This window comes from Tinamus guttatus, unplaced genomic scaffold (assembly GCF_059628265.1).
Source record: "Tinamus guttatus ecotype Peru unplaced genomic scaffold, ASM5962826v1 Tinamus_guttatus_pri_ptg000524l, whole genome shotgun sequence".
In the NCBI taxonomy this organism is placed as follows: Eukaryota; Metazoa; Chordata; class Aves; order Tinamiformes; family Tinamidae; genus Tinamus; species Tinamus guttatus.
In genome coordinates this window covers 309,975-454,153 of record NW_028289058.1, presented here as the reverse complement: position 1 = coordinate 454,153, position 144,179 = coordinate 309,975, and the positions used below count along the sequence as shown (strand labels likewise).

General features: G+C 39.8%; 3 protein-coding genes across 5 annotated transcripts; 2 read left to right on the top strand and 1 right to left on the bottom strand.

Annotated features, from left to right (window-relative positions):
* The first annotated feature begins 53,748 nt into the window (after positions 1-53,748).
* SVIP (small VCP interacting protein) lies at positions 53,749-56,424 on the top strand. The gene is made up of 4 exons (XM_088533851.1): positions 53,749-53,865; positions 54,594-54,644; positions 55,973-56,086; positions 56,205-56,424. The coding sequence occupies exons 1-4, from the start codon at positions 53,803-53,805 to the stop codon at positions 56,217-56,219; spliced, it is 243 nt and encodes an 80-aa protein (XP_088389977.1). The 5' UTR covers positions 53,749-53,802; the 3' UTR covers positions 56,220-56,424.
* A 3,317-nt stretch (positions 56,425-59,741) lies between these two features.
* GAS2 (growth arrest specific 2) lies at positions 59,742-127,359 on the bottom strand. Of its 3 annotated transcripts, none has more exons than XM_088533844.1 (8): positions 127,153-127,359; positions 119,960-120,121; positions 112,942-113,066; positions 97,516-97,657; positions 90,105-90,168; positions 85,682-85,826; positions 82,763-82,870; positions 59,742-60,294 (listed from the first exon to the last, which is right to left on the bottom strand). In XM_088533844.1, the coding sequence occupies exons 2-8, from the start codon at positions 120,099-120,101 to the stop codon at positions 60,076-60,078; spliced, it is 945 nt and encodes a 314-aa protein (XP_088389970.1). In that variant the 5' UTR covers positions 120,102-120,121; positions 127,153-127,359; the 3' UTR covers positions 59,742-60,075. The 3 variants fall into 3 exon arrangements, with proteins under 3 accessions (XP_088389970.1, XP_088389969.1, XP_010219789.2); XM_088533843.1 differs by having other exon boundaries at positions 127,157-127,359; XM_010221487.2 differs by lacking the exon at positions 127,153-127,359 and adding an exon at positions 120,350-120,381.
* An 11,396-nt stretch (positions 127,360-138,755) lies between these two features.
* Positions 138,756-139,881, top strand: FANCF (FA complementation group F). Its single transcript, XM_088533850.1, has one exon. It carries the CDS (start codon positions 138,756-138,758, stop codon positions 139,854-139,856), a length of 1,101 nt encoding a protein of 366 aa, XP_088389976.1. The 3' UTR covers positions 139,857-139,881.
* The last annotated feature ends 4,298 nt before the right edge of the window (positions 139,882-144,179 follow it).

Below are 144,179 nucleotides of genomic sequence, written 5' to 3'. Positions count from 1 at the left end.
GCTGCTGATAAACTGCACAGTAGCTGCCCAGTGGGAGACAGACGATAACACGTCCGGTGCTGAGCCAGCAAGGGTGGCAAATCACTCCTTTCACATGAGCTTTACTTGAACTTTGCTCATTATAATGCCAAAACACACCTCCATCCCAAAAGTTACCCGCCTCCGAGCTATGAGCACCCCTCACTGAGCATGCGCTCTAGATTTTCGATTGACTGTATCTTTAAACAAAAGTGAGAAACTTTTTTCGTCAATCAGTAACAATATTAAGTATGACTCTAGTCACCCAAGCTCCACCTGAACGTAATGAAGAGTATAAAAGATGAACTCAGGAGGAAAAGGAGAGGGGAAGAATCCATCGTAACTCCTGGGTCAATCAATGGGCTGATCCCCCTTCCCTCCCCTCAGGCTAGAACGTTGCCTGAGGAGACTCGAGACTGAGAGCCCTCTCCCATCTTCTGGGGTGAGTGATGATTGCACATTTGTACATCAGAGCTAGCTAAAAACCCCACGCTCTAGTAGAGAATTTCCTATACAGACAGCCGAAACCTGCTTTGTAAATGTTGCACTTGAATAAATCATGCTGTTCATGAACTCGACCACTTGCTTGGGGGGTTGATCAGAGCTACAGTTGACGGACTTTTCGTGAACCCGACACTGCCAGAGTCGAGGCACTTTCTTGCCTCTGTTTTTATCTTTTTATTGGTTGTACCATCTTGGATCCGTGTGATGAATTGAGGTGCTCAGATAAATGCCACCAAGGCCTGCTTCACCCACCTTCTCAAGTCATTTTAAAGTGTCCTACAGATTTTGCAAATGCAGATCTAATTAGACTTTCCTAGGGCTCCCCAAATCTTTTACTATTAGCACTAAACATACGTAAGCAACTGTTCTGTTAAAAAGTTAAGTAACGGGTGAAAAGGTAGGAAACCGGGAATAATTTTCTCAATTGAGAGTGATCTCCAGTGGATTTTCACACTGTTGTGCGCTGAACAGCAGGTGACAAAATTTGCTGATGGTCTAAAGTTATTCAGAGTAGAAAAGATGAGAACTGACAGCAAAAAATATAAAAAGAGCTTGTGATACTGAGAAGCTTTGTGTCAAAAGGCAGATAATATTCAGTGTAGAATAACATATGGTGCAAATAGCAAAATCCTAACTTCAGAAATAAAATAATGGGCTTGGAGATGACCTTTACCAGGAAAGTAATTGGGATTATGATAGATAACTCCAGGAAACATTATCACGGAGCTCAATAGCAGTCAAAGAGCAAATCAACTCTTAGCAATTATATGAAAAGGAGAGAGAAACTAAACAGAAACCTTTGGACAGCTCAATAAGTCACTGATATGCTCTGGCTCTCCCATCTCAAACATGCTCCAGCAGATCTGTAAAAGGTTCAGAAAAGAGCAGGAAGGGTCATCAAAGATATGGAACAGGTTGTGTCCAAGCAATGACCAAGGTTAGGACTTCACAGCTTGGAAAGGAGATGAGACAGCGCTTGGTGTACAGCAATTACAAGGTGAGGAGCAGAAACATGCCTGAAAGCAGGGGTCATAGAGAAGGGAGGAAAATAACGTTTATCTGCTCCCATAAACTTTTAGAACAGCCCATTTCATTGAAATCATGTTTACAAAGCTCCCAGGAGCCTTAAGCAGAATTGTGCTTTATATATATGAGCTACAAGGTCAATATATCTAGAAAAGTGCTGTCAGATTTCTCTCCTATTTTTCACCAAATCCTATGGCACAGGAGGAACTTTAGGAAATGTTATTGTAAATTAGAAACGCAGAGGATCACCTTACTCATTACCTAAGTGTCCTGGAATAGGCATTTTTACAGGGATGAAGGGCGAAAGTCTTTTAGCAATTCTCAGCACAACAGCTTAGAGGAAAATGAAGAAGATCCTTTCTAACAGAAGCCAGAGAGGCATTTTTAAGTAGGCAGATTGTAATTATCTGCTTGAAATTAAGCCATGGCATTGCAGCTCTCACCTCTGCTCCTGAAAAAAGTACCATGAGATCTGTTAAATGACTAAAGTGGTCAAGACCTCAGTTTTATATCTCATTCAAAAGCGTTGTGGGAAGGGATGTCACCTCAGCACTTAAAAATCTCATTTGTTTTACTTGCGGCTTGGGAATATTTTTAAGCTTTCACCTTTTATTGATTTGTTCTTAATAGTCAGGGAGAAAGAGAGTTTCCATAAAAAGTATTGCAGGTAAAAAATAAATGATTTTTCTGCAACATAAAATAGTATTGGCATCAGAATGCAAAGATCTTGAAATATTAATATGGAAAAAAAAAAGAAATTGGAAATTGGCTAATATTCAGTCAATATTAAAAGATGTTTTTGTATTTTATATACATATGGGCAGAATAAAAATGGAATAGATTTCAATAGGTAAAAATAAAACTGTACTTTGTTCATCCATAATAATGAGTTGCAAGTAAAAGAATTTTTAACAGAGGAAATCAAATACCCCAGATGTAAGGCATGCTTGTGTATGTGTATATTTGTCAACAAATAAGACAAATGCCACATCTCTCATCTTTTATTCTTTATCACAGAATTAGCTCCATCAACAAATATCTGCAAGCTACTGACCTTCCATTTTAATTACACTCCATTTGAAATCTTCTGTGTGCTGTAATATTAAGAACAGGAACCAAACAAACAGAAAATACCCCAAAGCATAGAAAAGTAGAGATCAAAACCAAAATCTCCTCTTTGACTCTGCTCGCTTGTGCTCGTACCTTAAAACACAGTTTCCTTCTGCCATATGAATAGCTGTAAATGAATGTTACATGCAGCATTCTGACAAGTTGCGTGTCGTGGCTTCTGCCTTGATTTTATGTATTTATAGTGGCTCTAGGCTGTGGTGCACTGAAGGACCAGTTGTTCTGAAGACCAGAAACTCAACAGTCACTCTGCCTAACCTGAGCTCTCTACCCAGGTCCTGCTAGGAAGAAGATCCTCTTAATAAGAGGCCAAGTGTTGATCGCATCATGTGCTGATGTTGGTGGGATAGGAGGCATGCTGGGTCCCTCCCCTAAAAGGATGGTCATCTTTTAGCATAACCTTAAATTTAGGGGTCTTGAACTTCTTCTGGGCTGGGGGCCCATTAGCTGGGGCCCAGCAGCAGATAGCTGGTATGCACTCACAGGGAACTTGGTCTTGGGCTGCATTCTGTGCTGTATGGATGCCATCAATTACATCTGAAATAAATGAAATAGAAATAAATAAAAATGTAGGAATTACATTTTCCAGTACAGTTCCACAGAGACATGGGTCACAGTGCCTCAAAATGGGTCCTAGACCAGTCAGTGGATTGGTGGGAGGAAGTACGATTTCAAATCTTGAGAAGACTGGGTGAGAATTGTACCTAGCATTTCATGCATGGCCATGCATACTCCTTGCACACTGCATGGGCCAGCAAGGCAAGGCAACCACACTCAGAATAATGAGCATTTAAATGAGCCTTGCCCCAGCAGAACAAATGTAAAGTTGGCAGCAGACAGAGCCTCCTAAGTGCTGCCCTCCCATCAGCGAAAACTTGTGGAGTGGGGACAGAGCCATAATCTGATGGCTGCTTGTGATACACACACCATTAATGTGTACAGTGGCAATTTGGCAAACGTGATTTTCAATTAACCTTCAACTTGAAGAGTATGTTATATAATGCGCTTGGCCATCAGTTACAGCTAAATTTCAACCCATTTTCTGTATATTCTTTATGTGCGTTATGAATTCTTAAAGTATTCAAAGTTTTGAATCTTGAAATTAATTGCTGAGCAGGACTAAAACCTGAAAAGAGAGACTAGGAATATCACAATTTGCACCTCCTCTACAATGGAAACCAAAATATTAGAAGACAATACTCATATATATATATATGTGTATATATATATAAATTATTATAGAGAGATATATAGAGATATTATTATTATCTCTAATAATATATATATATATATATATATACCTGGAAAGATTCTAGAAAAATTCTCAAAGTTTAATTTTGTTGAACACAATTTAGAAACAAAATCCCACCATAAGTAAGGTTCTAACTCACAAGGTTCTTGGATATATTATTAGTAAAAAAACATGAACTTGGACTTCCTTCTTCATTTTTCAGGATTTGAATGGACTAGAAGTAATCACATCACTTTCTAAACTTTTGCTGAAATGGCAGGGTCATAAAAATGAAACACAGCAATGGTCTCCATTAATTTCACATTATTCCACACTTGATCCTTTCCTTCTGCTTCACTAATCCTTGTGTTCCCGGAGGTGATGACTCAACCAGGTTTGCTCTTTTTTTTGACAACCCTTTTCCTCTCTGACTAACCAAGCATCAGAGTCTTATTCCAATTTTTATACAGCATGTGCAGGAAATTTCATCCCACTCGCAGAAGTAGTCACATGGGCATAATAAAAACACTTACATTAGCATTGTAATTCTGATCAGGGTTGCACACGGAAACAAATACCTTATTTTTACCCATTTCTTTTGCTTTGGTTTCCCCATAGGTCAGTCTCAGAGCACCCACACCGGAGTCCTTTACGGACACACTGAACTAGCAGGGGTACTTCTGTGATCATCAAATTGAGTTCATCGAGGCAAAATGGGGCAAAATAAAACCCATCTGTATATGCACATGATGGAAAAAGAACACATATATTTAAATAAAATGGGGCCCTGGCAAATACAATTTCTCTGGAATAAGAGGGGCAATCTCCTGTAGTAATTATTGCTACGGAATGATGCCCAGAATGTGTGTACATATGTGTTTGCATTTAAAAGGCATTTTTTTTTCAGAAAAAAAAAATATTTTCTCAAAAAAAATCTAGTATTATCTTCTGAGCGCTGAGAACCTCGATGAATTATGCCTACTTTTCTCTCCAAAGCAAGCAAGCATGCTGGAGGTTGTCGGGTTTGGGCTTATTCAGCAACATCCTGCTACAAATCACTGCCTATGTCGACCCTGTCCCTCGCAAGGGGACCCCATCACCTGGCTTTGCGCTGGCCCCGTCTACCAGGAACCTTGTACACAGATACTTCATGTTCAGAAACAGGGAGAGAAACCAAGCAAGTAATTTCTAGAGCAAAGCACTCTTCACCAGCAGGCTAAATATTTTTACTCTATTCCACACAGCCTGTTCTATGAATTTATTAAAAACAGCTACATTTGGCTTTGAGAAGAACAGCTTTCAGGCAGCAGAATGGTTCTGGGACACAAAGTCCTCTGTCAGCTCCTTCTGCTCAGCAGCGAGGAGAGCAGTTGGGGTAACGTCTTTCTGAAAGCAGAGACCTGAGTTTCTCCAGAGGCTCTATTTATAATTTTCCTTCAATGGGATTTACGGGGACACTTCAGGTCATCCTTGAATACCATGATCCCGATGACACTGACCTATTATAGTCAGGAATTTTCAGGTAAGAATGGGACATTAGCTTGGCCTGCATAGGGAGGAAAGTAGTGGAATTTCTGAATTGCCAAAAAGGGGCAGGAATAAGCCCAGAGATCCCCCAAATCAGTAAGGATCGGTTGATGATTCATTCCCTAACTTCATTCACTAACATTCCCATTGCGTATAGCAGCAAAAGATGGGATAAAAGTCTTCTGCTGATCATGCTCTCCTGTTCAATGCACAGCAATCTCAAGGAGGATTACTAGGACCATTTCTCATCAGGAAGGAAAACCAGAATAAAAACAGTGGCTAAAGATATTCTAGAGACTTAGTTTTGGTTGATGCTTGCAAATCAGGTCTCTGGCCAGCCTACAGAACCGCTGTTTCTGTTGGATGGCCAAGTGCATTTGCAAATGCTGCCAGGGGAAACGGGTCCAGGTCGGTCCATGCACTTTCTGTCTTCTTATTCCTCCAGCAAATTAAGCAACAGAGCTCCTCCACAACAGGGTTTTGATGGATAATAAAAATGAATAGGCATTCTTCCACTTCGGCTAAACAGGCCCCCTAAACAAGTAGCCCCATGTTACTTATTGACTTCCCTAAGGCAATGACCCAAATCAGGATAACAAAACTGATAATTGCCCAATATTTCAAAGGCTAGAATGTGGAAGAGTTCTCCTGCAAAGAGGATTGATTTTCCACCTAAAGTAACAATTGACATTTTGGTTTCTTAATTACTTTTCTCTTGTTCTTGACATGTCAGGAAGTTTTAGTTTCATGCTTCTGATAGAGTTAGCCGAGCAGTGAATTGCAAAAACTAGAAATCTTTTAAAAACTACATGCACTGATAGCTTAAGAACACAAAAATCCAATGAAAAGAAATTGAAATTTAGAAATATATTTGACTTTCAAAGACAGGAACAAAAGTTAATAGCCCAGGCACAGAACAAATAATGAAAACAACTTACAAATTAGCAGTCAAAATTCATTGAGTATGTCTTATCCAGACAAACATTTTAGCTGACTTTTTAAATATTTTTTGGCATTTCCATAGCATCTTTTTCAAGGCACCAGCAGATTTCTCCAAATACTGCCAATTCCCCTCTCCAAAAACAACCAGTGAGGGATTAAAGAACAGCTCTGCTGTCCACCAGAACAGTTTCCTGTTAGAGATAATGACCTGATGGCATCAAAACATGCTCTGGGGACTTGAAACAGAAGTGGCAATCACACAGGTCAAGCAATGGCTGGTTTTCTTCTGACCTACATGCCTGGAAATTGGAATTAAAAACAGAAAAAGAAAAAGCCAAGTGATTTTTGTTTCCTGAAGGACTCTAGTTCTCTTACGTTATCTTCAGCTATTCCTGTTTTATAAATAGCTCAATTTTAAATATCACCTTCTTTCCCAATCACTTATTCCTATTTAGGTAGAGCAGTTTGGCATACAAACTCAGTTCTGAAATATGTTTCATATTCAGATGGATTTGGCTAGATTCTGATATATAAGGCTATAATAGATGTAGGAACAGGTGTCCTACTGGACCCTTATTAGCCCTGTGGCATGTTGTGCATGCTAAATACATACAATGTGTAAGTTCATCTGGTCGTGTCAACAGCCAGAAGAGCCAGGTCCAAAAAAAATTGTCATCTTTCCTAAAATTGATAAATGCCACTTGCTTTTAACCATAGTTGCTAGAATTAGGACCCCGTTGCTTGAAGTGCCTTTAAGAAGCAATGCTGCCTTTTTGGATACCTGAGAGAAATCATGAATGACATGAAGTTCTCCAGCATCTTCTCCAGAAAAATAAATAAATAGATAAAAATAAATGCAGAGACATAAAGTGCAGAAAGCAGAGGTCAGGTTCAAGACAAACCCAACAAACTCATTATTCATACATGAGAAAGGAGAATTGTGACACCTCTTCCAAACAGGTGCAAAGACACCCATCTAAAGGACAATTTAAGGTAACGGGTGAGATTTCCATCAAAAAAAGAAAGAAAAAGAGAGCAAAAAAAAAAAAAAAAAAACGAATACATGATAAAACACATCCTCCTTGGAATGTCCTTCCCCTCAAGGGAAGCCATAGGAAGAGCAATCTCAGCTCTCAAAGACGTGGCTAATTTAAACGAGGAACTAAAACACTGTTTATCGACAGTGTGAGAGACAAGTAAGTGCCATGAGATTTAATGGTGGTATTACTGCTTTGATCCCCAGTGCTCAAAGCAATAATCCATGAGGTTTGATATTCAAGGGCTTGATTGAAACTCTGGAAGCTCAAGTGGATTATAAAGCACGATTGATAAAAGTAGATCTTTAATTAGACAATCACTTTATGGGAGATTTCTCTTATGAATATTAAGGAGATTTGCAAAACTATCAGGAGTTATTTATAAAGCAGGTTCAACTAAAGGTATATTTTTGCTCCAAAAAATCTCACTACTGAGAGAAAAGTAGCTTTTTTTTTTTTTTTTCTCCTTAAAATGCCATGTATGAGCTTTTGACATGAGTACAAAGTCATGGGATACGCATCCATGCCCTAAAACTGATGTTTGGTGATGCAAAAACCTCCTCCAGCACAAAAGGTCCATCATGTATGAAACACATTGTACACTTAGCAATTGCGAAGTCAACACTACATTGACTTAGTCTCTTCACATCTCAGATTCTCCCTCTCTAACTCGATATTTTAGTCAAGACCTCTGTTTTTACATGATATGGAACATGGAAGTTATAATCCTGATCTTACCCATTCCTGCAGCTAATCTGCAGTCAGGAAATATTAGCTTTTTTTGTTGTGATCCATCTGAGTTATTATTCATCCTTCCCTAGTAAGATCTGTTTTGCACCAAAAACAAATGTGCTTGTTACCTTTTTTTTTTTTTTTTTCCTCTGCATTTTTATTATCAACTTCTGTACCTGGTCTGGCCAGTGTAAACTAATCATTTTACTTATTTCAAGTGATATAATCTATAACCACTTTAAGTTTTCACTCCGCAACAACCAAAATTTATCTTCCCTTTGTCTCCATGTATGAGTTAAGTTGCTGGTTTCTACTTGCTTAACAGTATCTTATTCCTCTCCTTTCTTGCTATGTACCCATGTACGAAAGAAGCAGTAGCATGTGCTTACTAGCTACTATTACATATACATGTGTTTTTTTTCCCTCCTCCTCACAGGAATGTCGTCTTTGGTCTTTTACTAAATATATGTCTAAATTAGCTACTGCTTTGTATTCTTCTTTTTGTAAGATCACGTTCTTTTACTTTCATCTTACCCAAGTTACTTCTCTCACTTCTCCCATTTTTCACAACCCATCAGCACTTCGTTAGTCGAAAAGTGCTTAAAAAAAAATCTTTCCTAGTGTAACTATCACATGCATTTGTTCTATAGTTAGCATATATATTTTATGAATTGGTTAAGGTTCCTTTTCTTTACAACCTACTTTATGCTAAGGTGGGTTACTGAGGGGTGGGTTCCCCTCAGGTGGGTTCCTACTTATTCAAAGCAATAGCCTTTTCTTACCTTTTCTATGAATGTCTCCATGGCAAGCTGAGGACGGGTTCTTTTTGTTTTTTTTTAAATGCAAGGCAGAAGAGGGAATGTGAGGGGAAACCTTAAAATTTATAAGCATCAAAAGCTGTAGCAAATGCATTTTAGTGAGAATGACCCTCTTAGCAGCTTGATTTCCTTTCTTCCTTCAATAAAACAACACCAGCTGCAGCTGTTTCTTGGTTCATTTATTTTGGCATCATATAAATAAAACTGACTGCAGCAGAAGCACTTTCCAAAAAATGTCCATTATGTACAGAAAGTTTCTGTCCTGGGCCTTAGTTGAGACAAATGCTTTGACACTGCCTCAGTAAAGGAGCCTATAACCCCAGTGAAGATACTGGAGTACAGCTCTGGATTTCTGCCCCCAGATTTATATTCATACACTGTGTTTTTGTAAAGCCCATGCTCTGTCTTGCTTCCAGGATTTGGAAATAACCTCACATATGCAGTTAAAACAGCTAAAATTTTAATTGATACTTATGTCATCAGAATTGTGCATAGCAAGGTCACAGAAGTTACTAAATACGCCTTAATAGCTTGTGGCAATTTTGCATCGTGCATCTGGAGGAGATAACAAATGTGTCAAGAAATTCCCCTCTGAAGAGCTACTGAGCATGTTGTTTCAGGATTAAAGTCTTTTCTTTCCCTCTTTTTGGAAAAACCCTGTGGGTCTAAAAAATACTGGCTAATGAATTGGGGTTGAGGGTCTTCCAGATGTTCAGCATAGAGGGAAATAGTTTGCATATATGGACATTTTCTTGGATAGAATTGCCGAAATTGCATAGTGCTTTCAGCTGGGGTCTTATTCCATACAGAAAATCATTCCCCCATCAGACAATAACAGCAGTTATAACACACATGATCAGTGTAGACCCTTCCCTTGTTACTTGAGTCTTAAAACGTCCAGATACTTTAAAAACAAAGACAGAATCCAGGGAGCCAAAGTAGGCACCTTTAAAGCAGCAAATGTCCTAACCAGTTCTTAATATACACTGCAAAAGGGATCCAATGACTTAATACTCATCCTAATTCAAAATTTATATACTATATATTTTAAATACAACATTTGAGGCAATACAAAAAAAAAGTAATACATATAAATAAACCTTTTGAAAAGCCCCTGAGCTGGCCATTGCATTTCAGATCTTGCTATATTGAATAAAATAATTAGATGGCCACAGGCATCGTGCTACCAAAAATTTTCCAGTAGCACTTTAATATTGACTAAGATCTTATTTGGGCATTTTTTAAGGATAATGTTTTCAAAAATAGCACAGGGACACAGGCCTTCACTGTGCTGCTAGTTAGGAAAAGGGAAATAAATTTGTCTTGTACTTTAAACATGAAGTGATCAAGCATGAGCTCTGCAACTCCTGTGAAAGTTGGGGATATTCTCTCATCTGAGATCAATTCATAGCAGAATCTGCTTTCCAGCCCAGAAAAAAAAAAACTTCATTAATAGAGGAAAATATGTTGTTTTAGCTGCCAAGTGAGAACTTGTGTTTTGTGTGGACCCTATTTATTGTCAAGGACACACAAAAAAAGCACTAATTAGATCCTGTGGGCCAAAGAACAAGGGGAGAGAGACAACTTTGGACAGGAAAGCCATTTAAAAGGCAATGGAAAGAGTGTGAAAATTTTAGGAATTAAAGACTAAAAGTTCTAAACACCACAAAAGTTTGGCTTTTTTTTTTTTTTTTTTTTTTGACATCTCTGCTTCCCTCCTTTAACTGCATTTCTAATGTGATTTTCTTCTCTTGGACATCTCACTCATGTCTTATATGTCACGTTTTGACATGATCTCAATCTAAAAGACACCTTTTTAACTAATTTCTTGTTTCCTTGTTTCTTGTTGAGATTCTTCATTGATTACTTTAAATCACAGGTTTTCCCTTCTATTTCCCTTCCCTTCTATTTCATCATCCTTTTTTTTTTTTTTAAATTGCTGAGGGAATGTGGATGATTCTGGAAGTATTAAAGACATCTGCTGTTCTTGATGACATTTCATATCTGCTGAAGGTTTAAAACATATCCTGTCTTGCTCGCTAAATATGCGTACATATAGAAAAAATATCTCCTGTTCTGAAGAGATTCTTGTATTTAAATTTTACTTCCGCTTTTGGACAAATGCATATGCTCATTTATAGTTATCACCCATATTGCTCTCAATTGCAGGTAAGAGAAATCACAAGCAGAAGATGCACTCAAAAGTGACCCTTTTTTTAGGATGCGGCTGGTAGCAGATGTCAGAGCCATTTATAAACCATAAATATCAGTTAATGTGAACATACAAGTTCAAGATGCATTTAATTATCACTGTTTTTTATTTGTCTTTTGGGGGTTTTTTTGTCTTTTTTTTTTTTTTTTAATAAAACTCCTCTTAAGTTTCACTGGATGAACTACTCCTCCTGTCTGGGGACCATCTTCCTCCATGCTCTTCTGTGAACAATTTTCATCCCCAAATCACTGATTTTTCTCTGCCTTTGAAGTATATGTTATCACAAAACCAAAATGAGGGTTGTATTTTTCTCTTATAGAAGATAGTTCCTTGAAAGGCAGCACAAGAGCTGTAAGGATCCATAATTCTTAAAGCAGCCCTTCATTTTGTTAGGGATGTCTTACTGTGGCACTGTCGAAATGGCAAAAAAATCCTAACTGCTGCCAGCATCCTCAAATACGTCCTCGAATGGCTGTATTTGTGAACTGTAACTTTCATTCCTAACAGAGTGCACAATGCAAACATATAAAGGTCACAATGACCTACAGAAACCTGCAGTTTAATTTAAAGAAAAATTTCCTGCAGTCACAGGGAATCTGTTGTAGCAGTTTAAGATTACAGAGCTTCAGATTTGAGTAAAACATAGTAAAATCAAGACCCTCTTGACAGGCTGGGATAAAAAAATCCATGTACAAAAACCAGAAAATCATGAGAAAGAATATAGGGGTATATTTGAACTTTTGGTTTTACAGCAGAGTTATAATCCCAGAGAGAGCTGAGCTAATATATTTTCCCTGTCTATTTTCTTGTCGAGTGGAATGAACAACCAGAGCAAACATGAAACAGAAGCAAGCATAACAGCTTTACATAAATGCTCGCTAGCTGAATGTCTGAGGAATTGGCAATGCCATTTTATGTCCTGCTTCCTTTAAGGAGAGAAATACAACATCTGGCGCAGATCGCTTTTTTGCGCCTCTCGGTACACAAACAGAAATAATGAGGAAAATAATGAAGATGATAAAATACAGATTCAGAGACAGAGGGAAAACGCTTTTGCTTCAGTCAGCATTTCCAATGATAGGCCAAGGACGTTTGTGCTTTTGCAGCAGTTAGATTTATACCACCTCCACAACTGGGTTGCAGCACCAAACTTGCGGGGTAGCTGGAGACTTAACATAGCACTCGCTTCATTCCCCTGTAGACCCTGCAAAATTCTCTTCTACTCTCTTTTTTAAGTGCTGTGCAAGATTTGGTGAACTTTTCTGAACGAAAACCGAAGACAAGAAATTAAAACTGCCTTTTAAGGGCCTGGTTTGACCCATTTCTTTTTATTTAATTGGCAGAGAAGAGGGAGGATCTATTTTTTCCTGTTGTCTAGAAGTCACTCCAGCAAGCAGACAATGATGAAATGATACCTTGGACATCGTACTACTGCCGTTTTCATTTTTCCTTTTGCTGAAGCATTTCAGAATTCAAATCCCCAAAGCAAGAAGCGCAATGTCAGTAATCCCTTTTCCCTTCCTCTTTTCAAAAGATATGGGCAGATCAGATCAGATACTGCATTTTCATTAAAAATACAGAATTCAGCCTTCAGCTGCGGTCCTTCTTCCTACTGCATCTTGTTCATCAGATCAAAGGCTGCAAGGTACTACGGGAAATGCAGCTCCATGCTTCCTTGTAGCTGCTTTGGGTAGTAAACTCAGCCAAAATGACCACCTTGCATTCATCCCATCTCCAACCCACGGATCAACCTGCTGAGCACCACCTCTTTGGGTATTAGTTGGAGGAGTCTTTAGCCTGTTCAGCTGAAAAGCGTCTGGGCAGCCTATGGTCATTAAGAAGAGAAAGATGTGTTGGCTTTCTCACTTGAATCCTCTGCTTTATATTTCACCTACCTGACTTGGAGGCTATGAAGGCTGTCAGAGCTTCCCCCAATGCACAAGTTCTCCTGAAGTCTCCATCTGCCCCACAGAAACGCTTTCAAACAATCTGAATCCTTCCTAAACATGAACAAAAAACCCTGCTTGAATAAAAAATACTTGCTGCTCCATACTGTCAACTATATTGCTAATCCTCACGGTAAAACAAGTATTTGGGTTTTGGTTTTATTTTGTTTTACTCAATCCATTCACAGGCAAAGCTAATAAATACAAATTTCACATCAATCATAAACCAGAAAGCTTACACCAAGCAACGCTTCAATCCATGAGAGAACATTGTGAAGACCATGACTATTACAGCATCCTGCAGAGCGCACATGAAAAGGACTCGCAATATAAAATTGTGACTCACACTCATCATAGAAAATTGTGCATATATAAATATAAAGCAAAATAAAATTGTGAAATAAAGCAGAACACCTGTGATCCGTGGTAGCACTGAGGGGCTCCAGGGTGTGACAGTGTCACAGGCTTGCTGTGATACAGAGCTCCAGAGCAAAAGAGATAATTTGTCTTTCAAAAAGTTCAACCTGAAAATAAAAAAGACAATAGGCAGTAAGCGAATATTAAAAAACAGGTGAGGAACAAGAGAACTAAACTATTTTAAACATAAGTATGCACTGTTGAAACCTATTGGGGTGACAGCCTCTTGTAAATTAATGCTTTTGCAACTTCAAAGGTTTGGCATAATTCTACATAAAAGAGAAAGGGAAAGGCATTTTTTTTATTTCTCCTTCCATCTGCCTAAAAGCCGCCTGCAATCAATTACTAAATATAACCCTAAAAGTGGAATTAGACCACATGCGGACCCATGTAGGTGTATAGAATTGCCATGTAGGTGTATAGAATTGGTAACACAATCATGAAACTGTGAGTATTCAAGGAAAAATGTCTAGCCAGGTCCTAGCAAGAGGTTTTAACATCACTGAAAGATGTTAGTGTGTCTTGACGGCACGTTGTAATTTCTCTTTCTTCCCTTAAATATAGGCATGGTTTTAGAGAAGAAGATGGCTCAATGGAGAAGCACAATAATGTTAATTTCTTGGTAGAATTGGGAGAGGCATAACATAAAGATGGGAACTGAAAAAAAGCAAAAAAACAGCAATGTTTTCTCAGCAATTTGCTGCTCACCATAGCCTTTGGTGAACTTACCATCCCAATTTTATAGCATCTAACGTGTTAACAACTGATTACTAATAAAACACTCTCTGTTAAAAACAAGACTGTAAAAGAACTGCATTTGTATTCAACCAAAAAGCAAGGAATTCCTGACCCATAGCAACACAGACGGTGTCTAGAGCCTCAAATACTACCAAGGAGCTTCATGTGCATTAATGCATGTGTAAAGAGGCCACAGTATTTTAGGTCATCAACTCTACCTTTTTTTCTCCCTAAAGTGAAAAGTCACTTCTCATATGTCAGCTTCAAACCTGCCAAAAACCCTTTGCATGAAAAATTAAAAACAACCCGTAAGTTTAAAAGGGAGACATGCCATTTATTATTGAGGACCTCTGTCAAGACTGAAATCTTGTACATTGCTGCTTTCATTAATAGCAATTTTTCTGAGTAATTTACTGCCAATACATGACCAAAAAGCTCAAAGGCCTCAGTTCCTTTGCAGTTCCAAAGATTCTGAAGTCAGACCACTTATTTCATCCACTAAACACATGAATTTACAACTTCCAGTGTTGCACAACTCAGCTGGTAAGTTTGGGCCTTTCTTTTATACGAAACTCCAAAAAATGTACCAAGTTTTGATAGTTTGGTGTATTAAATCTAGACAATGGGATTGAAGTTGCTCAACTATACACACACTCATATAAAATATATATATATACAGAAGACATCATGACAGGATGTAATATTATAACTACTGCTATACTTGATTAAAACTGAAGCTGAAAAAAAAAATGAAAGGAAAACATTCAAAACCCACTGACAATCAGGCTCTGGTGGCAGATTACAACCAGCTATAGCTATTACACAAGGCACTTCGAAAAGGCTTCTAGGCAAAACATCAACACCATCAAGATCCTGCTTCAATCCCAACACAGTTACAGCAGATAAAACACTAAATAGCTAGGTAAATATAGACTCATCTTTTTCCTTAAGTCCTCAAGATCAGAAAGTTATCTTAATTTTTCCCTGTTATCCCCAGAAATACTAAAGAAAGACACCCTTGAATGCTCTTTACATCCCAAGGTTGTTTTATCCTCCGTCCGTGGAAGTTAAACTCGGAGGAATAACATTCTATATGACAGCATAGCAGATGGAGTATCACCTGTGGATCTTTTTTATTATTATTATTATCATTCAAATCTCTATTGCCACCATTATAATGGACAATTAAAATCAAATCTGAAACCTGTCATAATAATTAATTTTTTTTTTCAGATGGGACTTTCTCCCAAATGTAACTAAGAGCAATACCTAATGAACTCGCACCATATGTTTGTTTTAAAAAAAAAAAAAAGTGCATTCCTGTGAGAATACCCTTAAATATTCGCTTAGCCCAGCAAGACAAGAAAAGCAACAATAATCCACCTGGCAGGTGACAGACAGAGCTATGGGCTATTATATTTTGTAACAGTGCCAAAGTGTTTAATGCAGCTTCATTGAGCTACCTGTATCTGTAATTATAAATCTGCTAGGTAAAAATCTAAACTCAGGATCTCAATTTCAGAAGCCAGTTTGCATATGTCAAGAAATTCTGAAAAAATGTAGAATCAGGAGACAATAACAAACCAACCAACCCTCAGTATTTCATACCTAGTGAGTCCTGAGAATTATCTCCCATCTTTGAACAATACATTATTCTGGGGAATGGTAAAACAGCAATAAAATCTGAACTCCATCCCTATAAGGGGCCATCATGGAGTAAATTGAGTCGGCTGAAGGATAATGGCTTGATCATCCCTTTATATTCTGTTTATTCTCTTGGGTTTTCTCTCCACATCTTACGCAAATGCTCATGCCGTGTACTGAGCCAACAAATGGGCCGAATGGACTGGTCCCCATGTCACTCTACCAAAGGAATCTTCCACTGTCACGAAATCTTGTCTTCTGTATCAGCAGTCAGAATTTAAGACATGTATCTCGACCACGTGTACGTTCCCTTTGCAACCTTCTCCTGTTGTGTGCGACCACTTCAGGAGGAAGGTTTGCTTAAACGGAGAGCAAAGCATCAGGCCCCGGGCTCTGAAGGGACTTCCATGAGTTCTCTCAATTCCTCTCCCACCGGAATCTGAAAGAGTTTGACTCAGATTCTGTAGAAGTATGTTCAGCTGGTTAGATGGTTTCAGGCAAAGACAGACTTTATGTAGTTGATATCTAAGTTAAATAACCCTTTTCATAGTTGACTTTATATTAATCATATATCCATACGAATATCAGCTAATGAAGTGGATCTTCCTACCACGGATCTGTTGCCACAGACCTATTGGGCTTACCTGGAAAGCCCAGGGTAAGAGCAGCAAACTCCTGCTACTTGTGAGAGGAGGTCCTCTAGCAAGTACTTGAAAATCACCCGCATGTTCCCCAAATACGGCTCTAAATTCCTTTTTGCTTGGTGAGGTACCAAGTGAAGGGGAGACAAATTACAACCAAGATATGTCAGAATGCCTTGCGTTCGTTGAAGTGTTATTACTTATTTTTCAGCACGTTCAAAATGCACAAAAAAAAAACCCCACCACCTTCTGACCTAATAAAGAAACAGAATCAACAAATAAAATAATGAATTAAAAAAAAATAAGGCTGACATTAACTTCTGTAAAGAAGTAATATATAGACTCAAGAACCGTCTCAAACATGCTTCGCTAACTGGATTTCTTTTCTTTCCTACTCCCCTTAACTATCCCGTCAAAAAACCCTTGAAAAAACTTTCTTCTCTCTTCACTTTGACCCTATTACAAGTAGCAACGCCAGAAACTCTGCAGCGAGTCTGAAGTTGAGAAGTTTTACCTGTCATAGACAAGCTGAATTTTTTAAAATCCTTTCAAATCTCCAAATTAAAAATAATGTCAAATGGAGAAACATTATGTATTCAGGTCAGCCAAAATAATTCACTTCACTAATCTTGCAGCCTTTGGTCCATTTTTACTTGCGTCTCTTGCATATTTTTTATTTCACATGACAAAAGCACCCAATTGATGAAGCTTTTAAAAAAGTAAGAGTGTGCAGGAGCTGAGCTTCCCAGAATTCTCCCATTGGGGAAGAAATGGCTCATCTGCTAATTAATTCACAAATATAGAAGCAAATCTACTAAGGTGAGGAGTAATGGATGGAATTTAGTTATGTCACATGTAACATGCAAGTTTTTGGTGATATAGGGTGACTGTATAATATATATATACAATCTAACAATTAAAACAGAGACATAAGCATGCATTTTACCAAGGAATTAGAAGCAAATTCCAGAAGTTCTGGACCTGTCCCAAAGTAAGCATATATCTAGCTCTAATTTCAACTATTCTTGATTATTCAGGAATAATCAGATCCCAGTTTCCAACAGTATTGTTTTTACTCCTACATGCCTTTTTCATTCTTCAAATACATATAATGCTCTTCGCTATCTAGTGGTAAATGAGGCAGCACTGGAATTATTTGCATCCTTTTCTATAAAAGTTAGTATTTTTCCTACAGAGTCCTTTATGCTTTGTTGGAACAACATTGCTTTCCTGAAAAACAGTACTTGGTGCTTGCAAATTTGAGCCTAATCAGCAAATGTAGGAATATTAATAATTACCTCAAATTTCCCTGGACAAAAAGCAATGCTTTTCTAGTCTCTGGACTAAAATATCACTTTGTGCTGATCACTTGGTCACTGAGTGACACTTTTAAACATTGGTAGGGGATTTTTTTGTTGCATGATCCCACAGTGAATTTCCAATTTAATCTGACTTTCCTTTGGTTTTCTTTCACCCTCCCATCCTACCCTGCCCTATTGCAACCCTTTAACTCCTATACTTTTAAAACAGCAGTTTTAATTACATTTTTAGAAGTTTGTTCTTCCCCACCTATTGCCATCACTTGGAAAAAGAAAGAGATTTTAAAAGTTGAATTCCAGAGCTCGGCAGTGTGAAGGAAAGAGCAGCTTATGTTACTTTCGTTAGTCATGCCAGCAAAAAAAAAAAAATGCAAAACAGGATGCCCAGAACCGAGTAACATAATCCAGATTTAGTAATTTAAATAAAAAGGATTTGAGCTGTCAGAGGGTCTAAACATTAGTGCATCACCTTCATCCTAACTGCTCTCGGCGTTTACTGTCAACTCAAGCTGACTTTCTCAACTGCTGGATTTGATTCCACTTTAATCTGATCCTCATAGCAAAGCTCTCACTGCTTTTCAGATAAGCATGTGCTCTAGCATTACAAAAAAAAAAAAAAAAGAGCTTTTCTGGGGTATTCTGTAATTTTCCACCTCCTTCAAAACAATTGCATGTTCCCATTAGCTGCTGTGCTTGAGCTCAGCTGGAGTGACCTTGCTCAGAAGTTCTTTGTGTGTCTTCTTGAAATAAAAAATAAAGAGCTCAGCAACCCAGATGCCTCTTCTGAAAGAGATATGGTGCAGGCTCTGCTATAGTAACTCCTTTGCTCTGAAAATAATTGGTGTTTTGGACAAAAGCATGGGGAGCCTTGCCTTGCTCGGAAAGCAGGAGATGTGGTAGGAATTGCGTGCAATAATGTTAGACCTGTACAAATAAGGTGCTGGAGCTGCTGGATCCGTAAATAAACGTGCTTGGCCAGATAAGAGCAAACTATCAGCATCATCCCTACTCCACCATATCTTCCAGGCTGAAAAGATGAACTCCTGTCCCAGGATTTCATTGCTTTTGTTAGTTGAAAGAAAAAAAAAAAAAACAAAGGAAATTAAGAAAAAAATAACAAGATTGCTCTGACATGGGTTGCTGTTGTCCAGGTTATCCTTAGAGAATCCTGGCAGTAAGAAAATTTCTATTCTAGGGATGTCAAGAGATAATACCAAGGAGAAAAGGGATATATTTTGGTGGGTGTCCTGCATTTTAATGCTTTTCCCCTTTCTAGGCAGCATCCTGCTTTTCCTCCTTACAGCCAAGATCTGCACTAACCTTTATTTACCAAAAATACCACTGTTTTGCAGCTTTCCATCATAATCATACTTTTTTTTTTCTTAGAAATGGACAAAGAACATCTAAGTCCACCTATTTTTTAATATTTATTATGGATCAAAGCACTGCCAAGTAGGGGTTTGAAGCCTAAAGTAGATGACTGATGATTAATTTAGATTCCTTGCATTGCTGATTAGGGACTCATTTTACTTAAGAAAGATTCTCTGAAGTTAAGTGGATGGAGAACCCCTCAGAGGAGAAGATTTTACACATCTTTAACTATTTAATTAAAAGAAGCAAATGGTTTCTTTTACCATTTTTAAGAATTTATGTATCCCCCCCCCTCCTTTTTTACTTATAGCAAAAAAAAAGGAAACAAAACACAGGAAAAAACACAAGTCAAATGGGTCTTCTGTGGTCTACAGAATATCAGCAAGTGAAGTTACTTCCCTGTCTTATTCTTAACATTACTATTTTTTAAATTTCTTGTCATTAAGTATATAAATCCAGTTTTACAACCCTCCCCCTGGGATTATTCCAAAAAGAGCAAAAACGAAAGCTTGTAAGCTGTGGTAGACTCTTACCTCCTGTCTTTTCGTTTGTGCCATTTTGAATAATTTTCTTTCTGAAACACTAAGTCCTGATATGTTGTTTTAAAAACAATTCATTTTACTTTTTGCAAATGGTATAAGATGTTGTTACTCCTATGTCCTATTTCTTAAATTTTGCAGAAACAGTGACATTTCTTCTCAGACTAGCGTTGCCCAGCATTTCCTCCCATCATTGACCCAAATTTCCTGCCCAATTCTGCTCATTTAGTGCTATTTAATGCTGCTTTACATCATCATGCAAAATGTTCAGCCTACTCTGGCCTTCTTGGGGCTGTTCCCATATAAAGAAAGCAGGTTTCTATTGCCCGTGTTCACAGCAAGCTTTAGAAAAATGACTCAGAGTGCAGAGGCCACAGTTTCAGTCATGGCTTTATAAGACCAAAGCTGACCTTTTCACTTACAAAATGTTATAATTCAATGCTTAAAAAGAGCTGTACCAGGTGGTGTGCCTCAAGATAGACCAAGAAAGTGCCTATATGTCAGGATGCTCTGCAGCAAAACCATCTGAGCAGGGACAACTGCAAAATTCACTTCCAAAGCATATGCCTGATCCCAACCAAACCTGCACATACGAATTTCTAAGCGGATCTGCTTCAAATTGCCTCTCTAGTAATCACTCACAGGAGACAAATAGCTTTTAAACTTTAAAAAAGAGCTTTTAAACTCTATAAAAAAGGAATAACCTCTCAAAGAGAAAAAAAAAAAAGCATGGGGAGAGGCAAACAACATGAAAAGGAAAATGAAAAAAAAAAAAAAAATACAACCAACCTTATTCTCCTCCTGTCTCTTCCTGCCCACTGGGTTCTATTGATTTGCTGAATTACACTAGTGTGAACGACAGGATCATCCCAGAGCATCTATTCAGCTAGGATGAGCTTTAAATTCAGAGAAAGACCAAGCATTGTGAACTCTTTCCCTGTCTGACGATGAAATTCTAAGACATCCTTTCCAAAACAACAGTTATTCTAATTTTTTTTTTTTTACTTGCTCAACACAAGAACAGTTAAAAGACAGGTTTATTTACTACTTCTGAATATTTCGACAAAAGAAAAGGAATATTTATATTTTAGAGAGGAGGGAAAACTTCCTTTTGCTTAGGTCAGGTATGTGAGAAAAAAAGGAAAACATAAAAAAGCGTGGAAAAATAGAATGAAAATATAAACACATTATTTTAATCTAAAGACTGACTTTTTTTTTAAGACAGCCATTTAGGATCCTATTTAAGGTTTTAGGATCTTATTTTAAGTTTTCTCTCAAAGATATTAAAAACAAAGACATATTAAAAACAAGGCTATTAATAAGTACAATTATTTACCATATTATTTAATATATATGTACCATTAGTACAATTAACATTACTATATATTATATACTATATAGATATATACATTATCTTTGCTGGGAAAGGACAATTTATATAAAAAAAATCTTTACAAAGGTTTTCAGAGGAAAGGTAACTGAGGAATGATTTCTCAGGTTAAAAAAAAAAAAAAAAAAAAAAAAAAAAGATCCAATCTGTCTTTAAATTTGTGTTTGAGATAGACAGCTAGTCCCACTCTTCTTGGTGTCAACTTGCTAGCCTCAGCCCAGCACTATTTATTGGGTTTTTGTCTAAAAGCGAGTTAACTTCTGACCAAATTCACTTACCTTAGATCTCTCGATGTCTGGAATAGTTATTGTCAGCAGGATCTAACAGGTACCCAGTTATCTGTATAATCAAACTGGTTTTTAGAGCGAGTGCTTATATAGACACTGGGCAAGGAATCCAGTCCCTTGTGTGTATTGAAAAAATGGATTTTAAACCCCGAGATTGGCATCCTGGACTGTAATACACTTAAACACACTGCTGCTTTTTTTTCTTCTTTCTTTCTTTTTCCTCAATATTGCCAATAACTTGAAGTGTCTTTTTTGTCACATCAGTTTATTAGACAAAAATGTTGATCTGTTGCCAAAATACCTGCTATGGTTGACAACACATATCCATTCTTACTATGGATGTGCCCTGTTCCTCTCCACTGTGAGCATGGTGTGATGAATGATAGATTATTGGAAACACAACTGGACAAGTAACGTGAAGAACTGAATGAGAAAAACAGCAAAAAAAAAAAAAGAAAAAAAGGATTAAGCACCATGAGACAAGGCTTTGTAAGCAAGTATTGAATGGCAGAAAAGAAGATTGAGCAGAAATATTGGAGTAGGAATAGTGGAACACCATAAGCATAACATTTTTCCTCTGTGCTCTTATGCTGATATTTCAGAAAACACCAAACATTTTGAGAAATGGATTTTATTTATGATGTTTTGAAAGCTAAGAAGAACGTTCTATTGATTATAGCATTAGATAGAAACTTAGAAACAAATCAGGATGAGGTGACAAACCTAATACGAGTGCAAGCCATCACAACAAAGTACAAAAATAATTTACTGAAGTCTTTGAAGCAGCCCATTCAAACAAGGTTGCACTGCAGCGTCAGGATAATTTGACGAATTTTCCAGTCAAACTACTTGGCTAATGCGGGTGAATGAAAAATCACCTTGTAGTCACCTCGAGAACCATAAATCGATGTTCTGCTTACAAATTTTGCCAAATCCAGTGAGAAAATGTAATCCTAAATCTGATAGAGCTAATAGAAAAATTCTACTTACTTTCAGTAGCTTAGGTTTTGAAGCATAGTCTTAGAAAAAATCACTTTCAGGGCAGATTTTCTGGCACCTGTAAATACAAAGTCCTTGGATAGGTCCAATTTTCTGGGAGATATATCTTAAGGTCATACATTTTATATTTGTCTAAAGAAGCTCAAAACTTTGCTCAAACTTTGCAGATTTAAGTTTTTTAGCAGATTTAAAATGAGAACCCTTAATAATTTCCTCAGCAAGGGGATGTAACTGTTTGCAAGGACAGCTGATCTACATTTTAAACAAGGAAGAAGCGAAGCACAGGGAAAACATTTAGTTACTCCAACTAGCTATTCCAAGTTACCAACAGAGTAATCTGCATATCTATATAATAAGAAGCAGCATTCAGGTCCCAGTCAGGTATTTCTAACATTAGGGCCTTTCCTGTCTCTCGGACCAGTGATTTTTGGGGACAAGTTAATACTTTGTAGTAGTAACAAGGGAGAAAAAAAAATGTGAATGAAATCCTGATGGAAACGCCGATAGAAACATGACAAACGAGCAGTCAGCCCCAGTATCACTTTTCTGGGCTGCTCGGCTAGCAAGGCCAAAGCAACCAGCTGGCTGAGCAGCCCCTTGGCCAGGACAGCCGGGTGCTCCTGCTTTGGGTCATCTGAAGGGTACTCGAGTGGTCCTTAAACATGACAGCTCCGAGCAGCTAGAAAGAAAGACAAAAAAAAAAAAAAAATCACCCACAGAAAAACAAAACCAACCAAAAAATTGCCCCCACCTTCTCTGTAGTGATCTGGTACTCTGAGCAGAGGTCCCTCCTTGTCTTCCATCCCTGCTGCAGGCAGGGCCACAAGGAATTCCCGCTGGGTCCCCTTCGCCTCAGCTTGATTTTTCTGAAAGCAAAATGTCCTGGAAAGTATTTTACAATCTCCTCCTAAAGTTTAATCAAACATGCAAAGGGCTTTTTTAAGAAGTACCGCCTGAAAGATGGTCCATTAAGTTATTGTAAGAGGAAACCTTTCAAAGGCTGTTCTTAAAGGTTGGAACTATTCATTTAAAAGAAAAATCTATGCCACTTTCACTAAAAGTTTGAAAAAAAAAAAGTGAATTGGAAATAGGAAAGTCTGCCCAGAAGCCTTTTTTCTTAGGATACACAATAGGAAGCCTTTCAAACACATTGAATTTCAGACCCATCACACTGACACCTTACTTGAATGCTTGCCTGCAAATCTGCAAATTATTTTAACTGTCAGTCACATTAGTTTCTAAAGTTCCTGTGCGTGCACTGAGGTTTCAAATACAGCAGAGAGGAGCTACGTTTGATTCCCAGTTCTGCTAGATTTCCTATGCAACACCAGGCAAGATGCTTCACCTGCTTGCGCCTCTTTCTTGCCACCAGCTAAATGCTCTTGTAGTTGCCCTTCGCCTCTCTGGGGTGCAACCCAGAGGCTCTGAACCATTTGCAGAGTTGTCAGAGGAGCACAAATGAATGCATCTCTGTTGCTCAAATGGCATTTCGGAGCAGGCATCCGAGGTGGGTTGGGAGTCTGCTCTCTTCTCATGGATGAACACAGGAGATGTAGAGAGCATTAAAGCATATATTGACTTCATCTTACACAGCAGATAGCAATTATATAAATACAAATAAGTCTTTCTAAAGATGTCAATCAATTTGGACACATTTTTCAGATATTGTTTTTTTTTTTTTTTTAAATATAACCCTTTCAAATACTTGTTATCAAGATACTAAAGCCATATTTCAGAAAGCATATGTTGACTTCTACAATATCTAGCTTGCCCCATTCTATCCAATTTACCCAGCAAATACTTTTACTTTAGACATTTGCTGATTTATTCTGTGCAAAGATTACAGGACCTGACCTCCAGTTTAAAATGCCAGCTGTCTTGCTCGAGTAACTAGCTTGCCCTAACTACTGCATATACTTAATTGTACCAAGCCATAGAAGTACAACGGTCCCAAGACTCACACGGAGCAGACGGAAAGACTCAGCCTTTGACTTCATGAACCTCTGCAGCAGGTCCAGGATGTCACTGTTCTTTCCTTGAGGCTGGTATAGATCCTTTCCCTGTTTGAAAACCACATGGGTCTTTAGCTTTCAATTTTTTTCCTGGAGCAATAACTTTTGATGTCTGATTTCTTACCTGCTCCTGTTAAAGTTTCTTTCCCGCAGCTTTCCACTTTCCCTCCTCTGCCTCCTACCCTTTGGCCATCCTTTCCATGTGATTTGTCATTTCCTTCCATTTTTCCCCTTCCAGAAGCCGTTGCTCCAAAAGCTTTGCACGGCGCAGCCCTCTCCCCTGGGCACAGAGGGGAGACTCCGGCTTCCTTTATCCCTTTCAGAGGCTCGGCTGCTCTGGGGATTTTTTTCTCTTTCATCTTAATATTCTGCACATCATCCCACGCTGCCGCGGGAGGCCGGGCAGCGATCCTCAGTCCTCGCACACCTCCCTCTGCCTTGCTCTGCTCCTCGGATGGAAACGCCGACAAGAGCCCTACCAACCTCACATGCAAAACACTCCTTGCAGAGAGGCTGATTGCTGCTCCCAGGAGTCTCTCTCTGGTGTTTTCAGCAATGCCCTTCCCCATTTTTGCATTAATTTCTCAGCGAGTCTCAATGCAGTCTAAATGTATCCATGCTTCAGTTCCTATTAGGCCAACGCTGTGCTGGTTCCTGCTCTCCTCTGCTTGCATTACCCCAGGGAGAAAACTTTCTCAAGCCTAAGTGTTTGAATATAGAAAGGCTCTAGACAAGAAGAAACGGGTGTTTGCATGTTTCCTCCTTTATCAAAGCTTTCTTTTTTCCTTTGTGAACCAGACACCAAGATATCTCTATTTTCTTTAGTTGCTTGAGCAATGAAGAACTGATCACAGTGTAGTCTGCCTATGCTGCATCACTGCATATTCTGCATATGCTGCTTGTTCCATTTCTTTAATATTTAATGCCTAGTTTGGTCCTTCTTAAAGAAGTATAATTTCATTTATCAGGAACAAATGCTTTCATTCAAAAGACAAATGTAGCTGTTTAATAAATAAGGGGCCTCAATATGGACTATGATGGAGCTTCCTCAGTGAACATCTCTTGAGTTTATTCATTGTCTCTGCACTATTAAAAATGCCCTTTACATGGTTGCTGCTTGGTCTTTACAACTGGAATGAACATCATAAAGCAGGCTGGCACATTTTTTCTATTCACGATAATCTCTATAGGCAACGAATTAATATATATGAACATTAACTGATCCTCAGCTAAAACAACTATATATATCACAGGTCTAGATCATACTGGAAACATCAATACTTACACTGGTTCCTCTCATTTGGTGCTTTCTGTGCAAGTCTCAGAAGATAAACTTCTTGGATCATCACATATAGTAAACTTTTCCTTGTCTAAAAAAATGGAAAGCAGTATCATTCACTCAGCTACACTTGCTATAAACTAGGTTCTTTTCAGAAACAAAGCTGTTAGGATTCCAGAGTGATGCATATGCTGAAAATACATCTTGTTCTTCTTTTGATTTTAACAGCACATTAATTAAATTTTCAATCATTTAAAAATAAATAAAGCTGACGTTTTTTGAAGCACACAGTGCTGATCACAACAGCATGAATAAAGACAAAGTGAGAATTAGGTAACTCTAAGAATTACCCCACGAGCTGCTTTACGATAGTATTTTCATGTGAACATAATGCTAAAGCCAGTTTATCAAAAACCTGATTATCCAAAGCCAGTCCAGTTTCCTCCCACATTAACTGTTTTCTGAAGACTCTTCATAACTACAAAGTCACATTTGTGATTAGTGCTTTTTCCAAACATTAAAAAAGTATTAATGTTTATGCAACTGACATTCTCAAAATAATTTTATTAAACACTTTCATCTTCAAATTTGATCACAAGTCCACCTTTTCTTACTTTATACGTATTCCTTTACAACAAACTGATGACAGGACAGGCATTGCGATGCAGAAAATAAAGGAAGGCAGCTTTTTATTCCCTTCTCTATTTTTTTATTTGCCTTGCCACTCTATCCCGCTCTGCAGAGTATTTTGAAGGTATTAGAAGGTATTTTGATGCCTACACAACCAGACAGGTCAGTCAAACAGCAGCTTCCCTATTAAGTGAAAAGAAAATATTCTGCTTCAGTTACAATATTACCAGTCTACCAGTGAATTTATCAATATCCTGAGCCCACGCTTTGGGCTCAAAAGAGCTCATGCAGAGTGGAGGTCAACAGCTCTGCTGCCAGAGCAGCCTAGAAGCTCCCAAGAGGCACCCGTCGATTCTGCCTCCTTTCAACTTATCCGGACCCATCGCATTACACTGGTTCACCCAAAAAACAGAGAACACTTCATAACACACAGAAGTTAGACATACGTGCTCCTTGCAAGACAACTTTTCATGAGAAAGCTTCCCCAGGCTAATAGCGAGCTGTGTCAGAAGGAATGCTTGCATTGAAAGCTTGAAAAGCTCCAGATCAGTCTACCCGTATGATTTTTATTCAGCTCTAACTCTCTGCCATGAAACAGGAAAAAAAAAAAAAAAATCAGCTGGTTCTCAAGGCAGCATTAGAAAAGTCAAGTGAAAGGCTGGGTTTAGACTGTGTGTTATCATTTATCTTCAACTTTGGAGCTTATTTACCAAGACACTAAAATAAACTAGGCATCTTATCAGATTTAAAAAAAGAATTAAGCACGTAAGTGTCACTGAATATTCTCATAAACATCTATATATCTCCCTTTTTTTTTTTCTTCATGAAACACAACTACTTTTGGCAAATGTGCTTCTTATTCTTTATAAATTACTATTATTTTAGGACCCAGTGCAAAAAACCTTGATTTAATTCCCCCCCTATACCAGGCTGAGAAGATGTGATCTTTGATTGAGTGCTATTTAAGTGTAGCAGTTTAAGGGTGGGTCTAGGCCAGTATGTTTTAAAAGTATGCGAGAATCCACACATCATGAAGCTCTAAAAGTACACAGAGCAAACCAATGACATACATATGTTTAACTGAGTGAAGGAATGAGTCAGGAAAATTTCAGGATTCTTACCCTGCAAGAAATAAGCTTTGACAAGGGCTATTTTAATCAGCGATAGAGTTGTAATAGGTGACCGAGAAGTAAGCAGACAGTTATTTCCCATGAAATTTGGTACTGTAAAATATGTTCAGCTTTGATAAAATTTATGTGGCATATAGTTCAGCAAAAACAGCCAAGAACAAAAGACAAGCTTAAGAATTCAGAAACCTTCAGAAGAGAAAGAATAGTCACAGACAAGCAAGACTCTTGGGCAGTGCAGATGGGAGTAAATGGCATCCTTGAATGCATTAGAGCAGAATATTGAGCAACACAATTTGTTACCACCACAATGTACTACTACCAACAGACTCCTACACCTCTGTGGCTAATGCTGCTCTCCAGATTTCTAAACACTGAATATATAATGGACAGTATTTTTCAAGTCATCGCCAGATATGGCAAATTCCTCTTAATTTTTAAAAAGTATTGGTAAATCAAATAAATATTGATACACTTGACACGATGCATCGCAATTAGATCTCAGGTACTCCTCAACTCTGCCATTAGCCATTTGTCCTGCACAGGCAATGTAGCACTTCAGTGTCTTCACAATTTCCAGGTCACAAGGTTTACCAAGGACCAAGGTTTCTCTGGGTTTATCTAGGGTCTGTATATGTTGAGTAAGCACTGTGGTTGAGTCTAAAGCAAATGACTTATCACCATGAGTGGTTGTCCCAGAAATTATCCTATTGCGCATACCAGAAAAGTAACTGGGCTGTGATTAACTGGGCAAGCAGATTCGTGATACTTTCCCTTCCTACAAGTTACTAGCAAATTTCAGTCCTTGGGTGCTATGCACAAGAGCCAAAAGAAGGATTTAGATGAATGAATAATCTTAGAAGCATCTGGGTTTTCTAAGAGCACAGATGTCAGGGAAAAACAAAAACAACAACAAAAGAAACACCAAAAGCAGGAGGGTGGATGAAGCAGTGCACAAGGGAAACAAACACACAAACAAGCTGAAACACTGAGCAAAAGGCTGGCACCCAAACGAGGAGATAAGCCAAACACTCTGGATGCAGATCCAGGAGGAGCCCATCTAGAAGACTTCAAGTTATTTGGAGACAGAGGCCAGAAAAATGAGTGACAGTAACTTGGGGGCTCACTGAATGGATCAGGGTTTTCAATATTTAAAAGTATTTCCTTAGTCTTAATATTTTTAACTTCATCCCAAGTTATCAAATGTCTCATCTCACCACTGTTCTCTGAGGGGAAAAACAAAAAGTTTACACATTCTTAAGATATATTCGGTCACCCTTGAACTAAAAATTCCTACTGACTTTTTATTAAACCTTTTTTTAAACTTATTTTATTAAACCTTTACTTCTTCAAGAAGCCACAGATGTAGGCTTTGTTCCTCGTATAATTTGCCTTGGAGGAGCTGGTGCTCTCAATTCAAACCAAGGCAGCAAAGAACAGCAGAAGCCAGGAGCCAAAAGATAATAAATATACAAGTCACAAACACAGACAAAATGAAAAAGTAAAAAACAGCATTAGGAAAAAAAAGAAAAAAAAGAGGTCAAAAGAAGGGGACAGAAAACAAGAAATGATGGTTAAGGGTCATTAAATGTCATTCTAGTAAGATGATATATTTAGGAAATGTCTTATTAGATGATTTCTAAATTTCTGCATCATTGTAAGTATCCAGCAGAGTAGCTCGTGGGGAGGGATTTGAATATTTACAGGCTGTTGATAAAAAAGATTAGATAGCAAAAAAATGTGAGAACCCACACAAGGTTTAAAGGAGGCTGGCTTCACTGAGAAAATACAGGGGAAGAAATCACAACCAATACAGGCAAGCACCAGGGTGATGAAGGGCTGCTGAGCCTCAGTAAATCCACCTGCAACGGGAGGAAAATCATCCTGCTGAGAGTACATAGCTCCTTGTGTTGCCCAAAGCTATTCACTCCTAAGCCACCAATTGCTTGACGGATTTTAAGAAAAACTACTGTTGAGATTAAGCAAGTTGCAAAAAACCAAATGAACAAATAAAATTTACCCTTCTATAACAAATGAGACACTCTCATCAGCTACCGATTCCGAAGAGAATTGCAAAGAGAATTTCCAATACCCAAAGAGAATTAAATGATTAGTTTCTAGTTAAAAAGTTTTGATGTTAGACTCTATGGCTATACTCCCTCTTCACAGAATATTGCTCTTCTCGCCGTCCTTACTTTATATGCAAGAGCAAATGAACACGAAAATAATCTGGAGGCTTCATGACTGGGAAAAAGACATCAGTTAAAAAACGAAGGAACTCGCATAAAATATTTTTAGATTGTTGTGAAGACTGTTACCTTCATTTGTAGTCTTAAAACAGAAACTTATATCCAGGTATCCAGACAAAATTCAGGGGAAAAGACCGCATAGGCTTTTAAAATAATCATAATCTACAAAACAGCTTCAGATAGGTTCTACATCATTCTGGAAGGCAGGAAATATATCTTTTCTGATCCTGATAAGAAATGCAATCTTCCGTCAGCCCCAAATCCAATTGCTTTAGCCGCTTTTGAGTACACAAAAAGATCGTAAACTCAATTCTTCCCATATATTGGGACTAGGTTGATTTGAGGCAGTTTATATTGATCAGCTGTGACAGTCTAACAGCTAGTTATACCTAGCAGCAAAAAAACCCCTTTCTTCATACTGGCCTTTCATAAAAAGCCTACCACAAAAGAAAAAAAAAAAAAAAAAGCCTATGGAGAGAGGGGATGGAGATGTTGTTCCCTCCCTTACACTTTAGGGACTGTGTTAAATCAGAGAATAGGGGTGTTTTTTAGAATTGCTTCCTGCTTCATATGTTTTCTCCCCTTGTCCAAAGTTAATTAAAACCTTAAAAAAGAAGCTTGTTTGAATGGGAAGTTCTGTGAGAAGAGTTAGCATCCTATGTTACACAGATTGACAGAGATGAGGAGAGAGGAGCTTTTTACCAGCTTAAATATTTTATCAAGCCTCATACATAGTAAACTCTGTTCTTTTTTCCAGTCATATCTGGTATTACTTCTCCTATGGATCTTGGCTCATTTATATCCACAGTCTGTCAGAGAGGACGACAAGACTCGTACGCAGCAAAACGTAGGCACAGCATGAGGGGAATTGCAGAAGTGTAAAGAAAAATGAGCCCTTCCTCAGCTCCGTGTTCCTTGTCCCAGTGTGATTAGAAAGCTGAATGTTTGTCAGGCTCTGGCACAGATTTGCAGGCTTGGAAAATATGTTTATGCAGCCAGGCTTTTTATAAGCTTATCTCAAAGACAGCCTTCTACACACAGTAGTTCCCTACAATTTTCATGCCAAAACATGTGGGTCTTTATTGATTTAGACGTAAGATATCAAGGCTCCCAGAGTATGCGTAACAGCAGCATCTTCCAACCAAAACTCCTTATTTTCACAAATAACTGCGAGTTTACTACTGTCGCTATTCCAACTCATCCCTGTTGTGTTTTAAAAATCTTCAAAAATTTAAAAAATTAGAATCACACAGAAACGACTCGGGTGTATTGCATTCACACCACACTAAGGTGTTTCTCAGTATTGCTACAGGGCTCTTGAAGTAGCTCCTGTTATTGAAAAATAAATTACATGCCAGATGAAAAAATAATCATAATAAAGTGTTTGTATAAATCTTAGGAGTGGTGAATTCCAGCCTTCTTGTTCCTTAGTCCAGCCCTTTCCTTGCACCGTGCCTTGGAGAGAAGCAGCCACATCAGTATGACCCACTCTTGGAGCACATCACTGCAAGAGAAAGGTGGGCTGAATTCTCCAACCAGAGCATTTTACACCCATTTTGCTTATTTGAACACACAGCAAAGGTTCAGGGCACCAAAGAGCAGGGCTGCAATTATTCTTTGCTGCTTTGAATAACACATGTGAAGAAATGTTGTACTCTCAAATGCCAACTCCTACATCACATATTTTTCTGTAGATCAGGCCAGAACCAGCTCCATTCACAGCAACACGTGTAGAAAGCTATTCTAGCTAAATCACCCACAAAATCCTTGCAGAATATGAACTGTCAATAAAAACAAAGGTAGAGCAGCTTTGATATTTTTCCAGTTATTCCCATTTGCAATAAAAAGACTATCAAGGCATACATACGCACCCCTCATATACATGTATAATACATATATATATATTTATCCAAACATACACACACCACGTGTGGAAGAATATTTGAAAGAAAAGGTAGCCAGCTCAACTTCACCAACTCATGTAATATTATGCTTCTTCGTGAGATAGGCAAGACACAGAAATTGTATTTTTTTTTCTTCATTTAACCAGTGCTGATAAATCCTTCATACGCTCCATATTTGAAGGACAAATTCTTGATAAGAAAAGCTGGCTGAATCTCCCATATGTGCATAAAGCATGAATGAAAGAAAGCAATAGCTGTAATAATAATAATAAAATCCCTGGGTTTTATTTACAAAATGCACCAATTTTGCCATTGCAACTACACCAATTTCAATTGCTATAGTTTTCAGGCATGCCTGCAGGATCACTAATTTAATATTTAGTCCACCCAAATCCAATCACAATGCTCTTCATAGAGTCTGCTTTCTCTCCAGAGATGACTATTTTCTGAATGTGTCTGCACACAGTCCTCTTACTTGACGCATTTCAGACAGATGTTGTCCTAGAAATAACAACTGTTAGACACTGAAACTCGTCAAAACACACGAATCAAAGAACTTCACGCAACATTTTTTGCCTCATGCAATAATTCTTGGCTGAATAAAAAGAGAGCACGCTATCATTTAAATGCCCTGAAAACTGATATAAATACTAAGATAACTGAAGAGTTTATGATTCTGGTATTTCCCATATAAACCATCATCTTCACTAAATCCATCAATGTTTCCTTGGATGATTTTCCAAGATGAAAAGCTGCTATGGCTTTAGCATAGGGATCACTGAATTCAGGAATACACACTCTTGCCCACACACACACTTGTCTTAAAATATTCCATTTCCACTTAAAAACGTTTCTCAGAAACCAAATTAAAACTCATTTAAGGTCTCGTCAAAATTTCTCTATATAGGATATTTTCCCCACCTGTCTTGATTCTGTCTGTTGTCTCCCATTCTTATTACTTAGAAAGAAACTTATCACTGTAACAGCACACCAAAAATTCTCATTTAATTATTAGAACCTATTTCAAATATATAAGGATTGTGTTACCTAATGCATGGACTGCTGTGGGTTAACCACCTGGTCTGTGTTTGTCACTGACACAATGAAGAGAGAGAGAAAGAAAGAGCGAAGGAGAGAGAGAAAGAAAGAGCGAAGGAGAGAGAGAAAGAAAGAGCGAAGGAGAGAGAGAAAGAAAGAGCGAAGGAGAGAGAGAAAGAAAGAGCGAAGGAGAGAGAGAAAGAAAGAGCGAAGGAGAGAGAGAAAGAAAGAGCGAAGGAGAGAGAGAAAGAAAGAGCGAAGGAGAGAGAGAAAGAAAGAGCAAAGGAGAGAGAGAAAGAAAGAGCAAAGGAGAGAGAGAAAGAAAGAGCAAAGGAGAGAGAGAAAGAAAGAGCAAAGGAGAGAGAGAAAGAAAGAGCAAAGGAGAGAGAGAAAGAAAGAGCAAAGGAGAGAGAGAAAGAAAGAGCAAAGGAGAGAGAGAAAGAAAGAGCAAAGGAGAGAGAGAAAGAAAGAGCAAAGGAGAGAGAGAAAGAAAGAGCAAAGGAGAGAGAGAAAGAAAGAGCAAAGGAGAGAGAGAAAGAAAGAGCAAAGGAGAGAGAGAAAGAAAGAGCAAAGGAGAGAGAGAAAGAAAGAGCAAAGGAGAGAGAGAAAGAAAGAGCAAAGGAGAGAGAGAAAGAAAGAGCAAAGGAGAGAGAGAAAGAAAGAGCAAAGGAGAGAGAGAAAGATAGATGGTGGAGAAGGATGTGATCTTTCTGAGCCAAACCATAGAGATCAATATATTGCAGCCCATTTTAAAATCACTCTATGACTCGGATACCTCTGGGTCAGGGTCTGTTTTTGTAGATCCAAGCAGATTTTGACAGAACTGTATGTCTGGGTGCCTGTAAGAGAGTAATGTATCGAAGTGGTGAACAAGACAAAATAGGATGTCATGTTTTCCAAGTTCACTGAAAACTGTGGGGGTGAGTCCTTACCCAAATGAAAAACCCCAAACTGAAGAACTCAAATGTAACCTTGGAGCTTCTTCTACTGAAACGTACATTGCTTTTCAACAGACAAACACACAAGGGCTTTAAATGCCCCGATTCACTGTCTGATCTATCCAAATGTCTCAGATTTTAAGGAGTAGATTGCTTGGCGAATACCACTTCATTGACATGTAGGAGCCATTTGCAAACTCCTGAAGGTCAGGAAGTTGTTCCCGAAAAGCACAATGGCAAAATAAGGGATTCTGTAGCTTGCAAGAACAAAGCAAATAAAATATAAAGACAACTGAGGAGTCTGGCTGGGGTCATCAATATTTTCACAAGCCTGCAGAAAACAACGGAGTGACTTGCTGTGATGTTTTGCCAGCAGACTCTAGCCCATGTTATTATTCACTTTCAAACTCTGTTGGTTTTCAAGAAAATGCTGTTGCATTCAATTAGACATGCATTTACATGACTACATAACCCTTAGTACTTTTTTTAAGCAAGAGTAGTAATAGTAATCAAAATATAGTAACTTTGATTGTAGCCAGAATTCAAGAAATGACTGATCTACTTCTGTTATTTAAAAGAATGATTGAAAAAAATCAGATGCATATAGAGAGCAATGTGTGTTTAACAGAAACTCCACGCGGTTGATAGCATATGCATTTCCATTAGCAAAAAAGAAATATTTTCCCCAACCAAAGCAACATGTTTAGCATTCCCAGTTAAGTACAAACACGTGACCTGAGTAATGTTCTTCAATAGGAAAGGACCTGCGAACCACATCCACCCAACTTGGTATGAATATATTTCATATAAGCATAAATATTAATACACTGATTATAAAAATATTACACTTTTCAGGCTTTCTAAGCATTATGCAGCACTACAGAAAAAAAAGGAAATAGCAGTAGAGCCAGAAGGACACCCAAAATCCTAATGAACTAGTAGCAGAGCCAGCATAACAGAGCGTGAGAGTATCAGAAAATTAAAGACTTCCAGTGGGATTTTTGCTAGCATCTCACAGTTAAGCTCCAGGGATCTGGTGTCCTTTATTTTGTTGCCTCGAGTTGAAAAACTGGAGCACTGCTGACACCAGGAATTAATGCTTATCTCTACTCTGATTCACTGCAGGATCAAAGCTCTCCGCAAACCAGCCTGGAAAAGCCTGTTTAACCGGTAAAACGCATATGGAGAAGCAAGCTGACACTTTCATAAGCACTTATGTCCGTGAATATCAATGAGAGCTATCTGAACGATGTCTTTTAAAAATAAAACTCTAGCGATGTCTTAAAAGAGTTATTTAAGTGCTGGGCAGAGGGACAATGTCAGAGAGAAGCAATGGAGTGCAGACTTGGGAGGGTGATCCCCCTTTAGGTGACTGGAGCCAGAGAAGGGCTCGCTCAGGTGACACTGCTCAGAAATTCCCCGTTCTACCCCTGCTCTTTGCCGTAGCTTTGGAAAGAGGAGTGGAATGCGTGCGGAATGCTCCAGCACTCCAGATTTCCAAACACCACTTCATTATGGAGAGAGGTTAAGTTGCCTTGCTGGAGCTCACATAGCTCACATCCAATGCAGTGATTCCCATTAATTCTCCATAAAATAAAAATAATTCATCGTGTCCCAGACAGCTGAGTACTAAACCTACCTGGAAATAAAGTTTCAGGGAATAAGTTCCACTATTTTTTTTTTGAATATTTCCAAACCTTTTCTTACACATAGGATCAGCATCTGCCTGTCTGCTCAACATGTTAACTTATTATATGACAGATATTAAAAGTCACCATTGCCTACACCTCTGGTAAGCATTTGGTTATCATTATGCTATAATATTTATAAGCAATGAACAGCACACTGACAATGATTGAGGAAGCAGCATATAGAAATAACAGTTTCTCACAAATCCCAGAAAGCAAAAGCTCAAGTTAATGGCAAAACCATACGTGTGATGTGTAACAGAAAAAAGCCCTTTGCAGTAACGAACCGCTACTGCACAGTCACACCGGGAACAGTCACATTTCAATTTTCTCACTAGGCTAATGAGAAGAAAAAGAGAAAAATCTTTGGTTATGCTGCAACTAGAAGCTATTGTAATTACTTTCCCGGGGCTAACTGAATGCAAAAAAATTACTCAGCTATAGTCAATGTAGCCTGGCTTTGTCAGATGGTTGATGTCACTTCTGTCCTGGTGGTGGAATTTGGTAGGTTTGATCCCCAAGGACTTGCTCAGAAAAATGGTAATTTGGGGACCATCTCTAGCAATGCATACAATGAAAATTAAGTTTTACAGCAACGTAGAATCTTGCCACAGGGCAGACTGCTGAATGAAATGCTCGTTTCTCTTATCTGCGTTTGCAAGCTGTTCACAAACACCTAGCTGAATGATAGGAGATTTTCGTGTTTACTGAAAAAGCCATAGTCATTTGCTATCCAAATTTACAGCAACTATTTTCTCTAGAAATATAATTTTCAATAGGAAACACAAGCATTGGAAAAGCTTTTCTGGGTAGAAAATGCAGACCCTGTGCCAAACCCATCAGCTTTGTGCACAGAGCAGAAAATGCTTCTGTGTGCTGGAATTCCAATTGCACCAGGACAGCCAATACGTTTCTAGTGAATATCATTTTCATGTCCCCTTGTTGCACTTTTAAGCAACAGAGGGCAAAATAAGCAACCCAATACAAATAAAATAGAACTAATAAACTATACATTAGGTGCCCCTCTTCCTTTCCATACATATCCAGGGCACCAGAAATTCACCCATGGTGACTAAGAGCTCAAAGCCACTGCAGTTGGTTTTGTTTCTGCTGCTACGTGGCACAGGCTGACATGCACAGCTCGGACAGGAGCACAGTTTGCAGGCACACAAAATCCTCCTCCTCCCATATTTATCACAGAACGACTCTCAACACCATCAGACGGATCACCGGGCTACTCGTTTTAAACATATGGTGACATAGTTCATAAAGAGCCCACGACAGCACTTTTGAAGAGCTGCAGCAGCAGGTAGAGATATAAGCCAGTATTTTTTCGGACTGATAAGCACGCAGAAATTTTCAGGCTCTGGAATTTACAGAGAGAGAGGTCAGATCCTGAGCTGTTAAGCGTAGTAGTTGCATTCAGATCAACGCTGCAGTAACTGTGAAAGGCATTTCCACCAGGCAAAGATCTGCTCTATGCTGTCTGGCTCCCTGCCACTGAACAGTCCACAAAGCTTCGAGTGAATCCGTAAAGCATTCCCTGGGGGGGGGAAAAAAAAAAAAAAAAAAAAAGGCTGTCCTTGAAATCTGTTGGTTTAACATGAATTTTGCTGCGAGATTGATACATCAAACCCCAAATTGGAAGGACAACAGTTAGGGACTGCTAGTGCATAAAATCAAATGAAATAAAAGAACTGCAATGATTTTACAACATGCCCCACATGCCTCGCTCAGAGCCTGGTTTTGAACGGCCAATTCCTGGTGTGCAAAGGCTTCCAAGATTAAACGGCCAATTCCTGGTGTGCAAAGGCTTCCAAGAGCAGCAGCAGCAATTTGGAAAGGGTACCTGTCCTCGGAGAGAGGTGACAAAGTGTTAGACCTTCTAGTATGCAGTTATCAATTAATATGACTTAACTTTGTAGTCAGGTTGAAAGCAAGTTAAGTGGTTTCATAAACGCCTTTCCGCTACAGCCTTCCCCTACCAATGTTGATTGCTTTAGTTTATGTCTTGCCATAATATTTATACATGCTCACACACATCTAAGTAAACTTTGCACAAGTTTCGCTGAAACTCAAGCAGCATCCAGTACATAGTGTGATACATATATGTACTTAGAGATACACACACAAAAAATCAAAAAATAGAGCAGTAAGCACATAGCGTTGGATTTAACATTTCCAACACTTACTACAATCAAGTGCTTACATAGCAAAAACATTAGCAAAGAAATTTAGAGACTTCAGAGATTCCTTTAATCAGCCCATCCTGCAAGTTGCAGACACGGGCATGGTACAAAGCTGATGGGAAAGAAAAGGTCATGCAGGCCCTGAATTCACAGATAAATCCAGAAGGGACCATTAGCTCATTTACCCAGAGGTCCTGCAGTACCAGAGGCTTTCAGCTTCCATGCAATTGCTCCTACACTGAAGTCAGGAAAGTAAATTTCCAAATTTACTAAACCACATCTTCCACACACACAGACAGGCTTGATTTAAAAATCACGGCGAGATCAGGGCAAAGAATTACAGCTTCCCTTGTAATTAGCCTTAGTATTTGTAGCAGAAAATTCAGCACCCCTCACCAGCACCACCATCCTTGCTAGTGCTATATAAAAAGCATCACTTCCTTGCTCCTATTTGCTCCTCCTTTACTCATTCCCCCAAGGAGTATATTGCCTTGGTTGGTTATAGTATCACACGGAGAACATATGTTCTGCTGCTTGTAGAGCATTTCTCCCAGGTCCTTTTAGTCACTGCCTTGCAGGGTAATTTCTCATTCGAAGTAAGCTCACACGCTTTATTTCTATAGGAATCATTTTATATTTGACTGTGTTTAAAGCTTCTTTCTGTTGGTTTCAGCGAACCTTTATTTATCCTTCTTTCAACTGTTGATTCATCTGAACATTTCCCCTGTATTGATTTTAAAGTTACTGCTGCAAGATGGCATAGCCGGGCTGCAGTAAGTGTAATAGGATGATTACGTGTCATTTATCCTCGAGTCCCAGGGACTGCTAACATCCATCAGACCCACAGCTGTAACACTTACAGGGAAAAAAAAAAAAAAAAAAAAAAAAAAAAAAAAGGGCAAGAAAAAAGCCTTTCTGCTGTACCCACAAATACACTAATTACATCAGGCAGTTCTTTCTTTAGGGTTTGGTAGGGTGGAAGTTCAAAAAGAAAAAAAAAATAGCAATCTCTAACTCCAGCGAGGCAGCACTTGATCTTTGTTGTAAAATAAACAGCAGGAGAGCTTCAAGTGAGGAGTCCACCTAGGCTGGACTCCTGAACACACACGCATAAACCACACTGAGGAACAGGCAGGAAGACAAGACACGAGGAAAACAGGATATAAACACGTCTGCTCTGCAGAAGCCACCCACGTGCACAAACAAACATGCCAATAATCCAAGGAATTGAGCACACACAAGGGAAACGGTGGCACAGCACCAGTTTACACAGTCTGCAAAAAAAAGCAAGGTAAAATGAACGGAAAATCGTATTATTTCTGAACAGTCAGAAGCTGATACCTAGGACTATACAAGCACAGTCATCTCCCACCAGTGGGAAAGGGACCGACATTTTAGTTATCTTTAGAAGAAAATAATCATTAAAAAAAATAATAATAGATGTTCATGTTTTTTTTTTTTAATCAAAAAACAAAGATGTTTGGAAAGTACCAGATACCTGATAGAGCTGGGTCTTCTACACTGGGTCTATACTTTCTTCCCTTCCATATTATTACCATAAACAGAGTATTTCCTAAAGCAGGAAATCCAGCACAAAAATAAATCATTACTCCATATGGCAAAGAGCACAAATTTCCTTTGGGCTTTTGGGAAGCTGAGGTTTTGATCTATATATCAATAAAGCCATCAGATTTCACAAAACCTGCTTGGGGAAGATTTTTCCTCCCTATCTCTTTCACATTCCTTATAATCACTAACATTTCAGCCCAGGGAAGGGAAGCAATCCCATTTAGAATAGTTCCCCTTTAAAAGATGTCAAGATTAAAACAGGTTTTCTTCGGATCTTTCTTGTCATAGAAATGTGTTTTTACACCATATTTTAGACAACTATTTGTCCTAACACCGTAAAGGCTATGGTGACCTCTCACTGATAAGTCAGCCTATTTATTGCTACTCACAACAGATTCTTCACCAGTCAGTTCTACCTCTGGTAACATGGGGTTTTTTTTTATGGCAGCAGGAGTAGTTACACCTATAGGTGCAAGGGAACAAAAATACCTTTTTGACAACATAAGAGTCTTTTAGGTTTTTTTTAGACCTTTAGATATTTGTTCAACTACTCCAATATTGCCTTTACTTTCCAAAAGGATTCCAAATATTATCAGCATATCGTTCTGCTTCCTACATGTTAGAAACATGTAGGACGTATCAGGAAGGTCTTATAAACACAGGAGAGTAATCAGGAGGAAAGTGTCCCCTGGAGCAAGTCAGCTTTTATGATTCACACTTGCTGTGTCCCTTTGATGGGGACAAAGTGTTTCTTCATAATAAAGGTTTCAGTTCATAATTCAGTCACTGATCCCTTAGATTTTCACCGGGCTACAGAATATCCTGCAACAATATTCATCACTTGGTGTTCATCAGAGATTTTGTGCAAGGGATGAGGACCTCTCTTGCATTTAACGTAATTTCTCTGCCTGTTTTTCCTCTATGAAAGGAAAGCAAACTGAAACCTCATCACGGATTTGGACATTACAACATGATGCACAGTCACAAGGGAACATGGTTATCTCAGAGAACGTTGACAAGAAACATGGTTTTTATTTACATCTTATACTGAGAAGTTTCAATGACCAAGTTAGCAAAAATGCAGTAAAACTGTGGGGTAAATGTTGGGCTAAAAAGAATGGATTAGAAACTCTTCTAGCTTCCCCAAACACAGTTTCTTCTCTCTTTGTGATTTAGGGAACTTAAAATGTAAATACAGAGTCTCTGAGAAAAATACTCTTTCTTCAATAGCTAAAGTAACTTCACTCTATCAGAAGAAGAAAACAGTTAGAATAAGAAGAAATTGCATCATTTCAGCACCCTTCCACCATCTGCTGAATAAGAACCTATGGAAATTCTTGTCTTGATGCATAAATTACGAGCTGAGTGTGTTTTTCTAAAGGGAAAGATGAGAGCTATAGCAGATGCCTCATCAGGAATGAGGTACAAGCAGTCAGAAAACCTGATCACAAATCTGGAACTTGACAGTGACAAGTTTACTCCCTTTAAAAATTCATTACAAAGCCCTTTTTTTCTTTTATTGTTGACTCCATTAAAAAAAAAAATCTCTCCCCAACATATTTCCATTCCCCAGTCAAAAATACCAGCTGCAGCTTTTTTCCTATAGTTAAAGGTACATTTTTTTGCACACCTTTCTTTAGGAAATTCCATCAAACGTGTGGGCTTTTTAAAATCATTCTAGGCACTTTTCAGCCCCCAGAGGTTAACTTGGGCAAGATTCATTCACGAGATCTCTGCTATTCTTCTGTATCTTATTTCAGGTTCATGGCATATTTACATTAGCCAGACATTTCTCAGGATTCTTTAGACACATTTCAAGTGGGTTTTTTTTTTTTTCCACCTTTATATGCTAAGCCAAGAGCAGCAAAGCACATGGGACAGTATGATTACTATACATTCACCTACTCAAAAATAGGTATACATGATTCACTGCAATTCCTCCTCAAAAAGGAGGATTACTTTGGGTATATCATAATAACACAGCTAAATTACTTCCAGGACCCAGCTCTTCCTCACTATGTCATATTATCTACTTCAGCATGATAGATTATCTCAAGTATATTTCTACTGAAAAGCAGTTCCCCAAACGCTGCAAACACCTTCTGCAATTCCAAGGGCTAGGAACGCCAAAATGTAATTTAAGGTATTTTTGTATTTCTAGTCCCTATTGCACAGAGGTACATTTTATATTAACACACATGAGAAATAGCTTTAAAAATTTTTAAAAATAAATAATAATAATAAAAGCTTCTTCTCATCTTCAAAAAGTAGAGTTTCCCGAGCTAGCAGAAATATTGGAACAAGGACAGGGTTAGTCTCGTCATAGGTGCTATTTCACCAGCACAGACCTGGTTGGCTTCAGAGAAAAATGATAGGGAAGTCACCTGCTCTTTGACTGACTGATTGTCAGAGTGCTTTACACATTTAGTTTGGAAACCTGCCCATATTCCACAGCCTCTGGAGCAGATGAGCTGCCGGATTTCCTTTGGGAGCAAGGAGAGGAGGTGCACGTTCGCAGAATGAAAATAACCAGCACCAGGCTGCATGGAGCATCAAATAAATAAGCCTCCCATTGCATGGGGGCATCAGGATCTGCTGTACTAATTTCATTAAGAAAGCAGGGGGAAAGGGATTCCAGGATTGGGTCTTTGCCTTTAGTTTCAAGGCAGTTTTATGGGGCTTACTTGCCTAAGAGCAATAAAAGGCTAAAATTTTGCATAGGCATAAATATATGCAAAACAGCTTCAGTAGCTGCCCCAATAATTCTCCGGGCACAGACTATTAAATAGATCAAGCATATATTGTTTAATGCAACAGCAGCATCTTTAACCATAAAGAAAAAAAAAACTGAAGTGATGCAAGATTTCTTAGCACACTCCAGAGCTTTGCAGATGGCTTATTAGTCAAAAGTGGTCAATACGATGGATAGTTTCCTCCATTATAAATAACATATTATCCATAGTAAATCAATTGATTCCGAAAAGCTCACCCTGCCACTTCTTTGCAGATGAAGAGGAGTTGCTTCTTTCCGGCAGAATGAAACCACGCAGTACAAATCTTGGGGATTTTGTCCAAAACTGAGACGGGGAACCTTCTGTCCTTGTCTTTGAAGGCACCAAGGGGTTCCAGAAAGGGATTCCTACTTCAAAGAAATTAAACCAAAAAACCTAAGGAGAACCCTGGCAAAAGCACCCAGGTGTGACTCTTGCTTTGCCAGCTTCCCACAGGCGTTTGACTTACAGCACCATGTTCTTTTCGTTTTGCTTGCTGCTGTGTTTTTAAGTTTCAAAAGCCGACAGAAAACATAATTCAACTAATAGCTTATATGCCAAGCTTCCCCCGACTTTGATTTAAAAGCCAATTTTTCCTGTAAAAGCCAATTTTTCCTGTCAAGCTGAAGTTTCAGCGCTGAGGCAGACACCTGACAGTGCTTGACAGGGCCAGCTGAAACATCATATTGGTTTCAGAGAAAGAGGTAGGAGAAAGAGCCACACACAGGTGCAATAAAACCATTTCAGGGGGTGTTTTGTAAAGTGGGTCTCCGTATGCATCAAAAGGGTCACCTTGCTTGTCAAGGCAGCGGCTTCGGGGACACTTGAAGTAGGAAAAAAAAAAATAAAGCTACAGAGACAGCCAGGCAATGAGTCCCTTAGACTTACTGCAGTCTTTTGGAGACACGTTTCACAGCTCCTCCAATTTTTCTTTTTTTCTTTTTTTTTTTCGTGAGGTCCAATAAGGCAGTGTAAGCTGCAGCCTCACGCAGTGACCGACTATGCATCAGTCCAAATCCAGAAGGATGAGAGCCAGGCGACATGGAATAAGATTTATAATGATGGAAGGGCTGAACAGCAGCAAAAACTGCTTAAAAATATTTAGAAAATCTGCATGGGGGAAAAAAATCCACCACAGTGGAATATCACTTGCATACCTAATGCAATCATAAAGTATTGCATGGGGAGGGAAGGCAAGAGGGAGGTCTAATACATGGAATTCAGTGAATTCTCACAGAGCCTGGGAAAGAAAATACGTTGCATCTACTACTGCCTTCTGTGGGAGTGGGGAAATAAGAACATGGTGGAAAACGATGAAGATGGAATATTGCATCTGATATGCTAAATGTTAGCCATCTACAAAAACATCTTGGCTGCTACAGGCACTGCTGATTTACATGAGAGCAAAGATGCATCTTGTCGCACAAAGCAATAGCCTCCATGTACATTCACGTATGAAATGTTAAACGCTGAAGAGGACACAGCATTTGCTCCAAGAAACTCGGGATTATTTGAACTCTTCCCCAGATTACTAATACGTCTGTAAGCACACTCCAGTGTTACACCTGGAAACTGCAGAGTCTCCTGAAGTAAGAGAGGATGGGAGTTTTCCTCAGCCGTCTGCCCAAACCCCGATGATCTCCGCAGAGGACCAAGCCCTCACTTCCTTCATCACATCAGTAGAGAAGAGCCCCCCAAATAATTTCAGCCTAGAGGGGTCCAAACACTAAAAAGCAGCTCGACTCTGCACTCAAGGCCTCCTGAAGCTACAAAACAAGCAAAGAAACCAAAAAAGAAATCCACCAGCCCAGACACATGGAAGAAAACCACCAAGGCCAAAATCTCCCCCGACAAGCATTGGTGGGAGCTGCTGAAAGAGCTGGCAGCAGCAGGAAGCAGAGCTTGCTGGAGGCGACGCATTTTAGCAGCTAGCTAAGGAACTGGCTGTTAACTTAACAGCTGGTTAAGATACTGGACTGAACTGCATAGATTTGCCCACAAGTTGATTTACAGCAGTTTCAAGCTGATTTACACTTTATTGTGTGAGGCAATACTCATATTTTAGGGAGCTTCTATCTTGCCTCTGTGCAACCTAAGGGCTTGAAAGCAGGTACATGCTAAAGAGCTTAGGGCTAGGAAAGAGATCAGTATCATTTTGTCTGTTCTAAATGAATGTATATTTTGAAGAGGATACACATTTGTACCCAAATACACTATTTACATTGTCGATATTTCCTTTCCACATGTCTTTTTTGAAACTCTGATACACTCTGCAATCGCTGGAATTATTCACTAATTTTCATGCAAAAACGCTTCAACGGATCACATGTTTAAAATGGTAACTGAAATGGACAATAAAATACTTTCAGAGCCTGTTGATATCTCGTTATGGCTATTCCATCTTTCAGGAACTACTCATAACTGAGCCCTTCTCATGCTCCTGTCTACTGACCTGCTCGGCACAAGCCCTTTGCAGTGAAGTGAAGCATTAGTGCAAGAGCCCATCCAAAAAATACTTCCAATTTCAAACAAACTTCTGGAGGGAAAGAAAAAAAAAATCAATATTAGATTAGTTGCAAGGGTAATAACAAGTCCACGAGGCGCATAAAACACACACACCAAAAACAGCCCCATAGAGCATGTTAGAGAAGTTGTTGTACAAGGCCAGAATTCTGCACTAAAGCTACTGTGTTTAAACCAGAAAATTTATCTTTTGATTAAAGGCCAATATATATCTGCGTTGAACAATGAACTCCAGAAATGCCGTTCACACTTGAGCACAGATTATGCATTTTGCATTGAGTGTGGTCAAAACATGCAACAGAAATTAGGCTGAGGACAAGGCAAGAAGTGAAACCAATTTGAAAGTTTCCAAACAGGCATTTTTAAGTGGTAATCTTCTGACGGCATTGCCAGGTCTTTTCAATTTACCAGCCAAAACTAAACAGCATCCCAACTACTTCTCAAGTGTCCAGGGAGACACTGCTCCAATACTCGAGGGAACTGGGGCACATCCTTCCCACTGGGACCTTTCACAAAGCATCCAAGCGATTCTGAAATGGGATGGATGGAGCAGGCGCCCTCGTTAAGCTCTGCTAACATGTGGCAGAGACAATCTGTCTCGCACCAAACCTCCACGGCTCTCCTTCCGCGTTCCAGCACTGCTCTTCAAAACCTTCCCTTCCCTTTCTTTATCCCGAAACCTTTTTGGGTGCTCTCAAGAGAAGGGAGTCAGGAGCTGCCCTTGTGTGTCGGATCTTCCTTCTGCAGCCAGGCAGCAGCAGCTCCACAGCAGCTGCACACGTGCTGCTGCTTTGACACCGTTACACTGCACACTTTGCAACTGCACACAGACTACAGCTTCAGACCTTTCCTGCTGCTTCCACCTTTCTAATAGACTTTTTCTTTTCTTCAGCATATCATTGCTATCACCAGCTTCTCATCTTGCACTTGGTAACAAGAAAGACTCACCGGGATAAAATGATGCAGTGAAAGCCCATAATTGCAGGCTGTTGTGCATGCTACAGCCAGCACGCGCTCATATTGACATCTGCAATCAACATATCGGGATGCAATCAGCACACCAACTATATGGGATGGTTAGCATATAGGGATTTCAAACCAAAAAAAAGCTATTACAGGACCTCACTTGAAAATAGCACCCCTCAAAACAGGGTGCAGTATGGAGACACAACTCTCATCTCTTCTCCCTGTGCAGATTTAACAGCTCCACCATGACTATTTGCTGCCAGCAGGGCTCTCCTGGAAGAACAAACACGGAGCACGTGGCACGCATGGAAGCACGGACACGAGGAGGTGCTCCCTGAGGCAGCAATATGCACCAGCTTGCACCAAACCTTGCATTTCTGGCCTCAGTTTTGCAGGGCTACTGTAAAAGCAGAACCAAAGCTCTCCCCTTTCCTGTTATCCCCATGCATACATTTTATAATCCCAACAAGTGACATCCTTATGAACCCTCGTATAGAGAGGGAAGGCTCCCACCTTTCCTCATGCTCTTTCCTGGCAAACCACCATCCAGGCTATTAATTGACCCCAAAGTCTGTGATTATGTATATATTGATTTAAAATATTTTAAATGCACACATTCCTATTGAAGTATCTTCTGGCATTTAACAAAGAATTCTTCCCTTACAGTAATTCTGGTGCAGGGTTCAACAAAACTCTTTAAAACAGATAATTCCTTTAAAATATGCACATTTCTAATGTAATTGCTGTAAGAAACCTTACTGGTTTAATTCCTGTTAAACACTACAAGACTTCCCATAAAGGAATTAATTTCAAAAGAAAGAGTAACATTTAACTTCATTTAATCCCATTAATTAATTAAACCATGCTTCTGACTTACGTTAAAAAGGGGAGGAAAGTTTTAGAAGGAAAACCCTCCTCCTAAGATAATGTTTCACCCAACTGTTAATTAAACAGCTAGTTTCATTGGAATTCCATTAGACAAGAACTTCAACTCAGATCCTCATCTTTTCACCCAAATTTTGGGTGTCAGCTATCTGTATTATCTCCCTGTAATTTGGTTTCTTCTTCTGCAATACTGAGGGCAAAATAAAAGTATCTCGTATACTGTGTATATTTCCAAGTAAATACAAGAGTGACATGCTTATCACAACTAACAGCAAGTCTCCAGAATTATGACTTTTACCTTGCAAAGCATTTAAACTATGCAATAACCCTTAAATCACTTTTCAATCAAGCAGGGGAAAGAGGTGAAATGTTACGGCTCTCAAAAACAAGCTCTCAAATCAGTTTAACAACCCTGTTAATCCAGAGCTTACCGATTCAATAAATGAGGTTTATTTTGCATTTCCATCTTAAGTGAGAAGGAAAATAGGAGGACCTCTAAAAATTAAAGCCCTATGCAGCTTATATGCATTATTATGGGAAGCAGCAGGATGCACATGCTTAATGAAATAGTTCACACTGGGGAAAAAGTCATGAAGAAAATAAATAATATATTTTTGAGGAACAGTTTTACCCAGTCCATTGTAGTTATCAACTCCAACTTTTTATTTTTCTATCTAATCTGCATGTATATATTTCTTTTCCATATGCATTCACTCACATATCGTTAACACATCTGGAGTTCCTATGAAAGGAAAGGCTTGGAAAATGAACAAGTCACAACCGACATGCGACTTGCCAGCTCCCTTGTCAGCTTCTGGTGTTTGAAATAGCACACAAAAAACTTGCCCAAAATACCGTTTCACACACATTTACAAAAGAAAAGTGCTCATAAGCACAGCTGAATTCTTGAGGGTTTTCTGTAATAGGGAGGAAACACACAAAGTAAGAGAGAACCTGAGATCTATTTTCAGATATTGAAAATTGATGATCTTCACCAAAATCCTTGCAGGAGGATGCAAAGAAGATGTCAAAACTCTGCGTGCAACTGGACTTCTGAAACAGATCTGATGAGTTGCTTTTTCATTTCCCTAAGGGATCATTTTAAATACTAGGAACCCACAATCAGCTGCTTGGTTTTAGAATTACTAGCTAAGAATGGAGATAACACTCATCCTTCAAATACTTAAGACCTAATTCCCAAAATTCACCCTTCAAATAATTAAGATCTAGTTCCCAAGACTTTCAGAAGCACCTGTGCTCAACTGATGCACTGATTAGTTGATTGACATTCACACGGACTCTGACACCGATACTAAGGTCTGGAACCTTCATGAGGCCTTTTCTGTTCCTTACACACCAGTTGAGACATTCTTAGCTGTAGCTTCATAGTCACTAGTACTTCCAAGTCATGTCTCTAGAGTGTTCTCACCAGTATCACTCCTGATTTGCTTTAATTTGCACTTTAGCCAGCACTCAATAGATGCCCTGCTATGGCAGCACTTGTCATAACATCACAGTTGAAACAGGTTTATATATTTGTGCATACATAATATAAATGAGAAAATGTACATTTCCATTTCAGGTAATGATTATATATTCCAAATCTAACTTTGAACGCTGTTTGAGAAGACAGCAGTGTGAAAACCTTATGAAAGGTCATGTCCAATTTACACAGCACATGAGTACCACTGTCATGGGAGACACTGCATGTACCTGTCATTAATTTAAGATATAACTTGCAAAGACGCTTCATACTTGTGAGGTCTGTGCCTGTTTTCCTTAATTCCTCAGACCAAGGTTTAATTTACACCTCTCACCCTGCCAATTATAGGCAAAGTTACATTTTTCTGCTAAAACACACATCAAACACAAGCTGAAATTAGTCATTAAGCAGGTAATAGCCACAAACAAACACGAGGAACAGGAAGCAAAATAGCAACACTGAGAGCACCTCTTGGTATAGAGGTGCAGATGTTTTGCAATAGTCAGTATAAGAAAAGAACAGAATCCATACCTAATATTCAGGGTTTTATTGTCCTTATTTGTTTTGTTTGTTCTCAGCAAGTCATGACAGTTAGCAGGAGAAAAATAAACCAAAATTGTAGTTTTAATAGTTTTCACAGTACACGTTAGCATGTGATTGCTCAGGTAGTGCCAGCCCTGAATCCAAGACTGCTGCAGTCCAACAGCTCCTGACATACTGGCTGCATTAGCAGAATCTCATCCCGTATTTCAGCCGCACCTTAGATTTACACTCTCTGCAACTACTTTTTAATACACAGTCTGATAACTTATTTAGAAAAAAATGCAAGCTTGCAATCCTGCAAAAGGTATATTCATGATTAATTTGCAGCCTGGATTTCACTGAGTTTCCTCTGGTCTTAAAGGCTCCTATATCTATATGGCACGTTTATGTGCAGGCATGATAGTCATCACTCGTAGCAGAGCAAGTGCCACCTGCAGTGTTTGGAGAAACTTTTCTACATAGCCTGAAGAGCAATTCATACAGAAAGGAAGTCCAACACAACTCTGGGCAGATCTCTAGACAAAACTTATATTCTTTATATAAATTTATATTTAGATTTATATATTATTCTCATTTAATTATACACACAACGAATTGGCAGCAGCTCCCATTGTGAGATATGATTGATATAAATCAAAAAGTATTGACCTACGCTGTCTCTTCACAATTGCCTCGATTCATTTTAAAGCTCTTACTTGCCCGGAATGTAGAGTTTCAAATTCTGGCTTCAACTATACAGAATAAATATGTAAAACGTTGCCATGGAAACACTATCCTAAAGAGAATGAGATTGGGTCTATAGTCAAGGGAAAAGACAGTATTTCTCTTGAATTGCTGCAGACGCTTTGAAATGGTGACTACTGCTTCTGAAGATAGCCAAAAATACTTAAATTAGAGCCAACATTTCATGCAGTAGTTACATTTCTCACTTACTTTTCCATAGCAGCCAAAAAGACAAAACCCCCAACTTGCCAAGCTGAGTGTCAGGAAGCTCTAGCAGAGAGGCACAAGGCCCTGTCCTCTGCCCATCTCCTGAACAGCCCATTGCACAGATTTCCAAACCACAGGGAGGTATGAGCACAAGCAAAGTGCAAACTTACAAGCAGTGAGCTACCCCTTCCCAGTTTTAATTGCACTTGTACTCAAAAACCAGGTGTTTCACAATGCCAGCTTGCTTGCAGCGGGGACTAACAAACGACAACGTCCTTAAGCCCTTCAATCAAACTCTCTTGTTTCTGCAGAGCAGATACGGCACTCGGCTGGGAAAGATGGGAAACTAATGGAAAAGGAGTCATGAGGAACGAGGAAACATTATCAAGACTAGCTGAAAGCTTAAGAAGGAAGCCCAGCCTTAGCTTAAGAGGTCAGTTTACATGGATCTCAGCAAAAGTATTACTCCCAAAACACAAATTATAGAGCTTGGACTGCATCCTGACACTCATGATAAATTCAAAGATACTGAAAATTAACAAGTACTTTTCATGTGAAATGATCAAGGTTAATTGTGTATTTAAATCTGTTTTTACAGAGCCCTTGCCTTTTCATGTTTTGTGCAGAATTAAACACATCTAAAAACACTGAATAATTAAAGACCATGGGGCTTAAGCTTGTGATTTGGTAATTTTAAGTTTGTGATTTTCCAAGTTTGCCAAGAAAGACGCCACCTAGAAACCTTCATGCCATATGTTTCCTGAGCAGTATAAATTAAGTTTGTTCTAGAATGCCGACCTTGAGATGCAGTCCTTTAAAAAAAAAAAAAAAAAAAGACAAAAAATACTAAATCACTGCCCCATGCTTGCATCATGCAGCCATCTTTTGTCGTTTTCCACAATCAATTCCCATGCAAAAGCAAAGGCTTCTCTTACTGGGAATTTTCATGGCATTGCTAGCAGGGTACACAGGGCAGAACCAGCTCACGCTTTAGGACTGCATGATGTCTCCTGCAGGAATCAGTCTTACCACGTGGAAACAAGGTGCTATGGATAAAAAGAAGCCATAACTGCCGACTCTGAGCAGGGGTCCAACAAAATAATAAGCCGGGCATCTCCAGGAGCTGCCTTTTGGCCCCAAGGCCACACACTGATGATTCACGAATTAGGACTAAGGTGCAACTACTTTCCTGGCCACTTGACTCATGGCAAGAGAGATTCATAAAGAAGGAAGATTCATGAACTCTAATGTCAAATGAATTATTATACCTCCCTCCCAGCTAATAGAAATAAGTAACTCAACAGTTCTGAGTTATTTCCCACAACTCTAACGTGACCTGAAGAGCTTTAGTAAGAGCTTTACAAGCTTTTAAACTAATAATTAAGTGCTCATGATCACTTGTTAAAATCAGTCAAAAACAAGCCTTCTCTCTAGGTATGGGTCTAATAGTAACAATATTATTTCTTCATTTACTGTGAATTCCTGCATTCCAGGACTAACAGCGAAACTGAGATGCCGCCCCAGAGCTTCCTCTGTGGCTGCTGTCAGGGCTGTTGAGGAAGAGTTTTCTGCCACTTCTGGGAATGTAACAGGTCGGAGCATTTTCATTCCTGTTCAGAGCTTCACTGCCTGTAAGGGTGAAACAAAACAGGAGATTGACCATGTGGTTACAGGCTGGGAAAGGGGAAATTCTTGTGTCAACACCCCCACCTGCAGGACCTCGGGAGGAGATAACCAGGGCAGACAAGAGAGGCAATTTAACACCGGCCTTGCACAAACGGCGTCCCAGCGGTCACACCATGCAAGGTGCCACCCGAGACCAAAACAGGCACCCTCGACACGACCGCACGATCACCGATGATGAACTCGGTCCCTCTTGCAGGAAACTCCGCTCATCCCAACCGAGTTTTTCGGAGAGCCTCTAGTCTCACGCGTGTGGGTGGCCGCAGGGCAGGCTGTCCCACACACAGACCAGGCAGGGGCTTCCCCAACAGTGTGAACAACTTGCATACATGTGTTTGCGTGGTATAGTTGCTATTGAATACGCTTTCGATAGCTACACATCCAGCACGGAGAATGAAGAGCACTGGCTTTCCTCTGGAATGCTGCAAATCCGGGCCCATTGCATCCTACCTGAATCCCTGGAGTTGGGGCTCACACCCACTTTGGAGACTCTTCCTCTCTTCATACCTTGGCACAAGGGCTAGGAAAAAAAAAATATATATATATTAACTTTCCTACAATTTACTGGCTTTTACTTCCACCTCTACGAGCTCTCTTAACTCAAGCAGCACTCTTTAAGACATCCCCAGAGGTCTCAGGAAGAAACCACTTATCAAGGCACCTCAGACATAGGAGGTTATCCCTAAGAACTTCAGCAATAAACACGGAGAAAAATCTTAATGATAAATCCCAGACCACAGGACAAGAAGTTTTTCCATTTTCACCACTACTTCTCTTTAAGCAATATTCTCAATACCTCATGCATGTTTTTCTTAAAAAAAAAAAAAAATCAGTTTTACTTGGACCACTCACCTTCTTTGGTGAAGAAGGTTAGTAGCTCCTACTACTAGGAATCCATTTGCTTTTCCTAGGGAAAAAAAAAAGGTCTCTGAAAGTAGCCTACATCTTCCTTCAGCCTTGTAGAAACCTAGCAAGGCAAAGGATATTTTTGTTATACTGGGGAATTATCATCCAATAGCTACAACAGGAAACAACATCCAACCTAAAAAACCCAAATTCCTTGATGCTTTAGAGATGTGAATGCACTTTTGATGCAAAGCAGAAGGATGACAGCTAAGTAGGGAGAGGCTACACCCAAGAGCAGCAGGTTGGCACCTTCAAGCCACAGCTTTGGGAAGGAAACAGGATGCAGACAATGGATGCAGCGGCTTTAGTGGCAGCCTCGCTAACGAGGCAGGAGCAGCCGGTGAGTCAATTCCTGCTCTGCCCCTTCCAGCTGCCTCCCATCTCCCACAAGGATCGTAGGAGCTCCCCTTCTCCAAGCCCAGCACCATGGGGAGATTCCTCTGGAGCACTTAGGAGCAACAGGATAAACCTCCATGATAACCAGTTACACCTAAAGCAATAAAAAGGGGGAAAGTTCAATTAGCGCCCTGCAATAACACAAGATCCTGCAAATTTGTGGAATAAATCCCTGCATTGGAATGTAGGTGTGAAAAGATGCGTTTTGTTCAGAAGCGCCAAGGCAGGATAGAAACGGGGCTGATCTGGCACTGTTTATGAAGAATAAATATTATATTCTTCACATAAACCTTAGGAAAGGGATGCATACACAAACGCTGACATTTGGAAAATGTGGCTAAATGCAGGAATTCTCTCCAGCTCCCACAGCGGGAGCCTGCTGTAGATAACTAATCAGGACACTCAGTTAGCTACATTAGTTTCCTGGATGCTACTGGGACAAGGTCAAAGCCCAGTGTCCCAAAAGCAAGCAGAGGTGCACTGGAAAACAGTCACTTTATTTTAGAAGCTAAAACAGGAGGGAGAAGATTTTTATTTTTATTTATTTATTTAGCTTTATATTTGATGGTGAAGTGCATTTTGGACTGCTCATGGGACACGGTTGTCGCAGGTTTACAAAAGAGGACCTTAATGAGCCCTTAATGCTTCGGTTCTAGAAATTTGGGCTCCTCATGGATGGAAGAAGTGTCAGTTTCTGCTCCGCACCAGATGATGGCAGCATAATACCAGGAATGAAAACATGAATTACTATTTTAAACATATTTCTAGTAGAACCTTAATTCCTGCGTCAAGTTCTACCACCTTTTAAATTAATTGGTGTGTCATTCTGTCTATCCAAGGAAACTCCCAGCCTTTTTCCAGAAGTTTCTTGTGTGCTGGAATGTGTTTTCACTAGTATTTATCAGCTCCCTCCTGTTATTTATCAGCTGCAGTGACAGCTGAGCCGGGAAGCACCAGCTCAGCACCCGCTCCTTTATAAAGTAATAAATGTAGCGTTTTTGACATTAATATGGAAATAAGTATCTCAAAGCGGAAACACTTCGCATTTCTGTCACTTCCCAAATCCCCTGGGACTGAAAACTGAAATGCCACAGGTTATTTACAAACGTTTTACCCTGGCAGGGTGGGGGTTATGGTGGCGTTAAACCAGCTCTTGTTTTTTAATGTGTTTTAACTTTTAAACTTAAAAAAAAAAAAAAAAAAAAAAAAAAAACTGAAACGCAAGCGGCTGCAAACGCCAGAACTTTCCGGAGTAAACAGGGCAGTAAGGGACAAAACACACAGCTAGGGTGTGGCGGCCTCTAAAATATAGGATAAAAATAAATTGAAAAATAATAATTACGAGATGAAAGCCGTTTAGGCCCCTTCCCGCCTCGCCCACAACGGCCGCCGAGGGCCCCGGGGAGGCCGCGGCAGCCCCGGCTCCCCGCTGCCCGCGGCGGCCCCGCGATCCCGCCCCAGGGCGCCCCTCCCGGCCGCGGCGGGGCGGGCCCAGCCGCCGCCGCCGCTCCGAGCCCGGCCGAGCCGAACCGAGGGGAACGGGCGGCGCGAACCGCCACCGCCGCCGCCGCCGCCTCCTCTTCCTCCTCGCCAACGGCCGCCCGCGCGGGCTGCGGCGGCTCCCGCCATGGGGCTCTGCCTGCCCTGCATGGGCGGCGCCGTCAAGGACGTGGTGGAGACGCCCGACCCGGTGAGTGCGGCCCCGCAAACGGCAGCTCCGCGGGCGGGAAGCGGCTGCCCCGGTCCCCCCGCCGCGCTCCCCTCCGGCTCCCGGAGCCCCTGCCGCCATTTTCCGCCCCCCGGGGGCGCCGGGGCCGCGGGGCGGGCGGAGGCGCCGCGCCACCGCCCGCCCAAAATGGCGGCCGGCGTAAAGGGCACCCGCGCGGCTGGGCCTCTAACCGATAACGCCCGTTTTTAGCCCCAAAACGCGGACGGGTGGGGGTGAAAAAGCGCTTTCCTGTCCCACAGACAGTGATGTTTCTAACGCGCTCTCGTACCGCGAGATCTCCTGAAATCCCGCTATGGTAGCTTCGTAAACGAAGTAGTTTTTAAAGATTAAAAAAAAAAATCCTTCTTTCCCATGCTTTTGAATCCCTCACTTTGATGGGTTGGAGGAGGAAAGCCGAACACATCCCACTCTGTCACCCTAGTCTTTCCAATATCCGCAAAAAGCCTGCTCCCCTTCGTGCCCCTTTATTTTATTTTATTTTATTTTATTTTATTTTATTTTATTTTATTTTATTTTATTTTATGCTCTGGGGTGGAGGCATCGCATGGGCAGCAGGGCCCAGAGCGCTGGCAGCATTTTGCCCACGGGTAACGTCAGCACCTGTTCTTCCACCACATTATGGTTTTATTAAAAAAGAAATGTTCGAACTGTTAATTTAAGAATTTGACCATCTTATACTTGCCATTTAGGAAATCAAAAGACGACAGCTTGCAGAAGCTGCTGAGAAGAGGCAGATGGAGGTAATGTTGGATAAAATGCCATTGACTTAGGTGGAGGTGACAACTTTGTTGTTGTTGTTGAAAATAGCCAGGACTTATGCAGGAACGTGGCTTGATGGTGCACGTAGGTTGTGGGCCATGGTTAAAGTTTCCAGTGTAGTCATATCTTATCCATACTTATGCATTTATTTAATGCAGATTTCCTGAGTTAGTGTTTGAGTACAGTTTCAAGACAGTTGAGTTTACTTTGATGGGGAAAAAAAGCTTTATAGTGGCTAGGCAGAGGATTTACTGTCCTGTGAAGAGAGAGGAACGTGTTATTTGAGTGTTATTTGTATATGTTGAATTAAAAGTTGCTGCTTATTGATGAGGGCTGTGTAGGCCTGATTCTAGTGGGATTTAGTGACTGGCCATCCCAGGGGCTGACTGAAGGCCTGTAATAACTCCCCATTCTGTATCAGGGTATGTATTAAAAGCATTTTGTATTTGTCTCTTCCCCAAAACCCCAGTGATCAGATGCGTAAAAGCTAGAAACCATGGGGTCTCAGTGAGTTACTGCTGTCCAGGGATGATTTTCACCTTCTCAGCTTAAGGTGGATTGTACTTGTGATCTACATAACTCACACCCATACGGAGTTTGAAGGGTAGATTTTCACTTAGGATGTTTGTCACAGATGAGGATTTAAAGACTTTTTTTTTTTTTCTTCCCACAGCCTGGTTTAGCATTAAGGATGGGACTGTGTTTTTCTCATGCATGTAAAATTCCCATTGATTTCTCCAGTAACTGCAGAGCTTGTGACCTTTCCCCATCCATATATTGAATGTTTTTCACAGAAAACCTCACTACAGTCCCCATCAGATGTGTCCTACCCCCGGGCAGCCATTTGATAAGGGGGGTATGGAGAAGTCGAGTGGATGATGGAACAGCCTAGGTTCATCCTGGATCGCTCTTCCCAGTTAATACTAATGTAAGGACAGGAATGGGAAGCTGCTGACACTGGGAAAAGAAAAAAAAAACATAAAAAATATATAAAAATTAGTGGGAATTTCGGGATGGGAAGCTCTGACTCTACACCTTAGATATGAACCACGTGCACTTAATTGCATTCATGTTTACCCAGATAAATTAACCGAATGAAATAAAAACATCCTTACGTAGCTACAGAACCAAAAGTTTATGAAGGAAATACCCTGAAAGCCCCAGTTTTATGTAACGGTAGCTTTACTTGCTGCTTCATTTTTTTTTTCTGGAAAACAGAAATTCACAAGATGGTGTTGCGAAGAGTGGCAGTTTGGTTTCTGTCCAAAAAATAATTAACCGATCTTCCTCAAATATCTTTCTCTCCTAGGCTTCCTCTCGTGGTATTAAGAATGCTTATTCTGTAGAGCAAAAGAAAAAGAAGCAGGAAGAAATAGAAAAAAGAATGGCAGCTTCAGGTTCCGGAGGAGAAGGAGGACTGAGAGTAAGTTTAAAAGAGAAGCAAGTTACTGGGGTGCAACTGCCTTAATAAAGCGGCATTTTGGGGTTTTTTATGCCTTCATATAACCCTGTGGGGTTGTTTTGTTTTGTTTTCCCGTTAGTGGCAGGTTGGATAAAGAGCTCAACTCCTGAAGAGAAGAGAATTGATGTTTACTGCCAAAAACTTGCCCGTTTGTGCAGCTGAGCAGCACTTGTTCACGTAGCTTTTGCTGTTTGCATCCGAAGACTCAGCAGGACTTTGCCAGCAGAGGAGGGCAGGTGGTGGAAGAGCAGAGTAGGACTATTAAGTCCTAATAAAGGACTCCAGCCTCTGAACTCAAAGTTCTGGCCAATGTTTGTTTTCCGTGCATGTTTTATTGCTTCCCTGGCAGGGAGGGAGATAATCTCTCTCCCACGTACGTGGCCTCCTTACCTGGAGCAGTCAGTGTAGATCATCTTGTCAGCTGATGTATGTCTGTCTCTCTAACCAAACTGAGTGTTTTTCAGAAGAATTCTTGTTTATGACACTTGATTTCAAGCTGTGCAATTAAAACTTTTGTGTCCTCGTATATAAAACTGTTGTATGTTCAAATATATAGATGACAGCATTTCAGTTCCTTAATGACTTTTGAACTGCTTATGGATTTAGTGCCTTTTTTAAAGGAAAGGAGATTAATGATGGCTGTTAAAAAGTGGAAGCATTTTGTGACACTATTTAATAATAATAGCAACCTTTATATAAACCCTGTACGCCTACCCTGAGAAAAATGTTTTATTGAGTCTAACTGTTGTTCTCATTTTCAGATGTGAATTTCTTTTGAGCCTGTATTTATAGTGTATACTGGAAGTTAAACAGAATTAAAAATGCTCTCTATTGATAGTTCTCCTTTGTAACACAAGAGGGCAGTGCGGCACTTCCAAGGATTTGGGGGGAAAAAACCAAACCAACAGTAAAACACTATTACATCATCTCTTGGATGGTTGTTTTCCTGAAGTGTCTGTACTATCTGGGTGGGTTGGTTACAGCGTGGTAATATTTGCCAAATGCCAGAAGCTCTTGTCGCTTTTTTCCTGCGGCCGGGAATGTTCCCTAATCCCTTTCCCAAGTGTGAAACTGCCGTTGGTTTTTGCTACCGGAATCGTGGCGTAACAACCGGGCCTCCAAACCAGTGACCACAGGCTTGAAGAGATGTGTGAAACTCGCTGCAGCACGAGGAAGCGCGTTCCCATCTCCCTGCAGGAGGATGCTGCTGTTTGACCTTCGGGTGGCACTGACCCCATTCCTGCCCTCGTTTGGGCTATAGAAGCACTTTTTGGGTTAAAAAGAAGGTTTTATTTGGCCTCCTGCAATAGTGTCTCACACAGCTGACACAGCTAACCAGCATTCAGAATCTGGTTAAAAACAGACTTTTCAATGTTAATATTTAATAACATTTGGGTTACGAAGCTGTGCCTGTGGCAGTTAACGAACACCTCGTGTTTCACTTGATTGTTGGAACTTGTTCTGTTCCCTGTATTGCTCTGAATGTTGGTCTTTTTTTTTTAATCTAATGAAAATGCATTGAAATGTAATAAAACTCACCAGGCACTATTTTGGAATGTGAATTTCCATCCCACACACGTCACAGCAGGTGTTGCATGAAGAAATATCGAAGTTGCCCTTGGCTTCTGGGCTTTTGTCACTTGAGATATTTCCAACAAATGCATTCTCTTTTTCCCACTCTCCTCCTCCTACCATAAAACCAGAGGGAGGGAAATAACCTGGTTTGCCATCAGCCTGGATAAAATCACTAGCTAAAAATCATAATTATACAGGTGTATCTGTGCTCCTTAAGCCCCCCTGTGCAGATGAGGGCTGTGCTCAGACATCCCAACACCCTGGGGATGCCAAAACCTTCACCTCACTCTACCCTCCCATGCGGACAAGTTGACGCCTGGGTGTTTTAGTCATCAACCAAGAGCCACCGAGCGAGGTTACATCTCTTTTCATCTCCAATTGGTCAGGAAATAAAAGGTAGAATGCATAATTATCACTGTAATTAGTATAAGAAATTGCTTGCACGGATAAGTCCTGCTTGGAAGAAAAGCTCTTGCTAATGCACAGCCAGCTGATGGAAGTTACCAACTGCAAGGAGCAGTAACAAGCAGCACAAGATGCATTCCTAACCAATTCTAACCAATTTCAGCACAGTGGTGCCCATTTGATATTGCATGGTAATCATTTTTACATGTGGTCTGGTTGGCACAGCTGTTTTTTTCCCACAGCCAGCAAGAGCTTCCATGTCCCTTTTCCTAGAGATTTATGGAGAGATTCAAGTAGATTCTAGCAGCAGTTGAGTTCTGTATACTTTTTTTTTTTTTTGGTATGAATCTGCAGGAATTTCTTATACCCTCCATACTCACAGTCAGCTGAGTCATGCAGTAATGAGGAAGGCTCCAACCACTCTTCCTCCCTTATTCCAGGGCAAGTTTAACCTTCTGTGGACTTCATTCCCTGTCTCAGAAGAGACCTTGCTTTGGGTTTGCCAGGATTATTTATTCATGTTTAATATTAAATTAAAACCAAGAATACTGGTTTTTTCCTTATAATTATTAGATTCTGTGCATTTTTATGCTGGATTTTATGCTAATGTTATATAGGCTTTGTTTCCCACTCTCCACACCTTATTATACTGCTCTGATGAATAATCAGTCTTTCATAGGATTTACTGCTATAGTATTTATTTACTCTTTCTAGAAAATTTCCCAAAATAAGAAATAAAGCTCACATTTTTTCTATCTAAAAATACTTTTAGAATTGTATACTGCCTATATAAACTATAAAATATTACGTATTTTAAGTTATATACTACAAGCAAACAAACAATCCCCCAAAAGAACTGGTACTCTTAAGAATTATTTCAAGAATATTTTTCAGTTCTTGCCTGTTTTCCCCACAACAGAAAATTGATTTTTTTTTTACAAAATCCTCGTGTTGTCTGTGCTATATGTAGTAAATGAATTCCTGCCTGCACTGATTCCCTTACTCTCAGGCTAGTAAGTGCTCGTGTATTCCAGGCATCCATCAGCAGCCGAGCGATTACCAAGAATAAGACTTCCCATAGGCAGGAGTATTTTAAAAAAAGTTTATTTCATTGCTAATAAAACCACCAAGTTTTGCTCAAATTTATACAGTCAGTCAAATAATTCTATATTAAAAAAAATTAAAAAAACCTAGGACATTACAAGGCACATAAATTACCAAGTACAGACAAAGAAAAAGAGCCAAAACCCCGAGCCAAGCCCCCGTCTGCCTTTAGCTCCTTTTGGAGGTGTGCGAATGATTTTTCAGGAGCATGACTCACTCTGCTGACAAGGTAACGTGGATTTTGCATTTGGCGTCACTAAATGAATTGGGGGAAAAAAAAGGGAGGGCAGAAAAGGCTCCGATCCGAGAAGAGCATCGTGTTTTCTGAGGCAGGAAGGACTCGCATCTGCTGAAGCTCCCATGCGGGTGACAGAAAGGCTGTGTAGGCTGTCCCGTAAAAACAGACAACTCTCATTTCGTCTCATTACCAAAATTGCCAAATAATTCCCGCAAATGCTTCTTTCTCTACCTGCATGGATACTTTTCAACTAGGCTACCAGTCAAGGATTCAATGTCATAAGACTTTCATACAAATATACTGTGTACTTTCTTCCATTAACATGATCCATTCCTTTACATAATTCTAAGCATACATTCACATATTAAAGAGTAATAATTTGGCTAAAAAATATATGCCTATTTCTTATCTGATTGTAGTAATTAGCCTACCAAGGGTAATTAGCTATAAAAGGCACAGTAACTGGCAATAAATAGCTCTACAACTCAAAGATCTTCAAACAGGGTTGCCGTTTTCAGTCTGTCTTACAATTTCCCAAGTCCTTTTAAAGCTTAAACTAAGTTTACTACACTTGAGAAAACACCCTGGACCTACGTACACCAAGTCCCGATCCCGTGAGGAGCTTCTTTCACTTGATCTCCTTCTTGGTTTTGTAATGGGCCGACACAACAAGGTAGTTGTCCGGGTTCATGTCCCTCAGGGTCGGGGATTTGCTCTGCACGGGCGACGTTTTCCCGTCCACGCGCGAGATCTGCAGCATGCGGCACGGGTCGTGTTTGAGCAGGTAACCGGCGAAGGTCTCCCAGCCTCCTCCCACCCGCACCATCACGTGCTTGTTGTGCAGCATCTGCAACGACACACGCAGGGCAACGCGTGAGCTCTCCAACGGGAAGCATTCCCTGCTGGGGCCCGTTTCTGCTAGGAAAAACGGTGCTCGACTTCGTTACGAGCCATAGATGGCTGCCGGCAAGAGGAAACGAAATGAGAGAATTATTTGTGCTTCAGTTTAACAGCTGCATAAACTGATAGATACCACAAGAAAATGAGGTAATATGAGGCAAATATGAGGTAAAATGAGGTAAAACTAAAGATTATATGAGGTAAATATGAGGCAAAATGAGGCAAAACTGAAGATTTTCCTATTTTACTTAAACATTGCTGTGTGTTTTCCCACAGCCGGAAGTGATGCTGTTCTTCACCTTAGGGAATCTAGAGATATTCTTGAGGTTTCTTGAGAATATGTGAGCAAAGACTCTATTTTGTGTGTCTAGAAACTGGCTTTTCATTACACATGAGAGAAGCAGCAAAGGGCAAAACCACCAGAACAACCTCCTGTCTCCTAAAATATCAAAAAGTTACTAAATTAACATTTATTAAATATCAGAAAGTTCTCACATCCACTTTGAACACTGCAGTTCAAGTGCTGACGCAGCCTTGAGACAGCAAGGCCTACGGATTTTTATTTAGTCATTTTCTCCTCTTAAAATACCTCAAAAAATTGAAAAACGCCCCAAAACTTTGGGGGTAATAGCACTTAAAGGCAATTTCTGGCCCATGACAACAGCAGATGCTGCTGCAGGAAGGAGGAACCTGCAGCTTCTCTATACTGCCCCAGAGCAGACTGCAGTTTATAAATGGGCTTTTGGTTGAGAAATATGTATGGAAAGGGAGTAACAAGTATTAAAAAGTTTATGTGGTTCAATTTCCCTCAGGGACCAGCGTGCGGGCAAATAAAACCTCCTATGGAAATGTTACTTCTTGCAGCTCAGGTTAAATAGACGTCTTCCATCTTTCTCCTCTTCTTTGTATGACTCCATATAAATATATATATATCATATGTATAAAATGCACTGAGTGTTTGCTTTGTATATAGGCTAGGCTTCCCTTCATCCAAAATACGCGCCCCATTCCTGCTGGGCCAGGCCACCAAAGCACCGTTATGCTCCTATAACCACAGAATAATTCTGCCAGCTTCAGAATTGCTGCAGATTCACTAAAGTAATAAAAGGAGTTCTAAAAGAAAAAAAAAAAACCCTAAAATTAAAAAGTAAACGCTAACATATGGCATACTCCACTTTCTAACCAACATATTTCATATTTCCCACCCAAAATATTTCAGCTGAAGATCAAATTTTTGACATTTTATATTGCACCCAGTTCAGTTTTTCCATTGCAGGAGGGCTTTGTGCACAAAAAGGGCTGGATGCTGCAAAAACGATGGCTAGTAGTTGGCAATGAGCGTGAAATACATTCATGACAGTCGGGTAGGTTCGCATTGCTACCCAGCAATAAAGAGGGGTAAGCAAATAAAGCAAAACAAGTAAAATAAAATCCAATATATGCTTATAGTTGACATATATCATTATTTCTGTTAGCTATGAAATAGGGTGGCCGCAAATGCTGTTTTCTCTAGAGTCAGTCTTTAAATTAGAACAAATAGGAGAAATAGGTGAGGAAAAAAAAAAGTAGCAGACAAGAATGGAGGAATTATATAGTACTTTGGTATGCATTAAGTTTTATATCAAGAGACAACATGAAAAGGACTTCAGAATCAAAATGTAACATAGCTATATAATATTCTATAACATATAACTATATTCCATACATATATAACTATGATACAACATCTTTCAGAGCATCCTGTGCCACGTGCTCTAGGCGACCCTGCGTGTGCAGGGGGGTTGGACTAGATGATCTCTAGAGGTCCCTTTCAACCTTAAGCATTCTGTGATTCTATGATTTTGGGGGTGGAGAAATTACACACTTCGGGCCTCAGCCATCCCTGCTGAAAGAATCTACTCGGAGTACATTAATGTGCATTTTGGCAGACAGTGTTATATTAGTCCTTCAAACCTGAATGGCCATACGACATTGTTACATTAGGAAAAAAAGTATTTCCCCACCTGAAAAACAGGAAGAACATGCTCCTCATTTTTCATTCTTTCCAAATTTCCCTCATTACAGGACATTTTATGTAACCCTCTCATAACACAGCATCATATAAAACTGTTCTGTATTATCTCTACTGGCTAAAAAAAATCCCAATGATGCAACTTCTAACTGCCCAGATTACATACGGTTTGCATTAAATATTTTTAAGGACCTCCTTGGAGTTTTTGCATCGCAGCTCTAAACCTCCAGTAAAGGAGCCTGTGCTTTCCCTCACTGTAGACACTATGATAATGTTAATCAAGCAAATTGGCTCTTTTCCATATCATTTCTATCTCATCTTTAGGGATTTATATGTAGTAAATCACACTAAGTGAATCTCACTGTGATGGAAAATGCATTATAATGAAGCTCCACCTGAAAAAATAAAAAAGATGTCAAGAGCTCATGATAATTGTTTGTCATAATATTTCTACCTGGATTAGAGTTGATTTTATAATTAACGCTTTTCTGAATCATAAAGAATTTTTATATTAATGTTAAATCACAGGCTGTAACAAATACATTAACAGATATTGGCCTGGGTTATTGAAACCAGATCCGATTTATGCCTGGGGCCACAGGACAATATCTCCCAATGAATAAGGATTGCAGAGCAAAATGAAATATTTTAATAGCATTTCACTTTTTCAACTTCAAACTTCTTTGGATACAGATACCACAGTCACATTTGCAGTTTTATGTGTTTCATTCGTTTTCAATAAGAACAATGAGATAATAGTGCAAAACAGGAAATATATTATGCAAAATGCCTTCAAGCACAGATACTGATGTATCTTCAAAGTTGACCCACAGTTTGTAATGAAAAAAAAAAAAGTTAAGCTAAGCTAAGAAGTTAAGATATAATGAAAGATGTGTGAGATTTAGTGGGCAAACAGCAGACACCTGCAATAGTCCCTGTTTTTATGGAGGGAAAAACGCTCAGCTTTTGAATTCTTGTAACTATTTTCATCAAATTGTCTTTCCTCCGCAGACATTTGACTGTTTTCTATCCCAAAGACAACCTTCAATAATAAAATTTAAATTCCTTAGCATTTGTAAAGTGAGAGAAGATTAAAGCAAGGTAGTAAATATTACCTATTGTTTAATATGAAAAAAAGGATTTTACAGTGAAATAGAAATGATACTGCATATATATATGAACATACACACACATATACACACATATAACCATGTATACATTTTATATATATATATATATATATATATATATATATATATATATATATATATATATATAATGAAGATCCACTCTCTATTTTGGGACCCTATTGAGTTTCTGCCAAAAAATAAAACAGTTAATAACATTCTTGTCTCCTGTTCCTTCTTCAAGTTTAGAAGGACTTTATACCTGTCTCCATTTGTCACCAAAAAAGGCAAGTTTTATAATGATGAGATTGATGCTTTTAATTAAGGATTTTATTTTAGTTTTCTCTCTAGAAAGGACTAAACAAGGGGGGAATAAACTGAAAATTTTTACCTAGAAAGTAATGAGGGGGGTAGTTACATATAGATTTTTGTTTTAGTTCTGCTTTCGCATTTCAATTTCTAATATTTCCATCCGATCTGAAGCATGTAATTTTGGGAGAGGTTTGCAAATGGCTGGTGGTCTCAATGCTGCAGTTAGTGTCAAACTGTAAATCATCAGTCTTCTTTTTGATGATCTTGGTGAAAAGAGGAGAGACTTACGCAGCTTGACAGATGATGCACACACTCCTCAAAACGAATTTGCCAGTTTTGGCATCTGTCAGAACAAGCAGGGATTTTTTGGAAGCCAGTGCTACATGCAATATATAAACATATGTATATATAATACTGTAAAGTCAGCCATTACCTGTATTAAAATTGTTTGGCTTTATTATGTCCTTGCACATAGGATTTTCTGTGCTAAGAGAAGCTGACTTCTTCAGATGGCCCCACATAGGGGACTGATACCAGTCTCAGCCAGCAAAAGGAGAGGTAGTTGAAACATGCACAGGTGCAGATATATGTTACTTAGCCACAAAAACAGCTGCCTCATTTGCAGTACACAGAGCATCACACTTGGAAAGTCTAAATATTTAACCATTGATAATTAAGTGCTCCCTGTGAGGTGGCTACATCAACAACGCTAACCTGTGGTCTCCTAGCGTTAACCAACACATGCAAGTCTCCAAGGACGCACAGAAATCTACGGAAATGGAGTGACTAGTCATGCAACATTTTTACTTAGCGACTGCTGAAGCCAACGGACAGGAATTTAATTCTTCAAAATGTGCTTTGGGTCATGGTTTTCTCAAACCTAACCCTTTTGCTCAAATAAGCTTTTTTTTTTTTTTTTTTTTCCTCCTGAAAAAGGCCTTAAGGATGAAGATGTAAAATTAGCTACCCTGCCCTTTCTAAATTAAATCTGTTTCTCACAGAGCAGCTCTCAGTCTCCTTTTCATCTCACCACTGTTTCCGTGAAAAGATGCAGAACAAAATCCACTGTTTGACTTCACAGAAGCACAGTGCAGATCTGCCTGTGCAGATTTCTCCTCGTTTAGGAAACGAGCCTCTCCCAGAACTAATTGCCTTATTGCTTGCTTTCACTAAACACATCCTCACGGAGCTGGTCACAGCCTTTCTACTTTTATGCCGCTTTCTCTTTTTTGTTTTTTTTTTTTTTCCCTCTCTCTTCTAGAGTGACATTACTGTCCATTCAGTGACTGCTTTCATCTGCAAAAAACTCTGAAAGTAAAATCCCTCTGAAAAGGAAAAGTGCAGGGAAAGCTGACCTAAAATGAGCACACCTTTACCTCTTGGGACTCTGTTCAATGCCATTTGCAACCTCCCTTTTACAGACTCTCTGGGGGTTCATTTTGAATCTATAACCCAAATTTCCAGTTTCTTTTTCCAGTACATCCTTAAGCTACCTTATCAGCCACCCCTGTTTCTCTCCAGTGCTTAGGAAGCAGCACAATGTCTGGTAATACAGCCAGGAACTAAAGACATCTAAAGAGAGAGAGGCACAAAAATAGCATCTAGGCATTCAGCTGGCATCAGATTGTAGTAGGGCACAAAAAAAGCCTTTGTATGCTTAACATACCTGTAAGCATGACCTATATTACCTGGTCATCTGCTGAAAATAGAGCTAAAAAGTTCTAGCAGTGCTGGGTGACCACCTGGTCCTGACCCGATTATAACTTCATCTCAGCACTTGGACAAGAAGGCCAGGGGGGATCTCTAGGACACCAGGTTCAATGGGAAGGGCAGTGACAGGGTAGAAATGTACAGTCCCCATACACGGAGATGTGCATGAGCAAGGTGATGGAAATGGGTGACCCAGAAAAAACACCCACTGAAATGATACAGGAAACAACAGTGAAGAGCCACAGGAAAGACAGGTTCTTAGGGACAAGCATCTAAAAGATGCAGAAGAAGTCTGGTGTGCCAAAGTCAAATTTAAGCACTGTGTTACAAACATTTCACTTCATGAAGGTTAAATCCTCGTTCCTGTTTACAGACTTATTAAAATAACTACTCAACATATTCCCAAATAACTACTTGAAATCAAGGTATGACTTTGGATGTGAACCAATATAAACAACAAGAAGATCTTGAACGCTCACATCCCTGATAAAGTTTTCCCTTAAGCCTTGCTGCTCGTTTCCTTCTGACACACTTTTACGGAATTTGGGAATAGCTTTTGGTGTCTAATTAACGCTAGATGTTGCTTGCTGTTTAGAGAAAAATAATAAGAAACCACTCTGGTGTAGGCGAGCACTTTGTGTGTGAGAAACGACTCCAATGCAGGCAGAAGCAAACACACTTGTTTTTTCATTAGGAACCGAGTGAATTTCTGTCAAGTGGAGGCTTTTGTTTCTCAGACTGGGAGAAATAATGTCAAGGAAAATTAATTAGATGGGGTAGTCACGTGTTCAGCGTGGCACTTTCCATCTGGAATACATGACAGCATCAGGTCGGGGAAGGAGCATTTGCAAGAACTTTAGAGCAGACTCTGCATCAACGCGACTCAGAAGGCCATGGGGGTGGCCGAGGTTGTCGCTTCCCTTCTAGATGTTGATTCAGAGTCCAGGCATCAAGTAAATCCACTCTTTAGCAACTGGAACATGGGATATTTAACAGAAACTGAGCAGTTCTGGTGACAGGATGGACTCAAAACAAATGCTCTATGCAAAACTCGGCGGAAAAGAGGGTAGGACAAGTAGATTACACATGAAGAACAAAATGAGACAGAGTTCATGAGGTGAAACGAAAGGTGAAGCATAAACTGGGTCACGGTATCTCCGGATGGAGGCACAGAAAAGCAGCGCGGCTAATAAGCCATGCACCAAGTTAAAGCCTCTGTAAATAATGGCGGAATTTATTTTACCCAGACTATTAAAGTTCCCCAAATTTACCTTCCCTTCACAACTCTAAATCATTTACAGAGTAATAATAGAGTGACAGAGGGATCCTCAGTTTAGATTTTGCCGTATTTCCGAATCTTGGATCTCACCAAGCCAACGTGTGGGCTGCATGCGAACACCCTGGCAATACCGAATTTCAGAAGCACATGAAAACATTCTTTTGAACCCTGAAGGGCCATCTGCTTCCTAGCTATTTTCTCAAGACTCATTCTGTCTCTCATTTCTGAGCAACAGCCTCAAAACAACCAAAAAAAGAAAATCCATCTTTCCCTCAAGCGAATATTAGACAAACACCCCATCCCCTTTTTCACAGTAAAGGCAGCAGTAACTTGGCTTTAGCTGTGGTCTTTTGGTTGCATGCCTAGGTTTTCTTCCAGGTGAAACCATGCTGTCCTGGAGCACGGTCCATGCCCATCTATCACCTCTTACTGACCTTAAGATGCTGCCCGTTGCTAAGACTGGTATGACCCAGAAATGTTAACATGATGTCTAAAGCATTTTGATGTATCCAACATTCAAAATGAATTTCAACTGGAATAGGTGTAATAATTTTAATATTTCAATTTACCATACTGAATCCAGTGTCATAGTATTTGGGGGAAGAAAAAAAAATCAAAATCCCACATCCTGACATGGAAGCAGGATCCCAACAAAGGTGCCTCCAAGCATCTCTTCTCACTGGCTTCCTGAGCTTCTATGGACTTGGTGTCCAAGTGGTTTAGTGAGACAGAATGGATCAAGAAATGGATATAGACTGGCCCTTATTCAGGTTGGGCTGACTCGACTTCTCTGTGACATTGATAGAAAAGCATGTGCTAGTGGAATAAATTTGTCACACACCTTCCACTTAGGTAATCTTGACAACTGAAAATCTAAATAAGAGTTAGCTTTTAGTGTGAGTTTGTAGAATGTAGAATGACAGAACTGATTTTAGATACTTTTTATAGATTTCCTGTAGAACAAAACCAGAAGGTATTATGTTACTCAAGTGCAAAACACAAATGCTCTATTTTCTTAAGGTGAAAACTAAATGTAAAAAATATAATCACTTAGCCTTGTCTTTAAATAAAATCATGTCTAATTTACTCAGGATTCTCAAATTTTGGGATTTTCTGTATGTTGTTCTGAACAGTTTATTTTCAACTCTTCTTGCTAAGCAGCTGCTTTCCTAGCTCTGCCTCCCATGCGACAAATACAAGAGTAGTTCAAATAGGAAAAGCTGTTGCCTTGAGTTGGAAAAAGCCAAGCAAAAGACGATGACACTTTTTGTAGAGCACTTGGTCTTACTGAGTCACAAAATTTATAACTTGGCCAGCCATAGAAAGGCTTGATTGCATCAGCTACCACTTTCCCAAAGAAACAGGATGGCAAAGCATAGAAGCACGCACGGTAAAATGTCTTTTAGGTTTGTCACACTGATGTGCTCCCGAAGAGGAAACAAAAAGCATCATGTCTAGGGTCATCACAACATGACAGACCTGGCTTATTAAACCACAACAAAAAAAAGTCACGTCAGGACTGCAATTACAATGAAAATCACAGGGAGGCAGGCAAACACTGTCAGCAGGAGAGAAAGGAACAGAAAAGCAGGTTCAGGACAATAAAACAGCTCAGAATAGAGAGTTAGAATGTTTTCCTTGGGCCATACAGTCACATTTTACTAAATTTAATACAGAAGCCCAAAATTTCCAGACAGTTTACCAGATTGCAAGGGACTGATTGCCACGTTTACAAATCCTACTGAAGAACTAAGATATCTGACACTGTGTAGATATTTTTATTTATTTTTGCGCTTCTCAGTATAACCAAATCCTTGGTTTTAGTTAATTTTCTACAGCTCCCCAGCCCTAGTGACCACCGCTCCACCTGGCAGCATCTCTGTTTGGTACTTCAGTGACATGACCTTGCCTTCGGAGTTCACATACCAAGTGTGTATCTTTTCCCAGGAAAGCAACCAAACTCAGGGAAGAAAAACTACAGAGCATTTAAATCCCTCTCCAGCAAGGGCCACAACAAAAGAAGGCCATGTATTTTTCTGGACATCCCCAGAATATACACTTTGAGGAGCACATTTTCTTTTTCAATAAAAACCCCTTTCTTGCTACCCCCTGGCCATACTATCTTCAAGGATGGCACAGGGCCAGGGTGTCTGATCCAGCCCATGGGATCAGAAATTATCAACAACAGCAATAATATATTGCTCTTGCTCAGATTTATGTGAAATATTTAGTTTTCCTCATAAGCCCTAATTAAAAAGATGTCTAAAAACGGGGAAGCTCCAGGACGTGAGCCTGGCCGAGATCACAGGCCAGAAAGAACAAAACCGGTTTTCAGCTTTGAGAGGAGCTCACACGGATTCCATTTATCCCCAGCTGAAGAAGTATTGCTAATTTCCAAAGCTTTCCAAGGCGCACAATAAGCAGACATCAAGTCATTTGTCCTTGGTTGCTTAGTGATCTTCAAATGGCGGCACAAAGAAATTCATTGGGTCCTTATTCTGTCTAACTCAAAAGGTTACATATTACGGTCAAGTCCCTCATTAAATATACATAACAATTCAGTCTGCTAGAGGGAAACAAGCCCTATTCTCCGTGAAAAAGACTCATTAGAACGTGGATACGTTATTGATATTGCATTCACAACCTCTTGTACTGGCAACAGAAATTAGCAAGTGCCACTGGGGTGCATGTATCACATTTAAGAGTGGGCTACAGGGCAATAATTGAACGCATCCTTTTCTCCTTCCTCTTTCCTCTACAGCAACAAACACACTCAGATTTCCTCTATGACTGGTTTTCTCCCTTCACTTTCCCCATTTTGTGGCTACTGGGAAATCTATATTATAGGTAAGAAAAATTGTGCGTGGCCCAACAGCAGGAAAGCACAGAGGAGGACAATGGTCCTTACAGATTCCCCATGGCTACCTAATACTCCAAAAGGACAACGAAAAGAAAACTGGGAATTGCTCTTACCTCTGGTGTCAATTCATAGAGATCACGCCTTATAATATTGTTCAGTAATCAAATATTTTGTCAAATTCGAGCGCTACTTGCCTTCATTGAAGTGGCACAGTCTTACATGCCAACAGCCTTTAAATTAATGCAGGTTGGAAGAAAATAAACACAATAAGAGCATAAATATTACCTAAACCAAAGAAAACTAAGACCTACGCAAGAAGTGCTACAGCAATAGCTTTTATGGGAAAGGTATCCTGAAGAAGAATCCTCTGGTTACTAGCACATATAATTGAGAGAAAAGGCTTATGAAAGATAGCTGTGGGCTGAAAACATTCAGGAAACCTTACTGCAACCATCACTGACAAGGCAGATTCACGAGACCTGCCAGGATTCCCTCGGATACTTGAGAAAACCAATGGAAAGCACAAGGAGTCCAAGATATTGACAGGGCACCTATAAAGTGCCTCAAACGCGTTCTGTTGTGTGACTTTTAACTATGTTGCAAATGTCAGTCCATGAGCTTTTGGACAAGATCTAAAAGACGAAGAATGCACCAATCTCAACGTTTTTTTGCCACAACTGCATATAAGAACACCTTAGGGCAAGGCCAAAATCATGAGAACAATCACAGATGTCCCAAAGAAAAAAGCAGAGACTTGGAAAGGGCCCTCTACCCCCAACTCGTTTTTTAAGTTAGCAGAGTTACATGTATAACAAAAATATATTTGGAAAACATCTAGAAATACATCATTTTAAGCAAGATTCAGTAACAGTAAGACCAAGTATTGCTCTTCCAAACAAACAGGCCTGATTTAAACTTGCTTGACACCATGGGTTCCATCAGAATATCTTCTGATTTACTTGGGTGTAAATGAGGGGAGAAGGCAGGTAGTGCAATTTCAGTAATGTTTATATTCAGGCTTAGTACAAAGCATCCTCTCAGTTTTCAGAATGAGGTCAGTCTACAGTGCACCATGTCACAAGGCTGGAATGAAATTACACCAGGATTAATCTATGAAAGGAACACTGTAAGCAAAGACCCAACCTTATATGCTTGGGTTTAAAAAAAGAGGGAAAAAACTGAATGCAATAAATAACTTTGAATAAAGTCAAGATGATATTACAGAGCAGAAATTATTTATTGAATATAGTAAACATCAGTCTTGGCTGCAGACCTGAGCCAAACCTGGTCAAGAACAATCTGTAGCAGATTAGCCAAATTCAGCTACAAAGCTCAAGTGATTGCAGCTTGCAGGGAAATATTTAGGTCAAATTTAGTGTTATTGTAAGGAAAATTGGAGCTTACATATAGGGTGCAACTCAAACTGCAGAGGAGGGCAAATGGTTGGAGAATTTAAACTTGTAGTTACTTGAATAAGGTGGAAGCAGGAAAGAAACATCTGTTCATTCTATCAGTTTCGAAAGAGCCTTCGCAGCCTAAATTAGAAGTGATTTAATTGCACCGATAAGTGAATATTAATCCATGGGGGACATGGCCACCACATCTTTCACTATTAGATGCTTTTCTTGGTCCACCTTTCTCCTTTCTGGGACCAGGTTTCCACGAACGGTCACATTAGTCCCAACGCACTGGAATTTCAAATGGATTTACTCTGAATTTACAGCAGCGTAGCAGAATCAAGGCTCTGCGTTTCAAATTATAGAGCCTACATAACCAATTACCACATTTTTACACAGTGAAGCTTTCAATTTTGTGTCACACACAACCACTTGGTTGCAATCATTACACTCATTTTTGGACCACCCTCCCAGCACGCCGCACGTTACCTATTCCAGCTATTCCACCCATGCTGAACATACGGATTACAAGGATCTCGACTGCTAGAGATGTCAGCTAATGCTCTAGTCTATAACTATTGGAATCCTCTGATTCTTTTTCCAGCCTTTCTGCTAAATCTGACTGTCCAGCCCAAAGTTGAAGTCAGCTGAAACTGCAATCTCGTTAGTTTTGGTGTGAAATCCTGAGTTTTAAAATGGATTTTGCAAAAAAACAACACTTTTCACATGGATATGAACCTGGCAAGATGTCCTCTTCTTAATTTGAGTGATCAAAGAGAAAATTCTGGATGTTTTGTTCTCTTCATGTCGGCTTTGACAGCATGTGTGATACTAACTTGCTGCCTAACCCTGACTTTTCCATGAAAGGATCCAGGAAAAAAAGATGGTAATGCTATCACTTTTGTTCTGCACATTTCCAAGTTTATCTTTGGATTGAGTTTTGGGACCAGGTTACTGTGTTATATTTTTGGGCAACTCGTGAGCAGCTGACAGGATGCCAAGCCCTAAAATCCACTACCAATACAGATACCAAAAAAAAAAAAAAAAAAAAAAAAAAAAGCCATTTCCTCAGTGTGAAAGTTATGATAGAGAACCCGTGGGGCCAAAGGTAGAAGTAAACTAACTTAAGTACATACAGATTTCTCATGCAGTAGAAAAAAAAAAAAATCTTACCCTTTGGGATATTTAATAACTTTAAGTCTCTGATAACTCTCTCGACCGAAGAATTAATTATCTGAATTTAGTATTAGTAATTGAGTTTGGTTTTGATAGCTGCCAGCTGTAACCTGATGGGACTGAAGTTTAGCCACATGGAAGTCCCTCGTTGTAGATATTCTAGTATGCTGGATCTCTTTGCACTCATCAGTTTTATATCTTTCTGCAAATACCAGAAGACCGACCTTTTTTAGGCTCTGGCAAAGATCTTGGAACAGGAAAATGTATTAGTTGCCAACAACGCACTGATTACTGTAACAGAGTATCCTGGAATCTCTACCCTTTTCCTTTTAATATCAAAACTTGATTCTGATTTAGAGCTGAGCCTTTTGACAGAAGGTGTTTCCTCAGTGATAACTTGTGTCTAGGTTGACTATATGTGACTATTGTACAAGTCAAATTTCAGTTATTTGGAATCACAAACAAATCGATTTAAGTTTTATATCATTTACAGGAGTTCTCTGTCACTCAAAAATAGTAACTCTATTGCATGCACTTCTTTCAAATAAGATATTAAAAGAACAAAACTTCGAGCTCAGATTCCTGCAAAGAAATGGATTGCAACTGCATGACTAGGGATGTGACACTTGGTGAAACAGAAGTGAACTCAGGTCTTTGTAGCCACATGTGCACCAACACTGGGGATTCACTTCTTATATTCACAATATTTTCTAAAGCGCCCACCTCCTTCTCCCATTTAATTCTCCCTGGTTGTCTCACTAAAAAACACCCCAAAAAAGCATACCCCAAATATAGATATCCGAAATGGGAAGGGGAGTGTTTTGAATACAGTTACTCATAAATTCTATAAACACACGTACAGTTCAATAAATCAAGTGATCAGCTAATTCTACAGCTCTTTAATGTATTTTGAGCTGATATCTTATAAATTTTGGTTAGGGAATGGTTTCACTGAAAGGTAGCACACAGGTGTATACATCTCTCCCAGTACAGATATAAAGAATAAATATAAGAATATAATATCTTGTAAAGAATAAAAAGATATAAAAAAATATGAGAATGCAAGGTAAGAATATACTAATCTAATTTTAAAAAATCGAAGCCATTGAGATTAAACCTGGTTTATAAAGTAGACAAGGATCCCTAAATGCAAAAAGATATTTTTGGATGGTGGGTCAACTGTTTCCCCATCCAGTTTCATCTCGTTTTGTTCAGCTCTGTATAACAACTAAAGCCAAAGAATTGTGGTCAGTTGCAAAAGAAAACTTGTTTTTGACTGAGGAAGCTATTAAAGCTAATTTCAGTTTTCATACTGAAAAGAATTCATTTTTTCTTTAAAAACAATTCTATTAGGATAACCCTGGAAATTGAAACCAGTTGTTAGAATAAGATTGTTAGCTTTGAGGTTTTTTTTGTCATCAAGGGTAGCCCCAAACAGCAGCCCTAGGTAAACACAAAGTCACGGAGATCTTTCCCTTGGACTATCACTGATGAGGCTAAGGCCCAAGAAATTCCTCCCATGTTATTTTCTGCCCAAAACAGATATTGTCAATTTGTTACAGTTAACATAACTCCTCCTCTTGAAAATGACAGTATTAAATAAATAAATAAGGGTATCTACTATTTCATTACATCATACTTTGTTTTTCTATCTGATTCTGGACTTCTGTATTGGCAAAACAGGACAATTATGCAACAATTCCTGGACTATTAAATGTCTAAATATTAAATGTCTCTATATTAATACAGAATATAGACCAGAATCTGCAAAAAATTACTTGATGGCTCTCAGCCCAGTGCAGCCAGACTCTTGGCTTCACAAGGGAACGCAGTGACTGAGAATGGTTAAAACATTTTATATAGATCTATATTGCCAGGCCTGGATCAAACACCAGCTCTCCACGTTTCCTGCATCAAAGATTTAATAGCACAAGCACCATATAACACTGTAAAAAGTTCTGACCGTGAAGGTATCTCCTCTGGGTTACGCTCAGCCCAGCTTTTTGGACAGGATAGGAACCTCAGCGCAGAGGAGTTAAGAACACTAATTAGTCTACTTAGGACATTTTGCAAATAAAATGCTTTTCACAAGCTGATACAAGAGACCTGGATACATAGCACCTATAACATGAGGTCTTTCTCCTACTAGTCTTGCATATTTAGACAGCGTGCTCCACATTTATGGGCGGATTACTTCTCCTTATTAGTTTTGTCATAGGGATGAGACTTGCTAAAACACTAGGAGCTGGCTTCACTCTACAGAGAGATTGCTGCCCCTGATTGCAAGGGAAACCTATGTGCTTGAGAAAGGCCAAATACTTACATCATAGTATCTGACCAAAACCTTTAAGAGATCTTCCATTACCTTTTCTTCATCAGAAAATACATCAAAAATGAGGACAGTGAGACAAAAACGTTAACATAACACCAAAATCCAGAAAATAGCAAAACAGAAATCTGTAGACCAGACCAGGCTTTCACTGACTCCTTCCGAATACCAGTTAATGCTCAGAATTATCTTATGCAGCAGGGCTTTGTTTGCTACACCATCTTTTGCTGACACTACATTTGCCTTAAACAAAACACAAAATCTACAAAAATAAAACAGAAAAACAGACTGAAGAGCAAGACGGAGCCTGGAGGACCACGTACACTTTCAGAATTAAAGCACCACGGTATCATTTTTTGGCTTGCTAATATATATAATTCTGGAAAGCTGGGGGAAGAAGGGGGCAGGAGCAGAAACAGGGCTCTTGGTAAACCTTCTGAAACACCAAATGACTCCTCCTCCCTCATGCCCCTCAGTAAAGCACAGGGAAGCAGTTAAGTAGCATGAACCAAGAAGCAAGAAACTAGCACACAAGTATTTATGAGGGGGGAAAAAAACCTAAAACTCCAAACTGTCATTTTACCCGATTTATTTGACTCTGGTTAAAATATTTTTTATAGCCTTGTGAAAGCCACTCTAGTTCTGCACCTTAGAAGCATCAGCGTATTGAAACTTCAAATGCACATGTTCTGCAAAATTTTCCCTGCCTTCTTAATAGATCTGTCTTATCTGCATACAGAGAAAGGGAATAAATCACAGGAGCTGCTCTGTCCCTGACCTTATAGGATGCATTTTATTTCTACTTCCTTTTTTAAATTGGCTTGCGGTCTAATTTCAGCTATTGACCTACCTACCTCCTTGCAGATCTCATTGACCTTCTGCATTTTTGGTGTCTTTCACCAGGGAGCAGACTGGAAAGACACTTGTATAGAAACTGAGTTGAATAGATTCAACCTATTTTTGACTGTAAGTCGAATATTGAATATAGTTCAAAATAAAGTCAAAATTCTGACCTGGCGGCATTGAACAGACTGCTATAATGCCAGAAGCAGCCCAAAGTTAACATGCTGCCTTTCTTTTTGCTTCATTTTGCAAATATTTGCTTTATTTTTGCTTCCCCATGCACAGCAAAATGAAAAAGGACAATTAAAGATGGTGCAAGTAAATTCTGCTTAAAAAAATAATAATAATTGCTGAAACGATAGGCATGTCAGCAGAACGAGCATATGCCCTGGCAGAAAAAGCATTATTTAAAAGCCTGAAGAAATTATTTAAAAACTTTTATAGTAACAAAAGAAAGCATAAAAAAAACTTGCTTATGATTTCAGCATATATACATTTGATTAAATAAAATGTTCCAGACTTGCACATCACCTCTCTTATCTCCTTACAAACCTCAGCTCACTTTCAGAGTATCAGATCAGGAAAACAGGTAACCCTGATGGACTTATCATACCTTCTACTTTAGTCTGCACCTAGGTATCTTCCAGAGACTTATTTCATATCATTAATGGACTTATTTTAAAAGTTTAAAAACAGTATTTGTATTATTCCTTCCTTTTAAGTCCACGTAAACGCCCACTGGCTGCCAGTGTAGTGCAGAATTTCAGCATCATCCATCTTAGTTGGAAAGCGTACACTATATTGTAGAAAAATAATTAAAAAATAATAATTGTGAAGGAGTTTATTGTGGACTTCATCGGACTTACTCTGCATCTGATTTTGGGGGGTCCAGGGAATCAAATGATTCCTTTTAGCTCTCCATGCAACCTCACTAAGGGCCAGCTTCATCCAAACACCCTTCCCCATAGATCTTTCACTAACATTCTCATTCCTGTGATTTAAAACAAAACTTAAATTTATCTGCAGAAAGAAATACCAAAAGGACCAGGAAAACATAAATCATTTTGTAAGATTGTCTAAAAAAGTAAAACAGTCAGAAACATCATGAATCAAATGCACACTAAGACAGGCAGCTTCCATGGAAACTTTGACTGCTTTTATTTGCTATGAAAAAAAAAATGATCTTGCCCGTCACAGTGAAGATGGTTCAAATAAAACCACACAAATCATTGCTTTAATGAACGGATAAGGAAAAATGTAAAAAGTCACAATAGCAGGATAAAATGAGGATTTTAAAATCCTATCATATTATTTTCAGAATTCATTTTACTTTTCAGAACAGTTTTGAAATGTCATTATTGACTACAGTGTGTGAAGCTAACTGACCCTTAAAAGTTTAATTGCTAGGGAAGCAGGATAGATAATGGCAAAAGGTTTCCTAGGTCCAACATGGAAGGAGAAAAATTGCTCAGTAGCAAGAAAAATTATTAAACTTATTCAAAGTTATTTTTTCTTATTTTCTTATTTTCAAACTTAAACTTGTTGCCTTAAAGACAACAAATTGAGAGATCAAATAACTTGAATTCAATTGTCTTCCACCAAAAGCAGTATGTTGCACCAAAATGGTTTCAAAATATTAAAGTTTGTAACTTGTTCATAAAATTTGACAGCAGAAATTCTTATTTTGTGACTCAACGTTTAAAAGATCCTCCAAATGGTCTGTTAACATACCCTATTTCAAATAGCACTTGTGCAAGTAGGAAAATAGCATTATGCACATCTATTTAAAAGCATCCTTGCTCCAACAGAGAGGATCCCAAGTTGTGTTTGGAATTTGAAGCCAAAATCCAGACACGTGGACATCTGCTTAGGGTCACCTCCGATACCTCCATCACCACAAAAGTAATGAAAAATACAGAGAAAGAAAATGTGTCAGACTGAGGTCTGTTGGAGTGAAACATATGAGGTAAAAATACACATTTTTTTAATCACTCAAAGCACAAATAGTTTCATAGTGAGGCATAAAACCATTTACATCCAGAAAGCCTTTGAGATTGTTGCACCTTCCTTCAAAGGACAGTCACCTATTATGGCCATGCATTTCCCAAATAAACAAATATCCCTACAAGTACAAGTACATTAATTATTTTTAACTTCACATGAATATAAATATATGTATGATGACCACATAACTGGGCTTTTAGATGCTATTATGAGAAGAGCCAGGCTGCCAAAGTGTTTTTAAATTGCAGAAATCCAGCAGAAGCAGCAACTCCTGCTAACGATGTGTTTTCTAATGATAGAATTTAAAGAAAGATCTGCCTACAAATGCAACATCTTCCCTCAAGTTATTTTAGTGTTGTTTTTAAAGCAACCACTACCTGAAAATCACCCATTTGCAGCATGTGTTTATCTAGATGGAGTGTTTCTGAGAACTAAATAAGCATTTCAGCATTTGCGGCCCTGACTGGAATGCTATTTTGATAAAACTGATTTTGAATTATCTGGCGAGTTATCTTTTTTCTTCAGCTAAATCCATTCTCGTGGGTTTAAAAAAAAATTCAAGGCACACAAGAACATGCCATAAAACATCCTGAATCAGCTGAGGCTGATTTACGAGCTAGGGATCTGCCTCCAGCGTTACAGTTCCATACAGTAATCGTTGCTTTTCAAGTGTCACATTACAAAAGGAATACAACTATTGAGAAATTAACTCCTGTGAAAATTCATTAATTGATGCACAAAGTTTGGAAGTGAATTTGCGCTCATAAATGCTACTTCCGAGGGCAAGAAGAAATTAAAAGAAAAACCTCAGGAAATAAAGTAAGACTCAAGAGCTGATCTTGACCATACATGCAAGAAGTAATGCAGTTTATAATGGCTTTTTTGCGGGAAGGAGAGGCAGGATAAGGGAGTGTAACTTTTAATACTAAACACAGTTCACTATGTGAGTTTAATGGACTCTCAGACTTCAGCCCATGATAATTTATACAGTAATTAGTCACAACTCTTTTTATTTCTTTTGAGCCACTCCCAGAAGGGAATTTTGTTTTCCCACTGTATATATGGAAGATAACAAGGTGATAACTTGACTCTAGGAGCCTAAGTTCAGAACACGTTGGTAGAAAGGTACCCTAAGTGTAATTTCAGCATCTCAATGATTCAAATATGACACTTGGTGAAGACGTATCACATCCTAGAAAAGCACAATATAACTTGCTCAACATTTTTCAGCTCTCCAAATAAGAGTTCTCATCAACAGATATTCCATGGAGGGAGATGCTGGGAATTAAACATGACACTATTTAACTTCATACAGGAGGAGGCATCTCAAAGGGGTCTACATTGGCAGGAGAAGGAATGAAGCTATGGAAGAGCCTGCCAGTGTCAGCATATCTGAATATTGCATTGGAGATGCCTTCTGCTGGGAAATTTTCACCCGAGTCAAATACAAACACCCTTTGAGTGAACGTAAAAAGAATTACATCACTTTTGCATACATTTATAGAACTTGACTCACACTGCTTTTTGTAGAGAAAAGGTTTATAAGCAACACTTTTGCTTAAATAGGCACTCCAAAACATACCTGATAAATGGAAGTTTTAGACATTAAGCTCACATGAATAAGCCACGTAAAAAATAAAAGTGTCAAGGGAGAAACATAGGAAATGAAATCAAGGGGCAGGGAGAAAGGGGGAGAACTATTTAGTTTCTAACACTTCATGTGTTTGGCTAAACCTCATTGAAAGTCTGTTAGCCATTTAATTTAACTAGAAATGTCTAGTCATCTTTATAGAGCCAGTTATTTGAACTGTACCTGTTCTGCCCTCGACAGACACAGCATCATAAAAATGTAACATAAACAGAGAGATGTCTATGGGCTTCTGTTCCAGCAAGGCTGGGAAGCCTGCAAAAAATGAGGCTCAAGGCAGGAAGCAAAACAAAAAGACAAGCAAAAGACAATGTAGTGAATACACACACACACACGCACGTATATACACACATATAAAGCAAAAAGCAAGAGCCAAGAAACAGAACAGAACGTGTAACTTATGAGAACAAGCATGCTGTAACTTAATCCAAGGGGGGAAAAAAAGGGTCTGCCTAATGTCACTCAACAGATTAATGGCAAAGTAAAGAAGAAAACAGACTTCCTGCCTGCTGACTGCACTAGAGTCAGCGCTGGATTGCAGTTACTCCACTGCCACATGTGCAATCTCTCTGCCTGCCCAAAAGCTTTATAGGGCTGTAGACTGAATTTTACTCGCCCTTTAAGAATATTATATATAGAGTACTGTATATATTATTTGATATATATGCATAGTATATATTGCAATTTAAAATACAAATTGCAATTTCTGATTAATTCTGTGTGCAAGTAAAATAGAAATGCATTAACTACTCAGGGAGGGGAAAGCAGGGGGAGACAAACGGCACACGGTGAAGAAGTGTCCAGCCACCACCTGTTGGGAGATTTCCAGAAAATAATCTATCATCTTTCCATTTTCCCTTATTTTCACTACTTACCTGGTCCATCATCCCTACCTGTAGGATGTAGCTTATACTTGTATATTTATATAAGCATACTTTTCTCATAAGGGCCTATAACATAGCCCAGATTGTGGTTTACAGAGTAATCACATATACATGTCCACACATTTGGACAGCAAAACTCCAAAAGAAACTTTCTGCAGTTTCCAAAGCAACCAACAAATGCCTTCCATTATCCAGGATGTAAAGGGAGGGAATATTAAAGATTATTACTACTTATTATTACTACCAGACAAGAATACTAAGCAGTACCAGCAATTCACAAAGACACAGTCAAAAATTTTAGGGGAGATTGCATGCTTATTATTTAGCCTCCAGGTGCTTTAAATCATAAGAAGAATCATTGATTTTAAAGCCAGGAATCATTATATCACTCAAGTTGAATCCAGTTCCATGAAGACAACATATTTGCCCTGTGAAGAACCCAGTGATATGTTCATATCCTATTAAGTGTAAGGTGGTGTGAAATAAGGGTATTTCAGTCACTAAAATTTAAAGCTTGAACAATCACCTTTTTCTCAATTCACCTGACTGACTTTCCTGCGATAGCATTCTCTATTAATCTAAAAATCTTCTTTACTACCTTTCGAAAGAAATAAACACTTCAAACTCTGTGACTCCATCTTTCGAGTTATAAAACACATCTTTTTATGCAGTGGAAGTTTTCACACCTTATTATCCTTTTTATTTTTCAACATAGGTTTAGTACCTCTCAGTTTTACTAGAACAGGTTGGACTCTTAACAAGCAGAAAATATCTGGTTGAACAGTAATAACTTAGAGGGTTATTGCAGAAGTACTATCTCTAATCTGTTACTCCACAGGTGAGGCATAATTGAGGACAACATCCAGAAAAACCTTAGTCTGCTGTATATAGAACATATAAGGTAGGAGAAACACTCTCAGTAGCATGAGAAGAAGGTGCCAGCTGACCAAGGAAATTACATGTCAGCTATGCATCCATTTATTGTGTTTCCTCACAAGAAAGTACTTAAAAGAGGCCAAGAAAAGCTCCATAAATCTATTCATGTGCCAAACAAAAATAAGCAGAAGGAAGGGTGACAACTTATTGCAGTTTAGTAGAGTGTTTCATAATGAGATTCCAACCAACCAAAACCAAGGACAACTGTCTTTACAAACAGAGGAAAATATGCTCACTCCCATCTCAGTTAATAGAAAAATTCTATTCATATCAAAGTCGTAAGAAAGATCTGCAACATTGTAGTTTAATGTCTAATCTATATTACTGTTACATTTTTTGGCACAGTTCTACTTGGAATGCAGTGGTGTGATGTGAAAAAGTGTTTTGTTTGCAGACTTGGAAGGAAATCTGACTTGGACTAGATTGCACAACAAGGAAGCCAGCAAAGAAATAATTTGACACTCACTATTTTGGTGGGGGGGGGGGGGGGAGAAAGAAAAAACACCATAGTTTACCAAAATTTCAAAATTTAGAGTACTTTGATATTTGTTATTTGAAATTAAAAGGAAAAAAAAAGGCAAAAAGTGTCAAACTGCCAAATTGCTAAACACCCATTATGTTCAAGAATGCTTTAAATCTACAGCAGAAAAGCTGCACCTAATTTCCATTTAGAACCTAGTTTACACAAAATGAACAAAGTTACCATAAGTTATATACAGAAATGAAGGTATGGGCCCTTTGGTTAATGGACATGAACTACTTCAAAGTAGTTTGAGGCTAGTAGGTTCAATACCCTCCAAATACTGCAGACATAAAAAGCAGTTCTACTGGCTATGAAACAGAAAAGCTACTAATCCTTAACATTAACACATTACATCTCAAAATATTTGTGACAAATTCCATATATCTTCTTCTTCCAGAGCTACTACTGAATTAATTCAAAGTCTGCAGTGTCTGTTCAGCACAGTACTTCAACATGCTCTCAAAATTGCACACAAGGGATTACCTAAACTCTTATCTAAATTTGACTTCAGTGAAACTTAAGCAAAGGATTATAACAGAGCAAGCACACCAGGGTTTTATTCAATGGGCAGCTTGACGTGGGATGGACTCCCTTGGACTCTTATACAAGAGCTAAATCCCCAGTTTTATAACATGAGAGTTGTGGGCCTTTAAGAAAACAGTTCTTCATAGAGCAAGAGAGAATTTTCCCAGGATGGCATGTGTGGAAATAGTGGTAAATGAAAAGCACAATGTGAATCAAATTCCAGTCCTGTTACAAAATCAAATGATTAGAATATTTTCAGATTGTCACTGTAAGCACATATACAAAAGAGGAAGAGGATCAAAATGAAGTTTGGGTGGTATCGTGGTGCTAAATTCAACCAGATAACGTTAAGCAATACTTACATTAACAGTTTACTTTGTGGTATGAAAGTTTATATGCTACATGTGAGAGCTACACATGCAACACTGGAATATTGAAATATCTGTTCATCACGTGAATTCATATGGACATTACAGTTTTGCTCATCCTCCTTCTGACAACAGCTCTTGGTTGTGCCTTGGCAACGCAAGGATCATGAAGTCTTGGATCTCTTTCCCGATCCATCAAATATCAATGCCAAGTAGAAGAACGGTTATTAAAATGAAGTGGAAGGTCTTTCAAATTGGACTGAGAGGAAACGGTCATCTCCATTCCTGAAGACTTTTGGTTATCATTGATCAAGGACAGAGCAAACTCTGTGACTTAGAGTTAGGAGGATCTACTACATCAAAAACCTGAATCATCATTGGCTAGAAAGAAAGGCCTTTTCCTATTGATCACTGATACCATTTCCAAAGTAGAAGGAAGAATGTGGTAGCAATTCTCTATGAAGTGAAAAATAAAACCTTTACCCTAATAAAGAGAATCTTCTCCCCAACTCTGTATCTTCCTTGTGAAAGGCGCTCCACACAGAATTTATTAGGGCATTTACAAGGTGGATCTTCAGAAATGTGCTTAACCTGAAAATTTAAACAAAAAGAAAGTGTTAGAGAAGCAAAGATAACATTCAAGATAACAACAATAGCCAGATATGGAAGATAAGGTCATTGTTGAAACAAAAGTTAACACAAAGTTCAAGAAGTATTCACTTCAATATTTTTGATTGTTTGCCCTTGGATGATTTTTTCCTCCCTCCCCCTCTTTTTTTCTTGGACAGATACTAATCTGCATACCCTGCTTCAAAGGGAAAATTGTAGAGCTTTTCCCCAGCCAAATTCTGTTGAATTTAAGAGAGTTTTGCGGAACTATGAAGGAGGCAGATCTGAACGAGGACTCAGGATTTGGCACATCTTGCATTGATCTGAATGGCACTGCTTTGAAAGACCTACACCTCAATGAAAATAGATGCAGAAGCCTGTGATACGACCACAAACCATGGTCCAAGTTAACTTCGTGGCCACTCAGAAGGGTTTCAAGGAGAAAAATGCAATCCAGGATTCAGCTCCATGCCAAGATGCCCCCCAGTATTGCTGGTCTCCTTTGAAGATCTCCAATTTAGGGAGCTAATGGCATCAAGTGTAAAGAAGAAGGCTCTCTAGAAGACTACATCAATGCCAAACCTGACTGCAGCACCCCAAAAAATAAGAGATGAGAAAAGACAGATCAAAACTACTCTTTCCAGCTGCATCAGCTTTACTGAAGCCTCCTTTAAAAACTTCCATTTGCAAGCTACCGAAGGCTGGACTTTCAGTTGACCTAGAAGTAGCACAACCATCGATGCCAAAGAGCAGATCTTCTTAAGCAAACTCTTTCTGGACATTCACACTGCAGTTCTGTTAAGGAACAACAAGTACCACATTTCCATGTACTCCATTTCACTTCAGTGGAAGATGAGCCAGTGCGTTGGTGGCAAAGAACATAAAAGGCTGGAGGAACTTCCTAAAGGGTTTGTCTACTTGGGGTAATATTCCTGTGACCTTTTCAGATACAGTATGCAAACCAAGGCCCTGTAATAAACAGGCTGAAGACTGGGAAAAAACTCAGAACAACTAACCGATGTAAGTCCAACTGTTTCAGGGAAGCAAAAAGAAAACCAACTAAGCTATAGGACTAATAGATATTTTGGTTGTCTTGATTATTAGGAAGCAGGAAAGATTTTTAGATCTGCTTTAAACATGTTAAATAAAAATAGAAAGAAGTTAAAAATTAACCAAAATTTCTCTTTCCATACTACACACAAGGGCTAAAGTGAAAGAAGCCTTTTTAATTAATTTCAAGGCTTTTAAATGGTTTCTGAAATGATTGTTATCTAAATAAGTTTAGAATCTTGTAGATCAATAGGTGGCAATTAGTCTTAGCTTTTCTAAATAAGGTGGCTTATCTTTGTGAAAAATATTTCATTTTTAAATTAAATGTAGCACAGGGCACACATGGGTATTTGACACATAACAAAAGTGATTCTCAAGTATCAGATGAATTAATTACTCTCCAATTGAATGCATTGAATTATTTCAAAATGTTGATTCCTGCGATTCCTATGAAGAAATGAGATTTAGACTCCATTTCTGGAGAACCTGTCTCAATAGTTTTATTGAGACAGTCAGGGTATAATAGAAATAACTTTACTGGAAGCAGCAGAGGATGACTTAAATCCAGCATAGGTTGCTTAGGGTGCAAAAGATGCATTCCTGTGTCTCCTGAAGTACCGCACAAAGTGCACTAAAAGCAAACTCGGTCCGAGACCTTCACTGCCCATCCTGCTGCTGAGGCTTCCATAACTTTCCAACCCCAAAAGACCCAGAGGTATTATTGAGTGGGATTTGGAAATCAAATAACGAAGCAGAGCGAAGAAGCATATCCTATTTTATTTTGTGTCTGGACTATATGAGCACTGCTGCTATTTTATGTTGCGAATGTCTGGGGCAGTGAGGGTCAGGAATCTTGCTGGATGAATTCCATTCTGCCTCTATCCCCACTGCTTTCTAAATTAAAGAAGGTGACTGGAGACAACCTTCATATTCCTGCATGATACACAACTGCCTTCCTCCTTCTGCACATAACCTTCCTGCTCTATTCTCTTAAAGCATGAGGCAGAGCTTCTGGAAAGTTGAGGAAGAAATACAAAACGTAAGAAAAACGTAATAATTTGAATCAAGTAATACGAAGTCCTCCAAAAAAAATGACCAAACATTATATTCCATCTGCTTGTGGTAACTGAAAAGTGGCACATGGATTTTTCAAGAAGTGCTTTGTAACTCCCAGGTGGCATATCTACCATGGAATATAGCAGTTACTATGGTAACTGCTGCTTTTTATGGAATATATTTGTACTTTCCAAGTTTAACCTCTTCGTGGTCGCAACATGTGCCCTTTCATCTGAATGAAGCGGTTTTAAATGAAAAACCCTCTAGGGCTTTTAAGAGAAATCAGCACCACAGAATAGGGCAAAGAGTATAATAAAAAAAAATCAATGCTAACAATGTAAAAATAAAGCTGAATTTTCTTACTGTGTGAGAAACGTGCAGAGCTGCAGCCTAAAAATTAGGCTGAGATTACTCACAAGTGTTTGTTGACAATTTGTACAAGACATGATGGGCCAAGTCTCATAATCCTGATTCAGTTCTCTCAGACATAACACCAAGTGGGTGTTGATGAATAAGAACTGGTTTAAAAAAGAAAAAGGAATGGAGTAAAAAGAAGGGAACTTGGCCCTAGACAGAAAGCGAGCCTAAGCTGCCGATTCTCCTACACAATGCTACATTTTTTCCAAACTTCGGACATAAATAATTGTGGTCAGGAATAAAGAAGGAAAGGCTTCCCTATGCACTTACAGCATCATCCAGCAGCTTCCCTGTGCTCTTTTTCCCCGGAGACTTTGTGGGTGATGGTGAAGGAGATGGAAGGGGGGCTGAAAGTGTTTCCTCTTGTTCAATCTCTTTTTCCAACTTTATTAATCCAGGCGGCTCCACCCCAAACCTTTTGAAAACATGCGAACAAATTACTAGGGCTTTTAAAAGATTTCATATTTTAAACAGAACACGACAGATAGGAATTTGTTATTGCTCAATAGCATGATATAGAAAGCATAAATTCTAAGTACATTAATAAAGGAATACAAAATATATGAAGTACATCAATCATTGATGCCATCACTCGCAATTAATACCAAGACTGAAACTAAATGGCATCTCTCAAATTTACAGTAAATACAGTTTCTATTCAACTTTTCTGTTTCATAACCTATGTATTGGTGAATTAATAACCCACAAACAACAAAACGCTCAAGAACTGCTTCATTCCCTAGATACGATTCAAGTTCAACCCATTAGCTTTTATATTTTAAAACACCCTTTCAAATCACTTGATATCTTATACCTTCTGCTCCCAGTTTTCAAAGAAATCCACAAGGAAAGGGATTAAAGACATAAGATAAACCCAGGCACAGGTAATGACCCAGTTTACAGATAATTAAATGGAAACTTTTAAGGCCAGTATTTTTCAAGAATGGCTAATGCTTTTCTTAACCTTACACATGACTGCCAGTCTTCAGGGCTCCATTTACAGTGGCAAAATTCTTGTAGTCCACCTAAAACCTGCTGTTTCGGCATGCGGTGTCTCATACACAGGAGGTTAGAGAGAGGCTCTAAGAGCAGTGCCTGCTTTTGAAAGCTTTATGGCCCACGATTAAGTCAGTATCTCAGCAAGAAGCAGAGATTATGTCAGTATCTCAGCAAGAAACAGAGCTTGGAAAGATGTCAGGAGTCCAACAGCCCATCCTATTTTCCAAACCATTGATAATTCCTCTCTGCTTTTTACTTTGCCAACATTGAACAAAAAAAGAAAAGAACAAATCAAGGGATCTCCTTTTCCAGGCTTCAGCTTCAAAAAGCAATCATATAGTTTTCATAGCAAACTACTTGTGTAAAAGAAACCACATTTTCTCCTGTCATAGGAAAAGTCTATAAAGGCAAATGCAGAAGAATGCTGACTTTTCCTAAAGGTCTGTACACTAAAAACAGCGAGCAGCACTTTGAAAGAAATACAAAAATTTAAGCTAAACATAATGTTAAACATAATGTTAAAATCAGAAAGAGTATGAGCGTATATATTGCCTCTTGTATTTTGATGATAAATTTTAACATAGTCACCCTAGTGCCCAGTAAGTTAATACGAAGAAAACGAAGAACCAAATCTGTGCTTGTATTGGCTTCTAACTGGTGCAGCCTGCCTAAGGAAAAGTCAGCCAACGCTGAAGCCAGCGCTTATATACAATCCATTTACTTCCTGTCTGTCTGCAGATGCCGACAGGCTGTAAATCATTAAATTCCCACCGGGCTCTAAGCCTACACCTGCACGCAGCCTTACTCATCAACTAAACCTCCCCTACTCTAAGTAATACTTTTGCTGTTTTTCATAATCTCCACTTTTCATCATTGCGATGGACTTTTACAGTTCCCTGTGATTTCAGTACTCTGAATTTCTTCTCCGATGAACTGAATAAAACAAACATATATTCCTTACACGCCGCATCAACCTGAAGCAAAGTTACGAGAAAGCTAAAAGGGTAGAAAAAAACCTCTTCAGAGAGAGAGGGGGCTGTCAGGCAGTAAAGGTACAAAGTCTGTTCTGGAAGGTATGCTGAGAATTTCCTTTGCTGCTTTTTTCTAGCCTGCCTTCCCATAACTACAAATGAAGCAGCATCAGACTGTAACATGATCCCCACTAGACTTCCAAGAGCACCACTTCCCGTTTTTTTTTTTTTTTTCCCCAAGAAAAAACTGAATAAAATAGCAGAAAGATTTCCAAATTGCTCAACAGACTAATTTCATACCGAAGTCATCTGGGGGTTATTTAGCCTCCCAGAGTTTAATAGCTGCGTAAGTTCATTGTTTTTGCAGAAAAGGTAACTTAGCTGTTGTCCATCATATAACTTCGCTCTCTATGCACACTCAGACAGCCCATACTCATCTATTAGCAAATAATTAACTTTTCCATTAAGTGCTCATTAAAAACGTAACATAGGCAACTGATTGCTTTGGCCCTCGCATCGTTTCACTTGCAATGATTCTTTAAAATACTTTAAAAACTTGTACAGGAATGCTGGACACATGCAACTCAACACCACAGTGCTGTGTATCGCCAAAGCACAACTTTATCCCATGTGACTCTTCCTTCCTTCTCTCATAAATGCTCTCATCCGCCCCACAAGAAATCCACTGCAGCACACAATGGCCTATTTCATATATTCCAAGTTGACAAGATGACCTCAGAATTTTGTGTTCATCAACAACCAAAATCCAGGAGAGTCCAGCAGGCTATTCTACCGTGATTAAGTACCTATTTCTTTCAGAATAACAGAGCAGTTTAGGCCGGAAGGGACCTCTGGAGATCAGCTCTTGTAAACCCTACCTCAAGGGAGGGCCAAATTCAAACTTGGAGCAAGTTGTGCAAGGCCTTGTCTGTCCACTTAAGTTTCCAGCAGGGTCCCCAGCCTCACAGGGAAAGCTGCTCCAGCACTTCACTGTGAACGTTTCCTCCACGTGTTGTTGGTATTTCCCCAACAAGAGGTCACACTGGTTTACCATGCATCATGTAGTCCATCCTTCGAGTGCATCTTTCTCTAATTCAGCTGAAAAGGCTTCATGGGAGATGATAGCTTAGCTAAAGTGATGGTAAATGATATCTATTTCCCCTTATAATGAGCTCAAATTTACTAGGTTGGAGTTAAAAATACATCTTCCCCTTAAACAACCCACAAGCTCGTTAGTTTATGGCCCCATCTCAAGTCAATCTGCATTGATATGAGAGAATTACATTGACTTATGAGTGTTTTAAGACTCTGACAACTAATGGCAATCTAGTAAGGCAAATTGAACTAAGTGGCTAAGAGCTAGCGTCTCTTTGTGAACAGGCCAATTTCTGCTTCCAGAGCAGAAAACAAAAAGGAATAATAAATTATTCAGTGCCTCTTATTCTTCTGGTTCCATAGATATTCACTGAAGCAGCTTTTTAAGATCTCTATTTATAGCTTCTCTTCCGGAAAGCAGAACCCGAAGACTGTTAGCAGACCTAGTTTGCTTTATACAGCAAGAAAACATCTGACTTGTTCTCTGCTCCTTAGAGCAGCACAGCACTAAGGTCAATTTAACATGTTCTTCCATATGCTCAGAGGAGGCAATAGACAAAATAATATCTCTTTTCCTTCTACGTATAGCCCTAGTTAACCACAGCTCTGGTAAAATTTACATCACACAAGCTTATGCTATTTGACCCCTAAGCTAAAAATAAAAATAAATATAGCATTTATATATATATATTATAGCATATATGTATTTACATTATAAAGACAATACATGTAATAAACACAACAATAAAACTGTTATTTTGAAAACCAGATAGACCGCTTAATAAATGAAGGTATAATATCCCCCTACACTTTTTTTCACGCCTCATACAGCAAATATCTGAGACATGAAGCATGAAGACAAATATAACGGGCAAGATTCTATATCTTAATTCCTTCATATACTGAAGGAGATCTCACTGCACAAAATGCTGGCTGGTTAAATGCATATTTTTATGGAACTACGTCTAAATCATTTTTGGACCATGTTGGACTGAACCAAGATTTTAGAGAGAAGGAAAAAAAAAAGGAAACACCCCAAGTGAGTTGTACCTAAAATACAGCTAGTTGTAATTCAATTCTAAAATTAAAATACTAGGTCCTAAAATAGAAATAAGGAGAGGTCTCTCACATGAATTGTAACTAAAAGGGATTCTCCTGAAACTAATGAGATTGCTTGAACAGCAAAACACTCAGGGACAGATGTAACTGTGGTTTCCATGAAAAACTGGGCAGCTCCACATATATTTTGAGACAAAACTACATAGGTCAGGGAAAGATCAGTTTATTAAGTTATAAGTTAATTAAGTCCTGTTGTTTATAGACAGATACCACTGCTGGAAGAAACAGCTCAAGGAATTTTAGAAAAACAATAAAAAAAAAAACAAAACCACGCAAACCTAGGAAAAAAAAAGCCTTTCATTCCAATACGAAGACAGCCAAAAAAATACCTCAACTGCATTAATACAGACTTCTTTATATTGCTCAAACTGCCCATAAGATCTTCTCAAGCAACATCTTTAAACCTAACCAGTGTAAAAGTTAGCTTGAGATGCATTGATGTAGTGTCTTGATAGTCACTGCTTCAAAAACATAAATATTTTTTTAATACTTTAAATATTTTCACCAACCTTGCTGCAATCCTTCCAAGTTCGAGCAAACAAAGGCACACTTCCCTTGGCTGCTTGTGGAGAACTAGAAAAGCAAAATAAAGATGGAAAATATTTACAATAAAAGCTATTTTAGAGATTTTGGTGATAAACAGAACGTAATTACCAGCATCTAAACTCTTGACTGCTAAAGCTGGGTTTCCTTTTGCATCTGTAAAGAGGACGAAATTTAAGATTAAGGTATTGCAGTTTCAGAATACAAATGATTTAGGAAATTCCTATTCAATTATCCTTCAGTTTCTTTGAAAATATCAGTCTAAACCACTGAAAAATTGAGCTATTTCACAACTTGCAGGCAGTTCATAACTATTTAAAAACAATCAAGAGCTCTGACAGAGCAAGAAAAAACTAAAATATCAAAAATAAATGAAATTAAAATAATGCTTTTCTTCCTATAAGAGCATCCTTATCTTTCAAATAGCTCTTATAAATCCCTTTTTTCTCCTGTATATACACACACACACGCAGCTTGGATTTAGCATAAGACCAGAGGAGAACTCCTGTAGTGTTTAAGCTTCCTGAGCAGCTGTGCACCCAGTATGAATTTCTCTTTCTGAAGCACCACAAGTCCCAGATCAATTTGTTCTTGAATTAAGATAAGCAGTGCTTTGTAGAGAAGTCTAACAAAACGCATAATGAAACCCAAAATCAACTTATGAGGAAAGATTGGTGGCTGTTTGGACAGGCAAATCTCCTATTGCACAATAACCTTTGTGTTTTGGATAAAACTCAGGTTTTGAAAGCCTTCGTGATATCCAAGTATTTGTTTCTTATAATTTCACATTGATTTGACCCCTGAAAATTGTGTCAACATTCGTGTAAATTGGAGAAAAATGGCAAAATTAATTTGTTTTCAAATTACGGTTCAGCCATCTGCTGTATAAACACTGTGGTTACTTAGACTCACACAACTCTGACAAATGAGGTAAACTGCCGTACCTGAAAAAAAGATATTCAGTGACTAGTTAAAGCTTCAAAAGCCATTGCTTTCTCCTAGGTTGTATTTGCAGGACCCAGGATGGGAATGCACAGAGTTAAGGGTCTCAACTGACTTGCACAGATCTACGATGTCACCTAATCCCCACCCCAATGCTTTTCACTACTGTGCATGGAGCACATGTCTTCTTCCCCTCTAACCTCATCCAAATATAGTGTCAAGAAGTAAAATTACAAGAAATAAAAAACTAAATGTAAAAAGCACTAGAAAAAGCTCTAGGAAAAATATTTTCATCCTACAGACATCTCTTATTAGTAATTTAAGAGATGCAGATCTGGAAATTCAGCTATTCTCAGTATTCTTTCTTGCCACAAAGCAGCATTTTCATGAAACACTTAACTAGTAATCAGTAGTTTTTTAACTGTTAAGTACATGATCCATGAAACATATTCTGCTGCTTTGATTCTAGAGCAGTTGGGACTATACCAAAATAAAACTTGATAGTAAGAAACAGGCATCTCCCAAAACATAAATGATACAATTTTAAAATTGTCTAAATATTTCTGAGTTCCAGTTCACATGTTTACCCATCTAAAAAAACTTGGAGGGGGGAAGGAGAAGAGAATAGCAGTAGCTGATCATCATCAAGTTATGATATTTGCAAACAAATCTACAGGTAGGACCAAAAGATCTGAGCACGAAGGGTAAAATGTTTCTATTAATGCTGAAGATCTTTTACCCAAGCCAAATGCAAAGCTCTTGACTCTAGTCACATTTCATGCGCTACCCAATGAATTATGTGGAACAGTGGAATTGTTGTTAGCGGATGAGAAGCGGTGCAGGCAACAACTAGCTGTGGAAACGAACGTCTGGTCATGGGATAACAACACAAAGTGTTTCCAAGAAGGAAAGGTTAGCATTTCTGAGGACTATACCAGCATGCAGCATTGGGAACCTCAGAGAAAAACAAGGGTTATTTTGAATAGTGCAATACCTAGCAATAATTTAGATTATCACCAGTTTTGGGGCTACCAAACCCCCATTGGGGGCTACATTCAAGAGTGAAAGCCAAAGCTATGGAGATACAAGAATAGATTTCTATCCCTGTTTTTGTCTCAAACTTTCAGGATTACCTTGAACAAGCAAGTAAGACCACAGCCTTTTACCATGTACACTTTTAAATGCCTTGATTTCTGAGAGTTCATTTTCAGATGCTGGATGTCTGCTGCTAGTCCACAACAATTTAAAGAACTTGGTATTGATACTTTCTTTCAAAAAGCTACCCCCAAATTTACATTTTAATTCACCGACAGAATGGTAAAAACAACATTTCTTCCTCTTTTTTATTCTTACGTTAAAATATTATACTTCCATTGATATTTGCAAAGCATTTGGAGAAATCCGATTGAAGAGGAAATAAAAATTGTAGAGCTACTGCAGTGTGAAACTCACTTATTTTGTTACATGATGCAAGTATGGAACTGAAAAAAAATCTGTGGTAGTCCTCAAATCTAGTTTAAATTCTCACCTTCTGACCATGCTTCAGCTCCCTGGTGCTCAGTGCATGTGCACATATATGTGCACTCAGTTTTACTACTCTAACTGCACACATACGTAGAATTTTATTGTAGAGAGGAGGAAATAAATCTCATTTGATGACTAGAAGAAATTCATTCTGAAATGAATGATTTATAGGCTCGGGTTGAAACCCAACACTTCTAGCTATGGTTTTCTATAGCTTCCTGTGGGAGTTGCATCTCTCACTTGCTGAATTACTTACTACAGTCTATATTAGTATTTCCTTTTCAATAAAAGGCACCACCTCCACTTTTTGACCTGACAAGTCACTCCACTCCAATTGCCTTAAAAGACAAATATACATCTGCCAGACAGCATATTTTCTGCAATGGCAGCAATTTGTATTTAGTTTGACAAGGTAAATATTGGAAGTAGAAAAATAAATTTTAAGGAAAATATTAATATCTCCTACTGCTTCACCTAGATAGAAAACGCTTTGTCTTTAGCTAGAGGCAAATAATCATTTCTCATCAGCTATTCGGTCAATTTTTCAGAACTTTGTCCCTTGGAAAATTGAAGGATCTTCTTTTTAGATGGCTTTTAAATTTTTTTCCTAAAACTCAAATGCCTCCAGCAGTGAGTCTGTAAATCAAAGCAAGCTTTTCCTGGGAGATTCTAATTAATATCTGTGAGCTATTTATTTGGATTTTTAAATACATCCTTTCTGGTAGTATTTCTTCCTCATTTTGTATATGGAAACTATTTCTAGCATTAACATGTGGCTCTTGGATGCTTTCATGTGACTTTCAAAAAGACTATGTTAATTAATCTCCACAAGAGACCAGATGAAAAAATAAAAGAAAGGAAGACCTGGGCCACTGGGCGCTTACACTCTAACACATGGGACTCAAACTTCATGTCATATTCCACAACATTTTGTACCATTCCCAAACAATCATCCGCAACTGCATAAAGATAACATGTATCATAACATTTAAAGGGATTTAATGACGGTGGTACAGGCAGGCATAATTATAGCCTTTAAAAATTCTAGAGTATTTGATTTTGCAAGGTTAATGTCATTTCTGTACACCATTTCCTATAGATTTTCAAGCTTGTTGAGTGTCTATACTTCCCTATCAAACCTTGCCAAGGCAAATTATCTGAACTGTTATCTGTAGGATAGCAGCAAATTTTAAGTGGAGAAAATGCCTATCTAGCGCACGGGAAGAATGAATCTCACTGATCTTTGCTTGGCAAGAAGGCAATATGAAGACTGAGAAACAGCAGGTATAATTCTAGGTATCTTGACAGTTACAGATCCTTTCCTCCCATCCTGTCACCTCAAATTTTTCTTGTCTGCTCTATCTTGCTGCTCTCGGCATCTTTTCCAGATATTCCCAGTCACCCTTTCCAGCTCCTCTCTGGCAAAAGCTTCTTTCCTCTACCCGGCCCCATGTTTTTCCCTTTCAAGGATCTCCTCCCCTCAGTCTATCCTAGACTTCTAATTACCATCGTAACAGCTACAGATTTTGGAAAAAATCAAAAAAGATCTTTCCTCCTATGGCCTTTTATTTTCTTCTTTAATACTTACCTCCTGTCTTATAAGAGCAATTCTTGCTAAAGTTGCTTTGACAGCAGCTATTTTGCTCAGTTTATCCCAAATGTATCCTTGCAAAAGAGTTATAGTATGACATAACTAAACTAAGGGGCTTTGTTTCTCTTTTCTCCCTCCCATATTCAGCATCAGAGGGTACAGAAGTCTCAAAACAACTAACATGTCAAATACAACAGTTACATAGCTAGTAAAGGGCTCTAGAGATCATTTAAAACACTATGCATTTACTGGAATTCACTGATTTAAGGTGATAACCCAATCATAACAGTATCTAGGATGCTTCTATAGTCCTCAAAGCAGTAAGACATATTCAACAGTACTGGATAGTTTAGTAAAATGCTGTGAAAGACAGACAAAGTCTTATTCTGATGCAACCAGACATAAAACTTAACCACCTATTACAGAGCTGTCAATGTGTCACTGAAGGGTAAAGAACATACTTCCTTCTTGTAATATGAAATTAAATAAGATATTCAGAGTATTGATGTAAAACATCTTTTGCCACTATACATAAGACATTTTTAAGCAATCAGCATTTTTTTTTAAACACACAAATACAGTTTTAGAGTAGGGAGCTGAGGTATTTGCATCTGAGCCTATTTTTTACCCTAAAACACTAGATATGTCTGCTCCTCCACTTAGTAAGTTGCATCAAAAGAAGTCCATGTCTCCCAGTGCACACACATACCCACAGTCACAGAACATACAAGCACAGAAGATGAATACATCAATATCAGTGCTCCTAAAACAAGTGACACACATGAGCATGCTGGCACACTCCGTGGCAAACCCTTTTCTTGCCGGGTGGATTCTTTGTTGTAGAACAGATGCAGAATATTCATTGCTCCCAGATCCTACAATCATCCAAAAACACTAAGTTACCAACAAAGAGCTCGTAACTTTAACTATGTTCACCTAGCCAAAGCCATCATAAAAAAAAAATCTCAAAATTTTTATTATTTAGCCAAGAGTTTTCTCCACACAAACTCCATAATATAAATATCTCCATCAAGATAGAGATTCATCTTGGAGATGGTTTCATAAGTGGTTTTATAAACAAACAGGTTGCCATGTAATCAGTATATCCCCACAAAATCCAAACTATTACCCATTTATTCTTATCCCAACAAAATACAATTTTCTAGTAACCACTGAAATCGAGGGAGTTACTGCCTGGGCTGAAAATGAAACCTGAATTAAATCTAGCAAAGTGAAAAGTTTGAAAACAGTGCTTTTTAAGGAGACTTCTTTCAAAATCTTTAATGGAATTTTTAATTATAGATGTTTCAAGGCGTAATCATGATTAGGAGCATAACAAATATAGCCTTTTTTGGTTTTCTATTCATTTGGAAGCATGTCTTTGATCCTGTTACCTTGTTTTGTCGCCATCTACCAAAGTATTTAAACTTGTGCTTAAAATGCATAAGACACCTGAAGAAAGCAGGTATGCAGTAGTAGCAACTCATTTCCTGTTGTACCTTGGGGAAAAAAATCTGAACATTCATTTGTTTCTTTAGTCAAATAAAACCATCACAACCAACGTACTGCTAATTACAAAAATAGAGATTCTATAGAGACACTTCCAATTAATGTATCAGCCCACAAAAGATATCCAAAGACACAAGAAATGAGAGGACGAGGCCTACTCACCTGCTTGTCCTGATGGTCCCTAGAGTGTGGTAGAACAGATCCCCTAAGAACACTCAAAATTCTCATTAACAAAAACAGTCCGTAACCTTTTTAGATAGGGACTGCACCTGTCTGATTTAGTGTCTGTTTTAGTGTCTGATATGGTCCCATTCCTGAGAAAAACATCCTCATATAACTTCAATCTAAATGCTGAGAGGGGAGTGTTGGATACCTTGACTTGTAGCTATACTTATAAGATTCAGATATAAGACTCAGAGTATATTTGCTATATTCAAAGACTTCAGCTCACATCAGGGAAGAGACTTTTTTATATACAAGCAATTAGAAATAACAATTAATAATTGCTTGGGTAGCATATGTCTCATTTTACCAGTCTGACTGGACTTGAGACTTTTTAAATCAATGATATGTCATAAACATCTTTTTCAAATTTTTCATTTTCAAAACGTCTCTCCCCACTACTGTAGAATTATGCTTAAAAAACCCCAAAACACTCAGGAATATTTTAGACAGTACAATGACTTGAAAAAAACATCTGTGCATCATGTACATCTACATTAAATACTTGCATACAATAAGGCAGGCAGCATAGAATAAAAGGAAGAGAAAAATCAATTAAATCAAAAACATGAACACAGTAACACTCCTTAATACAGAAAACATTTGCTTTATCACTGACAATTTACAAAGACTTCATACACCAAAAACAGTTTATTATTCATGAAAAAGTTACTTTCATAACTATCACTTCACCAAGGTCATCCATTCTCAGAAATGCAGCAGTCTGACAATGCTATCCAAACTCTAACGTGGGGTTATTGCTTTGAAGAAGCAAATTCACCTTTGCTGAATTTTTATTCAGGGGAAAAAATTGCAAAATTATAAACATGTTATCTTGTTGCTTCAGTTAACAGAATAGAGATCAAGACTGTCAGTTCTGTGAAACTATGTTCTTTGCCAGGTATTTTCTCCTGGAGAAATACAGCTTCATCTCATTAAAAACAAACAAAAACCTCACAGAACAAAGCAATAGTCAAGCTAAAAAAAAAAAAATCACTTCACAAATAACAGTGAAAATAGAGCAAGTCTGCAAGAGAAGGGGAACTGATTGGTTGCAAGCCACATAACTCCAGTTGGATGGTAAAAGACCTTTTGAGTATCAAAACAAAGAAGTGTCTTGATACAGTACAGTGTGTTCACTGATCCTCCATACAAACTGGAAAGTCTCTCATCACAACACTGTTACCCGCGTTCAGATAGCAACCAAACAATTACTTCTCTTTATTTCATGGTATTCAACTGAATTACAAGCTTGAGCTAAGATAGTCAGACATTTTCCATTGAAAGGAGAGGATTAAAAAACATGAAGAATACGTGCTATTAGAATGATGATTTGCTAAATAGTCCAATTCTTTTGAAAGAGTACCCGGAAGCAGGATAATAATTATCCTGAGTTGCACAGAGGAATCAGCTGGAAAAAAAGATCAGCGTAGGATGCAGAGATAAATTTTCCTATTATCTCCCTTTTTTTCTTTATCTGTTCATGTTTCAGATAAGGCTCAAAAATGATAAAAACCAGCTGAAGGTCAAGAAAACTACAAAAGCAAAAATCCTTTATAAGGCCAACCAATACATTAATAAATACATACCCAAACCTTCCGATTCAAATAGGCAGGTATCATCCACCCCTACATCTCTGCACCATGATAAGAAATTTGCTGTGTTGTCTCGTGCAAAAAAAGACCCTGAAGGTGCATTGGCTTTGCAGGGAATCTTCCGTACCGGTAAGGTCTGAAAAACAAAAGCTCTCTATTTAGATACACTTACATATGTGCATGATGAAATCAATAAGCAGTTTTTTCGTAGATGGATAACAAAGATGTCAATATATTGCCTTGTTATGAAAGAATACGAAACAAAAAAGAACAAGAAATCAATGGCTCATTAACCGCAAATTTTCATCTGAAACGCTATTAGCAACTTATTCCAGATTTGGGACTTGATGTTTTGCACCAGTTCATGGAATTAAAATATATATGTACAGACTTATTACGCATTGAATTTATATGTATTTTATATAAAATGGAGAGACTTTAGACTAGGAACTGAACTTTCCTAAAATTACATACGAAGTTAGTTTCCCATGTCTACTATTTACTTAACTTTGATATCAGATATGAGAATCTGACCACAACAGAATAATTATCAGAGCCATTTTCTCGCTTGCGTTTTGTTTGCCCATTTTCAAACGCAGGGAACAGACACATACATCCTCTAGGGTTCAGTTCTCATTTGAGGTTCTCGCATGAAATGTAGATGTCATCCACAACAAAAAAGGAAGAAAGAATCAAACATTGTTACTCCACTCCGCTTTTTAAAAAAGCTCTAAACTATGGAGAAATTCAGTCTACTTGTTTGTATGAGTATGCTGTTTTTACTATTATAAGCATTTGCTTATGGCAATTGTTGGTAGCATATTGATTTCAGTTTTAGATTGATTCTAAACATTTCAAAATAAATTTAAGTAAAAAAAACAATGAAAAAAGAAAAAAGAGAAAGAAAAAAAACTAAACTTCCACTGGGGGTTCAAGACATGGACAAAACTTAAAGATCAGAGCATGGGAAAGTTGTTAAACCTTAGTTTGAAACCCTCTCCATCTTTTTAAGCTGTATTTTATAGTTTGCGGGTTTTTTCCTCTCTCTCAGCAGTGATGTCTTCTCTTTTGGGTTTAAGTCCCCAGGCTCCCAAGAGTTGCCCTGTAGTTAATAAAAGCTGCAGAAGAGCTCAGTTCCTCACAGACCAAGGCATTTTTATCTATTAGTACTGGACTTATTTCTTAGATCTTATTTCTTCTATTGTACAAATTGCTTTGAAAGCTAAGGAGTATCTGTATCTCAAGGCAAAGTCATGCCATACAGTAGAGACGCTTCACTTTCAACTTTGCCCTCTGACTTACAATCTTGAGGAAGAAGTCATGAAACATTGGCCCATCTTTGCTCTAGCCTACAGCCTTTGCAGGAGAATTTAATTGGACTGTGGAGAAAAACAGGTAAGCTTAAGAGAACGTCCACTTTTATCAAAAGGAGCCGCTCAATTCCGTGGCAGCCTGTCTGAGCGAGCCTGTCAACATAAGAGGGATTTTCTTTCATCATTTTCTTCCAAAAATTTCAGAGACAAAAAGTGTTCTGGGAAAAGTTTCTCCAAAACTTGGACTTTTGCCTTGGAAGATGAGCTGGGAGTCACGGATGACGGCAGCATAGGAAGGAGCAATGTCATCCCCCGAGGAGCCATCCCACCATGGCCATGTTGGGGAGTCGATGGCAACTAGACAGTCTGCTGCTAATCACACACGACAAGGGGCTGAGTCTGGTCCAGGTGCATCCAGGGGCAAGGCTCAGCACGCCTGGAGGGTCTACCTACCAAGTCCAGCAAGTCAAGGCAGCAGGAACATGTGCTCCTCTGCTTAAAAGAAGGCTGCGGGGAAGGCAGCATGAACAGCCAGGGCCCAGGAGTTCCTGGAGTTTTCCCCTGCGACACAATCACGCTCCAGTATTCCTAACATCCAAAGAAATCTGCTTCTACACGCTTGGTATCTTCTCACTTAGGTATATATGGCTATAGGTGCAAAGAGAAGTGCTTTCAAGGATAGCAATTCAGAGCAGATGACCGATACATCAGACAGATGGATACTCAGAAATGGCAAACACCTGAATTTGAATAAATAAATGAGTGCTGAACAGTAAAGAAATACAAGATCAAAAAAGCTTGAAATCATTTTATGGAAGCTCTACTAGTCAACCATCTCTAGCATCATAGGATTTCACTGATATATGGCATCTTATATACGACATCATTTCCCAGAAACTTAAGTTTGATGAAGACCATGGCAAAAAGAAAGCCTTCCAGTGCCCTTAATTCAGTATAATCTAACAGATCACAGAAATCATAAGACTCCTGTTTTCTTGTCACCTAATAAATTTTCTTACTCCGTTTTAAATAGAAGTCTCATTTTTAATATTTTAATATTTTGAAAACTATTACTGTAAAGCTCTTTCTTAAGAAAGATTTCAATGCACAAATATTCTCTCCCCATTTGTTTAAGGGGCCTGCATCCCTCAAAAGTGCTTTCTAGCAGATCGTTCTGAAGTAATTAGGTTTCCATATGGCAAAAGTGACTTCTGTTGACATAGTATAGAATAACCACAGTTGCTTTGAAAGAGCAGTGCCCACATTACTCCTATCATGTGTCACGAGCACAGCTCCCCAGTCGCACTCCTTTTACAACCTTGTCTCGTGGATGTGCGTGCATGTGGTTTAGTGCAGGATGTGAAACACATGACGCCATCCCGGAAAAATGCCGCCAGGTTCCCTGCTAACCCAAACGGGACTCTCTCACGCTGGGGCTCTGAAATCACATGAAAAAAAGAAATATTTCTCTCTTTTTTCCTCCCTTCCCTAAACAGAGGTTCACAAATATGTGTTAAAAAAAAAAGAAGTGACACTTGATACTTGAGTACAAGGTACCTGAACTGTATCTTGAAGACACTCTCATTGACAAAACAAGATAGAGGTTACTTCAGTCTGCTTTGCAGCACCTGTATTCAGATATCTTGAAGAGCTGTGCCATAAAGCATGGGTAAAGATGAACTGGAGTACTGGGTTCAGCTCTGGGCTTCCAAGTACAAGGGGAACATGGAGCTTCTAGAGAGGGCCCAGCAGAGAGCAACAAAAATGATTAAGGGTCTGGAGAATCTGTGGTGTGAGGAAAGACTGAGGGAGCTGGGCCTGTTTAGCCTAAGAAGAAAAAATTGAGAGGAGATCTGATCGACATGTACAAGTACCCGAGGGAGAATGTAGGGAGGATGGGGCCAAACTCTTCTCCATGGTGGCCAGTGACAGGCCAAGGGGTAATGGGTACAAGTCAAAAGACAGGCAGTTCCACCTCCATGTGAGGAAGAACTTCTTTACTGCGAGAGTGACAGAGCCCTGGAACAGGCTGCCCAGAGAGGCTGCGGAGTCTCCTTCTTCGGAGATCTTCCAAACCTGCCTGGATGTCACCCTGTGCCACATGTTCTAGGTGTCTCTACTGGAACAGGGGGGTGGACTAGATGATCTGTAGGGATCCCTTCCAACCTCAACCATTCAGTGATTCTGTGGACAAGAAATGAAGCAGTAGAATCTGTGAGGGAAATTGCCTCTTGGATGAGGTGGACTCAGCTCTCTACCCCTCCCCGGCTTGCTGTGGCACAGATTCCTTTCTAAATAGAGCTAAGGAGCCAACACTCCAAAGTATACACTCAGTAGGTATGGAAAATTGATATGATGAACTCCAAATATAGAATTACATGCATCAAAGTGGAAAATGTGACATCTCCCATCACAAAAAAAAAATCCTAAGACCAAAAAAAAAAAAAAAAAAAAAAAAAAAAGAAATCAATGACAGCCAGTCCTCCCAAAGACAAAATGAAAATACCCCCAAAATTTTGGGGGTAAAAAGCCCCTCGACAATTTTGAAGGCTTTGTAGAGTTATCAATAAAAAGCACCAACCTTGTCAAAAAACTCAGGACCAGAAACAGCTTCCTGACTAACGAAGACAATGTTCTTCAGCAAACATAGTAACTGGTCAAACATTACATGTCTTTTGGTGAAAAGTGATCTTTGCACTATCCCATTAACTACTGCTAAGAGATGCCATTCTGGTGGAAGAACAGACTGGAGCTCAAATTGAAAGATTATGCGTTGACCATATTTCTACCCAAGCAATCACTAAAGATGTCACCCAAAGCCAAAAACCACTCACCAATTGCCTAGATTCTAAGGAAGCAGTTGTGATTGCTTTGGGATATTTAATAGGTTTATGATAAGCCAGCAGAAGTCATCAACGTAATTAGGACTCTATATCCATGTGCAGGTACGACATTAACACAAATATAGGCCAAAGTGAACCGCATGGCTATAATATTAGTATCCATCTAGAAGGCATTCCCTCATTTCTTCCATGTGGCATTAGCTTTCACTTCTTAAAAGGAAGCATAGATGGATAATAAGCTTAATTTAACAACATCTTTGTAGAACCTAAAATTTTGCTCATGACATAGCTTTAAGTGACAGCTTACTGATTATGCAGAAAAAGAGGAAACCACTGGCTAGCATCCCAAGAGGATGCTGCTAATTAAGAAAAAGGCAAACCCTTATAGCTCTAACAGGGCATTACAAAGCCAAGGAATACAAAAAAATTGTTCAATTTACATACTTGGGCAGTAATGCACTGCTCAACAGGGATATCCAAAACGAAGTAATTGCATAAATGGGCAAGGTAGAAGCTTCATTCACTAGCTTAAATACATATTAAAAGAAAAACTTCAAGTTGAATCAAAGGGCATTTCTACTTCAATGTGTGGGGGCAAAAATCAGAATGTCTACTCAGGAAAATGACATCTATCTAAAGTGAGGCAAAATGAAAAGTGCAGCAAAATATGACATGGAATGAATTTCTTTTTAAGATTCATCAGATATTTGGCAATTGTATAACTTAAATATCTGGAAAGAGCAACAAAATAACAGGCGGACTATTGGACATCAAAGAGATCAACAACTACAAACCTTCCATCAGAGAACGGGTAAAACAAAACTAATAGAGCCTGACAACAAAGGACCCATTTAAATCCATGTCAGATCTTGTCCTTGCTCACTGACCTTGCATAACTCAAAATGGATTTAAGTCACCAAAGATCATTTTATTAGGGAGGTCCAAAATTCCCAGACATCTGCATAACATATCTAAAGTCTACTGACAATCTCGCTTTTCTTAATTGGTTTTAAAAGACCTTTTGGAAATAACTCACAAACTCCAGGGATGTATGGCCCGCAGATTAAAAGCCACTGCTTCCACTTATCTACATTGTGAGAATGCCACTAGGCAAAAGCAAACATTAAAAGGTTTCTAAAAAAAATAAATAAAAGAAATAAAAATAAAAAAGAAACAAAAAAAGAACTCAGCAAGATAACTTCTAAAGAGATAGACTACAATCTAAATAAAGAAGAACAAGAAAATAAAATTATTAAATTTGTGAATCTCTGTAGTATTCCTGAAAACAAATGCCTAGGAACAAGTAGGTCATTCCCATTCAATCAATGTTGCGACCATTTTTCACAATTTACACTTTTGCTGGGATTGACGGTTCATAATATGTTTATGATATGTCACTGTGCAAGCAGTAAATTTACCAGGAGATATAAACTGGTCAAATCCAAAAGGGTTTTTAGGGGATGCCTTTCAAAAGGCAACTTTTTGACCCGGGATAATCTTTTAACAAATATTACACTTGAAGTGGAGATGATGATTCTCTTGAAACATGGTTAAATATGAAAAAATAATAATCTTTAGCAAAAACAGGTTATTTTAGTCTCAGAAACTATTAAAATGACTTTTTTAACCCTCCAATTATTCAAGAAAAGTCCAAGTTAAGGCCATGACAATCCTTAGAAATTTTCAGCCTGAATAGCCCACATTGATCAAAATACACTATAGTTCCTACCATTTCCTGACCAAAAAATGCTTCCATTCTTCCACCTACAGTATAACACTGTTTAATCTGTATGCAAGCAATACTTGCAAGTATTTCTTTGATTTATCGAATTATAGGATAGCTTTTCACTGGCAGCCCAAATAACAATGGAAGAATGGATTCAAATTCTTAGATTACGCTATTGTTACACTCGGTATCTCACCATATTATGGTTATAGCTCCTCCTCTCCCTTTTCTTCCCCTTTTTGTGACTATCTGAAACATCTCAAGGAGGAACGGGAAAGGAGGATCCCCAGCACTTCCTACAACATTAGTTCCAAATGGTGCTTTACCTAAAATGAGCCAAAAGTCAAGGACGACTGAGATCAAGATCTGTGCAGTCTGAAGGAAGAGAGATTTCCATCCCCCAGTTGCTTTATCCATTTGCTTTTTTGGATCTCCAGATGTGTAATGAAAAGACAATTTTTATGCAGATGCATAGAAAACAGAATTTCACATGTAGCTCACTGCAGGGAAGCATGATGCTCCAAAGCCCAGTGTGTTCATTTTTTAGAAAAATTACAGCTTTGCCTTTATGATAAAGCCTCTGAATTTCTGCGAGTTTTCCAATTAGAAACCACAAGGAAACTGCTAGAGTCCTGGGAATTCGAAGCTGGCGGAGAATTTAAAAATTTCCATGATTTGAAAAACATGTTGGAATGTTAATCTATACAGCCAAATTTCCAAACCAGCCTTAAGTCGGTCTCCAAAGTCGTGAACAAAGCTTTATTGTGTATGTAAATTGGCCCAAAATTGTTCAAGTATGTAAGTCCAACGACATGTTTACTCAAATAAACTCATTAGATACAACTATGCTATATAGAAATAAAAAACTATGCTTTGAAGTCTGACTAAAGTACTCTCCTGCATGTTATTAATATACTTATAGGTTGCTTTAAAGCCTTAAGAAAATGTCTAACAGTAATGTTACAATTCATTTAACTGGTAAAACCCATCATTTCTAGCAGAAAATTTAAGAAAAAAAAGCTATATAGCTATCCCTCTGAGAAAATATGCTCTCTACAGCTGTAACACTTAGTCTGAAATAATGGGAGAATTTTATGAAGATTTCCAATTTCAGTAGAAATTTTATGAAGAGTCCTCACAACAGTACTTCATAAAGATGAAAAATAAAATATTTCTGGAAAAAAAAAAAGCTTCCTAATATGCCTTTTAATTAAATTATATTATTAAAAATCAAGTAGTGGTGCTCCTTTTCTTGACCGCAGCTGGAAACATTAGGCTATTTCCAGAAGCAAGAGCTAACAGGTAGTTAACAGGCAGCCTCCTCAACTGGAAGATGCCAAGCTGGTGGTCACAGAACATCTTCAATTTGCTCAGAAATCTCCTGCCATGGTCTTCACCAGAATTGCTTGCCAGGATTTACAGAGCTTGTCTCCGTTGCCTTTTGCAGGTGGATCTCAGGGTGCCTGCTAGAAACCCGGGAGCGATCAAGCTCTGTGGATGACGGCGAGCTCGGCATGTCTGTGGAAGGCACGAGGAATTTAGCAGCAGCTTTTCAGTCCCGTGGCAAGGATGCCTTCCAGAGGGATTAGCACTTGTTTCCGTATCAATGTTTCGTTATCAAGATTAATACACAAAAGACAACGTTGCATTCTCCCTCTCTCAACTGAGGGCGACAGCTGTACAAAATATGGTTAGCAATCGACTCCATGAGCAGTAGAACAAGCATCTCCAGAAGGTCTAGGGCAGAGAGGGCCAAAGTGCAGCCACAAACCAGAGAGAACCTGGTCATAGCATGACTGTACTCATCCAATTTGTCATTGGAGAGCAGGATTTATCAGCTAACAGAGAACACCCCAGCATAGCCAAGGGCAGACCAGACCTGCCCAGGCCACCTCAACCATGCAGCCTCTACCCAGCTTGCCCATCCAGAGTCTAAGGGTAGCCACATCCATGTGTTGTAAAAAAAGACACTCAGAACCAAAGTAAAAAGACTGCTGAATGAGGAAAATTATTCTTAGCACTTTCCATTCTGAGGTGATTTATACCTTGAGACATGAAAATGTACATCATCTCCGAAAAAATACATACTGATAGAGAGACTCGCTCTGTTGCATCTATGGATGTTCTCACTATAACCATAAATACCTGATTCTGCTTAGAAAACTGGCAGTCTCTTATTCTCACGTGGGAACAGCTCATGGCAGTCAGCTTGAGAAGTATTACTATATCAGAAAGACCTAATGAAAGGAAATTATATATCTACTGGTTTTCATTGCACAGCAACACAATCATTCATTGAGAAGAATGATTTCATTAGTTGGACCTTCCCCCCCGCCCCCGCCTTCAGGAAAGAAATCTCTTTTGGCTCTACTTCTGCATTTTAATATCCTGAACAATTTCATTGAACATCTACATCTTGACAACTCAAGTGAGGGAAGTTTCAATAGTTTCACTGTTCATTTGAGAAACTGCAAATCTTGTCCAAAGAATTGTTCACTATTCTCCTCCTTTTTGAGAGCCTTTCAAAAATGTTGTGGTCTTTCCTACCTTTCTCAGGTTTGGTTAGGCCTTAAAACATCTTCTGAGTCTTAGAAACACATCAAACCCAGCCTGCCCTGTTGTTTACTAGCCAAGCTAATTTCCTCGGGAAACAGTTATTTTCCTAGTTCTCCTCCAAATTCAGTATTTGAACAATGCAGGTGAGAAATATATAGAAATTAGCTATCATACCCTTACCTTACCCCTCCACAATTTGCATGCTGTCTTCTGTAAAAAAAATAGTAGTTTAGCAGTATCCACACACTGCTCTCCCTTTGCACAATTTAATCTGGCATTTCTAATTATTTACAGATTCCAGTTACAATAGCATTTTCTTTTTGTCATTGAATCTAACAATTGGAGGAATAGAACACGAATATTAACTCATCTTTTGCTCTCACAAGCTGCTAGTGCAACCCCAGAGCTCTTACTCCAGACTCCAACTGGTCTGGGAAACGAGTCAGCTCTTGAACCAACAGTCTAGTTCACCTAACACAAGAGGACTAGACTTACTGCATATGCCTGGGGCCCTCTTGGAAAGTTGACACAGAGTTCTTCAAAGGAGTTGAGCTGCAAGCAAAAATAGGCTTGAATACACAGAGAAGTTGCCCCCACCTGTATTTAGGGAAAAATAAGTTTCTTTTTTGCTCATAAATAAGCAGGGTCAAATATCAATTTATTCTCATATTTGAAGGTCCCTAACAGTTGTCACAGCTCCGCAAGTGGGATAACAATACAGTCTGGCACCTATTAAGGGAAGGTCTCAAAGTACTACACAATTTTCACAGATTTAGGCTCAAAGCAATAGTGCAGACTAAACAGTATTCCCCAAGCTACAGGTGTGGGAAAAGAAAGGACAAAGATGAATTTTCCCAAGAGAAAACACTAAGGTCTCCAATTCTGTCATCTTGTTCTTTAACCACTAACCTCTTCTTTTGATACAGAGAGAATTTAAGTCAAATCCTTGGACACTTGATTTTAATTTTCTGGGTTCTGCCTCTACTCACTCAGATACATAATTCTCTTTAGAACAAGCTTTCATTTATATAAGCCACAAATTGCTTCACATTTGAGAACAAGCTTCAGTACTAGAGCTTCATTAAGGGCAATAAAACCCCCGTCCAATCCTAATTTCAGTTTAGATTTTTGTAAAGGTAACTCTCCAAGAGCATACGGTGCACTAACCGTGCCCGAGTACCATCTTAAACATGTCTGCAGAGAAGCCAATGCTGTAATTGGCATCTACACCTACCAAATATCTTATTTATTACATTTATTTCCAAGAAGCCACTGAGAGCTTTGGATACAGAACAACTGCAAAAGGCACTGCAGATACTAGAGCCATGGATAAGACGTGAACAAAAACTCCTAGTGTTAGCAGCTATATTAATATATCTAAGTATTAGATACTGGTCTCACAGGCAATTTCAATCAAAGTGCACATGCACATCCAAGGGCAAAATTGACTCTGTGTTATACACAGTAGTTCTCTTTCAGTACATGTTCAATTTAATCTTCCGAAATCATCTTCATCTCAGCTACCACTGGGAAAATGAAATTAAGTGCACATTTGAATTAAATATGCTAGGGCTTACAAAATATTTGCATCCGGATTTATTTTGTATTCACTTTTATTTATTTTATAGACTGAACCAAATCAAGATCCTTGCCTCCTGAAAACGGGATTTAATGATAGATTTAGATTCATTATTCAAGAGTATTTCTAAAAGAGATTTGAGCTAAGATTAATCTGATTAACCTCTGAGAACCTGGAGAAAAACAATCATTCAACCTCGATCTCTTTTCCCTCATTTTCTATGAAAACATGGTTTTCCACAGAATATTCAAAAACATATATTGATGCTGTGGTATGGCAGACTACTAGGCTCTGTCTATTAAATGGGGATAACTATTAACACACTTTATGTTTATTTTAAATCCTTAATTAATGGGTTTACTAAAATAATCCCAGGTAAACGTGCGCTCTGTGCATAGAGCACGTGCCTCCGTGCTTTCAATTTGTTTGTACAGCTGGGAAATGCTCAAATTAACTATCTGTCAGGAAAAGTAAAATACTGCCAGGATAGCATGGAGATGAAATCCAGGCAATGGGAGAGCATTGCAAAATGACATCCGGTGACATGAATCACTTTTATGAAATAGCTGCTGCTAGAATAGTAAGGCTAGGTGCTAGACAGTAGATCATTAGCAGCAGCCCTGGTAATTCCAGCAACTTCTTGCCACACAAATCTGCAGGTAGCTATCAGCTTTGAGATGTTTTAGGGATGTACATGACTACAATTCATTTAATACTGTGAATGTTTCCAGAAAGGGAGAGAGGATGCTCCTCAAGCAACATGTTCTACTGGCATGATTGCCTAATATTGCTCTCCCTACTCAAAATTCTCACCAATGCCACAAAGTTTTATCCATTTGAAGCAAAGGATCAGATGTGCACCGACCCCTTTTTCACAACCATCAAGTTTTAGGACATGATTTAGCTGCTTAACAACAAAAAAAACCTTGTCTTCTGGGATCTGGGGAAAGAACCTAGCACCTAACATGCTTGGAAATGAAAAAAAGAGTTAAATTCTTCATCTTTAGAAACTCAAATGTTAATAAACCTATTTGAATTTCTCAATCTCTTCCTGAGTGATGAAATCCCTATCTGTACAGGGTTTAATTTGTTGGTCTCAGGAAGGGTGCATTCGGAGTATCCAACATGACATCTCCAAGCACCTATGAGTATTTCTGAGCATTCAGCTCAGGAGACCAATGAGCAGCTCTGCAAATGGCATCAAAGGCTGTCAAACTGTGGTGCCCTCAATACTGATACCAAAGGAGTGTCTGACTTGCTCTTTTCAGCTGTTGGAATTTAGCCCGGAATAGGCGACTTTATTATAAGAAATATGCGCTTAATTTAAAATGATTTCTTTGAAGCTTGCCCGTTGTGAAGATAGATTTGTCCATTTGCACAAGGAGTAATTTACTTGGCCCTACAAGAAGCAATAACCCACAGAACTCATGAATGATCATTCTGGGTCAGCCAAAGTCCATCTAGCCCAGAGTGGCCCTAAGTATCTAGGGAAGACTAAGACCATGGTTTGCTCAACACTCTCCTAGGCTCTAAACACCCTCTTTGAGTGGCTTTTACTACTTCATTTAATGCCCTCCAGGTTTTGTATAGAAGAATTAGCCAGCACCTACCAGGCCATTCACAATTCTGCCAACCTCCAACACCAACATCATCCCTTTCCACACCAGCCAACCCTAACCCATGCAGTCATTCTCCATAAAAAGCGACTCCTCTGATCTCCTTCCTTGTCTTCCACTGAACCCCAGGTAGGACTTTTTGGTTTTCCATCATTTTCCATTTTTATTTCCTTTTCTAATTCTTAAAGCTTGCTCCCAAGCCACACTGCCTGTAGCTTCCTAACTCTTTTGGAAACACCTCTAGTATCCAAAAATGTTCCCTTCAGATACCAAAGTAAGGGTTTATATTAATACCACCATGCTCTTTCTATCAGGAGAACCTTACATTTCGAAAGCACAGCCTTAGTTTACACCTTCCTGATTTACTCCACGCTCAAAAAAAGCTGAAGCCAACCTACAGGATGTCCCAGAAAGCTGAAAAATGTTAAGTCCTCCCTAACAAGACAGCAGATGTTGCAGTTCTGTTAAGAAGCAAACAACAGCATTGATGTTGAACAGAAACTTGTTGCACAAGCAACTCCTTCAGACCCAACGAGATCTTCTCTGCCATCCTGGGGAGAACTGCAATGTTACCATAAGCAACCACAGGGTACAAGTGATGAGTCAACATGGGCAAAATTAGCGTGCAATGTGCCCTTGGATGGGTGGCTAGAGCTTGCAAGCAAGATGAGTGGTTCCTAACCTACAGCACACATCAAACGGAATAGGATACATCGTTACCCTCTAACCATGAGGAACCTAAAAGCAAAACATTTTATGGAGATTTGCCACCTAGGAAGCAGCTCCCTTATGAGGAAAAGCTTTGCTTGTGAAAACAGCAAGTCAGGCTTGTGGAGGAACTTGGCACGATTCCCTTTCTCCTATTATCTATATTCTCAGTCCTATCTGTCTCCTTCACCCAACTGCAGTCTGAGGCTGTCAGCAAACTGAGCCTCCTGGAACCGTTCATTTTATAGGCCGGTCTCCTTCTGTCTTAAAATGAATAAATAAATAAAATTTCAAGTCATACACATGGGTAAAAGAGCATGCTCTATCTCTCTGAAGGGAGGCTGGACTCTACAGACCTTACAGCTGCCAATAAAGTCATTGGCAGTGGGGCACCTGCGTGGGACAGAGTGACTTCATGCGAACAGACCTCATGTGAACAGAGAAATGGCCAAGTGGCCTCAGATTTCCACACGGATTATTAACGCAGTGCAAAATAGTGATTGTGCAATTCTTACTACACTCAATTTCGTACTATATAACCAGCTTTTACATTTCTTTGGCACCACAAGTCAGATTTTCCAACGTGCAGCCTAGGACTGTTGCACAGGGAATTACAACCTGAAAGGATAAATAGTTCACTAATAGCCTGCAATGACACACCAGCTATTACTCTGCCATTTCTTGGAATTCTTACTATACCAAGTAGGAAATAATAGACATTGAGAAAAACAGCAGTGCGGCAGAAATTTTCCATTTAATTGCATTGCCTGTTAAACCAGCTTGAAAAATAGAAGGCAAATTCGTCTGAGTAATTACAGCATATGGGATTACAAATGTCTAATTGGCTTCTAGCATCAAAAAAGAGCATTGACTAATTGAAATTAAGGCAGTCATTCTCAGCCATTGTAAATTAATCAAGAATGTGTTCATGGGCAGAACACAGACATCCCAAATATCAGAACATTTCTGGTTGATCTTTCCAATCGGCAGCACTCTCAAAGTAAGTCACCATCAGAAAAAGTCTGTGATGATACAAAACAAGAATAGTTATTTATCTCACAAAACTGTATTGCTGAAATTTTGAATATTCACTATTGTAGCTGAAGGCTTGGTCAAGGTAAAATTTCAAAAGAATTCTGTGTTAAATGCACATGGTTTCCTGAGATGTCCAATTTAAAAGAAAAAAGTTTGCATTTTCTCATTAATTGACTGCATTTTTCATCTTACTTTCAGCTCCTTCATCTCTCTCTTTCCCTACTTAAAGGAAACAGAAGGTGCAAAAACAAAAATCTGCCTCAGTCCAGACAATTTATTTTGCAACACTATTACGAGCCTGGAACCAAATAAAACAACTTACACAGCTGCTGCTGACACAAGGCTGTCAATACTTTCATTTCTCCTACAGATAAATCATGAGATCAGAAATAGCAGATGCAGTTTGTGTTGTCTGGTATTGGGTTCTTTTTCCCCTTATGTATGTGACTGTTTTAGCTTTACAGGTGTCAGAATTCAACAAGACTAATAAAGTAGTCTTGTTGGTTGAATTAATGTACATGTTGACCATTTCAATTAACTTCTGCCCAAAATGACATTTGCTGGGCTCTTTAATGTGTCTCAGCAAGACTGTCCTATGAGCAAAAGGGAAAATAACAGTTAGCAGGAAAGACAACTTCTGGAGTATTTTCTATTCTATATTCTTTAACTCTTTTACTTTCTGTCTCTGCACAAGAACAAGCATTTCAGGGCTATGTTTGCCAATAGAGTCCACGGAATGTGATTTCTAGTTTTAAAAACCTGAAGCTCGTTTTAATTGCTCAACATTGCATGATGACAAGGATATCAACCCAGCAGCTGTTGGCTGAGCTAGACATTCAGTTCTTCTGACCCCAAAACATGTCAAGTGATGAAAAACCAACCAAATTCCAATTAAGTTGCTCTAATAATTATTTTCCCACTATCATTTCTGCTTGCATTATATGCAGCTTGAAATGTCGTTTCAATTTTCATGTAATTGCAGTCTTCATTTCTAATAATAATTTTTAATAGCTACTTCGAATAACTTCTCTAAACGGTAAAGAGCAGTAAACAGCAGGATTTTACTTCTCTCCATGCATGGACTTGGAGGCTGTGATCAAACAAGATCTTAAAGGTCTTTGCAACATTTTTTTCATCCCTTGGAAGATCATGTTTTCCACATCTCACCTCATCCATGCAGCTCTCCCCGAATCCCTTTTGATATCCCAACAGGAACTTTACATTCTAGACACCCAATCAACTATAAAGTTTCATTATTATTTCCCAGAGCTATTCGATCTTCCCCCTGCATATAAATACAGAGATCACGTTTTTTCTAGTAGCTACCACTTCCCACTGCTAGATTTTTGTCCAGGGTCTTACCCTCCACATGTTACATGTCATTTTTTGAGCAACCTCCTCATAAAACAATGCTCCCCCTACTGTAAAGAGCACTGCACATCATGGGGTTTTAGCTATATCGCATGCATTATAGAGCTATATAGCGTGCATTTAGCTTAATTAAGTTACAGTGATGTAGTTAATGGGGAGGAGGGAGGAAGAAGGCAAGAAGAAAACAATTTCCATATTCTGGATATGCAGAGCAGAAGGTTGCAAGGATAGAGGAGATAGCTTGATGATGTTTGAACTTATGGACTGAATAAGCGGATGTGGGAATCAGAGGAACAAAGAATATGTAGGAATACTACATAAATAACAGCCAGTCTCAGACCTGGAACACAGGCAAACGATTTGGGTTATGCCTGTATTTGTTGTGGGGTTATTTTTCCCCTCTCTTGTAATATGTTATTTTGGCTCCTTTGGACCTTTTATTGTCTTTACAACACTGTAGGGTACAGGGAAGCTTTCTACAGTCTGGGCTAATTTCAAGAAAACAAAATCATCACCCTGCGGTTCAATTTTTTCTTCTGTGTAAAGCAATTACCTCCCTGCCCATTTGCAGAGCCTCTATAAACGAAGCCTCTCAGCTTCTCAAGGACATTCAGCACCAGAACAGTCAAACACCTCAAATATCAATAACATATGCCAGAACACCAACACTTACCTTGCCAGGCTTGTTTGCATCAAAGCTGTTTTCTTTAAATTTCTCCTGCAGGGTCTCCGCTAACCGACAAAGCGAGGCACCATTATCCAATTTCTCCATAAATGTTTCTGCTGTTATTTCTCTACCTGAACAGCAAAAGCAGAAAATTAGCATGGCAAAAAAAAAAAAAAAAAAAAGTTGGACAGTAGATACGGCATTTGTAAAGAAAAAGAGCATGACCCAAATGCACCAAAATCAAAAGAAATCTTTAGAGCCATTTGAAATGTGCCTTAACTGAATAATTACTTAAGAGTACTTGGCGAGTAATCTTACTACTCTTTTACTGGTAAAGGTACAGCAAATTAGCCAAACTGCTTTCTTTGGAAGGGTAGATGTTACCAGAAAAATGATTCAAACAGGTCACAATTTGCATCTTTATTTTACTTATGTAACTCAAGGATTTTATCCCAGTACTTTAAAAAACAGACTGCAGCAGGCAAACGGTTTACACCAGTGTGTGGAATTATTTACAGGGTCAGTGTCACTAAACACTTTTATTGCAGCTTGTTTTCAAGCACATTTAGGAAGAAAGGAGATTTTTCTTTAGCGTTATTATTCAGCATTTTATTTAGCATCATTTAGCATCTCGATCCTTTGAGCAAGAAGGTGACAAAACACTGTAATAAGCTCCTTCTAAAGAGCTTTTCAAAGTAAAATTAGATTTTTTGTTTTTGGAAACAAAACAAACCCTTACACAAGATACCTAAACAAAACTTTCACATAAAGAAAAACAAAAATCTGATTTGCTAATATATACTTGTGCTCTAGTTGCTGCAAATCCTCTTTTGCTACTGCCTCCCTGATCCAACCATCTGCCATGAAACTGCCATTACATTTTCCTAAAGGAGACATCATGAGAGATGATGAGCAGGTTGGCCACGCTAAATGAGAAGGGAACTGTTTACCACGCAACTAAACTCCCAGCATGACAACAACATCTCTAAAATAAATAATGAAAACAACAGCCTGTTTCTTGTTGAAGCTGTTCTGTTTTGACATGCCCACTGGAAAATGTAGTCACTTTTCTGAGCAGCTGCACTTTTCCAACAGTCTCAACTTCTACCAATGTCAAGAGAGCATGAAGGGCTAATTCTTGCTCTTCCTACTTAGACAGGACTTTTGACCTCCTCTGTGATATATACATATGACATTTAGGAACTGGAACGACAGTAGGAGCTCATTTTTATAGGCTGTTGGACAGCACCCGTAAGGCAACCATTTCCTATAGCGCCAAAAACCCCCAGTCTGTAGTGAGAGCAGTTCCCTCTCCCATATCCTCTCCGCCTACCCAAGCCTGAGCTCTCAACAAGAGCAGGAGGAACAGGAGACATCTGCCCACTGCTGGTGGACTGGTTTTGCTACAGATTGGTGGCCAAAAAAGCATCTGCCAAGGATTTTTCCAGAGAGACGTCAAGAATTTGTTTTCAATAAGAGGTCTGGAAACAGAGAACACTCACCTGATTTTTCTAATACATTTCTACTTCAGAAACATCTGTTGGAGACTTTTTTTTCCATTTTATTCTTTTTTTGCCTCAATTCTGTGCCACACAGCCCACTCTGTAGCCCCCACATACCAAATGACTTCTCCAGACAGCTGAGGCCAGGGCTGAAGTTAGAACAGCCCCAGATACCAAAATGCAGCATCTCGTCACTTCAAAAGCCCTTATCACCATTCTAGTCCACGTTTTTCTCAATTTTAATAATCAAACATTTTCTATTTTACCCCATCAGCATTTTTGGGAAAAGCTATAAACCCCTCAGAAAGTTGAAAAATTACCATATTCCAGGAATTGCTGTATTTTTAATCTAGTATTGCTTTTTTATTATTATTATTCCAGGTTCGTGTTCTTTCATAACTATATTTCTAATGTTTTTACCCTAGCAAAGGTGGGTTTTTTTGTTTCAGAAAGCACAACTATACACAGGATATGCTGCCTCGATAAAAGACTCACATTCTACCTATCTACTCTGTCCCATGATTTATAGATATGTTATTTTCCTGGTCAAATCTTACAAGAAAGCCAAAACCTATTTCAAGTTACAGACTCTTTAAGCAGATATGGAAAAACAGTTCTATCTCCTGCTGCCTTTTAACAATGCATTTATATTATTTTCAATGCTGAATCGCATTAGTGGTTTGGTCACTACATATTGTACATTAAGCCAGAGTATTTCAGTTCTGTTCCCTTTTTATGAAAGCTGAAAGAATGAGTTTTGCACTGAACATCTGTATCCAATGAAAAATATATTAGGTGTCAGCTTTCAATTCGCTGTATTTTATGGTTCCAAAAGGTGGCATTTCTTTGCTAAAACAGACACTCTGACATATTTAACAGTTGAAATGTATTGATTCAAATGAGAGTAATGTTCATAGCCTGAGGAAAAAAAGGCTCTGTATATTTGTATGGAAAAAACATTAAACTCCATTAAAAATGCATAACTCCCCCCATAATTACAAGAAAGCAGTTGCAATGTTTTTATAGAATGGTAATAACATATATAATAAAAAAACACTACAAGTATGAAAAATGACAGCAATACAAAAGCTTGCGAGCATTGCTTACCCCCTCTTTTAATGTAGCAATTGGATGCCTCTTAAAAAGACGAGGCCTTTAAGGATTGAAGGGCTCTTGCTTGGGAGCAGCTGTCCCTAAGGCCACATAGTCCTGGGGGCCCTCGTGCAACCAGACAGGGAGGTCCGGGCACGAAGGACCAAGTGAGTGTGGAGAGATCCAGAAAGCTAAAATAAAGTCCCAGCATCCAGTCGGCTTCTCTATTACTGCAGCATTTAGTGCCTGCAACGCAAAACCTTGACTCAGATGGAAACATTTCACACGGGCAAAGCCCAAATGCATCAGCAGAACTGGCTCCATCTTGACACCAAGGCTATTGTGTGTGCTAGAATAGCTAACAGTGAGGGAAATAGTTTTGGTCTCGTGCAGGCATCCTTGTTTCCTTGGGAAGGAACAAAGCAGCAGTCCCAAGAGCACGCTCTGGCTCAGGAGCGCCATACAGCCTCTCTACCAAATGAGAAGCGGTGCCAGAGTTAGCAGAATAACTACAAGTGTCCTGAGTGCCGTGATATTCAGGGATATTTAAAGCCTTGATGTCCCCATTGGCTTGAGCAGAACACACAGATGCTGAAACTAGGGTCCTGCTACAGCATCTGTGGGACACTGGTAACTGCAGGAGCTGGTACAGGTTTCGCTCTCATTCAAAATATAAGAAAGTTTTCCTTGAGGTTTCCCACCTTTCCTTCCCCAGATTTCGCCCCTTGCCTAATGCTCTCACCTCCCTGCTCCTTCTCTCCCATCCTCAATGGTCCCCAGCTCCGTGTAGTCGCCAGGGTCTTCCATGGGGTGCCCCAACAGCCCTGTTAGAAATAGGCTGCACCGCTGAAATCTCGGAGCTTGGACGTGTCCCCTTCACTAGGGCACATCTCAACCCTCAGAGGGGAGTTGCAATCTGGGACACTCCAGAGGGGCAAGAAGGCGGAGCTGGAGGCAATAGCCCATGGGGAACCAAGGCTTCTTTTACCTCTTGGAAGCACACGCTAGGGGAGAAACCACTGACGAGCTGCAGTCCTGAATTCAGCCCTTTCCAATCTCCACACGCACACGAGACGATGAGAGCACAGCCAAGGGCAAAGCCAACTTGCTTTCAAATTGCCATTTTGCCTCCTCACCATTGGGCTGCATGGATCTTCTAGAGAATTCCCATGTGAGGCTTGCCCAGGGAAGAAGCGCAGAAGTTCCCAGGATCAATAAAGAGGACGCTACTAAACTAATTACACAGATACTACTAAACTAATTATTTATTTTATAAAATAAGCCATGTTTTTCCCCTGCTGATGCACTCTCGAGTGCTTCATTGGCTTTGTGCATACTAAAACCAAGGCCAGACAAGCTGGTGTGTTTCTTTTCAACCCCCTTGGTCAAGGTTTTTCCTCTGAGCTTCTGGGGCATCGCTTCAAGGATAATTAGCAGAATGTGTAAAAATTACCAGCAATTACTACAAAACAATGTCCACTTTCAAATAAAGTGTCTTTAATTTTCATGGTTACAAATTCGTAGAAAGCATTTGGGTTTTTTTTGTGCCCAAACACCATGTATCTCAGTCTTTCAAGCTGCACCTCAAATAAGGTCAAATTCTAGCTGCAGTGTCTAGCTTCTCTAACATCAAAAGCCCTTTATTTATATCACAAAGTGCAGTATTATTTTTCTGCTCTCCAGTTTGCAATTCTGAACTGCAACCATGATTTGCTGGTACAAAATTGTCAGCATTTTGACTTATTGAACTGGGCACGTTCATCCCCTGAGGAATTCCAAAACACCAGCAGTTTGCAAAACAACTAGCACGTAAAGAGGTTCAGCCCACATTCCTGCCTGAAAGATATTTTGTTATATTCAAAATCTACGCTGATTTGAAAAGTAGGCCAGACTCTGAATGCCTCTCATTTGTCTTCACTGGTTCATAATACAAACAAATGAACAAAGTGCAGATGAAACAGAACATGAAACAATGCTGTAAAAATAAAATATATACTAATTTGCTTTACAGTATAAATTGAGTAGTTTTATTTTGTTAAAACTGCTGTCCCAGAACAGATATTTTGTGCATCCATATTTTGGCCTGCTCTGTGCTATCTGCAGATCTGTTCAGTTGAGAACCTACTGAGCATTACAGCAAAGTAGGTTATTCCCCAATAAGAGAGGAATGAAATACCTTGAATGTTCCTCTGGATACTGAAAAGGACAAAGTTACAGAACCTATTTGCTATTTAAGGAAGGTAGTGGCACGCTGTAAATCTATACTACTTATCCTACAGCAATGTGCTGTGTGCCCCTCCTGTGAAAGCTAACCTAAATTAGGGTCATTAAAACAAATTTGAGGTCTGAGTGGATATTTATGTGTACTAATTTACTCCCACTTATTTGGAATGTAAATTTTAAATTAATTGACTTATTAATTTGAATAACAAGGTCTACACAGGGATTTAAACAGTGCAACATCAGCCCTTTAAGTCTCCTGGCAGTGTGCGGAGACTAGTTCTTAGGAAAGAGGAGCCTGGATGTGGGAAGGTGTGGGGGATTGCACTGAACAACTGCACTGTGTATGCTGCTTAATTAACAGAAGGCTGTGCCCATTTAGCTCTGCTACACAGTTTGGTGTCCATATGAAAAATCAGATTTTTAATTATACTTGGCATTTCAGAACCTCCTGCTGGTTGCTACTTTCTTGCTAAAAAAAAAGTGACCTCATTCCTAATCTTGTCACTGTGAGAACTCTGCTATGAACTGCAAACAAACTCCTATTTGTTCTAGGGAGGCTCCCCAGAAGTCTATTGTTTAAAACATTTAAACAATATATCAGATCCTTCATGGAACATGCATCTTCTGATGCAGAAAACAGTCTCTTGGATTGCTGTCTGGTGCTCAAGGGGAACGAAAAAAAAAAAGTCAGAATTCCTAGATTTTCTTTGGGCATTTCCTAGAGGCTTTTTGGAAATTTTCATTAATTTAATAGAAGCAGCACAGAAAGCACGTGCAGATTCAAGGCAACGGATATGAACTACTACTGGGCAATATCGTTCTGAAGTTTCAAATACGGCTTTTGCCAGCAGGATGCTCTATCTCACCCAAACAAATTTCCCAAAAGAAACCCCCTTGCTGACAAAGTTCATCCAAGCTCTCCTCAACATGATGACAGAACAAGTCCCACGTAGATATCCTATGGGTTGCAATTTTAAACTATTTTTAGTTTGGTAAAATTGATGATGCCCCATCATCAATAACCTATAGGAATTACTGTTCCAAAAACCAAAGGTAGTAGGGATTTTTAAATTTTAAGTACTATTCAGTGAAATTTTGTGCAAACTGGAGTGAAAACTACTCAGAAAATTTCCTTATTATCACTTAGCTCTAAAATAGTTTCTCCTCTGTTTAATGAAAGTTGTATCCATTAGGATTTTTTTTTTAAACAAATCCTGTATTTCCTCAATAGAATCCAAGAATCCTTTTAACTAAACTGGGAGTATACAAAAGGCATTTTGCCTGAATGCTCCCACCATAGAGCAGGTTATTTCCTCGCTCCTGGTCACTAAATCCTACCTTCTCCTATATCCCACAGGACCATCCCTCTCCTTTCTTCTGGGGACATTCTCATTTGTGTCTCTTGACATCCCATTGTGTTATTTTTCTTGGCATTGCCTCCCCTTTAGCGAACAAACCCATTTCTGCTTCTCCTATCAAGACCCCCCCCAGCTGCCCATACCAAATCTGCAGGTCCCAATGGTGACCACTTGGTCCAACCCACAAGCTTCCAACACATCTCATCTCACACTGCCTTCCTTGAAGCAGCTACTCACCAGCACTGGGCTGCTGGGCAGCAAAGAGCTTGGCCACTGCTCCTTCCTTTCCAGGTGGTCAACAGGTTGGAAAAGACCTTCAAGATCATCAAGTCCAGTCATAAACCCTTAAGACAGTAACTGCTGAACCCTATCCCTAACTGCCTCATCCACATGTTCCTTGGACACTGCCATGGATGGTGACTCCAGCACTTCCCTGGGCAGCCTGTTCCTATGCTTGACTACCAGCCTGCATGTAGCCATCAGGAGGTCTACCCAATAAAGATGAAAGATGGGCTTGTTAGCAAGTGTATCATCCTCCAGCATTAACATAGTATACACAAGGAAGAGAACATTCACATGAAAATGTGAAGAATAAACATCATGGGAATGAAGTCCAGCTCTATAGCTCCCTTGGAGCTGCCCTATTTGGACACTTGGAGATGTCCTACTCATAAGCTTTGCACACACTGCTGATAGCTGCATGAGGTGGAGCTGACTAATTGCAACTCCTTGCATGTCTGAAAGGAAAAACACCCAGGGCATGGCGTTCCTAGCTGACCACACATGGAGCTCTCCTCCTGCCGAGTGCAACTTGTCAATAACTGCATTTGATCTTGTTTTTAACCTTACCCAGCAGGTTTGTGAGCCATAGGGCCAAGTCCTCTTTCATCGGCAGCAAGTTGGCCTCATGTCTACTGGCAAGCCACTGGCTGTACTGGTGCATATCAGAGAGGCCAGGCCCACGTGCCTTGGGGCTCAGAGCCGTGCACATTGTCTATCCACTTGTCCGACCTGTTTTATTGTTGAAAGAAAAAGAGAAGTTAGTTACACCGAATACAACTTTGCAGTTTCTCTTTCCAGAACGGAAACAGGCAGTAACATTAACTACAATGGCAAGAAATCAGGTGTCAAACAGATGTGGACCTAGCACATGGATGTAACAGAGGACTGAAGCCTTGCTTGGTTAACGGATCACACAATTAAACTCTGTAGATAAACGTCATCTTCACTCGTACTCACCAAGCTACACGTGTGGCCAACACTCGAGCAAAAATATTCTGCAAGGAAGGATTAAAATCACATCAAAAAAAACCATAGTGCAGCTAGTGACTTAGCACAGCGCCTTTACCCAACATCCATTCTAGGTCAATGGAGAGCTCCAGACATTTTGGGATGAGGCCCAAGAACAACCTGTTAATTTCAGAGCCACGCTACTGCAGCAAACTTGCTGACAATTAGCAAACAAACACCAAATAAAAGGAGTTAAAATAATTTTAAATAATTAAAGGATAAAGAAATATGGAAAAACATGCACTGAGTAACATTATTAAATAAGAGGGCTAAGGAAAAAGGCCCCAAAACTGGGCCCCAAGGTCTGTAGCAAAGAGCTGGGGCAGTTTCTGGCCTGGTAGGTTGTATCCTACTGAAAGGCCGGTCAAGGAGCAACCACAAAGCCCTACACAGATGGCAATAGGGCCTTAGATGGGACACTTCACTGGATGCAAAAAGCAATCGCTTTTGCATAAAATTACTCTGCAACCTCTATTTCCAAATATGTAAAATGCTATTTGGGATATTTCCAGTTTTGAATTAAAATTCCCCAGCATTTTGTAACCATATTGTGGTTAACTAAGGTCTTTGTTGACAAAAACACCTGCTGAGGTTTTTGCTTAACCTCTGGTGATGAATATAATGTAGCACCTCCCTCCTTATCCCAAACTCTGACATTTTACGTGTCCTTGAAATACTCAGCCTCAGATTTCCCTTTGAATACACTTTTCACTGAAATCATAGTATTTTTTTTCAGTTGGGAAAAGACAAAAAGAGAAGAATTGGTTCCCATGTATAAAAACACAGTTCTGAATTATTATTAGATTTTACATTTTTCAAAATTGTAAAAATCAAAACAAACAAAAAACACATCAAATTTCTGTTGAAAGCAAACGAATTTAAGACAGACCACAACATGCAAGTATAGTCTGTTCTGAAAACAGACTTTGCAAAAATGTCAACTTCAACCAGGAAACCATAAATTCATTACATCCAATTCCTACTTGCTTATTTTATTCAAGAAAAGATAAAATAAAAAGGGCATTAGATTTACAAGTTCAAACTGGAACATCACTCAAAAGGGATTCCTTCCAACTCCGAAGATCCTAAGTCAAGGAATTATAAAAACACTATACTTACAGTTACTGTAAACTACCTCAAACCATGTAGTTTTGTTCTTCAAATTATTGATGTGCTTTAGATGGAAACAAGATGGATAATTGACTTGTCACCTGCCTTCAAAGAGCACATGGAGAAATCAGGTATAAATACCTCTGTCATATACCTTTTTTCCTTCTTCTTCTAAAAGAGAGCCTTAAAATATCTTTCTAAATGATTTCTGGAAACTATCAGCTTAGTTAATACTTGAGAGACAGAGTTGGAACTCATTTACTCCCCTGTATCATTTCTGAAGTGATATGGCAAAAACCAGTCACAAAATTTATCTCGTTGCTAAATGTTCACTTGCATTACAGTAGACAAGTAAAGCAAAGTAAAAAGGGAGCATTTTTTACCACATGGATTTTTCAATCTATTAATAACATGTTTAAGAAACAAAGTTCTTTCCCTCTCCTTCAGCCACCTCTTGACATCCAAGACCACGTGTATGATGAGGCTCCCTATGAAACACAGAAGCAGAGAATTCAGGCCTTATTGCTCAAACTCAGCTGTGAAGTACAGGGCTGGCTTCAAACTTACTTCATGCTGACCTACCACTTGTCTTTTCCAAAGTAAGCAGCCAGGCTGTAGAAAGCCTCCAGGAACTTTTTGCAGTTGCGAGAAGAAAAGCAAGAGCATGACGAGCTCTTATTTGGGGCATGTGTCAGTACTGGAGTTTAGTAGTTTGGTAGTAGGGAGAGAGAGGAGTCAGACATAAGCAGGATATTCTGAGCTTAAGGTGGTTTTAAGAGGACACAGGTTTTCAGATGGGGAAAGGTAGGAAAGATAAGGAAAGGCAGGAAGAATTCAGAGGTGACAGAACCGCTAGAAGCTGAGAAGAAAGCTCTGCTGCAACTAGGTCTGCTCAAAATGGCAGCCTGAATTTCACTTCCAGAAGAAAAATGGCCTCTTTTTCCTTTCCCACTTCTCTGAAAACCTGCCCTCTACTTCAGCAAAATACTGGGCAGCAACAACTCTCCCTTTAAATACTTATTTAAATAAATAAATCAGTAACCAAGGAACACAACACAGTCGGTCCCACTAGCTCCCTTTGGTAATTCCAGAAAGGATATGGCAGGCCAGCTACCAAAATGCAAAGTTGTCAAACTCTTCATCGCTGCTCAGGCCAACACTGAATCACAGTGAACTTCTCAACTTGAGCCTCCACAATACTTGAGTGAGGGAGCAGCTCAGCTTCATTGAAATGTTTGCCTACTTCACCACAAGCTTCTACTAGCCCATACACTACCCACCAAAACATCAAATACCAGCTGGGCTCTTCCAAGCAGCTCAGTGGAGGAAATAGAGCAACGATGGCTGCAGTCGGATGGTCATCTGCTCTGAGGCCCCTTTGATGATGGGGCTGCAAAGGCCACATCCTTGATCTGTCCCGTGACCACTATCTCCTCACTGCTTTGAGATCACCCAACATATTCATGAGCCCAAGTTTATTGACAATTTGGCTACAAGAAACTTGATTAAGGAGACCAACTGACTTGCCACAGAGCTCGACAGTAGCGTGCCAGGATTCTGCATGGAAGAGGCAAGCAGCTTGGGCTCCAGCAACTACCACATCCCTTCTTTTTGGCAGAAACAAAGTAGGCTGAAAATACTGGTTTTTTCCCCTAATCTCAGTGCTTTCTAAAGTAACATCAAATCATTTCATATATATATATATGAATATATATATATATATATATATATAATATATTCTTTAAACCTAGCCAGCTCACCAAATATCTCACGTTAGAGAACTCTAACGCACTTTGCTATAACTGACCTAGGCTGATATCAGATATGCACACACGTGTTTAAAACTTACCTCTAATGGTGCTTCTCCTCAAGAAGCCATTTCTTCCCCCTACTACCCTCAAGGCAGACAAGGAGAGATCTTTTAACTCCTCTACATTCTGTTTTGTTATGGGTCATATCTATGCAGCACCAGTCTCTTATTCCACCTCTCTCAGTGGCAGGAAGACATCTCCAATTCTTAGACATATTGTCTAGCCGAAGAACTCAATGTGGGATAGTTTACAGTGCACCCAGTGACACGTAACAGACTCAACAAACTAGAAGGTTACGTTTCCCCCCGCTTGCTTCCCCCAAACAGTGAGGGTTTTCTTTTGCTTTACAGTAGTACATTGAGTTTTCCATGTATTGTAGCTCTCTGCCTGGGTTTTGCCAGCAGCGTAAGCTACACCACCCACTGATGGGTGTCAGGGATCAGCAGGTGAAAGCCATCAGAATCGAACAACTCGGATTCTGTCATCCTCCTGGCTCTTAATGGGGCTACCTAATAGGACAAAAGGAGTCAGGAACAATACTTTCTGTACAGAAAATACGAGAGGCAAAGATTGTTTCATCCAAACGTTAAGGCTGGCCGTGCAATCAGGGCCTCCCTTGCAGTGGGTGACCCCTGGATTCAATTCCCTTTCCTCTTCCAACCTCCTTCCTTACCTACAAAAGGTTGATAACAGCACTCTGCAGCCTGGAGCATGACCAAAAGATTGAATTTACTACAAATAGAAAAAAAATATATATGTACATGCAAATATGTATGCATACACATATATATGGAAAATGTACACACTCTGGCCTGCAATTTAAGCGAGCAAAATACCAAGTTCTCCAAGTTAAGCACCCAGTTGCAGTGTATATACACATACTAGCTTACACTAAGCAGCTGCTGGCTGCAGTGCTCCGTGTAACATGAGCTTCCTGACTGCCCCAGTCCTGTTCATCATCACATGGGCATTTAGGCTGCACTGAGCAAAAGGAGGACTGAGCTTTTTTGTTCAGTGGCTCCAGGTGAGGGCTGGAGAAACCCTGCCAAGTTGTGTCCTCTTTTTGGCTTGTTTGAAGAGTTAGCATGGGAATTAAGTAACCAGAGAAAGAAGCATTTTACTTGCTATTAGAAAAGAACAACAAGATGTTAAGAATGAGTATGGAAAAGGACTGGGGGGGAATACAGGACTCTGTTTCGGGCTATCAGTCAAACCATCCCTGACACAAAGGATGATGATTTCCCCTTTACACCGCCCAGATGCACATTGCCCTGGCCACCAAGATTCCTTTTGGCCACCGGGCAGCCAAAGCAGAGTTATCCATGGATGAAGATTTTCCAGGCTGTTGGAAAATCTTCATCCTTGCCCCACAAGGTTGCTACAGAAGATGGCAGAGGGACTCGGACTCTGAAACGCTATTTCCCAAGATCTTCTCAGACCTGATACATTCAGGCTTCGTGCTTGTGGACTGGTCTCCTGGCATGCCAGCTCGCAGAAGAGAAACTAGGAATAGGAGGCTCACACCATGCAGGGAGCTGCGCAATAGGGGAGAGCGCGGCCGAGACGAGAGCAAAGCAACCGGAGCCTGAGCACGAGCCTGCGCGCTGGCCTGGACAGAGGGGTATCGGCTAGAGCTGCAGACAACCTCCCGCTGCCTCCGAGGGAAGGTAATGCTCTTGGAAAGCAGCCACGCTGCAAAGAGAGGAGACAGAGGATCAAAAGCCAGACCAGAGCTCATGAGGATCTGGCAAGAGTCTCTGCTGGATCTCCCTGCTAGTCCTAATCATCTGATGCAGATGGAAAAGAACAAACTTGGTGCAACTTTCCTAGAGTCCAAACGGGCTGCGAGAAGCATTCCCTTCCCATAACTGCATGCCAGGCGTAAAAAAAACATTTATTTTTTTCTTTCAATAGATTAAGTTGTATCCAAAGTGCACATTTGTGCAACGAGGCTGCCCACAAAGCGGCACTGGCGCTTGTGACCACCACTTGCACATAAGCTGCGTGCAGGTGTCCCGCGACAGAGCCAAGCTTCCCCGTGAAAACCTATTTCGAGTTCTCCTATCCCGATGCTGACACATTTTGCAGATTTGGAGAGCACGAGTCCATCGCCTGCCCCTCGCTTCGCTTGGGTTTCTCCACCCCCTCCATATATACACACACACGCTCAGACATGCAGAAAGGGGAGGGAAGGAAAGATATATGAACGTCTTCCTCTGAAAGCCACAGAGGTAACTAACGACTCCTGTAATTGATATTTGGAACGTCGGGAAACAGTTCCCAGCGGCGAGATCTGCTAGACAACGGAATAATTTTCTCCAGCGAAATGGTAAAAGCTCCCGTACTTGAAATACTTTACATGGACTAAAAGAAATAGCAGAAAAATAAAAAGGAAAGAAAATAAGAGCCCTGCAACTGGCAGTGTGACACGGTCTCTACCACCTGCAATTCCCAGTTTACTACAGGGCAGTAATCACTCATTTTCTCCTTTTACGTCTGTCACAACAAACAGAGCCACTTTTGAAGCTGTGATTCTGCCACCACCTCCCCTGTCCCCTCCACAGCTTCAGCAGCAGCTCGTCCTCCCCTGCATCATCTTACACAGCCGCAGCCCCAGTCTTTGCTTTCCCACCCTCATAAACAGGAAGATAAAAGGTAAGCTCACCGGTGCAGCAAGCACAGATTTGCAAGGAAACACAGTTTTTCTGGAGATAATATTATCCTTATAAGCTCTCCCGCAAGCCATTTAGCCCAAGGTTTCTGGAGCTTGCCCAGAGGAGCCAGGAGCAGCAGGGGGAGGGCACTGGAGGGAAAGCACCATCTGAAACTCATTAAACAATTTGAATTTTTAAGGGCTTACATCAAAACACGATCTGCCTCAATAAAGTAAACTTTAATCACAAGAAGCCTTTGTCCTTTACAGCACCAAGGCGCTTGCTGCAAGAACGCTTGGCGCAGACCAAACCCGGGTGAAAGCTCAGGTGTTTTTCAAGACTACGCATAGCAGAGGCGATTTTCCTGTCTCGAGAAGGCCATTAAATATATATATTATATATATAAGTCTTCATCTCCCCCAAATAGGAAAGCACACACACATTCATAACCAGCATCACATCTTAAGAGACATCTCTGCATGCCTCTTACTGCAAGGACATCACATAAGCAGCATCCCAGGCTAACCCACAGGCAGCAGTTTGGTATTTCGAGGCTCTGAAAGCCTATTTCCAAAGCTGGTGCTTCTGCAAGAGAGCTTAACCGAGCGCTTTTGAGCGGGGCAGGTACTTCCAACAGAAAGTCTGCCACTTGAAATATACGTACAGCATATATGCACCCCCCCGCCCCCGGCATATCAGAATGGCTAAAAGCAAGAACTAGGCGCCAGGGGCAAGTGCAGAGCCTTCCTCACATCATCTCCTTCCTCAGCGCTCGCTTTGGCTGGGCTTCCGGCGAGGGTACCACAGCCTAATGCTGCTCCGAAGCCTTTGGGGCCGTACGAGAGGAATCTAGGAACTAATTTCCACTTAGGAAAAACAACAAAAAATGCGCAACCCACAGGACCAAAACGTAGCTCTCGGCACAGCATCTACTCCGCAGAGAAGCGGCCACGGGAGGTTTAAAGCGAGGGGAAGGAGACGAGGGTATTTCCCCCTTTCCCAAGCCAGCCCCACGCCGGGGAAGCCCCTCTCCTACCGGAGAGCCCGGGCGAGCTCCAGGCAGCCGTAGGAGGCCGAAAATCGGGGGAAAAAAATAAAGAAAACACACACACAAACAAACGAGCAAATCCTCGCGGCGCCGGCGCTGCGGCCCCCCAGCCCGGAGGCTCCGCCGCACTCACTGGCCGCCCGCGCGTGGCTCCGCGTGCCCGTGGGCCCCTCCGCGTGCCCGTGGGTCCGTCCCCGCGTCCGTGGGTCCCTGTGGGTCCCGCCGCAGCCGCCCCGCGCAGTCCGGCAGCAGCCGCGCTGCCGCTCCTCATACTTCTGCCCGCGCCGGGAAACCTGCCCGCGCTCCCTCTCCCTCCTTTTTTTTTTTTTTTTTTTTTCCTCCCTTTCCCTCTTTCCCCCCTCCTTTCCCAGAAAGCGTCTCCCTCTATTTCAGCAGCGCCCGAGCGGAAGTTCGGCATTTACTTTTCCCCCCCCCTTTTTCTTTTTTTCCTCCCCTCTCTCCAGCTGAGGCAGTTGACACCGATTTTACCCTTGCACTGCTGAGCTAGCACATCCCCATCTCCCTCCACACTTAGAATTTCTCCTTAACTGACTTTTGCAGGGCACATTTTAGATTTTTATTATTTTTTTCCTCTTGGGCTGCAGCAATATCCTTTGTGTCTCTTGCTGGGGGTGAAGGGGAGCAGATTTAATTGCATATTGCTTTGAAAATAGAAACCCTCATTCCGTGCCACCCTGTCATGTGTTTTTAAGCAAAAAGCATCCACTGCTCATAAATGAGCGATTCTTGCATTGCCCTTTTTAAAGCAATGTTGTCTTACACAGTTTGCACCATGTTTCAGTTTTGTTAACAGAGGATCTTCCCAACCTGAGGTTTATTCCCTTATTACTCCTCTCCACCAAAAAGCTTCTCTTGTGAATTCAAGAGCAGGAAATAGATGTGGAAATTCCCACTTCTCCCCACACATGGACATTGGTGCCTCGTGATGCTCCCTAGAGGTATCGTGTTATCACTTCCCAAGGGTGCTCCTGTCCTGCATCACACTTATTCCCTCCCCAAAAAACACCCCATCTACTTCATTAAATGGTCCTGGGCCAAGCACATCACATACCTGCCCTTGAGCACTTGCCTCAACCTGCTTGCTGAAAGGCACAGCAAGCCAACTGTGATTTTTATTTATTTCCATTCATACCTCTGCACTCCAATCTGCTGGGAAAACCCAATTTGCACAATGGACATCAGGCTATTTCTCCATAATTGCGCTGCAAACCGATTCCTCAGCTCTGAGCAAGAGGTGTCCAGGTCTGGCCCACCAGGGCAGACACCTCCTCGCTTATTTATTGCCTTCAGATCCTTAGATTACAGTGGTTGGAGGGACTATTAACTGCTGCGCTGAGTGCTCCTCAAATTAGAGCATTTCACCAGCCATCTGAAGTATTGAAATGCACAGAGTTCTAGCAGGAACACCTGAGGAACAAGGCAATAGTAGGCAAACCTTCCAAAAAAACAGTCTGACTTGGCCAGACATGGTTACACAGGTAACTAAAAAGGAAATTCGGCAGTGCAAGATCAAAGATGATCCCAGAGAAACTTCTAAACCCAACTAAACCTTCTTCACTATGTAACTGGGGTCATAACATGACAATATACTATCAATTAAATGCAACAGAGATAATGTATCAAAGTCATCATCGTTTTATATGACTATATAACCATTACACCTGATCACTAAATAGGACATGTCTTGATGAGGTTAGAGAGCATTGGTGAGAGACAGTTAGTGAGACTGAGCACCAGGAATGATCAATAAGGTGATTATCGAGTACAGCAAGTCTCTGCTGGTTTCCTCCATTTTTGGCCCAAAAAGATCATACAATTAAACTGCTCAACTCAAAAGTTGAGAAGGCAAAAATACATTTACTCCAGACACACTTTTTTCTTGCTGTAGATGCCATAGAAGTTGGAGTTCAAAAGACACAGTGGTCGACAGGACCTGCTGCCACGTGACTCAAGCGCGGGAGAAGGGAGAGCTCAGGATCCTGAGCAGCCACAGGGAGGGCAGGATCTAGTGTTCTCCCAATATTGCAGGACTTTGGGCAGAAAAAAAATCCATGGAATATAACATACATATACATCTTACTTCCATTTTTGAAGAACATTTAATTTGAAGAATCCATAAAAAGCTAAAACATCAAATGAATTCAGTCATGTGTGGTTTTCCCTTTCCATGAATCCCATCCTCTGGGATGGGAATTCAGTCTACCACATGAAGATTTGGCAACTGATGGAGCTTTTCTCCCATCTGCAGTGGAATATCCATTTAAAAGGCCTACTAAGCAGCTCTGCAGACCACTACTACATTATAAAGCAACATGTTTTGTCCTTCCACCTCAAACTTTGTGCATTAGAAATGTCATTTCTATCCTTATAACTATATGCAACTAACTGCAATTTTCACAAAACTTTTTTTGCTGTTGATGTCTAACATGAAACCATTTGCTGCAGCCGAGACGAGCTTGGTCAGTGCACGCCTAAATAAAATCACTAGCAAAATAATTTAAAGAATAAAAACATTGAGGTCCACATACACCACCCTTTTGATCATTTAGTACCTAGCACGCTGCTGAATACAAAAACACCCATCTCTGTCCTTTAGATTTTGCAACTCAAGTCACACATTTCACAGTTGGGAAGGACAAGTCATTAAAATAAGGTACTATCTAAGGTCAAATAGAAGCACCAAGGTCTAAGTAGCAACAGCACAAGCAAAGCTAAGAGAAAGAGGGATCCAGGCACAGCAACGGCTACTGCTGCCATGACAGCTGACTTAAAGCACACAAACTAATTAACTTTTATAGGAATTAACTAGTATCTGCTGTGCTTTGGGAGACAATTCAAAGTCACCAACAGTTCAGACATAGATCCAAATATTTTTTCCAGAAGTAAACACATTTTCCAAACAAGAAATACAGAAATACATTAAGGCAGCAGCATTTTTTTTTTCAATGGGAAATGTTTTAAAACACTCATATGTCCAGACACCTGCTCCCCTTCACTTAACCTTTCAATGTCTTCCTTCTCCAAGCACATATCGAGGTTTCCCTTAAAATCACTAACATTCTTGGCCTCCATTTTCCTTCCCAGTAAGGGGGAGTCTCCCTTGGTCTCCCAGGTTGGGCTCTACTTTGCTCCCACTGCTCTACACATGAAATGCAAAGCACTTCTGCCTCCTGTCAAGTGATATATCCTCACAAAACAGGCAACTTGGCAATAAATCCACCTGGCTAACAGTAAACTTGAAGAGCTCCATTGCCTGGCAAACCATAAGGAAAGAGAAAGGGAAGAAAATTGTGTGTTCACTTGTTTTCCACAAGTCCGACTTTCTTTCCACACTACCCTCATGGTTCTTCCAGTCTATCTCCTGATTTCTCAATATTTTCTTCTGTCAACCTTACACATACCCCATCAAATTTTCCAATTTGTTCTAAAGTCGTTCTCCTTTATGAAATATCCAGTTTTATTGTTTTGCAATTGTTTCCCCCCAACTAAGCCAACTGCTTAGTTCAAACAGTCCCTCTGAATACACTGGGAATGCTTTCATTCCAGCATTCCTTTTCCTTCTTCTATTAGAGGGGCATCATCGAAGCATTTCTAATGGCAAGAACATCATTCCCTGTGCACTGTGTCACACTGCCAAATGAAACAGGGCGAACGCCAGTTCATATAGCAAGTTATTCCTATCTTGGGGAAAGGGTTCTCTGGTTTCTTTTCCCAGCCTTGCAACTCATCTGTTGTACGAGTTGCATCGCGCCACTTGAACTGTCTTTATTTCAGCCTTCTCATCTGTGAAATGGGCATGTGCAAAAAACCTTCCCATCTAATCCAACATGAAGAAGCAGCAAGAATAATGCCAAGATTGGCCTGATTTCTTAATTCATAGAAGAGTACATATTTCCCTCTTCTGTCTTTTCTTCCTTCTCCTGCAATGCATGTATGTGGTAGTATGTTCTTACAGAGAACATTGTCTGGGGACAATATTGGCTCTTATAGTCACCTGCTGTCCTAAGAAAACCAGAAATTTGTGTGTGCTCTGGGAAAAGTTGCTCCATCTTCCAGAGGCTTCAGCTTTGCAGGTTATGAAGATAACCACGCTTACCTCAAGAATTGAAGCAAGAGGCACTTGGTGGACAATCTGATGGCACAGACTGAAGATTCTGCAGAAATGTTCAATCTTACTTTCCTACATCCTCATGTCTTTTGCAAACACTTCTTGCTGTGAAGTTGCTGATTTCCACAATCTGCTCTTTAAAATCAGCCTCCAGAGTCAGCAACTCTGCTGTTGAACAGCTGTTTCCTTGACAAGGTCCTTCTCAGTCCACAGCCATCTGAAAGGGGGCAAGTGTATGCAAGACAGAAAACTTCCATTTAGGTCTTCAGTTTTTAGCAGCCTTGTTCCAAGCATAAATATGCTCCTGTAGACCTGCAAATTTTTGATCTGGGGGCTTATTACTTAGCATAGACACTACTTCAACACCTACAGCCTGCAGATTGGCTTTTTCTAGCTGGCAATGATTCCTCACTCTTGCTGCTAGCCATACAATGTTAACCTAAGGAAGCTGAGGTTGGGCTGTTTGGGGTTTTTGTGTTTTACCAGCAGGTTTCTTGTTCAAAGCAAAGCATCACTGCTACTTGCATTTTAGCATCCTTAGCATTTTTAGCCAAGTGTATTCTTTCAGTTTTCTTCTGGGAGGGCCTTGACAATTCTGTTTACACTATAGCACCTGCCTTAGGCAGGATTTCCTAATCAGAGCACACTGAAGCTTTGCTGCTTTCCTGGTGCCTGTCGTAGGCCCGATCACCAAGGACAGTGGGGCTGCTTACCCAGCTCCTTCATTAATGACATATGCTGCTGAAACACACCGAGTGAATTGCAGAAAGATCAAATTTCAGGCCAGCCTTGAAACCAGATGCCCAAAAAAAAGGGCATCTGGAGAAAGCCACAGACAGAAAGCCAGCACTTTACCTCGCAAACATTATGGGCCTACTTGCAAACAAGACTCATGTCTGAATTTCTAGAAATCAGAAAACCTTGTGTGACATCTTTTGGTATATTGCATGCTCTTAACCTACTGCAAGTCTGCAAGTCCAGGCAAAGAGCCCATAAAAAATTTCAAATGAAGAAACTACAAGGCGGGGGGCAGTGAGGGAGGATCTTGTACAAAATCACATAGGCCTGGTAAGTGAAAAGTATTAGGAACAAAAGACATCAAAACTGAACATTCAAAGCAGAAATTTGAATTGAATAATAGCATAGGGTGCATGGATGCTAATAACTCCAGATGAAATTCATTACCAAACCCTGTTCTTTGTATCTATGGCCTTGGGAAATCCGAGGCTCCACAAAAGACAAGATAGGAAGAACAGTACAACCTGAGATATTTCAGATTTTGTACATGCAAGTTCTAGGGAGCAGATCCTCCATAAGGACCACGGGGTTTCTATACCAACTTTTGTGCATGTGAAATGACAATCCATAAAAAAAGGTGAAGAAAAACGTAGTGATCTACTGCGGCGTGATCCACATCACCTGCTCTAATACACACCAACTCTTACAGGACACAAAAGCCTAACTTCGTTAGGACAACTTTATTAACTTAATAAAACATCAATTAGAAAATAAGCTAAAGTAGATAATCTTATCTAATAACCTGTCAGTAAACTGAGTTTGTGGGCTACTTCTTGCTTTAAATGCTGTAGAAAACAGAAATCAGACAAAATATTACTGAAGCAACAAGGTTTATGCTACTGTAAAAACCAAGCAAGTACAAAGAAAGGCAGGCACACAGATTCCTGGAAAAAAAAATGCCAGAAATCTCTCCTGGAAGAGATACTGAACAGCAAAATCTAAGACTTGCAATTCTGCAGAGTTCAGCAGGACTCTCCTCTGGGACTCGACACAACTCGTTGGATTCATTCAGGCAAAGCAGCAAGTTGGGCAGACACCAGACACGGTCTGCACACTGTGTAGCTGCAGGAAAAACTGCTTAAAACCCAAATGTACTGTGTATAACTCCAGCACTACATGGTTAGTCTGAAGCTTAAGCCCATATGCTGAAATCATTACCAGGTGAAAGTTTTGGAAAAAAAAAAAAAAACATAAAAAAGAACTTAGAAGCGAAGAAGAACAAAACACTAATAGGAACAGTTATGTCTTCAGTCAGAGAAGTAAACAAAATGAGATAATGTAAGCAAAAGGAGAAACAAGCATCCATCAACTCACACTCAGCCTGCCTGAGGAACCACTGCATCCTACGAGGCACTCGACATCTCCCATTCTTAATCTTTAATAAAAGATCATTTCATCAAAAGATCATGATCATTTATATCAAAACTAACCTTTCAGTTGATCTTAAGTAACTTTACTGGGTTATGCTGTTTGGTAGGAAATGCCAGAAAGTCATTCACAGTAAAATTGCCTTTTGAGAGCCAACACAAACCAAGCATCCATATTTAATGTGGAGATTAAAATGCTACACAGAGGTTACTCCCATGGAAATCCTCAGTATGACTCTTTACTATAGCTTGTAGCATCTACATACTAAGCCTGGAGCACTGAAATATTAGGTACCCCCAGATTATTTAATACTGGATAATTTACCATTTTCTTCCCAAAACCCAGGACCATGAGGAAAGCAGACTTTTCCTTTAGGCTTTCTAATTCTAGAAATTCAACCTCTCATGGATCCACAGGGATGAATTACAGATTTTTTTCTGGATTTTAGTGTTATGTAAATACCAGACATGATAGAAATGTCATTTCTTCCCGCCACCCCCATCCCCGAGTTGTTACTCTTTTCAGCAAGAGCCCTGCTGATTCCCTACCTTGTTCAGAAAGCTAGTGCCACATGCCAGGTATACGACACATAACACCACAAACCAGTGGATCTCAACAGAAACTGGAGCAGTTTTACTGCATTATGTATCAGTTTCCATAAGATTTGCTTTCAAAAGATGCTATAAGGGTAGATACCAGAAACCAGAAAGCACTCTGTTATATTTCCTGAACTAGGTAAACAAACAAAAAGTCCTTTAAGTTTGTCTTAATTCGGGAAATAAAGTCACTTCTATGTCCCACATTAGCATTTGCTTACTTTGGCCATTGCCACGATGGCTGACATACCAGATGAAGGAAAGTAAAATCTTTTAATCATTAATGAGATTAACATATAAGCCCCCAACGCAGAATATTCACTGAAGTAATGATTTCGACCATCCCAGTCGCCCACATTTGCTTCACAGGGAAAAGGATGTTAATATGGAAAATTGAATTCCTTTGTAAATATGAACCAATGAGCTTCTTAGCAAAGACTGAAAAGAATTTATGTATATATTCTGTGGTTTCCATTTCCTTGGCTTTATTGTTTTTATGTAAATTCTCCCAGGACATTTCAGGTTATACGTCTGGAAAGCACAGCCATCCAGCAGAGGAAAGGTTGAGAGAATAATGAGAAATGTGCTGGAAGAATTCACATAAAAGCTTTGGAGACATGAAAATGGAAACAACAGATACTTAAAAACTTATTGCTCAAAAAAAGAAAAGTCTCCCCAGCCTGCATGTGTGTGTTAATGTGTCTATCTGTATATACACAGACACATGTATTATTTCTAAGGATATTGGACAGAGCTATGAAGGAGAGATACAAGTGAATCCAAATATTTAAGATGTTCTCAGGGTACTGGACAAGTAAGGAAAAATCAAGATGACTTAGATTATTAGTACCCAGACATACATATAAATAGCTTGGCAGATAGCTGTCTCGCATTGAATTTTACACAGATTTTTATGTATGTAAAAAATATAACCAATCTGAAAGGATTCCAGCATGAAAGGGTGTTTATAACATCTCCCTGTACTCTTGTGAATGACAGCAAGCTAACTGTCATGGAAAGATGCAGAATCTGAATAGGAAAAAAAAATTGCTGTTATTTTTCAAGGTCTTCATTTGCTTCAAAGACTTTTATAAATGACTCACTGTTAAGCAGTAAACCTGTGATGCTTGATTTAGCTTAGCCCTAAGATGCTTGACTTGACACAACAAAGCATTATTAACCAATATTTTGGAGTATTTCATTATTTCATAACTTTCAGTATTCCCTTCCTTTCAGAGTATTCTGATAACACGCTCTATGAAACAGGTACCTCTCAAATTCTTATTTAGCACTCAAAAAAAATGCAGCTCTGAATAGCACTAAAAGCTGCATTTTTGCACCTGAGCAATAAAAGCAGGCAATAAAAATACCTAAAATAAATACCCGAAGATTTCTCTGGCTTCAAAGAAAACCGGACAAACATGCAAGGAAATGCCCTGCTCTGTACATGCTATGCCTTATCAAACCACTACCCCTGATGCAGAGAGCACCACAAATGTCAGAAAAAAAGGCATTAGCTGAAACAACATGAAGGCAGAATCAGTTATAGACTTAATAACTGCACTTGGTTAGGCAGCTACAGAGCATCATTTAATAGGGCTCATCTGAGGAAGAGAAACTTTTAAGTCTGTGGCTACTTCATCACCTCTAAGTACCTGTTCACACTGAGAAATAGGTGACATAATTTGCCACTCGGACTTACTTATTTTAATTTCCAGAGGGCATAAGAGCTAAACGCTAGCTAAGTAACTTTGCTAATATAGTTCTGACTCACATTTGAGCCAAATACTTCATCTCTAAAACAAGAGCACTTAGCACTTTTGCAATGCTAGGTATTTTGAGTAAACAGAGTGCATTTCCCTTTCATTTTTAGGGGAAGCAATATAGCCACGTTACAGCAAATACAACTTCTGAGAGGAAGGTAAATGTAAAAATGGATTCCAGACCTCTGGCAAGTCTGAACAATTTAGCTTCAAAACTGATCCTCTTGCCAGGGCGAATTTTACTGGCTCCATAACTGGAGTGAAGAAATTCACTCATTTCATAAAATTTCATATGAATCTTTCACTTCAGTTCTCAGCTTAGATAAAGCAGTACAATAATTCAAGCAAAATACGGGGCCTGCAAAACCATTCTGCAATACTTCACTGAGAAGCCCATTTGCTTTCAGGGAGCTATGGAAATAACTTCCCCAACTCTTTTTTGACTTGCTCAACAGCTTTCTTTGCCATGGATCCTATCAATCAAAACCTAGGATGGAGAAACATTTAATGCAGCCTAGTGCAACGGTAGATGACTACCTTCCAGTAATCTTTCCTTGCTTTAAAACTGCTTTTGGACATGAAAATAAGGCTAGAATTAAGACATAGAGCACATTCTGAAAGTACCCATGCTCACAAAATAGGAGCATAAAATTGAGGGCAGAAAGGGAATTCCTTCAGTGACCAGCCACTGGAGCCATGGAAAGACAGCTACTATTTAAGAAAGCTGCTGTAGTGCAATCCTGTGTTACATAAATCATAACTACCTTCACCTTACATTCGTTCTTTCATATGTTTTTTGAACTTATCTTAATGTTGCTTGGAAGACAGCTCTGCTATTTCTTCAGGGTAGGCTCTACTTTTCCTTATAAGCATCAGCTGTGCCCCATCATGACTGGAGACTTCAGATGCAGCTGTAATGCCTAGAAAAGCATGAATGTCTTGTTTTAAGAGCCATTTTGTTTCAGAGAGGTCAAACTGTAAAACAAACAAACAAGCCCCCAAACCCAGATATTTAAACATAAAATCCTAATTTAAGACCAAATAGGAATTCCATTTTCAGTTACCGCTACAGAGAGCCATCAGAATACACAGGTCACCTCCCTTCAAACGTAAGGGTATTCCGGATACTCCAATACTTAGTGCTTTTTCCAGGCTGATTAGATTTCTACTACCTCTTCTTCTATAAAGAAGTTTCTTAGCACTGCAAATAGGATTGATCGCTTTCAGGTGAAACACACAGGCACATTCATAGGACACAAACCTATGAAGACAAAAGAAGAGCAGCCTAAATAATTTATTGGGAAAGTTTCCTAACGCAAAGGGAAAACTCTCCTCTTCTGGAGCATATACACCTCCAAAAATACCCCTCAGTGGTACAGGTTCTGAGTCTCAAAATCAATGTAACTGTCTTTTCCTACTAGGCTACAGCACTTAGCTCAAGAGGTACAAATTGATATGCCAAGTTATATATTATTTAATTACATTCCTACCACTTTAGGTCCCCACTGTTATTCTATTGCATAAGGCTTCCTATACAGCTTACCATATTTATTTTTGACTGCATGTTTACATGCTTCAATTTAGGATTAATGCACATTAGCTTACAATATGTTTAGAAATCTAAAAGCAATTACAGATGATAAGCAGATATTTGCAACAACAAAAGGAATCACTGCAGAGTTAATGGTGTAATGGCCTATAGACATCCATAGGCTCTATGTTCACTGCCCAAGAAAACAACAAGAGAGGAGTATGACTTAAGGCCTCCACATTCACCCCTCTCCTTCACTAATACTACAGAAGAATGATGAACATCAAAAAGGGTCACCCAAACACAGGAGGTAATGTTAGAGCCAAAAAAAAAAAAAAAACAAGCCAGAAACTATAACCAACTTTGAGCACACTTCAGGAAGACAGTGGTAGGGCCGTAGGAGTTCAGTAGCTCCACACACTGACTTAGGCTTTTCTTAATAAGGAAAAAACAGCAGCAGAAATAAACCTTAGGCCTCTCTTTTACCTTTGACTTTAAACAAAACATAGCTTAAAAGCCCAAAAAAAAAAAAAAAAAAAAAAAAAAAAAAAAAAAAAAAAAAAAAAAAAGCTGAAGCCTTTTACAGGTAAGCTAAGACAAGCCCCCATCAAGAGCTCATATACACTCTCTGGGGTCATCACCACAAGTGCTAGCAATCCAGCTAATGACCCCAGGAGAAACCACTTGCAGGGAAAGTAAAGGGGAGCCCCTTGTGCTAATGAGCTCCAGGTGGCACTCATTAGCATTCAGCAGGACCTGGCCAAAAGCAGGTGAGACAGGAGGTAGTCTCTTTTGGAGGGAGGATGTTCAGGATGTACCTGCAAGGTGCTGGCAGGGGGCTGCAAGTTCTTGCCTCTGCTTTAAGGAATTTTTTTTTTTTTGGTCTTTCTTGTGAGGATGCATCTTTGTCCTGTCTCTTTTGTGGGGGTGCATCTTTCTTCTGCTCACTGAGGATAAGGAAGGAGCTTAGCACTCTGTTTCCAGCTTGTATGGAAGCTGCTCAGGAAGCTGCTCCTTCAGGAGCTCAGCTACAGCTTAAAGGTAACATTTCTTATAGGTGATATTAAACAGCTGAAGAAGGAAATAGGGTGAAAGCAAGCAAGCCTAGAGGTGGCTCCTCTGGGCACCTGGCCTGCTATGGGACAGCCCCCTCCATAGCTATGAATCTATCCCTGGTGAATGGGAGGGTATCAGCTTTGAAAGATGCTTTTGGGGAAGTTTTTCCTTGCTTTTTCTTTTTACTCTAATTTCTTGAAGGGACACTTCGCTGTCTCACACTTCTCAGGATTATTTTTATGTCTTTTTATTTTATTGTGCGTAATTGCTTTTCCCTCCCGCGCAATCGCCTCAGGCGCGAGCCCGCGAAGCCTCCCGCCCCACCCCGTAAGGGCCGCGCTTCCGCGGCGGATTGACGTCGCTGAGGACCAATCAGAAGCCCCCGCTCGTTCTCCGGCGGCGCGGATTTGCCCGCGGCGCGGGCGGGGGCGGGCCGCGGTTCAAACGGCCGGCGCGAGGCGGCCGTTGGGACGGGCAGCGGCGGCCCGGCCATGGAGGCGCTGCTGGCGCAGGTGGCGGAGCTGCCGCCGCTGCTCGCCGTGTGCCGGTCGCCGCTGGTGCGTGCCTGGGACGCGGCCACGCTGGGCCGGGCTCTGGAGTGGGCCGCCTTCTTCCAGCACCTGCACGGCCGCTTCCGCGCTCGGCCGCGCCTGCGGGCCGCGCTGGGGCGGCGCCTGCGGCAGGGCCGGGGTCCGGCGCTCGCCTTCCGCCACCTGGGCCGCTGTCCGGCGCTGCTGGCGTTGGCGCTGCTGGAGAACCGCGCTCTGCCGCCCGCCGCCTGCTGCCGCCTCCTGCAGAGTGTGCTGAGCCCCGGCGCCGCCGCCGAGGCCCCCGGGCTGGCGCTGCTCGCCCGGCGCAAGGCGGCTTCCCGCCTGCTGCCGCCCGCCGCGCCGCAGCCGCGCGTGCGGGCCGAGGCGCAGGCCCTGCTGGCGCGACTGCGGGAGGAGTGGCAGGACGAGGAGGAGGCCCCCGAGCCGCTGCCCTGGCTGGCCGCGCTTCTCCAGCAGCTCCCGCAGCCTCGCGCCCTGCAGGTGGTGGCGACGGCGCTGCTGCTGGGCGACGAGGAAGGGCCAAGGGGCGAACGGGGAGATGGGCAGGCGGCCGCGGCGCTGCTTGCCTGGCTGCTGCAGAGCCCTGAGCGCCTCTCGGCCTTGTGCCGCCTGCTTCCGGGCTCTCTGCTTGCCGCCCTGGCCACTCGCTACTCCCAGTTGAGCGCCCCTTACTTGGACCTCCTCGTTGCCTGGGGAAGCCGCTTGCTCTATGACCCCTTGCAGGGCCGGTGGGGGAGTAGCTGCTTCGAGCAGGCTGAGCTGTCCTGGGCGGAGCTGAGGGAGCGTTTTGACTGCCTTTGCCGTGCGCCGGCACCGCTCGGGGCGCAAACCCGCGCTGCCCTGGAGCTCCTGAAGGTGCAGGATGGAGACTTTGATGTCCCTGGCGTCAGCGTGTGGACTGACTTACTGGCAGAGGTAGAGAAATCCCTGAGGAAAGCAGTGAAGCCGAGAGCAGACTTAAAGCTTTTGAAAGCCAAGAAGACAGTTAGCTCCTCTGTGTTTAGAGTGAAAGGCAAGGAAGAGACCAGCACTTCACTGTGAGCTGAAGACTTGAGGTTGATGAGACTGAGCATGCTATTTCTCTCTGCATATGATGTCCATTAAGGAGGCCCAGTGCTTTTATGTAACTGTATATATACTGTATATGTAACCATATAATGAAGAAAACACCTCTGGTTTCAAAAGCAAAAAAAGGCTGTTTTCATCTTGCGATGGAGAATATTGCAGTTGCAGTGCTGTGCAGTCATGAAGGCATCCTGTCTTTCCCTTGCTGCAGGCCAACCAAATGCTCAGAGAGGAAGGTGGACTCCCATCTAGAAAACGATAAGCTGAGGATTTCTTTAGTAATCCTGCCCTTGCTGGGTCATCTGTGTTGGTGGGTGTTGTGCTTCTCCACACCTTATGTATGGGCTTAAGTAAAGGTAGAAAAAAGCCAAGTCTACTGTAAAGCTCTGAGATGGGAAGGCATTATTAGTTACCATATTGTATACTTATATGCAAGCATGACCTAGGGAAAAATAGGAACTGCCTGCACTGTTCATTTCTCTTCAGTTTTTCTTGATGTCTTGGGGTTAGGGGAGGGGGGGAAGTGATGAGCTTTCTTCAGGAGATTCAAGATTTGTCTGTTCTCTTCATTTTCCATCAGCTTTTGCCAACAACTTGATCAAGGAACTTTCTTATCACTGTCCTTTAAAATGAGTCTTATGATATGGAAGTAAAAAGTTCAAGTGTATTCATCTCTGAATTAGCCTTATGAAAGAGCTGTGTAGAAGCGATCACCCAATGAAGACATGGAAATTTATGCCAAGGCCACAAAAAATGGCCTCTGTTAGTTTTGTGTGGGGAGTCTATCAAAAAGCTCCTATTCCTGTTGGCTTGAGATCAGCTGAGAGTTTTTTCATCTGTCAGTGAACTCAGTAAACTTAGAGAGGTTGAGAAGGTGCTCAGATTCTGCTTAAAAGCTTAAAGACCAGAAGATGCTATGTGAAAGATGGATCAAAGGACAATTCAGAGTGCTAAAATATAGGCTAGTGTGCACAGCTATATCAAGACACAAGTACACCATTATTTTGTGATTAAAAGTGTGGTACATTTGGAGTTTTGGGGTTTTTTGGAGGGGGAAGGGAAAGTTACCTGTTAGTGTGTCAACACAGCAATAAAATTATGGAGATGTGCACATAAACCTATCTTGTACTTTCTAACATGGGGCTGTTCCCCTTTCTGGGCCTTGGCAGGTTCAGTTTCAAAAGAGCCCCTTGTCTGTGCACTGAGCCAGTATTTCTGTGCTACTGAAAGGCATATGAAGATTGCCCATAAACTTCTAAAACTGCTTGAAATGATCAAGTATGAAGGCTGAGCTTGTGTTGTCTAGCCGTAGGTCCCTGTGTTATGTAGTTTTGGCATTTGATACGGAAATTCTGCACTTGAGCTTATTGTTAATGTTTTTAGCAGGCATGGTCTTTCTTGTGTGTGTCTGCTAGAACACTTGCTGCTATCAGAGGTTCCTGAGGAATGAAAGGCCCAGAGATACTTGTCAGTCATTTCTCTTTCCCTGGTGCATGAAATAGGGATAGCAAATGTGGTAATAAGTTACATGTGTTACACTATCAGGGTACCATTTTCTGGGTCAAACAGCAGAAGTAGAGCAGAAGCTACTGACATTCCCTCTCTGAGGGAGCTCCAACTTTCAGTTACCTGGGTACAAAATAATTCTTAATCTCAGACATTTTGGTGATAGTTTTGTTTTTGCTAGGCAGGTATGTTTCTGAAGGTAATCTCAAGGCATGCTGCCAATGAATTAAGGGCCTTAATATCCTTCAAGTATTTAAAGGCTAAATCTGCCGTTTTTAGGAAGTTTATACCTGCAGTATTTGCTTTTTGAAAAGCTTAAGCTTTCACTTACACAGTATGCTCTGTAAAGGCAGTTGTCTCCATTCCTTTTTAATAGCTAACTGCAGCTACAGAGTCTCCTGCTGTAGCAGTTAACAAATGAGAACAGCACTGCAGTGTGTTAGTGTGACATTTAAAATACAAGTGTGTGGGGAGGGGACTGGCCAGAAAAGTGAATGGTAAAAGGTAGCTGAGCCTCAGTGAGGCAGAAGCACCTGGTTATAGCAATTCTATAAAAATGTTCCCATCTGTCCAAGATACACACACATCCTTTGGTGAGGGATGCCAGATTGGTGATTGCCAAATTCCAAAAGACATATGGCATTTATTGAATGAAAAGCAGCATTTCCCAAGCCCTATTATTTCAGGATGTCTGGGGAGTTTGCCAGGTTGCTGTGTGACAAATGACACTTAATGAAAAATTTTGGAGTTCCCTTTTTAATAAAGGTGTAAACAGGAAAAGGTGTGATATCTGTAACCTCTTCCATGAAAGTGCTCAGTTGTCAAGGTTTGTAGCCTCATATTTGCAAACTCTTGACCCCAATGAGTTTAACTGTCATGGATATTAGGAATGACAGATGACAATCCTTTTGCTTCCCCTCTCCTTCCCTCCTCCCCTACTAATAACAGGAAACACATCTTGACTATTTTCTATATTAAAAATGATGGCTGAAGTGTGCTATCATGAGAACAAGTCCTTTTATATAGGTCCTTTTTTAATGTCTCTTACAGAAGATTTGTAAGGATTAAGATGTCTGCCACTTAGGAGGAATTTACTTGCCCCCAAAATAGCTGAGGCCTATAAATTTGCTACTACTATGACTTCTTTAGTGTGACCTGCTAAGCATATTTAGAGAAAAATAAATCAGCTGCTTTCTCTAGTAACTTAGAGTATGCAGCTAGAAACTGGAAAAAAAATTAACGAGGTAGAATATGTTAGGAAAAATATCAGCAGACTGGCTCTATTTGGATGAAAGTAAGAATATTCTGGTGATTGAAAGACACCTGCTAAATTTGAAGTCTTCAGTGTTTATGTAGAATCTATTAACACAGTGAAATTAACTTTTGGGTTGGGTTAAGTTTCCCTGTTCCCCATAAGGGCAAAAACTTAATGTCTTGTCCTTTATGACAGTGAAAAGTCACTTTTTCAGTCTGTTGAATTTCAGATTAAAAAAATCATAGGTGATGTGGGGATGAGCTTCTGAGCTCTCAGAAGACGAGGAAAAATACTTCTAGCAATGAGCTAAACCAGAAATAAAGAACCAGTTCAGATATATTCTCTCACCTTTCTGCCTGTGGCAAGGTGTTAAGCTATGGCCATCTAAATGCTGCTACTTAGTACTGCATTTGTGCACCTACACCATGTTAATTCCTAGTGTGCCAAAACCTTTGAGTTATTGAGACTGTACTCTGCTTCTCACTGTGTTCTGGAGTTTTGTTTTCAGCTTTTTGTCCCCAGCTGAAGATCCTTGTCCATAACTAATCAATGTGGATGGCATTTCCCTTAGCTACTGTGTTTGAGTCCTTTTGGGCACCACAGAGGAGGGCAGCAGAGCTGCTTCGTGCACAGGGTTTGGACCCCTCATGGGAAGGAGCAGCAGAGCTGGTGGGACGGACACTTGCAGAGGCAGAGGACTTGATACCCTTGCATTGTCAGTCAGAAGTCATCTGGAATAAAGCCTGTGGGATTTTTTTTTTGTGCTTGGAATGTGAATTTTACCAGCCCTTTCTTTTAACCTGGCATCAGGTAATAATATAAACTGTATGCCTTAGCTGTCTCTATTCACAGACCTTTTTTATTAATAATATTAGGTATTCAGCTCTTAAATTCCTTTTCTATTACATGATAAATTCCTGCTGTATTATGTGATCAATTTACTGTAACTCCTAACTAGAACAATTTACCAGAAATGATAGTAGTGTGCATTGACCAGAATATAGAGATCCCATTCTGCAATCCCTCTTGAAATATCCCTTCCTATTAGATTTCTCCCGTTGGGAAAAAAAATCCAGAACGAATGTTCAGACATGGCCTATTCCTAGTGTGCAGCTCACAAAGGGGCTAATTCCAGCATCTGATAAAGCATTATTGAAGGTTTTGGCAGTCATCCCAAGTTGGAAATCCCACTGCAAAGGCTTGGGTTGAATGCTTTCCTAAGGCTGATTTCCAGGAATGAAACATTAGGAACTGCTTCTACCTACACATTTGTATTGCCATTTTCCTTATGGTACATTGTATTTTATGACTAGATGAACAGGAAATTATATAATTTGTGACTTTTCAGTATCTGAATGTAGTGCTTCTCTAAACATAAACTTAGGAGTTAAAGAAAATCACGATGTTCTCTAGTGTAGGATGTAAAAATATCAGCTGTAAAAATAAGTCATAATCAGCAATTGACTACTGCATGATCTGACTGTCAGTAGAATGCATGGAAAGGCTTGTGTTAATGCTGAATGACAGGAAAAGAATGG

What these genes read in the sequence shown, in the direction of transcription:
- SVIP (XM_088533851.1), top strand. Translation starts at nt 53,803, where the DNA reads ATGGGGCTCTGCCTGCCCTGCATGGGCGGCGCCGTCAAGGACGTGGTG. An exon ending in TGGTGGAGACGCCCGACCCG is followed by an intron (nt 53,866 to 54,593) that starts GTGAGTGCGGCC and finishes CTTGCCATTTAG; the next exon opens with GAAATCAAAAGACGACAGCT. An exon ending in CTGAGAAGAGGCAGATGGAG is followed by an intron (nt 54,645 to 55,972) that starts GTAATGTTGGAT and finishes TTTCTCTCCTAG; the next exon opens with GCTTCCTCTCGTGGTATTAA.
- GAS2 (XM_088533844.1), bottom strand. Translation starts at nt 120,101, where the DNA reads ATGTGCACGGCTCTGAGCCCCAAGGCACGTGGGCCTGGCCTCTCTGAT. An exon ending in ATGGCTCACAAACCTGCTGG is followed by an intron (nt 113,067 to 119,959) that starts GTAAGGTTAAAA and finishes TTTGCTGTTCAG; the next exon opens with GTAGAGAAATAACAGCAGAA. An exon ending in CTTGGAAGGATTGCAGCAAG is followed by an intron (nt 85,827 to 90,104) that starts GTTGGTGAAAAT and finishes TGTTTTCAAAAG; the next exon opens with GTTTGGGGTGGAGCCGCCTG.
- FANCF (XM_088533850.1), top strand. Translation starts at nt 138,756, where the DNA reads ATGGAGGCGCTGCTGGCGCAGGTGGCGGAGCTGCCGCCGCTGCTCGCC.